The sequence below is a fragment of the Pelobates fuscus genome, chromosome 4, assembly GCF_036172605.1.
Source record: "Pelobates fuscus isolate aPelFus1 chromosome 4, aPelFus1.pri, whole genome shotgun sequence".
NCBI lineage: Eukaryota > Metazoa > Chordata > Amphibia > Anura > Pelobatidae > Pelobates > Pelobates fuscus.
In genome coordinates, this window is record NC_086320.1 from 53,086,580 (window position 1) to 53,230,758 (window position 144,179).

Consider the following 144,179-nt stretch of genomic DNA (forward strand, 5'->3'; position numbering starts at 1 on the left):
TCCAAAGGTCCTCATAAAGAAACATTGGCAAGTAGGATGCATTAACAGCAATTGCTAGCTGTTCTGGCAATACTTCTCATAAAGAAGCATTGAAACCAATGCGTATAGCTTCAAATTCACTTCGAGCAAGAGCTTAAAGTACTCTCCTACCATTTCAGAAGCTTTAGAAAAGTGCTGATACATCCTAAAATTTTCAGTTTTAGAAAATATTTATTTATTTATTTATTTTAAAGAGGGGCTACACTGTTAACCTACAGCATTTAACCCCTTAAGGACCAAACTTCTGGAATAAAAGGGAATCATGACATGTCACACAAGTCATGTGTCCTTAAGGGGTTAAGCAAGCTGAAGTGTCGTTACAATTAAAGACAGGAGGCCAAAAAAGTATATTACATAATCAGCCCATTTTAAGGATCATTTCCTTTGGGATCGCAAGGTAGTACTGCTAAAAGGTGGAGCCTTCGATTAAAATATGAGAACATGAAAAAATATAGCAAAACAAAGAACAAAATCAATGACAGCTGATAACAATTTTAGCACTCCAGTTGTTAAAATGTAAAATAAAGTTCTTACGATGTGCATGCAAAATTTGGAGATGAATATTGGTAACAGCTGTAAAGATGTATATGTATCATTATTTTGAACATCAGGAATGTTCTGCTTTGTCTTGTTCTTGCTTTATTTTAAATCATTTCCATATTTCTTGTCCTTAAAAAGTAAGGTTAAGTCAATGCAAATCAGCCTTGATCAACCAGTATCCACACACTAAGTGACCAGGTAATGAGTTAACCATAGCTATTGTATTCCACTTTCATGGCCTCCTTCTTCGAATACTGCTTTGAACAATGATTGCGGGAGGTAATATCGAAGAGCTCACTGATGGATTCCATAAAACAGATCAAATTATGGGAGACAGGAGGAAAATAAAAAAAAAAAGCAATAGGGATCGTGGATACACAGTAAATAAGTTTATTATATGTAGCATCCCAGCACTATGTACAAATAACTGCTGTGCTAACTGGAATACTAAGCAGTTACTGTTTTAGTACAGTATATTAGCTTCAACAGTTTTCTTACACAACTGCTTTAATAAAATGGACACAAAGAACAGACATCATCTAAACCATCATTTCATGTAAAGTTCTGAAATGTACAGTATGTAAATCATAAAATAAAAAAATATAAAAGAAACCTGAAATAGTACGTCTAACTTCAATCTTAACGTTTAGTTTTTTGTTTTTTGCTTTTTCCTTTACAGAAATGTACACATAGTCCATGTAGTTGTATCATGACCTGCATCATTTTTTTTTAAGCAGATCCAATGCCAGTACTGGCATTTTTTTTTTTATTCCATCATAGGCACTGAATTAAAAAAATAAAAGTAAAAATGTAAAGAATAAAAAAAAATTAAAAATTAAAAAAAAGTTCTACATCATATCACTGATTCAACTCAGTGTTCCTTGCCTTTTTTGAGTTTCCAGATGAAAAACATTTAAGTATAAATAACACAAACAAGCTTGTGGGTATATTCACAAGTTATTTGCAACCAATACTGTTAAAGCAGTCATGCTGCAGTTCATTTGTGTGCAAGAGCATTTAGCAGCTTTTGTGCACTTAGCGAAAGAAAACAAAAAAACGTTGAACGCAGTCTCTTTACTGGCTGGTTCGGTCTGTTGAGAGGAAGACACTATGTTGCTCTTGTGCTCGTTCCAACAACTTCTTTTTCTTTTTTTTGTTCCTCTGGTCTTTTTTCTTCATGGGTCGTTTACCTGAAAAAAAGAGGAGGAGATTTTAGCATACATGTTGGATGCATGTAAAACAGGAGAGCAATGTTACTCTTTACACTTTTAAACACAACATATATCTTATATTACATAATATAATATAAGCACACCATTATTTACATATAAATATTTCCATATTCACATATTTATAATGTTACAATTATATTACATATTAGATGAGGTTAGAGGTCAATGCAGACCAAGAAGGATGCGTGTAAAGCCAGGGTAAGTGTCAAATCCTAGCATTCACCAAAAGCCTATAACATGCCAAAACCTTTAGAGATAAGAGATCTCTGGGGCAAACCTATTTGTGAACAAGAAAGGGATAAACCAAGCAAAAATAGGTGATCTTGCCAGCAATATTAAGTGGTGCCAGCTTGTATACTAATGGTCAGATCAAACGTAGATCTTTATTTAATATTTGTTTTATATTTTTGAATAAGCTTTTTAAAAAGATTTATTGTTTCTGGATAAACTTTTAAAAGCATTTTTTTTAAATATTAAAATATATTATACTTTAAAAAAATATAAATCTACAAAAGCAAATCAAAATATTAAATGCAAATATTTTCCAAAACATAAGATCATTTGAAAAGCCAACTCAAAAATATTTAATTGAGGCCATAGTTTCAGAGGTGGCATGGCACTTTAGAGGAATTGGGGCTAGTCTACATGACTTGTCCCAAGCAGATTTTTATTTCCACCCAGTGGTAAATGCCAAACCTAAGGGTTTGGGCATGGAATTATGACGAAGAAAGTACAGAAAAGAGTACTTAAGTCAAATAAATCCAAGTGGGAATTCCATTACATCCAATGACATATTTCACCCATGTGGTAACATATAGGAAAACAATGAGATCGTTTCAGAAGAGTAAATTTAATTTTGTAGTTAATTTTGACATTTGACAATTTGGCCATTAGGATTTGATACAGTAAAAAAAAGGTTAAACTTCACAACCTGCTATTTGACCCCAAGTACGGTATGCTAATGGACAGAGGCAGATGAAGCAATTTTATTTAAGGCTATTATCTAATGTTGTGTAAAAGTACTACAATGAATTCATTAGGGCTAAAAGTAATCCTGATTTCCAACAATACAGTTTATTTCAACATCAAAAATGGGAAGATGGACTCAAACAACTATAATTTCTGATATAAACTAATTGAACCTCTGTATTTAATCTTTCAAAATTCTTTTGTTTCAGGTGTTGTAGCGGAGCATTGGAGGAAGGCAGACGTCGTTCCTATATTTAAAAAGGGTTCAAAATCCTTGTCTGGAAATTATAGACCTGTGAGCGTAACTTCTGTAAATGGGAAAATGTATGAAGGGCTATTAAGGGATAATATTTAGGAATTCATTGGGAATAAGTCTTTTATTAGCAATAACCAGCATGGTTTTATGAAACATAGGTCATGCTTGCTGCAGAGGGATTTAGATAGGTTGGGGGCACTAAAGTGGCAGATGAAATTTAATGTAGAGAAATGCAAAGTTATGCACTTTGGGGTCAAGAATGCACAAGCACCCTAAATGGTAGTGAATTAGTGGTAACCACACATGAGAAGGATTTGGGAATTGTTATGGACAGCAAATTAGGCAGCAATATGCAATGTCCATCGGCAGTTGCTAAGGCCAGTAAAGTTTTGTCATGTTTAAAAAGAGGCATAAATTTTCGGGATGAAAATTTTATTTTGCCTCTTTATAAACTGCTGGTAAGACCACACCTTGTATATGCTGTGCAGAAACGAGCAAAAAAATTGATAAAAGAAATGGAGCATTTTAGTTACAAAGAAAGGTTAAAAAACGTAAATCTCTTTCGTTTGGAAAAACTGCGCCTCAGAGGGGATATGATAACATTATACAAATATATTCAGGGCCAGTACAAACCATTATCTGGAAATCTAGTCAGGGCTATACATAGGATACGAGGTCACACATTTAGGCTGGAAGAAAGGAGATTTCATCTAAGGTAAAGAAACGTTCTTTTTTACAGTAAGAATCATAAGGATATCGAATTCTCTGCCTGAAGAGGTGGTCCATACAGATGTTTAAACTGCAATTGGATAAATACTTGCAAAAACATAACATACAGGGATATAATTTCTAATTAGTGGGGTTATAGCTGCTTGATCCAAGGAGACATCTGACTGCTATTTTACAGTTAAGAAGGAATTTTTTCCTAGTTTGTTGCAAAATTGGAAGCGCTTTAGACTGGGGTTTTTTTTTTGCCTTCTTTTGGATCAACAGCAAAAAACATAAGTGAGGAAGGCTGAACTCGATGGACGCAAGTCTCTTTTCAGCTACGTAACTATGCAACTATGAATGTTAATTACGTAGCGAATAACCATGCTGCAACATTTCACAAAATATAAGCACACCTGATTAATAGACATACAAAAATAAAGTGCTGACAAAAATATTTACTAAAATATATACATTTAAAAACAACTATGATAAATAAATTAAAAAAAATATTAAAGTTAATCTATTTCTCTAAAAAAAAGCACAAAACAAAAAAAACTTATTGAATATAACTGGTAAGACTTCCATCTATAAATTTTACAGCTATTGATAACAGTTTTACCTAATCAGGCACAGGTAACCTTCGGCACTCCAGATGTTTTGGACTACACCTCCCATGATGCTTTGCCAGCATTATGGGTGTATGAGCATTATGGGGGATGTAATCCACTACATCTGGAGTGCCGAAGGTTGCCTATCCCTGAGTCCTAATTGATAACCTTAAAATATATTTACTCCATTCCTTGCATCACACAACTTGTCCTCTAGATGGCATGCTCTAACTTTACTGTGTCTTGTGGGTATTCATACAAACACAGGGTTTTTGCTAGTTTGGAAATTTTCTCACTCAATTACATCTACCAACAAAAACGCACAATACCACTCATACACACAAACATAAGGATTTACATACAGAATAATGTAATTGTATTTTAGGCTGCCCTAGACTACCAGCTAATTAGGTACCCTCAATTAACCACAAACAAGATCAGTCTCTAACACACCTAACAAACCATGATCACATACCCATAGTTTACCACTCACACAACTACTTAGCCATATACATACATTGGCAAAACATATGCACATATACACATTTACATGTTGTTCTAGATATATATCTTAAACCGCCAAAACCTACAGGTAGCCAATGACGCAAGCATACATATATACATACAAAACTACTCAAACACACACACACACACACATATATATATACAAATAGCCAAGCACACAATCAAATTGTCAATTTCCTCGCCCCTTCCTCAAATCGTATATCCCCTTTCCATTGCCCCTACCTCCTATTTCTCCAATTTAATTCATTCCATCTCATATCCCTCTAATTTAAATTTCTCATTCCTTTTATCACATAGCCCCCTTTTCACTGCTCCTTCCACACATCTGCATCGTAATCTTATGCCCCACAATTTATTCTCCAAATCCAAAGTAAACACACCTCACATCTTCTTACCCTGGTGAGCATTTTCAAAGTCCTAATGGCCATTGTCAAATCATCTACAAAATTATATTTACTCTTCTGAAACTATCTCATTGTTACCTATCCTACCAAAACACTTCTTTCTTTACACAGTAAGCTCCTCAGATTTTTAGTAGGTCTCGGCTTCTCAGCTAGAAAATAGCCTTTCTGTACTGAGTTGCAGAATATATTCATGTTTTTATAGGAGTATAGAATAAGGCTCATAAGTGTGTGTCCATAATTCCAATGTTAGCACATCATAAGAAATGTATTCTATCAGCATTAAATATACAAATATATAAAAAAGACAAACAGTAATAGATAATCTAATAAAAGGGAAGCAAACAAATACTTCAGAAGATTAACTAAATTGCAGTCCCTGCTAGAGGATTGACAAAGTTAATTCCTGGATATATCCATGGCAGCATTACGATAGGGTTAGCTCCGCCCACTTGGCTGTTTAGGACAGGAAATTAAGGTATAAATACTCCTCCTACCAGACTGGATCTCCAGTCTTTTTTCCTGTCCTCTTGGCTGTGGACATGGTTTCAGGTAAGTTGCATTACCTTTTTTGGAAATGGATTTGGACATGGATTTGGACATGGACAGGGACATGGACATGGACATGGACATGGACGTGGACTTGGTTTACCTCTTCTTACCCAGAAGGGTTTAGCCGTACTCTTTGGAAAGTACATAAGGATTCATCTAATCAGACCACTGGGTAGCGGTAAAACCTATCCTATGTAAACTATAGTGGTAAATATATGCCTTGTATCCTTACTATTTGAAGAATTCCGCAGCAAAGGATAGCGGTAATAGATGGGTATATTGTGATGGCAAACTATATCCGCTGTGATCCTAAGGGTAGCGGTTATTTATAAGTGACTCGTGCATTATGACATTACCGCAGTGATCCTTATGGTAGCGGTGCGTGATGTATACACTTTTTAACTATCCTAATGGTAGCGGTTAATATGTGTGACACATGCATTTTAACATTCAGACTATTGCCGCAGTGATCCTAATGGTAGCGGTGCATGGTGTATACACATATGTCATAGGTTATAAATCCGCAGTGATCCTCTTGGTAGCGGTTATTATGTGTGACACGTACATTATAACATTCAGACTATTGCCACAGTGATCCTATTGGTAGCGGTGCATGGTGTTTACACATACTTCATAATGATGTAAATCCGCAGTGACCCTCTGGGTAGCGGTAAAACTGCAGTGTACATATGTATGGTATTGGATATCGGCCGCTGTGATCCTTGGGGTAGCGGTATAATATTGGTACCTGCAAATATTGGTAAACATATAAGTCACTGGATGAAGGATATATTTCTGGTGTTCAGAAGGAGAATCTCCTTAAAATATGGTACTCAAGGAGAAACATATATTGCTATGATCTTGGCGGTAGCACTGTTTATATGGAACATGTTCTCATGAATTTTCAACCTAATTCTAAGCCCACACTGGCCCTTGTTTTTAACAGGATATGTGGCAGTGAATTCCATCAGGCTTAATTAATTACTTGAGACTATCCACACTGGGCCTTGTGTTAACAAGATGTGTGACAAGTGATTCCAATCAGGCCTTAATTGCAAGAGAGTCCACTCCTGGCTTTGTCTGTAACAAGAAAGGTGACTAGGTTTCCCAGCTCAGAGAAAATCCACCCTGGTCCTTGTTTTTTTAAGATGTGTAGGTATGGTGTGCAGCAGGACTTAACTCAGAGAATGTCTTTAATGGCCCTTGTTATTACAAGATTGTGGGGGTAATTTCCGGCAGTTTTCTCACTTGTGGTGGTCACAACTAATTCAGGCCCATTAAGAGAATGATCTTATAAGGCATTATATTACTGGTTGTTGTGACACTCAGCATGTAGGCAAGCAGGTTTAAAGGAGTGTGAAAGTTTTTTGTTTTTTTTTGAATTAAATGGAAATTGAGTTCTCTTAAGATTACCTACCGTATATACTCGTGTATAAGTCGATCTCGTGTATAAGTCGAGTGCAGTTTTGTGACCAACAATTGTGAAATATGCTATGCCTTGTGGATAAGTCGAGGGTAAAACTTGGGGCTATGAAATTCTGTGATTTTTATAATTTTGTCAGATTTATTTCTATGACCTTTTTAGGATTGGTGCATTTAGCCCTTTACATTGAGAGAATATTTTCTAAATATAGGAGATCTCTCTGTTTATAGTATTCTATTATGGGTTTCTTGTATATGTATGTGTGTGTGTGTGTGTGTGTGTGTGTGTGTGTGTGTGTGTGTGAATATATATATATATAATGTATGTATGTGTGTATGTATATATGTATGTATAAGTGCACTTTCTTCTCTCCTTGGAGGTTGTATGCCGTTACTTCTTCCTAATCTTTCTTTCCTGTCTATAATGTCTTGTTCACACAGGAATTAGAATATCTGGTGTCTAACTCTTTCATCTAGAAAGGGGAAATCTTCTGTATTACACAGGCTATTGAATCTCTATTTATCTACAATAATTCTGTTTATGTGTGACACATTCTATAGTTCTGTCTAAAGTGTTACTATAATTATGTATTCCTACAGTGTGACACATTCTATAAGTCTGTATATCTAAAGTGTGGCATGCTCTTTAACTCTGTATATCTACAGTGTGACATATTCTATAACTCGGTATCTATGAGCAGTATTACATTCTTTTCATCTTAGATTCATTCGTGATGGATACGGTTCCAGAATTGTCATGTTATGCTTATGTTTCTTGTCCGAAATAAGGTCGGTCTTGTTCTGTACATTGATTCCCCAAATTCCATTCATATTTTTAATCACAAATAATGTAAATGACTCTGATGGGCTTGAGGTTTCTTGTCCTATGCTGCTGGCTAGACTTTAAGGTTTAATTGCCACTGCAGGCCTGCAAGGTCTGTGGCACGTTTACCAGAAGTGAATTTCTACTTGCTAGATCTAAATATTCTATTTCTAGTGAAGTGGAAATGTTGAACACGGGCTAGGTTAATTATTTTAATTGTAGCCTTTTTTAGTAAAACCTTCACAGTGGTGGAATCCTGTTTCACTATGTATAATCTGTAGTAAATCATAACGGACGATACGTTTTAGCTTTGGGCCTCTGAGTTCAATCTTGTGAGTTCTATTCTGTATTACCTTTTCCACTGGAATGTTATTGGTTTTGTTCACATACCTACAGAGGAGTCGAAGGTGGACAACAATGGATCCTGAAGATAGTTCTACTGTCTCTGGTAAGTCCTATACAATTTACTAATAAGAAGTTCATCTTAAATCTATTCAAAATCTGCTATTATTTATAACAAAGGAATATTTAATGCAACAGGATATTTTCCAGTGCTGCTTGGTTTAAGTTGTCATACTCTGAGGAGTAGTGGGCGAAACGCGCATCAGGGGCACTCAGGGACTTAGAGCATTTGACATCTAATATCTGTATATTTCATTTGAACACAGCTCGTGCCCTGAGTATACATTCTCTCTACTGCTATTGCTAATTTTAGAGGATCAGAGCTTTTTTCTTTATTATGTTTGGCTATTCTTGCTAATATGCATTTCTAATAGCAACCCCCTTTTCTCTGTTCCCACAGCAGTAACGTTTTGTTTTTTATCCACAGAGGAAATATAACGGAACCTCTAGGTGGATAATCTATAGATTTTTTATACATCGCAAATAGATACAATTACGAACGGATGTTAACTTTTCAGTGCACTTTGATACTATTCATTACATTCCTATCTGGATATAAGAAATAAGGGATACAATTATTATTTAGAAGATAAAGAATAGTCTTTTTGCTTTGATTTACTAATGTGTAAGAGTGCAAGATTGGAGACTAGTCAAAATGAACTATTTAGTAATTAACATCTCATAATCTGATAACTGCAAGAATAGTCTCTCTGCTTTGATCTACTAAATGTGTAAGAGTGCAAGAATTGAGACTATACCAAAATGAACTATTTAGCAATTAACACCTCATAATTTGACAACTGCGGATTGCAAACTATATTTTGCTCCAACATCTGGGAATAGGTTTCTGAAAACTTCTGAACAGAACCTTTTCCCCTCCTTCCTCTTTTTGTTATAATCAATCCTTTTTGTTATTTTTTATATCCTTAGATCGAATTTTTTGGCAATTTAATTCACTCTTACCCTGTTTAGTGCTCAATTTATTGCACAAGGAAGTTCAGAGTTCTAAGAATAGTTTCGATGTACTTTCTTGACCTATTTGAAAATATCCTTAGATCGAATTTATGGCTATTTAATTCACTAATTTAAGAAAATCTTATCCTGTTTAGTGCTCGATTTATTGCACAAGGAAGTTCTAAGAATAATTTCGATAAACTTTCTTGACCTATTTGAAAAAATTTGAAAACAATTTATATGAGATCTACCTTTACCTATATCTAACAGCCAGTAACAGCACATTGGTATTTTATTATTATTTATTATTTTGAATATCCACTTATACATATTGGATATTTTATCCTTATTGATCTACTAATTTTAATAGAATCATTAAAAGTTCATTCTTATTGTTAGGACACTAATTTCTTGTTTGTTCACTTTGGTCTATGGGTAAACCCCTTAAAGAGTGTTCCTTCAGCTTCCTTTTTTCTTTCTTTTTTTCCTCAAGTTGTCATACTGTTATACAATTTAATATCTGGTATTATCCTGCCTGGTTATCCTATGTTGTGGCACAGACCGTGCTAATCTCCATATTCCAGGTTTAGGAGATCCAACTTTACCATATTTTGGATTTAATGTCCAGAGAATTTTCACATTATGTTTTGGATAGATGCAGTATCTGTTCGGACGATGTGTCTGTTTTTGCACTTATTATTTATCTACCTATTTTCATCATGTTTGATTTACTTTTTTCAATTGCGTTTTTTCAACCACTGTTTGCCGGTTACCTGATACCTGCTGGTAACCGTATCTTGTCTTCCCATTCATAATGGTTTTTGGAACAATCCAAGTATAAAGAGTATCCTGATATTTGCAATGCTTTGATACCTTGAACTTAGTGTCATAATAAGGTATGTCTCACGCAATTTAATTTAACTCTGTTCTAATTGAATTTTCTGGTCTCAGATGTCACTATATATAATCTTCTACCTATTACGATACTACATTACTGAATTGTTCCTGTATTTATGTTTTCCTATAGCATCCAGTCAGTGTCTCTCTCTCCTTGAGAGAATGTTCTATTTAATTATTATTATTATTTTTTTTTTTAGGAGCTATGTTACAGTCTCTGATCTCTGAGAAACTGGAAGAATTAGCAGCTATCCTGATGCTGTAGTTGTTCTCAGACTTGAAACTATTCCTGTTTAACCTGGCCTATTCCCTCACGGTTGGTTTCTGCCACAGTTCCTCTGCTATTTTATATCTAATACCTTTTCCTCCCAATTGGCAATTAACAGGATGCCAATGCTTAGTTGGGTTGGAGGTCTGATTCCCTGTTCCTCCTATCGAACACTAATTTGGGTATCTCGGCAGTTGTCTTTGACTGGGGGGGAAGTGTTTTTTCTTACTGTACATGATAATCTAAGATTAATTCCGTAGCCTGGTTTATTTCTCCTGCTTATTTATTGGTATATCTTTCAGATCTGTATATTTCGATGCTGTTGTCCAGGAATGGCCAGGTGTTAGATTCCTGGATATTGTTGAAGTTGCCGATTTCATTATGATTTGGCAATCTAGAAACAGGTGGTTATAGTCATGTGACATCTATGGTCACATGACTAGCCAGATGACTATAACAGTTTTTCTGTTCTCTATTCAGATTTCACAAATTGGATACTCCAAGAAAGTGGCCTTGTTTGACATTTTGGGAAGTTTCCCAGAAACTCTGCAGTCCAGGGTTTGCTTGTTCTTATCTGTTTTTACAAATATTGGTGGGTGCTTGTTTATTTCCCTCCCATCAGATGTTGAGCTTGGGTATTACCCTATCGTAATGCTGCCATGGATATATCCAGGAATACAGAAAATTTCACCATACTTACCATAATTTTCTTTTCCTGGATATATCCATGGCAGCATTGCACCCCTCCCTTCTGTATAAATTTATTTTTTAGGAGCTTGTTACTAGAACGGAGATCCGGTCTGGTAGGAGGAGTATTTATACCTTCATTTCCTGTCCTAAACAGCCAAGTGGGCGGAGCTAACCCTATCGTAATGCTGCCATGGATATAACCAGGAAAAGAAAATTATGGTAAGTATGGTGACATTTTCTCTATTGGTTTATCACACAAACTATGATAGATCACCTGCACTTTCAGCATATTCCCACAAGGGGGTAATGTATAGTATTTGCTGGTAATTGCATAGATATAATTTTACCTTCTATAATTTTCTATAGCTTTTCAAAAAATAAAATGTTTTGCAGCATTCTGTATCTTAACCCTGATTCCCTCTTCCCATATTCTCAAATATTTCCTTCTTTCATGCTGATGAATCTGCCTATATATGAGGTCACAGCTTTTTTTTTGTGGTTGTTCCCTCATAACCTAAAGTGTCCAATGGCTAACAGCTATCATAAGTAGAACGGTAATAACTACAAGTCCCACAATCCCTTGAACTGAGCAGATTTAAGGCTGTGTATAAAGATCTTTGAAAACATCTAGTGCATTCTTACCCTACATATGGTTCAACAGTTTGTGCTCAATAGATTTGTGCACAGTGAAAGAAATTCAGTCAGCCTGAATCGATTTGTCAGAAAAAGGTATTTGCTTCACGTGATTCAGGTTTTATCCATGTGTTTGGGTTTGGATGAATTTAGTCCATGCACTGGTTTCTGGAAAAATCAATTCAAACGAACCAAAAGGGACCAATTTTTTTTTGTTGTTGTTCCTTTTTCCTTCTTCTCTTGTCACTTTATCTGTGAATAAAGTCACCGTTTCATTCGCTGTCCCCTAACCAATTAACTCCAAATTACAAAAACAAAATGGTTTCATCCATTGTCCATTTCATTAGTTTCATGATTCGTCCATACAGTATTTGAATGTTTGAGATTCGTCTGAATTTTGGATGCTCAGCGATCCATCCAAAATACCAATTTATTTGAAACCAAATGCATAAGTCTAGTGCTTAGGTCTGTGCTTTAACCCTTGTGTGCCTTGTTAGACATGTCCAAAAGTTTGTACTCCGTAAACCAGAAAGAGGATCTAGTCTGGTCAAGCTTCGTACTGGACTGGGCTCAACTAAAGATTGGTGATGGAATGTCTAGAGATTTACGTAAGAATTAGTATTTTTTTTTTATATATATTCTCATTTTTTAATGAAATCATCATACATTACTAAAGGCACCATCTAGGCTGGATGTTTTTTTAAATCAGTTATAGCATGAAGAGCTAGATCTGGCTCCATGTTTAGCTCCATCCACGGACATAACCACTACTCACAAAGCAGGCTGGTGAACTCTGAAAGCAGGAAATAACCACACTCCGTGTTACCTCCATTCCAAGCCATGCTCACAGTACCAAAACAAGCCAGTAGTAGAAAAGAAATACAAGTTCAAACTTCATTCCGGTAGCTGGGACTCATCTCTGTGTAGGTATACAAGCGTGTTTTGGTGCAGAACTAATTCTGGACTCCATACGTCTATTCATATCTGAGCTTTGCTCTTTTAATGATTCTGATTTGTACCTAAAAATTAATTTTTTTGTTATTTATTTTTTCCAGTTTTATGATTTGCCTTATTCTGACTTCTGGGATTCTGACCTTGATTAGCGTTTTTACTGTCTTGCTTATTTATCACTTCTACGGTTTTGTCTGTCTGGAGTCTCTTAGAAACCATTCTGTTAAGTGTGGCTATTTATTATGTGGACCAGTGATATAACTATCTTCCACTATATTCTGCCCTTTTTGGCTAGTTCTGGTTGGAATTTTGCTTGCTGTGTAGGACAAAATTCTAATAGACAAACCAGAAGGAACTTTGACAGATATCAAAAGACAAGAAGAAAAAACTCACAGGCACTCCAACTTCAAGCCGCAGGCAGATTTATTATGACAGAATGCAACGCAACGTTTCGACCGGAAAGGTCTTTTTCAAGCTTGAAAAAGACCTTTCCGGTCGAAACGTTGCGTTGCATTCTGTCATAATAAATCTGCCTGCGGCTTGAAGTTGGAGTGCCTGTGAGTTTTTTCTTCTTGGATTATTGTACTGGGATTGCTGGTCCTGCTCTGGAGCACCCTTGGCCGTTGGGACTGAGTGCGGTTCTCATCACTTACTCTGCTCAATAGATATCAAAAGACACACATTTAGGGTGAGACAGTGAGACTGAGGGATAAAACCAAAGATACAGCCCAGAAGAAACAATAACATACTGAAACTGGGAAATCAGTACGAGAATGAGAAAACCAGAGCACGAGAGACTGCCACATATTCATACAAGGAGCCCCTGTGTCACACTGAGGACAGACAGGAATAGCGTGTAACAACTAAGGGACAGTTTATGACAGCCTGCCAGACACTCCGCTATGGAGCGTATGTATGTGCCAGTGTGTGTATCTCAGTGTACATCTGAGTGTATGTCAGTGTGTATGTGTGTAACTAAGTGTATGTGTGTATCTGTGTGCCAGTGTGTGTATCTGAGTGTACATGTCAGTGTGTGTATGTATGTGTCAGTGTGTGTATCTGAGTGTACGTGTCAGTGTGTGTATGTATGTGTCAGTGTGTGTATCTGAATGTGTGTTTCAATGTGTGTATCTGTGTGTCCGTGTGCATCCGAGTGCATATGTGCCAGTGCGTGTATCTGTGTGTCAAGGTGTTCATACTTGTTTGCGGGCTGTGTGTGTCTGTGTGGGGAGGGTGCACGCGTGGTGGGTGCCATACCTGGTGAAGCCATCTCCCTGAAATGCATTTTCTTTGCAAGTTGAGATGTCTGCATCTACCACATTTTTGGTTTTCTTGGCACGTTAAATGCAAATTTGGAGCTCACATTTAACCAGAATGTCTGTACCTGTGTGGCTCTCCATGACGCACTTCATATTCATTCATTTTCATAATAGTGGAAAGTGAAAAAAATGCACAACCAGAAGTATATGAGAAATCTTACTATGGAGTGAGTGAGTCTGATTATTTCATGCACACACATACAGGGTTATTACTAAAGTGAGAATTGTTGGGAATTCAAAGTGAATTTAAAATAAAACACACACACTCACACAAACACACGTGTACATATGCATACTGCAAAAAGTGTGTCTACCAGGCATGCTGAATCTAAAGAAGCCAGAGATTTACAAAACTGTGTGAGAGTGTAGAAGTACATAGGTCGAGCAATTTAAGGTCAGAGGAAGGTAACTCTACACTAAGCAACTAAAACAATAACCACCACTGTCACAGAACTTGCAGCTCTTGAAAATCTGTGTATGGGTATTGCATTGCAGTGATTATTTTCATGTGAACAAGGGCAGATATCTAGCATTCAGTTTGTTAAAGTAAAAAGTGTACCGTTCAGCCAACCACAGCTATAGCAATCCAAAAACCAGAGGTGGAACTACCAGGTTTACGACGGTTGGTTTTGCGACAGAACTTTGGAGTTCTGTCCATCAAGGGGGGTGGGGAGGGGCTCCCCTAGAAGAGTCATTATTTAGTATAATGCCATTTTTTGTTGTTTTTTTATTTTTACACACATCCTCCACACACAAACACACTAAAAAGCCTCACACACACACACACTCACAAAAAGCCAACAGAGTACACAGTCACACCTACACACACATCAAGCACCACACATACATAGCAGACTTAATCAACCACTGCAACCACATTGAGCCCCGACACATAGGTGTATTCTCAGTGGATTATTTCCAATAGATCCCAGTTACAACACTGCCAAGCACAACAGAAAATGTATCTTACACATGCTTCTTTTATGGTGCTTTTTGAACGTTGAGCATTTCCTTTGTACATTTCATTGAATACAAGAGCAATTCTGTTTAACAAATAAACAGTGTTATTTTAACATGTGTTCTAAAGAACCACCGAATATATAGTAATTATAGTATTATATTGGAAGCTGCTATTTACTTATTTTAGAATGGCTCTAGGCCCATGAAACAAGGGAAACATTAGTAATCACGAAATAAAATTAGCCAGATGGCAATAAAATGCTTCAAAAGGGACTATAATTTTGTAAAGCTTGGAGATATGATTTTGGTAATCTAAATAACAAAAAAGACCAAAAGTTCTTTGAAATAAGGAGAAAATTAAAAGGCTTGTGCAATACGTGTTTAGGAAACAAAGCAATGAGGCACACTGTACCATTCCATACTGAATGTATTTATTTATTTTTTTAAATGTCAACATAATGGGGATCTACAAAACACGTCAGTGTAGGACCAAGAATGAGTTTCCCCATACGGACTGTAGGTGCTTAAACGTGACAAAGCTACAATTGACTAAAAATGACTAATCCTGCACAATTATACCTGTGAAACTGGCTATTTTGTTTGTTTGGGCTTCCTGACTTAACATCAAGTATGTATACCTCTAGAACAATTCTAGTAACAATAACCGTCACTAATCTCACATATAACTGTAAAAGCCAGCCATCATTTTCTCAAACTTGACTTGCAGTTTTACGATGTCAATCCTTAAAGTTGGAGAGATTCTAGCAAATTACATTTTTGTAAGTCGGTGTACAAAGACTTAACCTATGAAAAAAAACTGATGTACTTTAATGTTCTAGATCTGTATCATTTCATAACAATAAAGGATTTTTTTTTTTAATGTTGAATAAAAAAAAAATATTAGAAAATAATTATAAAATCAGTCAAGAAATTCAAAGTAAATTAAATCCACGATAAGGAGTTCTGGCGCCAACAAGATTTGATTTCATTGTAACAAATTAGATTAGGCTCCATTAGTAACTTGCAAGCGTTGAAGAGGTTGCAAATAAGAATATCTGTAATACTCTTGCATAACATTCACATATTGCTCAACTACATGGGATTGCTCTAAAAGATTTTGTAATATATGCAGTAATGAAGGTACCAATATGTATAAACCCATTATCCGTACAAACACATGTAGCGTTTGTAAATATAATTACTACACACACACACCATTAAAAATATACACAAAGATGTAGTGGTTCAGGAATGTATGAAGAGTGGTAGTGGCAATAATATTTAGGCTATCCTTTTATGGGAATCTACCCAACAAGAATGTTCTTAAATGAACATTGCAAAATTAAGAATAAAAGAACATGCCAGTGTTCCTATTTTGTTTATTATTTATTAATGTATATGCTTTTATAATCAACTTACATTTAATCAGGACCAGGGCAGTCTCTATTCTGCAGCTGCTCAACCTCAGCGGTGCCCTAACAGCCACTAGTTAGGATTTTGGGCAAATGTAAAACATTGTCATTTATGAGAAACATCAACATTTACATTTGAGCAGTGAGACTGCATGCGCTTGATTCATACATCAAAATCAGTTTATTAAAGTAAAGTTGGTTGTGTATTTAGGGTGTTCCTTTAAGAGAGTTAGTGGTTTTGGTGCTCAGTGTGTATCTTTAATAAGAAATCATATTTGTAGAAATGGCAAGAAATCAACAGCCTAAGCATTTACATCATATTGCTTTGCCTTAAATACAGTCAAACCAAAAAAAAATCCTGAAAGACTGCCTGGGTAAATATATTTACCTAACCTCCTATTTATTTTTTGAGAGAGGAAATCCCCCCCCCTCTCCCATCTGCCCACGCCTCCCTCACCCCCAGATTGTAAGGGTAAATAAACCTTACTGTACTTGCCTAATTCCAGAGCGGATTTCCATTGGCGCAGGGCCAGAATTCACTTCCAAAATGACGGCAAAATCATGGCTAATATGCATGCACGATGGGCGCCACAAGCGCATTTGGCCCACCCCATAAAAAAGCACAAGGACCTCCAGTGTCAGTTAGGCATCCAAAAGTTACCCAGTAAGCAGGAAGTGCTTCTAGTAGCGGTCTGATTGACAGCCATTAGAGGTAGTCTTACTCCTGCAATGTAATCATTTAATTCACGTATTTCAATGTTCTTGCCCAGTAATATTGAATCCAGCTTTCATTATCTGCTGGACTACCAACCAAAATGCATATTTTTTTAAACAAGGGGCAGTGACTATAGGTACCACTGCTTTGCTCTAGTGAATTGCTTCACTTTTATATAACTGGATCAGATTTGTTTCATGCATTATGAATGAAAGATGGACAAAGAGAGAGATTTATCAAAGTGATCTGTTGCAAAAACTGGTGCAAAAATTTAAAATGGTTTACATGGTGACTTTGTTACAACATGTTAAGACATTTAGTACTTTGGACCACTTTATAGAAAAGACCACTTTGATAACTCTCCCCGAAAGTATCAATTATTATAACACTTGTACATACAGCGCTGCAAAACAATGAACCCTAAAACAGGACAATCCTGGTCTACAATAACTGTTAAGGCTCTCTAAATAGTTTATTCATGAAAGGTAGGCAAGGTACAGGAACAACGACATTGATGGGCTGACATTCAATAATAAATCCCATTGGAGGCATCAGAGACTTCGCTAGTGCACACTAATGTAGTTTACAGTCATTTTTCCATTGTGTCTTAATTTGAATAACATTTCCTTTACATATTTGTATAAGAGCTAAAAACCACATACTGGTTTGGACAAAAAGTGGTTAAATATAAAGATGAATCAGGAGATCCTTTTTTTTTTTTTTTTTTTTAAATGTGCGAAAATTTTGGATAGATTGCCTTTCCCCCCTCAACCCATTCTTCAGACAAGACCCACTAATCTAATTTCCATTAGTCTTTAAAAAAAAATCACTGTAGGAGTTTAGTCATTCCTCTGTGCTTGTAGATCAATCATTCTCATAAACTGGCTTGTTTTTAAAAGCTGCTGACACATTTTGGGCAGGTAACAAGTCTTAAGTGCTCCGCTTAGGAAGCATTTGTAAAGTAAAGAAATTAAACCGCAGTCTTCATATAAAAGCATGCATAATATATTCTCAGTATCCTGAAGCCATACACATACTGCCCACATAACATTTATGGCAGCAGTCAGTCAAAGTCGATAGACAAACATACACAGGCTTACAGAGAGACGTTGGAATATCGGCAATTGCTGCTCTTTAAATGCTACTGTCTCTTTCTCTGGCATTCGAGTTGTAAAAATGTGAAGCATAAATCTAAACTGAAAAATACATAAAATTAGTTACTGCGTCTATAAAAAAAAAATAATAATAATTCTCCTCAGAATTTCCATGAATTGCATGTACAAATGTTATTCCCAAAGCCAATGTTCTTCCAAAAATAAAATAAAAAAATCCTTCTTGAAATTCTGGTTTTCTAACATAGACACTATAAAATACTAATTGAAAGAGCAGATACATCTACAATGTTAATGTAAAGGTTAGATTGGAGGCTAATTTTTTTTTTACTGCCATATGTGAAATAAGAAAAAGAAAAAAGAAACAAAAATGGAAGTGGTGAACTAATCGTAACATAATAATGACTCTCTATTCATAAAGATCAATAAATTTCCTATTTGGATGGAATGGACAGTGATAATACAAAATAATATTTCTAATTGGTACAGTATGTGGTAGTCACTAACAAATACCTATTTAAAGGGATTATATAGTGCCAGGAAAACTGGTTTGTTTTCCCGGCACTATAGGGTCCTGCAGTGCCCCCCTTCCTCGCACCCCCCTCCCGTTGGGCTGAAGGGGATAAAACCCTTTCAGTCACTTACCTGAATCAAGTGCCGATGTTCCTAGGCGCTGGGTCAGGCTCCGCCCACGCACCTCCTTTGCCGACCTCAGCCTGCCGGGGAGATGTAATGCGTATGCGGGGCAATGGCCGCACTCACATTAGGATTTCCCCATAGGAAAGCATTATTCAGTGCTTTCCTAGGGGGAAAGATCTGACACTGGAGGTCCTCATTCAGAGTGTGAGGATGTCCAGCATCAGATAACAGACCAAAGGTTTGTTACAATTCCGGAAGTCCCTCTAGTGGGTATCTAGTAGATAGCCACTAGAGGAGGAGTTAACCCTCAGAGGTAATTATTGCAGTTTCTCAGAAACTGCAATAATTACCATTGTAGGGTTAAGGGACATTGCACCCAGCCCACTTTAATGAGCTGAAGTGGTCTGGGTGCCTACAGTGTCCCTTTAAGAATGGAGGAGGGTGGACGAAGGAGGCAGGCTTAGAAAAAGCCTTTAAATAAAAACTGCACCAAATGAAACTGGCACTTAAGACTTGAAATAAAATTTTAAAACATAAAAATATGTTTTTATTTTATCCCATTACCTTCCCCTCTCTCTGCTCAGCCATTGTGAGCGATCTTGGGTCAGAATCGACAGTTATCCTACCTCAAGATCTCTCCCCTAGTGCCTGCAGCATGTTCAAAACAGCCATGCAGCTCTCAGAGTGGTCTTCAGGCCTCCTCTTCCATAAGACCTCAGATTTACAGAGGAGAAGTGAAAGCCACAGTGAAAGCGAATATGAGGCAAAGAAAAAAACAAAAAAGGTGGGGGGGGGGGGCGGCAAAGTATCCATCTGGGAGCAAGAAAACAAAAATATAGTGCGACCTATAAAACTACATTAATTTAAAAAGAAATACAATTTGAAAAGCTTCACTGCAAAAATAAAAATACACACATACATAAAAATACATTTATTACTACGGCTTGAAATTCCCTTACTTCTCAAGGTTTTCACACAGTCGGGCAATTTGTAATCACTGTTGGGAAGGTTAATACCATCAGTTACTTTTTATCGCAGATTGACTGTTAAAATAGTCTAAAGAGTGATCTTTCTGCCACATGTCTGAGGATTTTTTAAAACGAAAAGGTCCTGCAAGGTTACGACCTTTTCTTGAACTTCTCAAGCCACGTTCCCAATATATTTGACAAACTAGTAGACTATTGGTCACATTTGATTTCGACTTTTCCAAATTTGCAACAGGATACATTCTTGTCTAAATGACATCCAGCAGAGAAGGAACCTCCTGGGAATTTTGAAAATGACCAGTTCTTTGTTTCTAAAAGCACAGGAGCCTGTCAAAGTATCGCATAAGAAAAGCCATATGCAAACCCGCTCTGAAAAAGTATAATGTTGAGAAATTAACCTTTCTGAACCGGCTAGTCAGACCATGTTAGCATCAACAAACAAGATCTACATCACAGCAGCAGAAAGAGTATTTATTAGACTTGGAGTACCATCATGCTACCTAGCGCATACCATATATATTTGTTTTAAAATAAGTTTATGGAGTGGACATAAAGCAAGGATTAATTTAAGATGGGCCATATGTTTTCTTCTCTCTTTTTCTTTGTTTTTTTTTAAAAACACTATAGCGTTAGGAATACTAACACTACAATGTTCTACTCCCAAATTAGAAGAGAGAGGAAGATTTTTTTTTTATTTACCGATATCTAGTACCAAGATGTCCTCCTCCAGGTTGTCTCCTCCTAGTCTTCTCATCCAATCCAGTATTGGTGTGAGAAGCATTGCAGTGAGAAGAGTATGCAATCAAATGCTTCTCATCAGAGAATCCAAGGCTTCCCTGCGATCTACATCAGAGGACATTTGACATCTTCATGTAATGTGTGAGGCTAAAATGTTGCATAACCGAGTATGACTTGGTTGTAGCAGAGAAAGAACCCTTCAGGGGCAGTAAAGAAATCATTGGAACTTTGTTTTGTTTTTTATATATAGTAATATTACTTTTATTTTTTTTTTACTTTTTTTTTTATGTGGTGGTAATTTTGATGTAGAGGTTAACATGCCTAGACTGCCCTAGCATTGTCACCTGGTTATATATTAGATCAAACTATTTACAAATGGTACCTTCCTTTCTCATGCACAATAATAATGTATAATTAACAATTACAATATGTTATTAATGTCTGTTTTATGCAACATGGACCACACTGACTGAATGTGTGGGTGGCAGGCTAGTTTCTCATTACCCAAAAAGAATAATCTTTAATAACATAAATTGGGAGAAATTAGACATTTATTTGTGATAAAGTGAAAACTTATAATACTTTCTTCTGTTTTACATATATTAGACCAGGGGACCAGAAACCTATGGCACTCGAGGTGCCTTTGCACAGCACTCAAGGTTGCTAGAGACAAACAGGCTCTGGCTTATCTGGCGTCCCAGTGGAGCTTCAGATTTCTGATAGTACAATTCGAGCGGAGATTGTAGGTGGTTTACCCATTGTAGCACTTAGAAGTGAACTCAGATCTCTATAAACTATAAAATCTATAGTCCTGGAGTTGTTTTTTCGGTAACTAGCTCCCCTCAGATTACAGTGAAAATGTATTTTAATTACCTTTTCTCCCTCACCAGTCTGGCCACGGCTAGCCCCGCCTTCATGGTGGACATCCTCAGTCTTGGTGATTTCAGCCAATCAAATGCTTTCCCACAGGAAAGCATTTGAAGGCTGTTGCACGTGCGTGGCAAAACTCCATGCTGCATCAATTGGATTTGTCTATTTTGTAGTACATCCCAAGGTTCTAATCATTCATTGTACAGCGTAGATGAAGGCATAAAACAGATCTGCGGGCCAAATTTAATCCATAGAAACAAAGATAAAGAATAAGAAGTTCCAATGAATTACAAAACACTGTTTAGTGAGTAAACTTCACTACAACTTTGAGTCAATCAATGGATTCTTTATAAATTATTACAGTGAGTAAAAGCGATCAAAATACAAATAGATGTCTTAAGGTAACAGGTTAATTCTTTAATTATTTTCAATGTTAAATGATCATATAAATCATGTTAATGCCTAGAATAAATGCCTTGCCTTCCTAAAGCAATAGAGAGTCTAATAAGTTTTAATATTTTGTACAAATGGGTTGAATTCTTAGAAAAGGTGGTGTGTCATTAATAAACATGTTATTTTACTTTAACAGATGTAATCTGGAGAAAATGCTAATTAACTGGCTAACACGGTCTTTCTGGGATTTTCCTTAGATTACATGATTGCCATAACCGCATTCACAGAAAAGGAAAAACCATCAGCTGTAGGAGGTTTGGACAGCGATTAGATTTCTCCGCCTGAGTTTTAAGATTTCTCACAATGTTCCTCACAGAGTTGAAGCCACGAGGTCAAGTATTGTACCATTGTATGAAGAACTGGGACAGCCCATGTAGAATGGGACCACAGATATGAAATCAGCTACAATGTGTTTTCAATGCCCCCAAGGCGTCTGTGGATCCATATCACACTGCAATTAATACATTTTTTATGTATGTTCAATAAATTACAGTAAAAGTAAATGCATTCAAAAAAATAAAATACAAAAACATCAGTAATGCTCATCTTTTCTCTTATTCCTTAGAAATTGGTGTAATGTAGGGATTTACTACATTAAGAGAATTAGGCATCTTCCTTTATTTGAAGAATACGGCATGTATATGTGGTTTGACTGGTCAGTTCAGTCAATTTTTGTATATAAGCGGTTTTGTTGGGATCCTCTTTGAGAGCATTAAATTGATTTCACAAGGATTTGACACACCGCTGGGCAGCTACAACAAATCGTTAATATGCAGAAATATGGCGACCTGAACTGGTCAGCATTGTTTAGGAACCAAGATCAGTTATAAAACAGTGCTATAACAAGCTTTTCTTGATTTTATCATTCTCTGAATGTGGAACATCACGTCAACCATTTTCCTCCGACAGCTTCTCCAAACAGTGACACCATTATATAAAATTCCAATCTCTCAAGGCACGGAAAGAACATCTAGCCAATCAGAAATACCCACTACAATGGATAATGTCCTGCTAAAGAAGACATTTTATTCATTCATCTTTAGACGACATGACCATTACTTAGCTGTATTCCATTTAGTTCAGCTGATCAAATACAAGGGTTTGTTTCCTTTGCTATAAATTGAACTGAAACATTAAACTGAATGGGTGTTAGCTTTTTTTTTTTTTTAATTGGATCTCATTGCTGCTTTCAACGAAAAATTATAAAGGTAAAAGTAGTGTTTGAGTAGAGGAGAATGTAGGGTTGGGCATCATTATAGGTTTAATAGTAAGATGCCGTGGCATGAGAATAACAATAAGGATTGGGAGATGCAACTCCCCTAATCTGTATCAGTGAAATTGTATTTAGAAGACCACTACAGGCATCAAAGCCATTTACTTATGATTTACTAATGGTCCCTGGCTACCGGTGATGCCTCTCCACCGCTTCTGCTTGGGCTAACTCTTCCTTGCCAACCAGAATGGTGATGGGGGTTCTTAGTACATCACGACCATCCACAGCCCATATGTTTGGTATGGACCACAAGTAACATAAGTAAACAGTTAATCATTGAATTGAGAGATGGTGTCAGGGTACTCCATTTATCATAACCACTTCTAAGAGATGAAGCGGTTTTGATGCATGGAGGATTCCTTTAATTGAATAAAGGAAATAGCAGCTGAATGGAAGAGCAAGTTTGGTTGAAATAACACTATTTGCTTTTTACGGAGAAATAATTATGATATTTAGTTAAAAAACACTGAAATATGATAACTGAAAGTGCCACATGTACAGAAACACATCAGTCTCATTAGCCAACATTCACATTGCTATATAATGCTTGTTCTAATGCAGAATGAGATGGAATGAAGAAGATTTTTAAAAATGGGTTCATGGAGACTGATCAGCTCAATCAACTGGAAATTAATTGGCATTTTAAATCAGCTATTAATTGTAAATTTCTAACCAGTTTTTTTTTTTTTTGTAGAAAAAAAATAATCCAGAATGTCTCAGATCTTGAAAGTCATGCAGAATCTGGGTCTGATGTACGGGACAAATTAAGGATATATATTTCACATATTCCAGAAATTCCAGAGATATAGTGCAACTTTGTCAAAGTAGAAAAACATTAGGTCCACATTTTGCTAATTAAACAAGTGATTAGTGAACAAAGATACTTGTGAGGACATGCTCTGGTGTTAAATATGGATGAATAACTAAATACACAATCTGGTACTGGGCCACAAGAGACAACTATATATAGTTAGAGCTCCCCTCTTATTTATGTAATTTTTTTAATACAGTTCGACAAAAATAACATCCGTAGATGTACCCAAAGCTATCAAGGTAACTTGTCACAAATTACTGTATTTCAGTCTCTCAGACAAGGTTCTACAGGCTACTCCGGGGGGGGTGGGGGGGGGGAAGGGAGGTGGGGGGGGGAAAGCTATTGATGGGTTGCTGTGATAGGCTAAGAGTGGTCACCTGATGTAATCAAACCGTGCACTCGTGGCACCAAAACCACTACAGTGGCCTGTAGTTGTTATGGTGCTTGGAGTATTCTTTTAATGATGAAGGGTGATCATGCAAATGGTGACATTTACATCTACAACTGCAAATTACTAAAATTATAAAACCACAAAAAAATCTACAATATATCACATATAGTGTAGGACACTATAGACACCATTTAATAAAAAAGGTGGACTATTGCACTCACAAACGCAGGTAGTTAGCAAGCATAATCAATAATCGCTGTATCAGGGATCCGTTGATGTTTCAGCTCCCAAATATTTTCGGTAGTATAGAAATGGAAATAAAGTGACAAATATAGTGCAACACTGTATAAAATTTAAAATATTCACTTTAATAATTGCACTCATAAATTTCCAAATACTGATAGGCACGTCAATATGTACTTGATCGGCAAATAGCTTCAGGCTGCAGATTCACTTGTATACCTTTGAGGAAGTCCGAGCAAACAAACGAAACGCTTAGGGTTCATTTTATATATATATATATATATTTTTTTATCCTTTTTATGGTATGTTGGGACACTTTGTCACTTGACCATTTGGAACAACGTTTAGGAGAAGTTCCCCTGGCTGGGGATCAAGTACATATTGATGTGCCTATCATTATTTGGAAATTTGTGAGTGCAATATTATTAAAGGGAATATTTTAAATGTTATACAGTGTTGCGCTATACTTGTCACTTTATTTCCATTTCAATATTACCGAAAATATTTGGGAGCTGAAACATCAACGGATCCCTGATGCAGCGATTATTGATTCTGCTTGCTAACTACCTGAGTTTGTGAGTGCAATAGTCCACCTTTTTTTATTATATGGTGTCTAGAGTGTATTACACTATATGTTATATATTGTAGTTTTTTTGTGGTTTTATAGTTAAAGAAGATACAGAACAGTCTTTTAAATCTGCAATTAACAAGGGAAAAGGGTAATGTATTTATATTCAAGTTATTGACCCTCACTGCCGTCTTATCACTTTTGGTGTGTGTAAATTATTTGTAGATTTGTGGTTTAAATTACAAAAATTGTCTGATAAAGATTAAAAAAAAAAAAAATACAACATAGCAAAAAAATCAACACGTGGATAGCCACTACTTACAACTTTCACTGGAAAAAAATTGTACCGATTAGTAGATTCCACAAAGAAACACGGAAAAGGCTACCCCCTCTATTGTGTAATATTTTTTGAGGGATCAGTTTCTTTTTTTAACCTAGCAGTGACCTCATGTTTTTCTATAGATATTTCTAAGAATAGCACATCTGTTTTTTCTTTACCGAGAAACATGATATTTTATACCCAATATAAATGTGCAGGCCCCCTGCTGGTTCACGGACTCGTGCCAAATTCCTCCAATAAGAATTCTGTTTCCCCAACATTGGTGTGGAAACGACATGAAGATTAAGGCCTGGAGCGAGATATCAGTTCTTGAAATTGCAAACAATACAGGGACGGAGGAGGCTTCATTGCAACTTTTAAAGCACATCTGTCAAACGATGTACTGTACAATAATACCTGCTCGGTTTCCAAATATACACGTGTATTTGAAAAGTTAAAATGTCATGATTTTAATATAGTTCAATATCCATTCCCTTTACAGGGATTTAACATGAATTTTTGCACTAAGTGCTACAATGTATCATGTGCAGCAAATGAACTACAAGTGTTGCAGGTGGTCTCCCTTTCTCCTTTACTTGTGCGATTTTGTCTCTTGTCTTGTGAAACAATTCTTGTGGAACAGACAGCAAGCAGGCTGACGAGATTGTGAAACTCTCACAGTTATTCACTAGGCTCCAAAATTTTACTCAGTTAAAAGCAAAACGAAAAAATTAAAGCTAAAATAGTTTAATTGCGAGTCTGCGACTTTAGCTGGAGTTAGAGAATTTTTTCCAAATCAGCGGTTTTTAGCATTTATTCTGAATTTTAGTGCATTGAATCTGGATTGCAAAATAAATAAACCTTATACAGTGCATTTAATTCTGCCCAACTTTGTACGCTAAAAATATTTCAATATTGTGGAGTTTTGATGAATTCATTAAGTTTCACCCACTACATGAAAAGTAGGCATTGTACACATTTTTATCGGCTTTTCAATTTTCGCGTTTTGTGTCAGATGGCACCGAGGAGTATTGCAGGAGTTTCTATACAAGAAGCAGTATTGTTTAACCCCTTAAGGACCAAACTTTTGGAATAAAAGGGAATCATGACATGTCACGTGTCCTTAAGGGGTTAAAAGGGAAACTCCAGATCCCTAAAGTACTTCAGCTTTCTGAAGGGCTTAAAGTGTGAAGAGTTTGTCTTTCATTTTCTTTCTTTTTACAAAACGTGCAGATTTCAATAGCATTTGACACTTTTATAAATCAAACTGGTTACACACCCTAGCTGTCAGAAAACTCAATCTTTTACTTCCTGGTTGGTTAGCTCAGTGGAGCTAAACTCAAAAGGAAGCAATTGCCCAGAGCACCTCATTGAGCTGCATTGGGTAGTCTGTGATTGAACAGTCACAAAATCTGGGCAGGGTTAGAAAAATCAATAATAATCAATTTCCCTTTTTTACTTTTGACTATTAATGGAAATATTGAAAAGAGCTTTTATATATAAAAAAAAAAACTGTTGTAGAAATATGGTCTTTAAATATTCTAAAGTAGGCAGAAGTTCAGCAACAAATCTTCCTGAAAATATTGTAGTTAATAATTAAAGTGCAACTGTGCTAGGTGAAAAAATACAGGAAAAATGGATAACATACAGGGTGTCTGAATAGACAATGTTGTAGACACAGTGTTATATTCAATTGACATTAAAGACGAGCTCTCTCGAGCCATTCAATGGTCTGACAGAATTAGATTGTACAAGGGAGAGCTATGGTGTCACTACAGGGGGTCACTTGCCCCACCTAGATTATTCAATGTGCAAATTCTGTGCAAATTTGTTGCCATTTGGTAGCCCCAGGACACACTACAAGTTGCTTCCCAGTTTGGGTATCCAACTTACTTTTTCTTTATTGCCCACAAGGTTTCAATACCTACCTGTGTCCTACAATATAATTCATATCTTGGTGTGTGTGGTTCTCATAAGTAATGGCTAACTTTTTGAACCAACTTAAAGATCCAAACCAATGGTGCCTTGACACCGAAAATGTTTTTACAGATAAAGAGAGTGTTTTTCTTTCCCAGGACACCAGCATTGAATCTAAATTCAGACTTGTATCCAATGCTTGTAAACAGCAAATTAGACTGGGCTGGGAAATTTCCTCTATCCACAACTATCTTAACAAATCTATGATTCCCAGAGGTCTTAGAATCCAAGTCTTGCCTAATATGCAAATGGAGGATACTGCCCTCCTAAAGGAATGGGAGGATGCAGCTAATCTATGCTCCCGTACTTTCATGAACATTATCTGTAGATTTGAGAGCCAAAGATTGGAACTTATAAATAACAACGTTAAGGAAGCAGTTGAGGCTGTACAAAAACACAAAGATGATCCAACCTTTGACTCACAAGAATTAAAACTTCAGCAGAATTTGAACAAGTACAAAGATACTATTAAAAATCGGAAGCATAAAAAGTTCATAAGGGACAATCTAGACTGTAAAAATGGTAGAGTCTACAGAAAATTTAACAGAAAAAACATACGTACAGACTCAGACCAGTACTCAACATCAGAGTAATAGACTTCTGACACAGACACTGACGGCTCAAACACGAGTTCTACACCCTCTAGTGTCACCCAAACAAGAGGCATACTGAAAAAAGGGGTGGCTTTTTTAGGCCAAAACCCCCGAGAGGGGGAACCCCAAGCACAGTACAGACAAACCCGATACAGGGGGAGGTCACGCAAACGTTATTAAACTCCAGTAATAAAGTCATCAATTTCTCAGATGAGGCACTCACTGAAACCCAGGTCCAGGTTCTCACAAAGGGGTTATCCTTTGTCCCGGTTCCTCTATTCAACAAGTTTGAATGGATAAAGGATATCCACCTCTTTGGGCGGAGACTGGCCCTCCATAAATTTTTCTCCATTGAGAAAGAGAAAAAAGCCAGAGACCTGGGTTTTAATATGAGGGAATATCAGTGCCTCAGGGATCTAGTATCTCTACTAGATGAGAATGATGGCCCTGAGTTGCTACCTTACACCGACCTACGAACTAAGAGTAAATTCACCCCGAACATCAGGGACTATAAGAACATTGATATGTTCATAGAGTCGACTTGTAAAATGATACAAGACTTAAAGTTGGATACCCTCCAACCTCGACCACACAGCAACCTTTCAAGGCGTGAATGGCAAGCCCTCTGTGAACTACAGGCAAATGACGACATCGTCATCAAGCCGGCAGACAAGGGGGGAAATATAGTGGTACAAAACAAAACAAAACACAGTATGTACAAATGGCCCTAAATATACTTAAGGACAGTACCACCTATAAACACCTACCCTCTGACCCTTCGGCCAAATTTCTACTAACACTTAAAAACCTCCTGGATAAGGCCTTCGATGATGGAATCCTAGGAAAAGATGAATATTCGTATATATACGTAAAGTGCCCTACTGTGTCCACCTTTTACTGTCTACCAAAGGTGCATAAACAATATGACGTCTTGTCTGCTAGACCCATTGTGTCGGGATCTAACAACCTAACATGTAAAGCCAGTGTCTATATAGACAAGATTCTTCGCCCCTTTGTAGAAAAATTACCCTCCCATCTCAGGGACACCAAGGACACCTTGAAATGTCTAGCCTCCACCAGCCTTCCAGAGAATGCCATCCTATGCAGCCTGGACGTAGAGGCACTCTATTCATCTATCCCCCATTCCTTAGGGTTAAGACACACCAAGCACTACTTGGAAACACGTGGTCCTAGACATCAGGGCCACACCTCCTTTGTAATAGACCTGCTACAGTTTGTCTTGACCCATAACTTTTTCTTGTTCAATGGTCAATACTACCACCAGGTGCAGGGCACAGCTATGGGGACATCTTGTGCCCCATCATATGCCAACCTGCACCTGGGTTGGTGGGAGGAGTACGTGGTCTTTAATAACTCAAATATTGAATACACTAAGTTCATCTTTATGTGGAAACGCTATATAGATGACGTGTTAGTGGTCTGGACTGGCACGAGGGAACAGTTCACGGCCTTCGTAGAGACCTTGAACTCCAATGACCTCAACCTGAAGTTTACGATGGAGATAGGTGGGTCCTCCTTGAACTTCCTCGATTGCACGTTCACAACCACATCAAAACAAACCATTGAGACGACTCTGTTCAGTAAACCCACCTCAACTAATACTATGTTGAGGTGGGAGAGCCATCACCCTACCACACTGAAGTGGGGCATCCCTACGGGACAGTACCTCCGGCTCAGGAGAAACTGTTCTAACGTGGAGGAATTTACCATCCAAGCCAAACTCCTCAAACACAGATTTAAAGAAAGAGGCTATCCCAACCGCTGTCTAAAGCAAGCGTATCAAAGGGCTTTAAACAGTGATAGATTGGAACTCCTTAACGACAAATTGACACCTGCCGCACAAACGCCAATTCGTTGCATCGCGAATTTCGATTCAGGTTGGAACCAGGCCAAAAAGATACTAGGCAGGTTCTGACCACTCATATCACAGGACCCCCACTTCAAAGGGATAGTCACCCCCTACGTATCCCTAACAGCACGTAGAGGTATAAATCTAAAAGAGACACTAGTGCCCAGCCATCTATCCTCCAAGAAATCTGGACATAACTGGCTTTCTCTACAGGGTACCTACAAGTGTGGCAAATGTGTAGCATGCAACTACATTTGCAAAGACTCCAAACACCTTATGGACTCAAGCGATCAGGTGGTCTGCAATATTAAACAATTCTTTAATTGCAGCACCAAAGGCATAGTTTACCTCCTGATCTGTGAATGTGGCCTAAAATATGTGGGCAAAACGATCCGCCCATTTAAAAGGCGAATTATGGAGCACATACACTCTGTGAAAAACCTGAGGGATACACCTGTGGTAAGACACATCAGGAACCAACATTCCGGAGACCCCAAGGGCGTTAGGTTCGCTGGGATTGAGCGAGTGACTTTAGGTCATAGAGGCGGTGACTTGGACAACACTCTACTTAAAAGAGAGTGTTATTGGATCTACAGGTTTAAAACCCTGGCCCCCAACGGTCTAAATGAGGGATTTACATTCACTCCCTTTATTGAGAAATAATCACACCAAGATTCTAATAATATGATTATATTACATATGTACATAATTTCCTTAGGGACTGTATATACTTTTGTTACACCTCACCCTATTTATCTTAGTTCATTTTTCCGTTCAATTGTTTGATCTCAACATTTAATTCATTTTATTTATTTTAATTTAATTTATTTTATTTTAATTTAATTCAATTTATTTTATTTTATTTATTTTATTTTCATTATATTTATTTTCACTTTTTATTCAATTTTGTCTTATTACACTTTATTCTCCTAGTTTCATTCAATTTTTGCCACTGTCATTTATCATTTTTTCATGTTTAATTTGCAACAACGGGGACCCTACTTATATGCCAATACCCCACTTTGAACTGGTACCCCCCTAGTGTTATCGGACTAACCCTCCTGTGCCTCAGCCGGGATTGGATCCCACGATTGGCACTCCATGCATCTGAAGCAGTCCCCTCATAATAGAGGACTTGTTTGACAGGAGGTTTATCTCAGGTCCCCAATACCCGTATTTTTCTCGGGTTCGCACTCTTATACTGACTAAGGCACTGTTACCTGGTAGTAGCCCTTTGTTTTGTGTATATATAAGTGGATTCTCCACATTTATGGCTAATACACACATGTTAAGGGCACTGAAGGGGTTAACAGGGTCCGGCGAATCTCATTAGCATAACCCAATCAAACCACAACACGTCATCAAGGGGCGTTACTGGCCCGTTCCTGATCAGTCTGGGCGCAAAATTGTGAAACACGCCCACTTCTGGGACGTAGTTTTGTGGGGATATTTAAGGAGCTCCCATTGCTCATTTCTCGTTTAGCCTCAGAAGAAGGCGCTAGCATTGGCGCCGAAACACGTGTCAGGCAGGCAGTTAGGGAGGATATGTGACGAGTCTATTCGTATGGATGATTAATTAGTAAGCTTAGCAATACTGATCAAGTCTTCATTAGAGATACAGAGGTTTTTCTCTCTACTAAGAGGGGTGGCGACAAGGGGACTGAGGGGGTGCATTGAGCGAGTGGTGATTACTATTCCTAAGATCCAGCAGGTCGGCTGGTCTATATCTGGTCTATTATAGCACTGCATGCCAGCCATTGAGTGCTCTCTGCACACCGAGCCTTGTTCCCGCAGCCATTTCCTATTATTGTATCATCTCTAGACAAGAGGGGTGACGATGGGGGGACGGTTGAGGGGTATAGAGTAATTTTTCTAAGACACAACTGCACGGCTGTTAGTTAATGCCTACTAGCGCTGTTTGTAAATTTGTGGCTGCTCTCTCCTCACTTAATTCGTTCCCTTAACCCCAGAGGTATTGCTCTTATAACTGTATCATTTTTTAGATACACTGGTATCATCCAGAATAGGACTAACTGTATGATACACTAACCTCTCATGTTACTTTTTTGTTGCCAAGTTCCCCTTTTTCATGGACAAACTATAGTTTGCCACGGTCTTTACCCCATCAGATTCCGTGTTGGATACTGTTAGTGGGTACTATACGGAGGGTTAACAGCACGATTTAACAGAGAGTTACCAGTGTACTCGTGAGATATTTAGTAGGTTTGGGGGGCGTTTTATTCGCTTAGTAACCCTTAGGTTATCACCTTAGGCTACTTCATCCCCATCCAGTACGCTCTCACATCTATTGATATCCTCCCGAACTATTTTCTTTTTGTTTTGTTTCTGTTAATTGGTGTATTGTGTTCACTTTTTTTGTGTATTCATCATTATTTTGTTTTGTATCTGGGTCCCTACCATTAGCATTTTTTATGCAGCAACTATTAAAAGTTATGTTTTATTCCTTGTATATATGTATGGATATTCACTAGGGGGCGCCCTACTTTCTCTGACCCACCAGGTCTGCTTTTCTATTTAGACAATTTTGTAAGGGTTAACCCCTAATTTGGTCGCCCCAGGACACACTACAAGTTGCTTCCCAGTTTGGGTATCCAACTTACTTTTTCTTTAATGGCGACACATTGCCAAGCTGCCTACTGAAAATTAGTGGCTCCCAGTTTTGAATGTGCCCTCCCTATATATTGTTTATAGAGTCACCACTAAGGGAGAGCAACATGTGGTAGGAAATTTAGGATGGAGATTAAAATAAATTTTTAGAGCAAAGTCTCTTCACATTAATGTTTTTTGTTCCTTTCCCAAAACAACATATTGAAGGTTATATCCATACCTAGTAGTACAGTCTCCAACACAAAGCGACATTTATTTGGTTGGATATGGTATGTATAAAGATATTTATACACAAGAACAAAATCACAACTTTTCTGACCCAACAAGAGGACAGTCTTAAATTAGAGGACCAACGATTAAAAAACAACATCAGGAAGTATTACTTTACTTAAAAGGTAGTGGGTGCATGCAATAGCCTTCCAGCTGAAGTGGTAGAGGTTAACACAGTGAAGGAGTTTAAGCATGCGTGGGATAGGCATAAGGCTATCCTAACTATAAGATAAGGCCAGGGACTAATGAAAGTATTTACAAAATTGGGAAGACTAGATGGGCCGAATGGTTCTTACCTGCTGTCACATTCTATGTTTCTATGAACATAAGTTTAAATACAGGAGGATAAACTGTAGTTCAATACATTGAAAAACTTTTTAAGTTGCGCATTATTTGACACTTAGTTGTATCGTTGCAAATAACATAAAAAACTATTAGATCCCCTTTTAATTCCTATAATAATTAGATCACTTTTCTATTTTGCTGGTACACAAAGAGGTATTTCTAGCGGTAATCTTTATATATGCAGGCACATATGGTAACTGTATTGTAATTAAACACTTCAATCATCAAAACACCATTATACATAACCCGATTGTACCTGGACATACACCAGGCATGCAGAGAAGGGTACAACGTTCGTATATAATGATTGTATACACAATGGCACATTAAATGTGTATTTGATTAGTAGGGATAGATTCTATGCCATGGAGCCGATTACAGGTTATAACCCACGCAATATACACAGCGCTGGAGGAAGTGTTTCTGTAGGCTGGAGTCAATTTCTTTGCAGTGAGATTGCTGTAAACAGCTGTTAACAGTCCTTTGAAGGTTAGCTCTGCTTTTACATTAATATTGAAGAGTGGATTTGTAATCCATTCCTTGCTAACCTAGACAGAAGCATGATGCGCACCATGCCAAAAGATGACCTCACTGGCATGAGAAGGGAAATGATGCGACAAACTCATTTCAGATGGGGTTTCTACCTAAACTGGTATTTGAAAAGGAGATTGGACATTTTAGGCCAAAATAGCCAAATGTGGAAAAAAAAAAAATCTACACCCCAGCAATTGTTTTAGCTGTACCAACTGGTCTAAAATATGAATTTATTTTTGCAGTTACTGAATTTGTGAATAGTCCACAGAGAACTCTATAGATGGTTGATTGGACAGGGAATTTCACAGTATCAAAATACAAAAACAATTACATACAAAATTGCCTATATGTGTCTGTGCCTGTGTGTGCTCAAGTTTGCCAGTCTGTGTCTACATGTGTGTATGTGCATCTCTATGTGTGTCTAGAAGTAACTGTGAGTGTGCCAAGAGGCTTTTTAAGTAAAGGAATTGAGGAATGGCAGGATTACGGCTGGGGAGGGGGCAGTGGTTGGCCGGGCTTTTTTATGAGTCACCAAATTATTGTTAGGCTCAAGCTTCAGGTAGTTTTTAAAACTAGCAATGCCCCTGCCTAGCTCTATAGCGTGACATAATCTCACCATGGTCCAAGTGTGTTCAGGCTTCTACTGGCAAACAACTTAAGTGTGCATGCCCCATGACAACCTGTTCGATGGAAGATAAGTCAATGCGGTTATAATCCAGCAAGATCCAAGGAGAATTATACATGGCACCTTTATGCAAGTTATAGGTACTTCTCAGTTCATATGTGATAGACTTGGATAACACTTTTGTAACTCTGCATTAAGAATCTGGAGAAAGGCATGCCAACATTCCATTTTGTTCATCTTCTCTTCCATTGTAGAATGCAATACTTTGTTTATCCTTACTAAGTAAACACTAGTATTTACGGTCAGTGATTAAAAACATGAGTGTTTATTGCAGATACATATCTTTTCCCATGCTACAGGGGGACGGGGGGGGGGGGGGGGGGGAAGGGCAATACTGCAATCACTTATTTTAACCAATGATTTGTGGGCTGGATCCACACTCTCTGGATTGGTGTTATGCCTTGGGCAAGAATTCCAATGCCAACAAGCGTAATACAACATATCAACAGCAAATATAAGGGTGACTGAAAGAGTGGTGCATGTTTGTTTATACCACTTCGTGTATTACACCACTGGTCTACTTCTCTCATGCGGTTTAGTGCATCAAGGGGGACTTGCAGATACTTTTTAAACTGTATATCTGGCTTCAATGTGCGAAAATGGGTAAAGCACTGAACATAAAACTTAGTGAGTGATATATCCGTAGCGGATAAGAAAAAAAATAAAAAAAATAAAACAATGTAAAAATGCTTATTTTAGCTTCCATTAATCATATGCAGTGGTTTAGCAAGTTTTACTACCCCATCCCCTCCTTTCTTTCCTCCCTGCCTTGCCACAAACTTTATTAGATTACATAAATTGTTTCAATAGGGTCCAGCAATGGAATCTTCAAAATTCACAGTCTGGTCCATGAAAAAAATAAAATAAAAAGTTGGACAGCAACAACGTAGATCAAAGGCAGGTGTTGCACTAAAATATGGGGGGGGGAAGAGTCAAAATATTCTCAATAGCAAACGTTGCCAAACACCCATCCCTCTAATGACCTAGCTCTCTGCCCTGTTTCTTGGCTGTACCTGCCGCTAGCAGGTACTTTATCTTCTAATCTTACGGGTATTTTATGGATAGACTTGCATGTTTTCTTCAATGAATTATATATATGTGTCAAATATAATCTTGTAAAAACAGAAACTACAGAGATCGTGTTAGTGTGGAATTGTAAAAATGTTATTGGATGCAAGTTACATGCTTTTGATTTGGTCACAAATGAAAACAAAATCTCAGATGGAATTTTAATCTTGTGTGAGAATAATTAAGGAAGACGGGATTACAAAGGAATCGCAGATTTAAATTTCACTTTTTTAATTTAATAAAACAGAAGTAATTGAGAGAACATGCCATGCTGACCATGAACCAGTTTTCAGATTTAGAACGTTAAAGCTCAAATGGGTAGTTTGAAAATAGAATAGTACAACAGTGTAAATACTGCTTTTTTAAAAAAAAAAAAATTTTTTAAAACATTAAAAGCTAATGTTTTCCTCATTACTTCCAATGAATTTAACTAATCATATTTACCAAGGAGAGAGTTGTGTTTAATAGTTTAAAATAGAAGCATACAATAAAACAAATATACAGTTTAAATACAAAACTTAAGACTAAGACCCCCTTTAATCTGCTATGTGAGTTTTAAGGGACACTACGGTCACCAGAACAACTACAGCTTAATGTCTGTCTACAGAAAAACTACAGCTGTACTCTTTCCTTGTTGGGACGGCCACTAGAGGTGCTTCCTGGGTCACTGGGAGAACAGATGTTCAGAGGAGATGCTGATTGGCGCAGGGCAGCCATTGACGCAGAGACCTCCCACTTTCTCCTCCTACAGCAAAATACATTTTCACTTATAGTAAATGGATGGTTCCTGCCTCTAACTGGGCAAAGCAGACACCACGACCAGAGGAATGCTTTAGCCACTTGACCGGCAATGAGCTGCACAAACTGCCTGTTAACGGGCAGATCGTGTTTCGAAATCTCATAGAGCATGGATGGTGCCATGATCCATGAAATTATTCCTTAATAATCCCTAATGAACAAAATGTAACACACAACTATCTTAGGCATCCATGTCACAGAGTTCCCTTTACAGAAAGGTTCTCCCTTTTACCCCTACACTACATATAAAAAAAACACTAGTCACCTAGACCACCTTATCTCAAAAAGTGGTCTGGGTGCAGTGGTCTGGACATTTTAACGCCCAATGCAGGGTTAAATACACCTTATGTGGTTGTGTTCCTTACAGTCAGTAGAGGTGAGGAACAGGGCATTTGGCTGCACATGCGTACCTCCAATCCACTCTGCAATGGATTGGAGAACATTGCAAAGACATCAGCGCACATGAGAACGTCATCGAAGGCAGAGCGGGTGGCTGCCATGGCAGAGTAAAAACAATGCAAGTTGCATTTATTATACTTTTTTGTTTGTTTGTTTGTTTTTTTCTTAATGCAAAATGGGGTGGACAATAATTATTTGATGTTCTGTATACTACATTACACACTTTAGTGAATAATGCGTTTTGACAAGCACCAGGTGTTCATTTCAGGACTATAGGGACCCTTTTACCACTGCATTACTGTAGCACCTTGTCCTTCAGCTGCGTGGCTTCAGAGGGTTTCTGTAAAACATTTTGATCAATGCTATCACAGTGCATGGTTAGAATATGTAGAGTTGTATTCGAAATTATTCAACACCCATTGAAAATCAGGTTGTTGTTTTTTGTTTTTTTTAAATATCTACAGACTTTCAGCTGTTTGCAATGAAAAAAAAAAATCAAACAAAATAAAAATGGATAAACACAACGAATGCTTCAAGTGGTTTGCTCACATTCAACTGGAAATGCAACTTATAATGACTTCTTCAGTCTTAAAATTATTCAACCCTTTTATGGCAAGCATCTTTAGTACTTAGTAGAGCACCGTTTTGCTGTTATGACCTGCTGCAAATGAGATGCATAGCCAGACACCAGCCTCTGGCAGTGTTCCTGAGGAATCTTAGCCCATTGCTCATGAGCCATTGCCTCCAGTTCAGTAATATTATTGGGTATACGTGCTGCTACCGCCTTCCTCAAATCCCACCAAAATTTTCTATGGGGTTCAAGTCAAGTGACTGTGATGGCAGAGTGTTCTTTTCAGCGTATACTTCATTCTTCCTCCTCCAAACATACTGTTGATCCATTTGGCTGAAAATTTAAAGTGGTGTTTCATCGCTCCACAGAACCGAATCCCAAAACATCTGGGTCTTATTTATATGGTTTTGGAACCAACTTTTTTGTGCTTTTGATTCAGTAGTGGTGTACAGCGTGGACTTCTGGCATGGAAACCTTCTTAGTTTAGTACATGGCTTACTGTGCTCACTGAAATTTAAGTGTCTGTTGCCACCAAGTCTCTCTACAGGTCTTTTGCAGTTGCTCAATGGTTTTTCACAACTTGTTTTCTCAGAAATCTGGTTGCACCCATTCATAGCTTCCTTTTTCTGTTCGTTCGGGTAGTGTAACCACTGTTCCTTCAACTTTGAACCTGCAAACAAGGCTTCTAACTGCGTCTCTAGTAACATTCAGTGCCTTCACTATCTTTTTGTATTCTGTTCCTTACTTGTGAAGGGCGATGATCTATTCTCTTAACTTTGTGGACCATTCTTTTGGCTTAGCCAAATTTCTAACATGCAGACAAACATGCCACTCAACAAACCCCTAGTCAGTTCAGGTATTCCACGTGTTCCAGCTCAAGCACACCTGGTGCAAGTGATGAAGCCATTAATTAGTTTCATCAGGTGTGCTTGAGACAACACCTGTTTTGCATATTTGTGCTGTTGTAAGGGATTCTATTCAGGGGTTGACCGATTTTGAGACTGGAGAAGTCATTATAAGTTGCAATATCAGTTACATTTTGATAAACCACTTAAGGCATTCATTGTGTTGAGCAATTTCAATTGCTTTTGTTTAATTTGTTCATTGCAAACAGCTGAAAGTCTGTACATTTTGACAATAAAGCCGATTTTCAATGGGGGTTGAATAATTTTGATTACAACTGTATATCACACACAGACAGACTATGGGGGTGAAATATGTGGAATACAAGGTGTTCCCCAATGTACTTAATACCGCAATGTATTTACAACAATTCCTTTTCCCATTGCATGTCCCACATTACAACTATTCATTTGGAAAGGTGTTTTAAAAACCCACATCATCACTCAGTATATTTATCACGGATAATCATAGACCACTCTCTATTACAACAAAATTTCCTTTTTTCCAATGCCAATTTTGCGTTACCCAATGCCCTTTTCTTTAACATACACATACACTGAAACCAAACACGCAATGGCTGCCTTTTCTGCTGTAGAATGCTCTCGCTATCTCTGTAAGCTCTTGCTAATGGATTTAAGTTTAAAGAAAAATAAAAAGGTTTAAATGGTCAAGATTAATGATATGATCCCCAATGGAATGCAGAGACATAGGTTACTTCATCAATTATTGTTATCTGCCATCAGGTTTGGCAAACTGCACATTAACTTTGCTTTTAGACCAATACAAATAACATTTCTTAAGCTGGGATAAAAAAAAATTAAAAAAAAAATTAAAAAAAAAAAAATAGAGCTTTGGAACCTTTGCAGAAAATATTGGATTTTAAGAGAATGTAAAAAAGGAAAGTTGAGAAGAGGTAAAACTATAAACAGACCACAAAAGTTACTGAAGGAAAATTTCAGGTGCATTAAATGTCACTAAGAAGCCATAAATATTAAATATATATGAATGCATTATTTTTTTTCCAAGTTATTTCTTTGTAAGTGAAGTTTAATATCTTAAAGCATTTATTAGGTCATAAGAAACACAAGTTATAGCTCTAGGCAACACATTCCCATAAATGTTCCCAAACAATAATAATTGTTGCATTATATACTGCCTTATTAAATTCTACATCCAAAGCAGGCATCCAAAGTCAAACATTGTGCAATCTTAGGAGTGTGTTAACTAAAAACTGGTTGGAAGCAAATTAAACACTGAAAGTAATATTCAGGCAACAAACAGCTGATTTGGTAAACTTGTTGGCTAAAGTCAAAGCTGGGATAATTTGTATATTTTTTTATAAGTTCTAATTCAATGTTTACTGAACAATGTGATAATTTAGAGATCACATCCGTAAATAAAAGATCTGTAAAGGAATTGTATATTTTTATGATTCTAAGAGTGTCATAAATAAATATCAACTCAACTTGTCGAAGAATGATTAAATAAATTGTGTCCCACATGGTTTAGAATTTCGGCAGGAGATATTTTTTCATTGCCGCACAGTGATGACAAAACTTTCTGAGCCTGAGTGTGCAAACGGAGATCATTACGTTGGTTTTGACTTGCAAAGTGCCAACATTGGAATTAAACATGTAAAATAAACTGAGGGTTTATATGCAGGCCATACAGTTTCTAGATGTGAAGGCATGAATAATATTTTTTTTTTTAATCTAAATATACACATTTTGTGTACTGTAACATTTAGTTCAATGTGCAAGCTGCATGATCACCTATGGTTAGAATATACCAGGAATAACATTTGTAGGATCTCGTAGAATTTAATTTTCTTACTATTTAAAATATTTTCAGAGTTTTTAAAAAAAATAATAATATAAACACACTGTGGCGAAACCAACCTCGCCACTGGGCATTGGAGAAGCCTGTTTGCCCGCCTCCTGCCTGCTGACTATGGCCCCTGGAAGATTTGACCCTTCAAAGTATTTGGGCATATTGTATTTTATTATGCTGCTGCTGGCCCTTTAAGAACCATCTGGGGACATACTGTGACTTGTGGGAACAATGCCCTTTAAGACTATGGCCCTTGGAAGATATTGCCTGTTAAAGACTATTTTAGCAGATTGGACTTGCTGCCCCTTTAAATTGTATTGGAGCAGTTCTGCAGCTTTAAATTGGCACTTCGGATGCAGCCGAAGTGCCGAAGTAGTCGAAGTGGCCGCCATTCGACAAACGAACACGTGGCGGCGGCCATCTTTGTTCATTCGAACGAAGTCAGCGGTATGTGTAGCCAAATCCATGGAACTGAAATCGGCTACACATTTCAATGAACACCGCTGACCCTTACCTTCTCCTACACTCCGTTTTCAGCTGCAGAGACTAAGTCCCGTTCGGCAGTTTGAACTCACTGCTATACTAAGCTAAATGCACGAATGGCCCCGTTCGTGAATTCGTCATTTTTCTGTGTAAAATAGAACGACCGCACAGCCGAAATCTATGAAACTGTTTTGGGCAGGAAAATGTGCTTGCGGTCGGTCATAAAGGACTCCCAGCTAACTTTTTATCTACTGGATGGATTTGTCAGATTTTTTAGTATATTTCAAGTACGCTGATTAATAATATGTAATTCATGAAGATTGGATGTATATTTTTAAAGTAATAGTACATATATAAAAACTGTATTTTTCCTGCTTGTGATAATTATGTTAACCCATTGAGTACCATAATTAGATCACAGGCAGAGGGGAGGATTTTGTGTGTAATTGCTGGGAGTGTTTTCTGTAATGTACGTGTGTTATTGGTTGCTCTGTAAAACCCTGTGGGCAGTACTAAGCTTGTGGATTGGGAATAAAAGAGGCTGTATGTGCCAGTACAGTTAGTTCTGCTTGACCTCAAAACAAAGTGTCGTCTCGTTATTGGGGGAATTGGATTGTATGCTGATTGCCAGGAGTGTAAGCCGATTGTATGCTTGTCCTGTTCAGCTGTTTACAGCATTTATATGCTTGAGAGCATTTATATGCTTCTCAGGTTCGGTGGTTGTGGTGTCTGCTGCAGTGCTTGGAGTCCTCAGGAAGCGATAGGAGCAACCTTTCAACGGAGGTACCCAGTCTGGGTGCCAGGTGATCCGTTACACACACATGATGGACTTTTTCAGCATCATATGAACAATTCATAAACATTTACTCATCAGTGTCACAGTGGCAGTTTGTATGTTATTATACTGAGATTGCCTCTTACCTCCAGGACAGTGTCTCATTGTCATCTTACATCTTCTGGATTCTGCAATGGTCGGGCAAGGGATTGTATCTTTTGCTGGCTTTTTAACAATCTGCCTTGTTCGGGTCTCGAGACCCCATTTAAATCCACAAGTTTTGTTATTTCTACTGCATATACCCCATTCACTCCATGGCCCCACCTCACAGCCATCTGTGGATAAAAGATACATTTGCTCAAATTACATTTACTGATAAACATAATTACACGAGTAAAGCATACCATTTCATACATACTATGTGCCAAGCAGAAATGCTAGCAAATGTATAACTTTTAAGTAAAAGCTGTATACAAATGTGATCCCTCCCTCAGCTGTCACTCAGTTATTAACACTGACCTCTCTGCAGATGACATATAAATCTATGTCAAGAACTGAGTGACAGTGAAGAGCAGGAGCCCCTTTTTACAAAGGGCTCTCCTGCATTATCAAGGCAACTACTTCAAACTAGCATGTCTTGCTGTGATATTTCTCTACGGAGTGTGTCTCATGTTGCTGGAGGAATACAAAAGGAATGAGATATGTGTCCCTATTTTGACACTGGTGTGCTGATCATGAAGCTGGTTAATCAGGCAAAGATGGAAGTAAGGATACATTAAGGTATTTTTAAATGTATTACATAGTTACATAGGCTATAGAAACAAATGGATAGGTCAAAAATCTAAATAATATAAATAAATAAAATGACAATAATAAAATATATGGGCAGCTTCACACAATGCACGAGCGACTAATATAGATAGAAAAATAGAAATATGGTGTGAGCGCTCCTAACAACAATAAGATGTCTACAAGATAATGATAAAAGAAATGATTTAATGATAAAATACAGATGATAGCTAATCGATAAAGTTAATTACAAATAGCAACATAATAATACAACATCAGCTATCTCTTAAAAACATACTTCTAAATGGATAAAAATGCATAAATCAATATTTATTAATTTTGATCTATTTTGTTGTTAGGAGTGCTCACACCGTATTTCTATAGTTACATAGGCTGAAAAGACGTGTCCATCAAGTTCAGCCTTTGTCATATTTGTTTTTGCTGTTGATCCAAAGAATGCAAAAACCCAGTCTGAAGCACTTCCAATTTTGCAACAAACTAGGAAAATAATCCTTCTGGACTCTGGAGTGGCAGTCAAATATCTTTTTGGGTCAGTAAGCTATTACCCTACTAAATAAACATTACATCCCTGTATATTATGTTTTTGCAAGTATCCAATTGCTGTTTAAACATCTCTAAAGACTCTGATAAATCTACCTCTTCATGAAGAGAATTCCACATCCTTATTGTTCTTACTGTAAAAAACTTTTTCCTTCACCTTAGACTAAATCTCCTTTCTTCCAGTTTAAATGTATGATCTCATGTCCTATGTATAGTCATGTTTAGAACTATATTTCTAGACAATGGTTTTCGTTGGACCCAAATATATTTGTATAATCCTATCAGAACCCTTCTGAGGTGCTGTTTTTTCCAAACTAAAGAGATTCAAATTTGCTAACCTTTCTTTATAAATAAAATTAGTGGCCAGCCTCTGCAATTTTTCTAGCGCCATAATATCCTTCTTTAGAGCAGGTGACCAAATCTGCACAGCATATTCTAGATGTGGTCTTACCAGTGATTTATGAAGAGGCAAAATTAGATTTTCAGTCCAAGAATGAATGCCCCTATTTATACATGACAATACTTTACTGGCCTTAGCAACTGTCGATTGACATTGCACATTGTTGCCTAGTTTGTGGTCTATAACAATTCCAAAGTCCTTCTTGTGTGTTGTTATCCCTCATTGACAACCATTTAGGGTGACTCCCCCAATCTGTGCTGCAAATCAATAACCTGCGCACATTGTACTACTTTACAGAGTGTTGTGTAATCTGCAAACACTGAAACATGGCTTTCAATGCCTATTTTAAGATCATATATATAAATATGTTAAATAAAAGCGGTCACAGAACAGAACCCTGAGGGCCACTGCTTACCACTTTTGTAGGGCTTGAAGATTTGCCATTTATGACAACCGTCTGTATTCTATTTTTAAGTCAATGTTCTACCCAAGTACAATAATGTTTATCTAGATCAATTTCTTTAAGCTTGAACACTAACCTATGGTGAGGAACCATATTAAACACCTTGGCAAAAACCACAAGTAGATCACATTTGTTACAGTAGTGGAATACCAACGGACCTCTTAACCAAATGGTATTAGCCCAGCCATTAAATATATAATTTTTCTTTTTTATTTAGAATAAATTATATAGATTAGTTGTACAGGGACCATTATAGGTCAAGGAAAATTTTCTCATTGTTTATATTTCTTATTGATTTGAACCTATCATGACAAAATAAATTGTAGAGCGACATTCATAAACCACTCAACATTGTCTATTATTCAGTCTCCAGAACCTGCAGATGACATTTTCCCCATAATACAAACTTCACTGGTGTATATATATATATACACACACACACACAACAGTGAAGTTTGTAAGGATATATATATATATATATATATATATATATATATATATATATATATATATATATATGTTAACATGCCAGAAGTTTATCTGCACACTCAGAGCGATGTAGTGAGCATAATGTTATTTACAGAATGTATAGTACTCTAGTCTATAATTGTAACCAATGTAATAGTGTAGTAGAGCAGAGAGATTTCCCCTTTTTACTATCAGATTAATAAATAATAGTAATGAGACCATCAAGGCTGTATCAGTACAACTAGGAACACAGTAATGAGCCTCTGTTACGCAGTTAAAGTTGGGATTATAATGTATATTATTTATAGAATACCAGTAACATATGTAGCACTCAAACGAGACAAAACAAGGACAGTGAAATTAAATTTTAATGAGCACAACAAGAATATTGCTACTAAGTAAAGACATGCCTGTATCTGAAAGCTCTAAACCAAGTAGGGCTTAGGACAACCCACGGTAATTAACAGTAATGTGCTTTCAAGGACTAGGAGTACAAAAATATTGTAATATTAAATCTAATAAAGAAGTTTTATATGAATTGGAATTATTATGTGATTGAAATTTTTCACTTTTGGGGTGCATATAGCAGCCTCCAAGTTGCTAGGAAGCTGGCAATCTAGTAAATGCAGAGAAGACAATTGAACACTTAAGAACCTTGCAGTGGTGTGTAATGGACATCCTAGAGCAGGGGTGTGCAACCTTTGGTACTCTACGTGGTGTGGACTACATCTCACATGATGCTTTGCCAGCATTAGGACTGAAAGAGCATTGTGGGAGATGCTGTCCACAACTTCTGGGGTGCTGAAGGTTGCCTATCCCTGACCTAGAATATAGTAAGGTTATTCACTAAAATAAGAATTCAAAATGAAGATCAAATTTAAGGCCAAAGTAGCCAAACTGGAAGCTCAGTTGATTTAGATAAATGTTTCCGGTTCAGCTATTTTACATTGAGTTTGAAATTCATTTTGGATTCCTACTTTAATGAATAACTTTGTAATTTGAAGTATTTACACACTTTGATTAGCATTTAATTGAAGAGATAACTCTGAATTTCAGTAAATTTGCATCATGTTTCAGCGACCTAAACTAGTGGGTAGAAGTCATAAAATAAGTACAGTCTACTTTAGATCATTCATAGTTACATTACTGTGGGATCTGCAAAACTCAGAGGGGCACCATGATAGTTCCTTTAAAAATAGTTAGTAATGGTTTGTTCACAGCAACCCAGCATGCATCTGGCCAGGCTATACCTGTTAGATATACAGAAGAGTGAGTGTTTTAAACTATATATTGTCTACCTCTTGGATGTGAATGATCCTTTGCCAGGATCTAAGATCTGGATATGGAGAGAGTCTAATGTATATGAATGTAACCAGTAAAGAATTCCTCAGCTTCATGGCCGCATGTCCTCTTGGGAATGTTTTGTTAAGTTATTAGAGAGATGGAAAGCTAGATCTCTGGACAAATAGATCACTGGACTAATTACATTGTTTCAACAATCAGCGCAGTTGTTGAAGGATCCGTAAATTGGTGCCAAATAAAATGTAAATGGAATTCTTAAGCCCATTTAGGGATTTGCATAGGGAATCTGCAAATGAGGATCAGTGATGCAAGTGTGGAGATAAGAACTAAAGAGAAATGAAGCTCTCCTGGAAATGAATTTCCTTATTAGTTTACAGTTCGCCCTGATGTTTGTTATCAGGAATTCCTTCTTTCTTCTCATTATGAGCCAACTCTAGTACAGCCAGATCTTGTTAATCCTATTATGGGAGGTATATAGTGTTATCCCACAGGTCGGGGGTTCGAGTTTTGATTTAAATACTTTAATCTCACCTAGTATATTTGACTTACCCACACACTCCATGGTATCATCCAAGGGTGCAAAGCCTTCAGGGCATTCTTCGAAACATCGGCCTTTGTGGGAATAAAAACCAGCTTTGCACTTGGTGCAGAAGTCCCTACTAAAACAAGAGTCACAGTTCTCTATTCTACATCCTAAGAAAAGAAGGAAAAATAAATACATTATATGGCATACAATTATTATTATTCTATAGCCAATTATTTACCTTAAATATGTTATGTTCACGGTGAGGGAAGAGAAGAAATTACCATATGCATTGTAAATACATATCCCAAATTCCATTTGAATGCCAATGGTAACAGTTACATTTCTTTATAACAACTATTTGAAGAAATAAAACAAATTGGAAAAAAGCCATCTGGCACTTTAACCCATAATAAATATAATTTTTTGTTTTGCATAAAAAAATAAATAAATACTCATGTATATATAGTTAGCAACAATATATAACAAAAGAAAAAAAATCACAATGATAAAGATATGCTGTGCAAAGACCTAAACATTTAATTTATTCATCAGGTGAAACTGCCTTTACTGCATATATTATATACTGTATATAAAAATTATACTAAATCACAAGTTTAGCTACAATAGACATCATGGTAACTCTTGGAAACTCCCCTTATTGCAAGTTATGCAAAAGAGAAACAGAATTTTATTTACACAGAATGTTTGAAAACAGAGATGTAATGCAGTATGCCTACACCAGGAGTGCCCTGAAGGTAGATCCCCAGATGTTTTAAAACTACAGCTCCCATGATGCTTTGTCTTTTTAAAGGCATGCAAAGCATCACGGGAGTTTTAGTTCTACAACATTTGGGGATCTCCCTCTTGGGCACCCCTGGCCTACACCATAAAATAAAATAAAAAATTATTGATCTACATGGTGTACCAAGTGGCAACATTAATTATTTCCATATTGTATAGGGAAGTAATGGCTGACTTTAAATAACAATTCCTGTAATCCATAGAGAGTTTTTGACTAAATTCATTATTTTTGCTTATTAACTCCAAATGGCAAATAATAGGCAACAATAGTCAAGCTTAGACTACGATTGAGTGTTACCATTTTAGTTAAATTTGCCTCCCTTTTTCCATTTGAATTTACAAATCAAATAAATGCTGAGTTTGGTAAATATCCCTGTTTGTTAACAACCACAGCTTTCTGGGCAGCCAAGATTCGCCATCACTAAAACAAAGATTTGATTCCCGCCCTCCCCCCACTGGAATAGACCTTAAATACATTGCATTGATTACATCTTCCTGTACATTGTAAAACAGAGGAGGATTCATTACATCAAAATATGGTCATAGACATCCTACTAGACATTCCTTACCGATAGCATGGGCAGCTATGAAAATAAATGACACTAAGTGAATAAGCAAGTTACGTTATACAAGATTATTAGGTCAAAAGTGATACTTTTAACGATAACCGTAAAATCGAGCCATTATATTTTCAAAATTTAAGCATATACATCTAAAAGTAAAATATAATGTTTCACGCTCTTTAGTCTTTATGAAAACGCATAGAATGTTCACAGGTCAGAACAGAGAGCAAGAAATGACAGAATACATTTATACCTAAAATAATAATAGAAACACTTTATAAATCAGGTACATTATGAGGAATAGGAGGTTCATTTCTGGAACATTATATCCAGCATCAATGCAAACTATCATCAGACATGTGGACTTACAAGACGGAGCATTTGGAACTCATTTGTTATTGAACAACACTAGCTAGCTCTCTTGGCCATTTGTATAAATCACTCCTGTCTCGTTGCGTCTGAGAAATGTAGGACTTCTGAAAAAAACATTTGCAAATTCCCAAAGGCTTCCACTAGGTTTGTAATTTATTTATAAGAAAAGAAAGAAAAGAACAAAAACGATTAAAACTAATTTAGCCATAATTAATCTGACTATAATTTTGGGATCAAATAAATCATTAGGGTTTTCTAATTCCAGTTCAAATTCGGAAGTCAGGGACATGGACCAGAAGATAAAATATTGCCAGAGTAATATAATTTACAGTCTAGTATCTCCACTTTTCACTAGGGTTGGTGTTACACCATTGTACCTTCAATCTCCAAAGGGCATGGGAGTTGCAGAATAAGCAACAACTGTTTATCCCGTGAAGTAATGATATTTATTTGTAAGTTCATACACCATAATAAATGACTCTTTGGAATGGTGCCCCATTCAAGATTGAAAGATATTGAAGATGGTTGGGCAGTGAAGAGACACAGAGTAATATAGAGACATAGAAATGAATGCATGGCTTACAGCACTATAGAGTGCATAAGTGGGGGCAATTGAATTACAGAGGCACATTTGGGGAGAGAGGTGTAAGTAGAGGGGGAGATATGAGAGGGGAGAGACTGGGTGGGAGACACGAGTGGAGGTCAGGAGATGGTTGCACAAGAGGTACCGGAGCATTGGGGATTTGGAGATGAGTTTGGATTAAGTACATTCATAATGACACACACACACATACTCACTACATATAATACAACCTCATTCACACACTGGCAACATACAATGAATGAACCCTGTATCATGTATGGCGCTGGGCAGTTGTTTGTAAGATAAGTTCAGACTCAAATGAACAAAATCACAGGAACAGATATGCATCTCACTTTTACTGTGCATCAGGAAACATAGATTTCCATAATAAAGTTTTTCAGAAATACACCTCCTATAAAAACCACCCATTTCTACCTGGAATATTTTATTGTGTAAACAAAAAAGGTGGGAAGCAGCCGCTCAAATGGAATGATAGCGATCTGATTGGCTGAACCACTTCCTAGTCGAGATAGTTCAATGCAAAGGAGACTATCCTATATAATTTTTTTTATCTATTACGTTTTTAATGAATTAGTAAAATCTTTTAAAATAATAGGTGTCACTCCCAGTCTGGTAGGTGCTTTTAACTTTTCCAAAAAATGATTACATTTACACGCTTCATATTTCTCACTTATTTGATTATGGGCAAGTAGTGTTTTTTTTTTTTTTTTTTTCTGTAGAACAAGCAATGGTAACTTCTGTCAATCCTGGCAAGAAACGGCGTTTAGAAATGGCTTATCCTTCTTGTAAAACATGTCTGTTGTAGATTATTTCTTGTAAATGGAAACAAAATGTTTCTACAGAACCAAAAGTAAAGAATTACATTATCAGTTAAGTGAGGTGATCACTCCTAAACACTTAAAGCATTTAAGTTTAAAACCTCACACTAAGATTAATAGCAATAATTTGTACAAAGGTCATTTTAAAGGATTAACCTATGCAAAATGTAAAAAAAAATGGATAAGAAATAGACAATCGCAGGAAATTATATAAAATGATGTTTTAACGCAATGTGTTTAACAAGGTTGGATTAGCCAGCTATGCCAAAATTGCCATCACATCAAAGAAGATCTGTTAAGATGATTGAACCAAAGTGACATGAAGACTTTTTTTTATTACTTTGTCTAGATTTTCTGGCAATAGCTTACACGTTTAAATATATTGAAGAGGTAAAAAAAAAAAAAATGAAAAAATAATTAAATGAACAATTATTATTTTAAAAGGGATTCTATTTACAGGTCTAAGAATTATTAGTTTTGATTTCAATATTTGTCTGTATTATTTAACAAATGATGTGATACAAGGAATGATTTGAAATGATCATATGTACATCATAGCCTAAATCAAGTTCATAAACTAGTATTTTTTAGAAGAACTGCATACTTTGATTAGCTGACCCACTGAGTGTTACTGTAGCGTGTCCAACAATGAACTCCATGTGTCTTTAAAACTGAAAAGATGTTAGGTTTGAGCACGAGTCATATTCATAGTCTAACACAAAGGTCATACAGAAGTATTCCTTCATCGTCAGGTCATTTAGTTTAGTGATGCTCTCACAAACCAGCTTGCTCCCATGAGCAACACGCAAGTGTCTATTAAAAGGTTGCAGATACAATAAAGAATAATGAATGTTTTGTCTGCTGGCTGGCATATTGTAAAAGTAGCTCTGCCGGATCACAAAAAGTTGCTAAAAAAAAAAAAAAAGAAAGAGTCCTTCACTCAGAATGTGAATAGTCTACAATGAACCTTTTTAAAAAGGTTTACAGATCATATAAACCACTTCAATGCACAATTCTCTTATGGATCTGAAATACAGTGGGAAAACAAAATCCTACAGAACCTATATAAGTTATTTACATATATCTATGTCATATCTGAAATAAATGCCCTAAAGTATCATAACTGGAAATTCTGTGAAATGTAACAATACTCCCTATTCTTATAACTGGATATCGTTCACCAGAATACCAGTCTGCAAATCTCTAGGAGTCTATATAATTTCTTATATTGCTAATAAACTGTGGGGTTTTTTTTTTTTTTGGTTGCTTGTTTTTATTACAGAAGTATAGAATGGACTAGAACACATTTATAAAAAACAACCTACAAGCTTTTATTATTATACAGCACCAGCATATTTAGCAGTTTTACAATAGGAGTGTATAACTTAATGGACAAACAAAATGTCGAAGAAGAGGCCTCTGTTCAAACCAATCTAGGAGAGAAGCAAATAAATTTCATTTCATAGATTTCAAACTATTTGATTATTATTTGCTGAAGGCCCTTTCTGCAAATTATGGTATTCGAATAATTAAATCTTGTATGTCCCATGTAGAACTTTATAGAGGCCTAGTTTAAGCTGGTTTTCCCTGTTTGACGCATAGTACTCAATGCACTTCCTTTAATGTGCAGTCATTATTTGATCAGATATATTGATTAGATATATACACAGGAAAATACTTCATGGTATTCAGTTCTGTATGCTCCAGGAACTTAAATATTCCATCTAGATCTAGATAGTACAATCCAGATCAAGTGCACAGAGTGTTGAGAGGAGGTTTATCCAGGGCCGGTGCAAGGCTTTTTGGCTATACAGAAAAAAACAAAAACACAGGGGCTGATATCACCTTATTCCTGGAAAGGGACTGTAGATGTGGGTATCGGGGCTCTAGAAAAGGTTCAGGGGCTGTGATGGGGTATAGGGTATGTACAAGACATGTGGGGGGCAGGAGCTGTAGAGAGGGGGGACACAGGGGCTGTAGAGAGTGGGGGGGCATGGGGTTGGAGCTGTAAAAGGGGGCAGGGGCTAAGAGGAGGCACAAGAGCTATAGAAGGGGGCAGTGGCAAAAAGGGAGCACAAGGGTTCTAGAGAGGGGGATATGGGCTGTGGTGGGAGATACAGGGGCTGTAGAAAGGGGGACATGGGGCTGTAGAGAAGGGGTATAGGCTGTAGTGGGGACAGAGGTGTGATAGAAGGGGTCGGCAGGGGCTAAAGAAGGGGTGACCTGGGGCAATAGAAGTGATTGGCAGGGGCTGTAGAATGGAGGGCAAATGGGCTAAATAAGGGGTGGGCAGGGGCTGCAAAGGGGGCACAGGGGCTGTAAAGGGGCAGAGGGGCTAAATAAGGGGTGGGCAGGGGCTGTAGAGAGGATGGGCAAAGGCTTTAGAGTGGCTGACAAAAGAAAAACTATTCTAAGTGTATCCCCCCCACCCATCAGGCTTACCTTTGGCCAGGGAAGGGTGGGCAGGGGCAGGGGAAGGAGCAGGAGCCTGCAGAGAGCACAGAGCAGCCAGGGAAGTCAGCCGGCCCCTCCTGATGATGTCTGGAGAAGGGGGCATGGCTTCCACTTCTCTTCTCAAAGACTCCCGCGGTCCTGGGAGAATGGCAGTGGAAGTTACGCCCCCTCCTCCTGACATCATCAAGAGGGGTTGGCTGACTTCCCTGGCTGCTCTGTGCTGGCTGCAGGGAGAGAGGTAATATGAAAAATCCGAGTCCCCAGCCAGAGGCATGGGATTCGGATTTTTGTGCACCCCCTGCTCTTATGCCCTAAGGCGGCCGCGCCGGCCTTGTGTTTATCTGCAGTCCTCCATTTTACTGTTGGATGTTCTCCGACCTCTTCTGCTACATTTCCTTTGCCAGCAGAAGTCAAAGGAAAGGCTCAAAAAGTAAGTGCAGTGACAAAAATAGTCCTTAATGCCTTATAGCGAAGGACACTATGTGACACAGATAACATTTAAAAAAGCACTCCCCCAACATCTACTAAAGTTTATAACAAGATTTTAAAATGTATTTTTCCTACATGGGGCAGAACCCTCCCTTCGTGAGGACAAACTAAGTTTTTTTTTAACTCTTTTTAGCACTCTTCTGGTTAGACAGCTCTGGCGTGTGTTGTTCTTTGCTTGCTTCCAAAAGTGAAATTGAAGGTGGACTCACTAGTCTGGATCTCCAAGGGCAGAGTTGAACTGTTGCAAGGGGACAGTCGCATTGCTGTATTACAGCCAAAAATGATTTTGCTCATTCACTTATACTCTAAATTCACATATGTACAGCGCACTCAAGTCCTGTTGCCTGAAAACATTAATAAAGAAAAATGAAAACAAAAACCCCACAAATTTCACATTGAAAGCTCTCAACACATATCCCAAATATTTTTGCTAATGAATTTGAAGATTTACAGCCAAATGTAAAATGTCCCAAAGCAATTAATATGGGCCACGTCAAGGTATGTAATGTTAGATCAAAAACAAACATACGGAACAAATCTGCTTACTTGAACATCTGTTCATGTCTGGAGCACGGAGTCCATAGTACCCAGAGGGGCAGGAATGCAAACACTCCCCATACTGTCTCATGCCTTCTCTTCGCAGGAAGAAAAACAACTTGGGCTGGCAGCGTATGCACCCATTGTCTTTCGAACAGGACAGGCATCCTTTGCATATCGGATTGGATCCATAACTAGCTATAAAAATGAAAAGAGATACATACGTTCACATGAATTGAATATTGGACAAGTTTAAAACAAGTCAAAAAATGTGTTGCATATCCAACTTAAATGGCATCTCGTACATACCGTAACTATTACAAAACAAAAATATTGCAAAACAAATGGAAAAAAGCTGGACAATTAGTGTGAACTCACAATACAATTTGTACAAATCTGATTCCATCTGAACTGGGCTATCCCCATCAGTCTGCTACTTGAATTGCAATACATCATGTCATTTGGACCAATTGGTCCAAGTATCTAAATATCAAGTATTCAGAACTAGCTACAATTGTCGTAGTTACAGCATGTGAAAAAGCAGTTACGGATGGAAAATACATTTCAGGGACAGTCTTTAATAATAGCAGCAGGACAATTTAACTTTATTGACATTTTACCGGATGATATAGATGAGTGTTATATTTGCACTATTTAACATAAGCATGGTCTATCAGTCGAATGTTGACCATCTCTGAAATCGTTACTGTACTCATCTAGCCTTTAGACTTAAAAATGATTGAATTGTTTTTTAGATTACTCTTTGAGAGTTGTTTTGCAGTACATTATAGTGTTAGGAATAACAAACTGTAATCTTAATACTATAGTGTTAATCTGCCTCCGCGGTTTCCCCCCCAGCCATAACACCCCTTTAAAAACGTATCCGATTCTAGTGTTGAGGGAACTCTGTGTTGGATTGGTCTCCTCTGCCGATGTTAGCATGATCCGCGGCTAGTGTTCTGCGTACTTAACCCCTTAAGGACCAAACTTCTGGAATAAAAGGGAATCATGACATGTCACACATGTCATGTGTCCTTAAGGGGTTACAGGACCACTATAGTGCCAGGAAAACATACTAGTTTTCCTGGCACTATAGTGCCCTGAGGGTGCCCCCACCCTCAGTGTCCCCCTCCCGCCGGGCTCTAGGGGGAGGAAGGGTTTAAACTTACCTCTTTCTCCAGCGCCGGGCAGGGAACTCTCCCCGCGCGCATTCAGCCAGTCCATAGGAAAGCATTCTCAATGCTTTCCTATGGACGCTGGCGTCTTCTCACTGTGAAAATCACAGTGAGAAGCGCGGAAGCGCCTCTAGCGGCTGTCAGTGAGACAGCCACTAGAGGCTGGATTAACCCTATTATAAACATAGCAGTTTCTCTTAAACTGCTATGTTTATAGAAGAAAGGGTTAATCCTAGCTTTATTAAGCTGAAGTGGTCTGGGTGCCTATAGTGGTCCTTTAAGGACTTCCCAATAGGAAAGCATTGACTCAATGCTTTTCTATGGGGTTTTGCAAGGCGATGGAGGTCCTCATGCACAGCAGAAGCACGTCCAGCTTCATTTCATAGCGTTAAACTCTGTGAAACAGCAGGAAGTGTCTCTGATACCTGTATTATAAGCAATGTGGTAAATTACCAGTGCAGTGAGTTTTAACAGCAATTTCCCAAATGTACAAAAAAATATTTTACGTGCAGATAATTTGACAGAAATTTTTCATAAATAGCAACCATATTAAAGCTTCTATAGACTTATTTCTCTGTGTAAGAAGGAGTTACCATTGATATTATTATCATTGTTGTTATTATAATAATACTAGTTTCTCTGTATACCATTGACAAAGAACAGAGTCCTCTGAATTCTATCTAGGCCTTTACACGGTTCAGACTGCATTAAAACATTTAGGAAAGGGATTTATTTTTTAAGGATCAGAAAAAAAAATCCTTCTTTCAACTGGGTCAGTACAAAAATATTCAGTTAACCCAGCAGCCAACGCTTGTTTATTTCATTGTGCCCTGTAGGGATTACATGTAGCTGCACATATGTCAACAGTCAGGAAGTCTTGTTTGATGCGAGGACTACCAGTTACATTTTGGAAACCACTGAAAAAAGGCAGTCACAGAGTAAAATTATTCTGATCCATTTGCGAGTGTTAAAATAAATTCACAAGCAATCATATTAAACAAAAATAAATAAATAGTATATAGAATATTAAAGGGCCTCTTTCTTAACTCAGAATATAAATTGTTGCACCTTAAAGTTGTGTTATCTAAATGTTTTGGGCTCTAATATTGCATTATGTAAAATGGTCATGCTTGTTTTTGGGACTAGAGAACAGGCTAGCTCTTCCCTCTGCCACATGTATCCTAAGGTTTATTTTATAGATTTTGTTTTTTAGACAAACCACCTGGTTATCACCGGTAAAGAAACAAAAAAGGCAGCATATGTTCTCCAATTCTGCTGTTTAAAATATAGAGTTGTGTGAATAAAATTAGCCAGGTTTTAACATTCTTCTTGTATAGCCAGTGAAGGTGAAAAAACAAAACAAAATTCTATATAAAAGTTTCGGATGAACAAGTTTAATATCTTGATCCAGATAAACACTGAATGGCCTCATTTTATTTCTGCACTAAGCTGTCCCCATCATTATCCAAACAGCAGCTAGAAGTCTCCGGTTTAACACAAACAAGGGAGATTGCACCCAAAGAAGCAATGCACCCTACAGTGCTTAGAGTGGTCTTTTAATTAAAACAGGCATTGTTAGTATAGAAGTAGACTCTCATCTAGAAAGCATATAGAATATGTTTTGTGTTCTACAAATGCCTTTTAATATTATTTACATAATAGGTCCTCTTTATATCAGATCAATGTATGTTGATGAAAGAATCTTTGTGATTCAAGTTGGCCTCATGTGTTTCCCGTTCTTTGAAAACGAAGCTTGTGGGTAAGGTGTTTGATCATTGGTGGTATTCGGCAAGGTCGCATAGGGTTGATATCCAGTTGCTTAATGGATGTAATTGAAGGTATAACATTGCCATTACAGCATGGGGTTCCATGGTATAAAAAATAAATAAATAATTTAATAAGAATATAGAAAAGGGACATAATATTATAACAAATTACATTTTTGTTTCTACATACATATCAATCTAGATAAGTGACTGGTAAAACTATAAACAGACAGAAGTCAAGAATTGATTGTCAACAGCCTTCCATTATTCCCAATGTGTCACAATGAGAACTATTAAATTAGGTAATTCTAACAGTTCTGGTATCTCTCAGGGCTGAATTAAGCACATGGTTTATCATCATTTATTTATTTTGGATGAATGTGTTGCAAAACATTGCAGTACAATGTGATTTTTTTTTTTCTACATTGTTTCAGCACATCAGATGTCCAAACTTTAAATTACTTGGCAGAATCCTGAAAGTGATAATTCAGGTCAAGAAGTTTAAATTCCTTTCATCAGAAAAGTGTCCAAGAATCTGTAGAGATGCCTTGAGATCAGGGATAATCAGATTGTGTGTGTAAAACATCTATTTACCTTAAAAAATGTCTGCCAAGCACGTAAGACATTCAAGCCAAGTAAAGAAGAATATAACAAGTTGGCACTTCAGACAAAGCCATAACAATAATAATAATAAATAAGCCAGACTGAATAAATGTATTGAGATTAGTTTATATCAGAACTGCTATGTCACAATGTTTTTAATGGATAAAGGAACAAACGGGATGACCAACCCCACCACTGATGCAGTGTGAGTCAACGGTGACTTGAGGTGGACAGAAAAAGGAAATTTCAGCCCATTGTCCAAGCATTATGGAAATGCATAGTTGCGGAATAGTTGCGGTTTCATAAGTGATAATAACAAAAGAAGAGGATCGGTAAATGTATAGCGTGTTCTAGTATACTCTAAGTATTTGATAGATTGCCTGTAGATAATTTTACCAGCTTCTTTGAACTTACATCTCCAAGTGTTTGGTCCACATCTAAGAAAAACAGACCAACCTACATTATTGTACTGACTTTTACAATGGGACTCCAATACCACCATAGCCATTACACTAACTAAAAAGGCATCAATATCTACATGATTAAAGACCAACAAAGAATTCAACAAAATCAATCAATAAAAGGAGACAAGGAACATAGGCAGACCGAAAAATAAATGGCATTTCTGAATAATAGGACAAATATGGATCATTTTATTGTAGGGACAGTTCTATTCCAATTTGTAAATTACAAATGTTAGGATAATTTTGCAGGATTATTTTGGAAACGTAAACAATTAATTTAAATGTATTCCTGTAGGAGGATCTCATTAGTGTAGGACTGGTGCCTGTCATAGGAAATCCATTTGATGATATGCCATTTTCTTTAGAATCCCTGTCAATACAGTTATTGATTTGTATTTCAATTAAGCTTTGTTTTCTGTCATTGAGGAAGAGCTAAACATGCTTCCACAGGTTACAGGACAATGGTCCCGACCTTTCTCCCAAATGACTAACTGAACTCACATACTTGATTGTATACTCTCTAAATGCACATCTAAATATAATATAGAGGTTACAGGTTCTGTCAGTCACTTAAATGGGCAGATCACATTTTTTTTTTAAAATCCTGTATTCTATATTGGTACACAACATTGAATCCCAAGCCTAAATCTCAATGTAGTACCAGGTCATATATCCCAGTCACCACCAGCTATCATTAATTCTCTCGCTCACATGCTGGACGAGGAGCTCAAAGCAAAACAAAGCAAGTGAGATAAAATAAAAATAGAGAGTTTTACTCCTACCACCACCACAGCAGCTAGAGTAACAGAATAAGAATCATTTCTGTGTTCTAAATGAATTCATTAATTGTACGACCTTCACTCTCATGGTTTATGATGACTCCATAATTCCATGAATGACATATCCCCATTATGCACGCTTTAGTTAAAAAAATAAAAAGAAAAAAGTAAGTTAATAATCAAATTTACTTTTGAATTGTTTGACTTCTTACCTCTGGTCTGCTCTCCATTATTAAAGGTCAGAAAACCAGAATTCCTATACTGCAGTGGTTATGGTGCTTGCAGTAATCAACAATGTTTTTGTAAAAGGACACTTGTATCAAGCAACATAAAAGGTCTACCACTTGGCTGCAAATTATATATATATATATATATATATATATATATATATATATAATTTGGGGCTTAATAAAAATGTTCTTGACAGAAACACTGTTGTTAATTATGTAAAGGAAAACTGCAAGCACCATAACCACTACAGTTTAGGAACTTCTGCCTCTCTAGTGTTAATAATGGAGAGCAGACCACATTCAGAAATGGTTCCACTACATACAATAGGGAAGGAGGTGGGGAACGCTTAGTACCATAAGCACTGAGGCAAGCAGAGCATTTCTTTAACTGGTAAATATTTTTTTATGTGATATTATAGCCAGGGTGATGTAACTGCTCTCAAGGTTCAAAATAAGGGACACATAAACAAAAGGTTCTCTGTGACGTAAAGAAATATAAATAAAACTAGTATTGGGAAAAAAAAATGCTATGGACATTGGACATGTGTTTCATCAGAAAGTATCTGGTGAAAGGTTGGCCAGCTCCACTGCATTGTGTTTCTGTTTAAATCTGTTTAAAACACGTCGATCATTATTGAGAAGCTGCATGTGTGAAGTGTCACAAACCAGTTCAACAAAACACTTGTGATGTACTTCAAAAAATTCCATCAGCCCCCTGGAGGTGACAAGCAAAATAAGAACGATTTCAATGGGGAAGGGGGAAAAACTTCTGTGTATTTGTAGGAAGTTTCGAGACACAGTAGGAATCCATGATAATATAAAAGGCACAATGTGTCCAGCTGGTTAGTCCAAGAAATGTTATCTGTCTGTAAGCAAGTAGTCTGACTAATAAGCATTTTTACCTTTAAAAAAAGAAAAGAAAAAAAGAACAATGTGCAAACAGTTAAACTCAGGTGGCGGTGAATAGTCGTAAAGGCTTTCTGGTTTTCTTCGCTACATAATTCAATAAAATTCTGAAGCAGCGGTTGAGAAAATAATTGGGCAAAGTATTATTGAAGTCAATGAGAGTTCAGAGTCAATATAAAACAAAATCAGATAAAACCTCCTCTGCGTATTTTCTATAAAAAAAAAATGTGATTACAAAAAAAAGAACCAATGCTTTATTGTTTATACTTACTCCTCTTTTATAGCAGTGAATGCAGTTTTAGATGAAATTGCAAGAAAAAAAATGTTAAAAAATAAGAAACATGTTTAACTTTTAAACATGAAAATTTGCAATTTAGATAAAAAATTTCAGAAAAAAAATATATACACAACTTTTATACGCATGTTGAAAATTGAGAGTATTTTTCAACATTTATATATATATATATATATATATATATATATAATATATATATAAATGCAGACAGCTCTTGCACTCTTCACTGTTTGTTTAGTACCTGGTGCTCTGGTAGCTCATGCACAGTGTCCTGATGAAAGCTCTGAGGGAGAGCTGAAACGTCGAAATTGTACTTTGGAATAAAAGGAAAACTTCATTTGAAAATCCGAGGAGTGCTGGTATATTTCTTTCTATTGCTATATATATATATATATATATATATATATATATTATATATATATAATAATTTAGGGAATTACGCTGTTCAGCATTTATGTAGGAACACCTAAACAAGACTCCCAACAGTCCTGCTTTCAAATGGACAGTATCAAATTTGGGGTCCTGTCCTACATCTGTGGACACCTGACTCCTGTCCATGGTCAGTACCGCTCTAGAGCAGCATTTGAAAAGCTTGCACTGTACAGCGGGTACTAGGACTATGCATGGAGATCTTCAGCAGGGCTATCTGTGTGGTCCAAAAGTTTGGGGGCCAGCCACACAGCCAGTTAGCATGTAGAGGCTCCACCCACCCTATCCTGGTTAAATATCTCCCATTGATAGGGGTTTACTACAATCACAGCCTTCTTTTAGGTCTTGGCAAGAGAGAATTATGAGCTGGATCCCTCATAAACTCTAGCATTGACACATGCTGATCTGATCTTACATTTTCAGAGAAACTACACATTTCAGCTGACCTTATTTCTTTTTTTTTTTTCTTTTTTTTTATAAAATATTTAGATAATGCAGGAGACAAAATGTGAATGTCTTGTTAATGAAGGTGCAGACAGTGCACGTTACAGCTTCAACTTCACAATTCAAATGTTTTCCACTGGCTTCCAATAATCAAATAGTACCAGGTACTCGGTAATGGCCCTTTCATTCAGCAATAAAATAAAAAAAGTTTACCAACAGTCTGTCACGACTAGTAATGTGGTCCAGCACGCAGAATCTATGTAAACATATACATAAGTCAGAAAAGGAAAATAATAGGATAGAGCGTAAACCGGACCTTAGAATGGCCGGACTAATACGCTAGAGACAGAGAATGGTCAAAGGGAAAGCCGAGGTCAAGGAAGCCAGAAAATACTCAATACCGATAAAACAAGCCAAGTCAGGGAAACCAGAGATCAGAATAACCAGGGAAACGCCAAGGATCAGGATACCAGGAAATCAGAAACACAGAATCAGCACTCTCAGGAAACCAGGAAACTGAAACCACGACATGGCAAAGTACTAGGGTGAATTAGGGGTTTAAATACCCCTCTCTAAGCTATGATTGGTCAGAGGGCGACCTCTGACCCCAGAACGTACGTGTGCGTTGACGTCGTGACGTCACGCACACGTTAGTATAATTCTCGGGGGCGGGGCTATCCATAGACGCGACCACGTGGTCGGCGCCATATTGGATTCGGGCGTGATGCCCGGAAGAACTACACGCGCGGTTCCCGGCTCGCCGACGAGCAGGTAAGCTCGTGTAGTCGGAGCGGTCGTGCCGGTCGGGCACGACCGTGAGGCTCGGCGGGCCGGTGACCGCAACACAGTCTGCTTAAAAACAAAAAAACAAAAACAAATCATCAATTCTTTCTATACAAGTCATATCTGTCAACTTTCCTGTTCCTTTAAGGAACTTTTGTTCGGGGCCAAATAAAAAACATAGTTTTTTTTCTAAAAAGAAACTTTAATATGCTTTTAAAAGTCATGAATAAAGGACCTAAAATGTTTAGTTTTAGAAAATGTTCTACTCAAGCAAGAATATCAAAGTACTGGCCAAGAGACATAATTAATCCAATGTCAAAAAGAGCATGTGATTGCAAATTAACAGATGCAAGGATGCTTTTACTTAATGTGTGGTATTTAACACTATAAAGTCAGCTGCACTAACAATCCTTTGTGTACAGTTTCATCCAATTTCATTTAAGAAGAAACATTAAAACAGGTGAGCCTTTCAAACCAAATGGAAGGAATAAAAAGAAAATTTTTTTGAAGAGATACATCAACCGAGGAAGAAAATACAAGACAGTCAATATGGTTAATTTTTGTTGAATGGTTGATAAAAAAAAAGAAACAAAAAAAACGAAACACACATTCTGATCCCCAGCCTGGAGTATAAGTGCCGACAGGATTAGACTGATCAGGTGGGTAAGGTTTGTGTTAGGCTTGTAGTTAATGACATGGGAGTGTAGATATATCGGAGGTAATATCTAAAAGATATTAAAGCAAATCATGCTCATTTTTGACAAGAGCAAAACATATATCAATGGAACCATACATTGATAAATACATAATTTCCTCAAGCAAACTCACTGAATAAGACACCGGTTTGGACCACTACTGAACACACGCAAGTGTTTTGATAGATTCCGATATGTTTGAAAACAGAAAACCTAGAATTGTTATTTTATTATACACATTTGAATAAGGATATTAGTAGCATGATTTTGGATATTGGATTCGGGCGTGATGCCCGGAAGAACTACACGCGCGGTTCCCGGCTCGCCGACGAGCAGGTAAGCTCGTGTAGTCGGAGCGGTCGTGCCGGTCGGGCACGACCGTGAGGCTCGGCGGGCCGGTGACCGCAACAGTACCCCCCACTCGAAGACCGCGCACCGAGCGGGAAGGACCCGGCTTAAGAGGAAAGCGGTTGTGAAACGACCGGATAAGACGGGGCGCATGGACCCGGTCAGCAGGAACCCAACAACGTTCCTCGGGACCATAACCCTTCCAGTCAACGAGATAGGACAAGACACCTCTGGATAATTTGGAGTCCATGATAGAACGGACTTCGTATTCCTCTTGATCACCCACTACCAAGGGCGGAGGAGGAGTGGATACCCTTGTGTAGCGATTGCAAGTAAGGGGCTTGAGCAGAGACACATGGAAAGTATTCGCTATTCTCATATGAGCCGGTAGTGCCAAAGTATAGGTCACTGGATTAATACGTTGGGTAACTCGAAAGGGACCAATGTACCGAGGGGCAAATTTCATGGACGGGACCTTAAGCTTGATATGTCTTGTGGAGAGCCACACCCTGTCACCTGGAATATAGACAGGATTAGCGCCCCGTTTCTTGTCAGCTTGGACCTTCGCTCGTAATGAGGCTTTTTGCAGAGCTGAATGGACGGAATCCCAAGTATCATGAATCGAATCTAAACGGGTGTTCAAAGCGGGGATTTCTGTGTCTGAGAATGCAGAAGGAAAAACAGTGGGGTGATAACCCTGATTAACAAAGAATGGACTGTGATTAGAAGATTCATGAGTGGCGTTGTTTCTGGCGAACTCAGCCATGGGTAAGAGCTCGTACCAGTTAGATTGATTGGCATTTATAAAGCAACGTAAATAGGCTTCTAAAGACTGATTCGCCCTCTCTGCTGCTCCATTTGTTTGAGGGTGATATGCTGACGAAAAGGAGAGTTCGATGCCCAATTGTTTGCAAAAGGAACGCCAAAACCTAGAAACAAACTGGGTACCTCTGTCAGATACTATGCTTTTGGGTACACCGTGCAACCGAAAGATCTCTCTCAAGAATATTTGAACTAGATCTTGAGCAGATGGTAATTTTTTAAGTGGGACGAAATGTGCCATCTTCGTGAATCTATCAATGACCATAAGGACTGTATTAAACCCGTTTGAACTGGGTAGATCCACAATGAAATCCATGGCCAATTGGGTCCATGGAGCACTAGGTATGGGTAGTGGTTGTAATAGTCCAGGAGGTGACCTGGGAGGAACTTTAGAAACAGCACATATTTGACATGCCCCAACATAATCTTTGACATCGTTTCTAAGAGCAGGCCACCAAAATCTCCTGGAGATGGCAGAGAGAGTTTTATGGACTCCAGGATGGCCCGCTGTGAGGCTGTCATGGAACAAATCTAGTACCTTCTTTTGAAACTGAGGTGACACATACAGTTTGTCCGGAGGTTTTCCCACAGGTGCCTGAGTTTGATCTGCTATTATGGCACAGAAGAGTGGAGAAGACACTTCGGAAACTGTAGTGGCAATGAGGCATTCAGGAGGTACAATAGGATATATCACCTGTTCCGGAACTTCATCTGTCTCAAACTGCCGAGAAAGTGCATCTGCCTTGGTGTTTTTAGTACCAGGTCTGTATGTAATTACGAAATTGAATCGGGAGAGGAACAATGACCACCTAGCCTGACGAGAGGACAGTCTCTTAGCGTCCCCAATATAAGCCAAATTCTTATGATCAGTAAAGATCAAAAGTGGCTCTTTGGAACCTTCCAAGAGATGCCTCCATTCCTTAAGGGCAAGTACAATGGCCAAAAGTTCCCTATTCCCTATGTCGTTATTCCTCTCTGCAGGTGTGAGTTTGCGAGAGTAAAATCCACAGGGATGTAAAGGCGTATCAGGACTCTCTCTTTGAGACAGAATGGCTCCAACTCCTGTCTCTGATGCATCCACCTCTAGGATAAATGGTTTGGATGGATCAGGATGGGTCAGGACAGGTGCTGAGGAAAATAAAGATTTTAATCGTTCAAATGCCTCTCTTGCTTCTTTGGGCCAAGATATACAATTTGCTCCTTTTTTTGTTAAATTGGTTATAGGGGAAATCACGGAGGAAAATCCCCTTATGAATTTGCGGTAGTAATTCGCAAAACCTATAAAGCGTTGAGTAGCTTTAAGGCCCTTGGGTAATGGCCACTGTAAGACTGCCTCCAGTTTACGAGGATCCATCTGGAAACCAGACGGAGATATAACGTATCCAAGGAATTGTATCTCCGTTTGGTCAAACTGGCATTTCTCCAGTTTACAGTAAAGGCCGTTCTGTAACAGGGTTTTCAGTACAATTCTCACATGTTCGTGATGTGTCTCTAGGTCTGGGGAATAGATGAGAATGTCGTCCAAATACACTAGAACGAACATGTGAAGGTACTCTCTTAGGACATCGTTGATAAAATCCTGGAATACCGCTGGAGCGTTACATAATCCAAACGGCATAACCAGGTATTCGTAATGTCCCATTCTGGTGTTAAATGCGGTCTTCCATTCGTGACCGTCCTTAATTCTGACTAGATTGTAGGCACTTCGGAGATCGAGCTTGGTAAAGACTCGAGCTCCCTTTAATCTGTCGAATAGCTCTGATATAAGGGGAATAGGGTAGGCATTTTTTATGGTAATCCTATTCAAACCCCTATAATCAATACAAGGGCGTAGGTCTCCTTCTTTTTTAGAGACAAAGAAGAATCCAGCCCCGGCTGGTGAGGAGGACCTACGGATATGACCCTTTCTGAGAGCATCCTTAATATATTCCTCCAAACAAAGATTTTCCTGGGGGGACAAGGCATAGACTCCTCCCTTGGGAGGCATAGTCCCTGGTAATAAGTTTATAGTACAGTCATAAGGTCTATGAGGAGGTAACCCTTCAGACTGGACCTTGTTAAATACCTCTTTCAAATCCATATACTGCTGAGGAATTTGTGTGGTCAAGGGAGGTGTAACAGGAACATTAATGGTGCCAATAGGTTGTGGGATTTGCTTAAAGCAAACACCTTTGCATCTCTCACCCCAACTCACAATCTCTCCTTCAATCCAATCTAAATGTGGATTGTGTTTCAGGAGCCAAGGGAAACCGAGTATTATCGGAACTGTAGGTGAAGATATGATTTGAAAGGTAATTTCTTCAGAGTGGAGAATACCCACTGAAACAGTGATTGGCAGAGTTTCGTGTGTGATGAAAGGCTGGGTAAGAGGCCTTCCATCAATGGCCTCGACTGCTATAGGTTTCTCTTTATGTCTTAAGGGCAGGAGATGTTTAGCAGAGAACTCTTTGTCTAGGAAATTCTCCGCTGCCCCAGAGTCAATCATAGCCTCACACTGAACAGTAGTGTTCTCGAAAGATAAGGTTACTTTGACCAGGAAACGGTTTTTAGTCAATTTAGGGGACATATACATCACACCTAAGGTCGGTCCCCGTACGTGCCTTAGGTGTGCAAGTTTTCCGGCCGAACCGGGCATGACGATCTTAGATGTCCCTTCTTGCCACAATACATACATAACCCCTCGTTACGTCTGTGTTGTCTCTCTGCCTCAGTGAGTTTAGCACTACCCAATTGCATGGGTTCAGGTTCTGGAAGAGGCGTTTGGCTATTCACCACTGGGTTAGAGAAATGAGGAGCTATGGACAAATTAGAACGTCTGTTATGTTGTTTGTTTTTCTCTCTCTCTCTCTGAGCCGGTTATCAATGTTTATCATGTAGGCAATAAACTCATTAAGACTAACCGGAAGGTCTCTAGCTGCAGTTTCATCTTGTATATTCTCAGCTAAACCTTCAGAGAAAGCAGCCACCAGACCGCTATTGGTCCAATCAACCTCAGACGCTAATGTCCTGAACTCTATTGCATAATCGGCTACAGAACGATTGCCTTGCCTGATTCTCATAAGGGCTTTGGCAGCGTTCTTCTCCCTGCCTTTAGGTTCAAATGTAGCCTTAAAGGCCGTAAGAAAGGTACTGTAATCACGGGCTATTGCGTCACCACTTTCCCATAAGGGGTTAGCCCAAGTCAAGGCTTTTCCAGTTAATTGGTTCATCAGATAGCCTATTTTAGATCTATCTGTTGGGAATGAACCTGGAGAGGCCTCAAAGTGGTATTCTATTTGGTTTAAAAAACCTCTAAATTCCTTAGAATCACCTCCATAACGAGGGGGCGGTGACAAAGTTATGGACGGTGGTTTATGTGGTACGGGAACCACTACAGGTGGCGGAACCACAGGTGGTACAGGAGGGACCTCTAAATAGGCAGTCCTCTGGAGCAAGGTCTGAAATGCCTGAGCAAATTGGTCTAACCTGTGGTCCATATCCTCCACCCTATTTTCACAGGCGATCATATGTTTGCATAGTTCTGCAGGATCCATGGCCATGTCGTAATGTCACGACTAGTAATGTGGTCCAGCACGCAGAATCTATGTAAACATATACATAAGTCAGAAAAGGAAAATAATAGGATAGAGCGTAAACCGGACCTTAGAATGGCCGGACTAATACGCTAGAGACAGAGAATGGTCAAAGGGAAAGCCGAGGTCAAGGAAGCCAGAAAATACTCAATACCGATAAAACAAGCCAAGTCAGGGAAACCAGAGATCAGAATAACCAGGGAAACGCCAAGGATCAGGATACCAGGAAATCAGAAACACAGAATCAGCACTCTCAGGAAACCAGGAAACTGAAACCACGACATGGCAAAGTACTAGGGTGAATTAGGGGTTTAAATACCCCTCTCTAAGCTATGATTGGTCAGAGGGTGACCTCTGACCCCAGAACGTACGTGTGCGTTGACGTCGTGACGTCACGCACACGTTAGTATAATTCTCGGGGGCGGGGCTATCCATAGACGCGACCACGTGGTCGGCGCCATATTGGATTCGGGCGTGATGCCCGGAAGAACTACACGCGCGGTTCCCGGCTCGCCGACGAGCAGGTAAGCTCGTGTAGTCGGAGCGGTCGTGCCGGTCGGGCACGACCGTGAGGCTCGGCGGGCCGGTGACCGCAACACAGTCTGCTTAAAAACAAAAAAACAAAAACAAATCATCAATTCTTTCTATACAAGTCATATCTGTCAACTTTCCTGTTCCTTTAAGGAACTTTTGTTCGGGGCCAAATAAAAAACATAGTTTTTTTTCTAAAAAGAAACTTTAATATGCTTTTAAAAGTCATGAATAAAGGACCTAAAATGTTTAGTTTTAGAAAATGTTCTACTCAAGCAAGAATATCAAAGTACTGGCCAAGAGACATAATTAATCCAATGTCAAAAAGAGCATGTGATTGCAAATTAACAGATGCAAGGATGCTTTTACTTAATGTGTGGTATTTAACACTATAAAGTCAGCTGCACTAACAATCCTTTGTGTACAGTTTCATCCAATTTCATTTAAGAAGAAACATTAAAACAGGTGAGCCTTTCAAACCAAATGGAAGGAATAAAAAGAAAATTTTTTTGAAGAGATACATCAACCGAGGAAGAAAATACAAGACAGTCAATATGGTTAATTTTTGTTGAATGGTTGATAAAAAAAAAGAAACAAAAAAAACGAAACACACATTCTGATCCCCAGCCTGGAGTATAAGTGCCGACAGGATTAGACTGATCAGGTGGGTAAGGTTTGTGTTAGGCTTGTAGTTAATGACATGGGAGTGTAGATATATCGGAGGTAATATCTAAAAGATATTAAAGCAAATCATGCTCATTTTTGACAAGAGCAAAACATATATCAATGGAACCATACATTGATAAATACATAATTTCCTCAAGCAAACTCACTGAATAAGACACCGGTTTGGACCACTACTGAACACACGCAAGTGTTTTGATAGATTCCGATATGTTTGAAAACAGAAAACCTAGAATTGTTATTTTATTATACACATTTGAATAAGGATATTAGTAGCATGATTTATATTAGACCTGTGCACAGTAAGAACATTTGGCTAGTCCAAACAATTTTTCCTAAAAATAGAAAATGTTTCGGGGACACCGTACTTCCTAATAGTGGTCCTGCTCGGCAGAATTTCAGAACAGAGATTCCAAATCGGGAATAAAAATCTGAAGAACAAAAAAAGGGTCCACATATACGTTCATATTTTGCTGTACATTTTCAGGAGCATTTACCATTTGGTTCATAGATCATTTGAGAAAAAGTAATAAATATATCAAAAATACAGAAGGAGATTTAAAAATAAATAAATAATTAATAATAAATGTAGAGATCTTTTTTTTACTGCTCCCCTTTATTACCTCTTATGCTCAGTTGATCTGTGTCTAAAATCAACATTTCACGATGATCTACTAGCCATTAATCATCTCTGTTTCTTTAATGCCATGAGCAGAATTCAGAATCGCAAACCAAAAACTAACATTTTAGTATTCAGAGTTTTGTTGGTTTCATGATTCAGATATCTTGCAGCTCTGAGTTCACAAATTTGGCCAATGGGCCGAGGCCGGCAGGGGAGGTCAGATAATAAGTCCATGCAGGACCGGCACTATCTGAGCACCAGCCCAGCTATTTTCCATGATGGGCCGGTGGAGAAATCAAAGATCTCCTTCACCGGCCCACTTGCACAGACATGCAGCTGAGGAGGGAGAGGAGGACCCGGCGGAGCTCTATCTTGCAGCTCCACCGGGTTCCTCGTGTGAGATCCGGAGCGGTTTCATGGCAATGCCCCCGATCTCACGAGAGTGAACTCTAGTCTTTCAGGCTAGAGTTCACTCATCACTAGCACCACCAGGGATGGTGTGAGTGCCGGTCTCCCCTCCCCCTCCAAGGATAAAGGTAAGAAGAGGGGGGATATAATGGTTTGTTTTTTGTTTTTTTACCCGCCCCACATAATCCCTCCTAACATATATACACACACACCACCCTCACACACAGCGCTGTGTTTGAGGGTGCTGTGTGTGAGTGCCGTGTGTGATAGTGATATGTGTGATAGTGTGAGTGCAGTGTGTGAGAGTGCTATCACACACACACACACCACACTCACCACCATCACCCTCACACACACCACCAGCACATCTATCACACACTGCACCCCTCACACATACACAAATAACCCACCCAACACACACACACAATACTTACAAACATTTATATATACACACTACATCACCCCTCACACACATACTGCACCGCTAAACACATTACATTCCAGACACACACTAGATCCCTTACCAAACTCTGGATCATCTACACACATACACATACTAGATCCCTATATAAACTCTGAATCCTCTATATACTCACACTCACTAGATCTCCTATACACATTCTGGGTTCTTAAAACACACACACACACACACACGGCACCACCTACACACATACTACATTCCAAACATACACACTCTGGGTCCCCTATACACACACAAGATTCTATGTAAGCAAACACATACTACATTCCCTAAATACACACTCTCTACAAACCCCACATTACCTATACACACACACACACACACACACACACAAACACACACTACAGCCCATATGCACACACTTGCTAAATCCCCTATACACACACACACTCTCTACATCCCTTAGCCACATATGCATTACATTACACCACAAACACAACACGACTAAAACCGACTTTATTACATAATACCACATCACAATCAGCTCACTCTACACACTTGCAATCCCACAAGCAGTCTCCAAACACATGCACGATACTCCTTCCTGGACCTTTTGTCTCCTGGTATCCTATTTATAGAGACACCAGAGACAAGTTGCAAGCAAACACAGAGCGAGCAGGTTATTAAATTTGCTTGCACTGTCCAGAACAAACACAGGGCCTTTTTGTCATGCTAGAGCTCTTCAGCAGAGCTCTAAGGTATTTATTCATATGCAATAAACATTGAAATTGTTAATGTACTAAAGACCCATTTTTCATATTAGGCTTTTTTAGAGAGATGTAGTTTGTAAAACATGGATTGCGCTCATGATACTCCGTGAGAGAATAGATTAAGATTACAAAACCCCCTATGTACATCTTTCACAAGGAATCCGGAGGGGGATAGCAAAGCATACGGTCTTCCATGCACACACGTTTACCAAAGTGAGAATTGCTGTGAGTTCAAAGGGAACATCAAATTTTACACAAAAATAGCTGAATTTGAAGCAAACCTGTAGCCCCATGTAGCTAGAGCGCAGCTAAGCGGAAAAAGGCCTTGACAGGAGTTAGGAGGCGGGCTTAGGAGGAAATAAGCAAGGGTTGGATTATGGGTAAGTAGGATGGGCTATTTAAATGAGCAGCCATCTTAGGTGAGTCATTCTAACTTTCTACCCGGTTGAGTTTGTCCCACCCACCCTCCCTTTGTTTGTTATGTGTTTATTTAACCCGTTTCTTTCACAGCGGCGGGACGGGGAGCCGAAGGAGAGAAAATAGGCTCCCCTGGATGAACGTGAGGTGGAATAACAGATTGTGGTCATCGGTGGTTGAGAGGTTTCGAGTCCTGGAGGTGACTCAGAACCTGGTGGGGCAGGGGTATCCGGGTATACCCCTGCCGTGGTTAATGGTTGGTTGGCACTTTGGAATGTTGGTGTATGTTATAAATATGTTATAAATATGTATAGGTGTTATTATATGGGGGTCATTGCCTTTTGTATGGTAGCCGAAGGAACAGGATGCCAGGGGGCGGAGTATGGGGGGCAATGACCCATGTTTAATATGTTAATTTATTATTATTGTTATTATTATTATTATTATTATTATTATAATTATTGGTTAATAAAGCTGTGGACAAATTTCCCCATAATACTTAGTGTCCGTGTGTTATTGGGTTAGGTTATGGGGGTGGTTTGTCCTGGATTCCGACTGCCCAAATGGCGACTATACACCTGTCAAGAGTTGCAGATTTTTTTTCTAGTTTAGATATTTTCCTCTTCAGTTTGAAATTAACGTTGAATTCCTGCAAATTCTCACATTAGAACATTGTTAATTGTTGCCATTTCAATTTGCTAGAAATAAGAATGTAGTTATTAACACGGTCATTTTTTCAGATTCAAGGTCATCAAAGACATTCACAATTATCTAGGCAAACTACAGTGAATGTGTTTTTCATATTTAAACTATAGGGAAGTAATAGCAAAATTAGATTGAAGATAAAGTTCAGGAACGTCCTGTGAAATTTGTCTGTTAACGGTGTATTTTGGTATCATTTAGTAGAGAAAAGCTCTGCTTTACACATGCGTATTTACGCGAGAATACAGGTCTACAATTATGTAGTAAATATGCTTTGATGTTTGACAGTTTTGATGTGTAAAGCTAAAAAATAATAAATCATTACAAATTAGACCCTACGATCACACTGAATAAGGGTTTTAAATGAAAAGGACATTAAGAAAGATGACTTAAGTGAGTTTGAATCAAGTTGAAAGGTTTCATTAACTCCTACAGTCTAGTGCTTCTGGGGTAAAATTCTTCACACTTCAAACAATCAGATTCTTTAAATGTAAATAGCATGTTTAGAAAATTTAAGGCCAGTTTTACCATTTAAAGCAGTGTATTCATTTTAGAAGTGTGACAATTTGTGATTGCTGGTAATAAAATAAGTAAAGAATGCAAACAATTTCAGTATTTAAAATCAGAACAAAAACTAGCTCACGGAAAAGAAGAAAAACAAAAAGCAAACCTTTAGATGTGAAATAGAGCCTCGGGGGCCAGTTAAATAAAGATAATAAATGGCCATATCTCTTAGCTATGAATATGCTGCCACTTGAGTACTTTAAAAAAAAAAAAAAAAAATTGGTTTGAAGAAAAAAAAAAATAGATTTTGTTGTGTGGTATAGTTAAAAGTCAATATCAAATTGATTTGAGTGAGAAAGAAAAGGATAGAAAGAAAGTCACATGACGACCACCACGTCAACATCACAGTAACGATCATAATTAATGCCACCTAGGAACCTTAAAGAGCATAGAGCATAGATGAAACAGGGAAACCTTCAAAGAGGAGAGGGAAATAGAACGTGGTAGACAAAATAGAACAGAAATCACCATTCCAGTTTTGGTGACTGAATACAAAACTAGGGAAGAACAAAAACAAATACAAAATTATTTAAAAATACTTCAGTGAGGTTTTCTTCTCAGGAGAGGAGGGAGGAACAATAATTAAAGCATACAACGTGTTGAATTATAATCTGGATATTTCCATTTTCCCATTTTCTGAGTTAAGAGTCTCCTCTGTAGCACGGTGTTTGATTTTCGCCAAACATGGCACTGTGCATTATGACCATGTATCTCCACTTCTTCCACAGGACATTGTTTCAGAAGTCTTGTGGTTTGTTCAATTGCAACTTTGCAAACCTTTTTAGAAAGAGAAGAGGCTTTCTCCTGGCAACCCTTGGAAACAAACCATACTTGTTCAGTCTTTTTCGAATTGTACGGTCATGAACTTTAACATTTAGCATGCTAACTGAGGCCTGTAGTGTCTGAGATGCAACTCATTGGGTTTTTGCAATTTCTCGGAGCATTGCACGGTTTGACCATGGGGTGAATTTGCTTAGATGTCCACTCCTGGAAATATTGTCAGCGGTCTTGAATGTTTTCTACTTTTGAACAATCTTTCTCATTGTAGAATAATGGACTTTAAATTGTTTGGAAATCGCCTTATAACCCTTCCCAGTTTGATGGGCAGCAACAATTGCTTCTCTAAGATCATTGCTGATGTATTTCTTCATTGGCATTGAGTTAACACCTGAATGCTCCAGACCAGCAAACCGCTGAAACTTTGGCTTTTATAGAGGTGGTCACACTTGCGGACTATCAATTAATCAAGGGCATTTGGAAGCACTGTATACTTAAATTTTCACACATGGCTTCTCCTTCTTGGCTTTATTTTGTTAAATAAATCATAACACGATGTAATATGGCATGTGTTCATCTCCAGTTGTATTTACCTAATTGTAAGACCTGCTAAGGAACAGATGATGTTTTTTATTCCCTGATATGTAAAACTATAGAACTCGAAGAGCGTGTACTTTCTTTTCCCCATAACTGTACATATACACACACACACACACACACACACACACACCTTATTGATTTATGGTTAGTCAGGTTTAAACTTTTCAATAGTTGCAAATGTTTGAACTCAAAAATGTCTTTAATTCTTTGTGTGGGGACTATGTGTATTTTTATGGCTTTAATAAACACGGTGGGTTTCAGGACAAGGTTCAATATGCCAGACACATATTATTAAAACAGCTCCATACATACTATAGCTCGTCTTTAGGTTTCACACTGATCACTGAATGCAGTTCATTATGTATTATTTTCCATGACGCATAGAGGAAACAAATGTATACTTAGAAAGAGGTTCTAAAAATATTTCGAAGAACGATCTGTGGTTTAGATGAGAGGTTTGGGAGATATACGGTTAATTCACATTCGTGTTAGAAAAAGCTGCAACCCTTTCAGAAAAATTAAATAAGTTGAAAAAGATACAATTTAAAAATAATAAACTGTTGTCATAGGAAAAAAAAATATATATTAGAAAAAGTTGCTAAACAAACAGGTAAAATTATTTCAAAGAATACAGGACGTGCTTTCAGAGTGGGTGAGGCATCACGTATGATTAACCTAAACCAATTTTCACCTCCCAGTCACTGGTTCTGATATGAAGTTGTATTACTCTCGTCATCGACAAAATCAAAACCAAACATAAAAAAATAAAACAGTTTCTATCAGTTCTCAAACTAATAGGGAATTCAAAGTTAATTTCAAATTTGAGGCCCAAGTAGCCAAACTGGCAGCATAGCTGGCCTAGAGAAATTGGACTATTTTGACCTTAAATTCACTTTGAATTCTCACTTTAGTGAATAACTCTGTTAGTTTCAAACCACTTTTGTGATATTTTTACTTTAGAAAGTAAACATTGACTGTTGCATCCACCTATTTACCCGTTTTTTTTTTTACATTCTCTGAGTAAACCTGTGTTACTTTTCTGCTCAAGTCCACCGTTCATCTTTAGATGGGATGAGGGAGCTACCATACATGTTTGAATTGGTCATGGTGGTTGGAATAACACTTTAGACAATTTTTTCTTACAAAGACGGGAGTCTGTATGTGCAGAATTTCATTATGAAACACTAGCAGAATAGGTCTATATAAATGCATAGTTGTAACTCCGTCTCTGTCAGGGTCATTAGAGTGTCATTAGCCAGCATGGCACAAGACTTGGTAAATGTCATTTATGTCCATATTACAAGGTTGTCTGTTGTCACCGTGCGGCGCATACTGATGTTAAATACCTGCACAGCCCCACCTACTGGTCACCCAAGTTCTTCCCTCAGCCAGTCCTCAATGAAACCCTCACACTAAAGGAGAATGACACCACCTAAACGGGTCAGGCTGCAAAGGTGAAGTTGGCCTCGTCGCTAGGACACAGGCAAGTTTTAGATTTAGTATTTTTATTCTCCCTAGTTTTGTGGGACAGTCCACGTGAGTAAGATTTACTTTGTCGAAAAACCAGTGTTTTATTAAAACAATATTTGTTAGTTGGAGTGACTCTCTAAGGTTTAAAATGTACTAGCTTTGCAGCATGTTAACGTGTATTGCTTTTTTGTATATCTTTATAAAATGTGCCATAAAGCCAGTCTCCTTCTATATCATTGTTATTACACGGAATTAGCCACATAAGTGTGTTTTATAAACTATAATAACCATTTAGCATATTTTATGACAATAAACAGAAGTGTAACTAGAAACCATTGGGCCCCGAATTAAAAATTGCCCTGCGGTCCCCCTTATGCTTAATTCCCCCCAGTCCCTCTATATTTCTCATCCTCCCACCCCCATTCCTCCATGTGTCTCATAGCCACAGCCCCTCCATGTGCCCAATTCCCCCAACCCTAGTCCCTCCATTTGACTCTCCCCCTCCCCTACCTACCCTGTACCTCCATTCAGCGTGGAAAAGCGGACCGTGGTGCTTGTTGCTCTCCGCGAGACGCTCTGTCAGACCGCGGTTCGCTCATCCATGCTACATGCAGTGACTGGCAGTCAGGGAGTAATGTGCTGTATGCTCATCTCCTGCAAGTCACCAGGCAACTGCACACATCGGCTAGTACAGCCGTGCACTGGTCTTGAAGTTATGCCAGCTCACTGGTCAACATGACGGTTGGGCCCCCTGGAGTGATGGGCCTGGTCTCAGCTGCGACCACTATAGTTACGCCACTGGCAATAGCCATGTACATTTAATCATCTTTTTTTCTCCCATTACGATACCCATGTGCTCTTTTTATATGCATTTTAAATAGTTTTGTTGCAGAATATTGCTTGTATAAATTTTATCACATTAATATCGGACTTATATATTGAACCCAAAGCCTTGTTAGTCATTTGGACTATTTTATGTGACCATTAACAGTTTTGATTATTTCTGATATTTTTGGTTCACATTGGGCAAATACTCCATATGAATTCTAAGCGAAAAAATAAATAAATAAAAATAAAAAACACACACACACACACACACACATCACCACATTCCGTCTTAGCAATATCAGTGATTGGCTGAGCACATCAGCAAAACTGCTTTAAAATTATTTGCCATGATATGGAGCCTGCAGTCGAATAACACCATAACTACTGCAACAGCAATAAGTAGTAATTTTATATTGATCATACTGAAACCCCTCCCCCCCACTCAAAAAAAATAAAATACAATTGCTACTAACTATGGCATTACAGCCTGAGCTTTACACCAAGACAAGATAACACACGCGAATAAGACCATGATGGTATCTACAGTTAATTCACTTTTGTAATATAAAGAGATCATTCCAACGCTTACCATAAAACAATAGCACATTTAATAGATGCCAGCTGTAAATTCTCATAACTGCTTTAAGAAAAACTGTCCATTCCACAAAAATAGCAAACCAACAATACAGCAGCATCACTCTGATACATTTAAATGTGTTTTATAGACACTGTTCTAGCAAACACTATTTCGCTAATGAACGCCTGCCAAAAACATTGTGGAAAGGAACCAAAAATGGAGTTGCCCTAGGTAGCAGTTCTGCCTTGACACCCGTTAATCAAATAATTCATCTTTTAAAAAAAAAAAGCTAAGAAAAATAAATAAATAAAATACCAAAAGTACACAAATTGCAATAAATGACCCTAATGCAATAAGAAAAAAATATCTATCACGGGACTTTCACTTGAATAATGTGAAAAAACTATTTGGCCCTCCGCATTTTGGTCTTGCTGAAGAAACAATAAAAAGTCTTACAGATTACCTGGTTACAGGGCCAATTTTCAGTGTATTTAAACTAATCTTCCATAAATGATCCATATTTTTCATATTTTACATAAAACAGCATTTACCTAGGCAAGAAAACCAAAATCAGAATATTACAACAAACTTGTAGACCTCAGGATAGAAGGAGAACCACCGTCTGGTAGTCCAAAGAATGATTCTATGACTTCCAGAGAAAGGTCTTCTTAAAGCCAAATAGCCAACAGTAAACCAGACCCCCCAGGCTCAGTGGCCAGCTCCACTAAAGCTCCAGTAGTTCAAACCTCTGCAACAATTTAATTGTAAGCCTTCCCTGCAAAGTGAAAGTATTTACAGCAGCAAACAGGAACCAAATCTACATTAAACAACCTTATTTTAGAAATATGACATTTGAGATGTAGATACTCACGCCTATGTGATGTAACATGGTGCAAAACATTTTATTAGTACTAAATGTGCATGTTTAAAAGGGACTGATAAACATTCACATATTTAGCATGTTGGGGTAGTAGGATTACATTGGTCTATGTAAAACAGAATCAATCAGATGAGAGTGTCTGCTGAACAACAACACGTAGACCGTATGGAAATGAAAAATAATTGTAATGTAAGCAGCACATTACAAAGGACAAAGATGTTAAACAGCAGGTACAATATCCCTCTATGGGAGACACTGAGAAATAGCAGAACTTAACAAAAAAAAAAGAAAGCTCTGTATTCAAGGTGGATGGTTATTTTCTTTATAATTAGAAATACAAATATCATATGGTCTGGATTTTAAAGGAGTCAGCACAAGTCCTACCAACTGCACAATCGTTTTTGGCAAAAAGTTTGGACAAAACACCTCTGGTTATAAAAATTGGAGAAAATCTGTCCGCGTCTGAAATGTTAGAGACACAACAGAAAAATAAGAACAAAGTGTTATGAAAGTATCTAGAACAGGATGGAAGACATTTAACAAGGCCGTACAAGTAGAACTTAATTAATTGGAAACCAAATTATCTGTGCACTGACCAGTGGCAGTTTAATATTTCTACAAAAGCAAACATATGCAACACAGACACTCATTAGATTCAGGAATGTAGACGGTTATTATGTCTTTAAAAAAAATATGGACTTACAGACTTGGAGCACTCCCTCACTTCTTAAAGCATCAGAAAGGAGATTTAGTGCTGCTGTTGTGGAGGACAAGGGACTAGATAATTACATTGACAATCCATAAAAAGCTATCGAACAGAAGTATTAAAATCTATTCAGTGCACTGGAGATAAGAGAAAAAAAAAATACACCTGGACTAAAACCTCTCTCCTATTCCCTGAAAACACAACTTGCCTGTACTAAACATGCACAAAATAATTAGTAATTAATATAATAAGTAATTCGAGTTATCAAAATATTGTTTACACCCAAAATAAAAAAAATAGATTTTAGTACAGAGGGTCCCAAATCAGTTGTCATGTCCCAGCAACAGTCCAAGTTTTGTCAGTATCTCCATCGCAATAGAAAAATGGAAATATATAAACTGTTGGTGGTCCACGAGGGCTGGTTTTGGTACCACTGTTTTATTATATTTAAAAGGGACTCTATTCAATGCTTTCCTTTGGGAATAATCTTAAGGTGGAGGTCCATGAAGACATCCAGCGTCAGATAACCGACCAAAGGTCGGTTTGGATTCCGGAAGCCCTCTGGCCACAGAGGGCAGGCTTAGAGCTGAAATGTACACATTGCAGTTCTCTGGAACTGCAATGTTTTACATTGCAGCACTAAGTGCAAAAGGGTCACAGCATCCAGACCACTTCAATTAGCTAAAGTGTTCTGCATGCCTGGAATGTCCCTTTAAATACAATTATTAAAAAAGCAGGAACAGTGATTCACCTGCAAATTAATTATTCCAAAAGAATTGTAAAACATCTGATAGAGGTCTTCTAAAGTAATTGATATCCAGTTACTATTCCCTACATTATCAAATGAAGAACAATGGACACATACTGTAAAAGTGTGGCAGTGTCAGACTGTTTCAACCTTAGGAGTTTGAAAAGTGGTCCTAAATTGTACAAATTACAACCAAACAACAAGAAAAAAAACCCACATGGGTAACTATTAAGAGTTAACACTGACATGAGGAGAACAATAAGACATTAGTACTTTTATCTTTCTGTGTACAAATCTATGCATTTTAGAAAGGTTTATTCATCTCCAAATTCATTTTACCGTGAGTGCTACTGCATTGTTTGCATGTTCAGTTGGGTTTTGGTGCATTTTGTAAATAGTGAGCTGTAGTAGCATTGTCGTACTTGCTCATAGTTCTTTTTTAGTTATTGCCAGGCTTAATTCACAAGGACCATATTGATCACAAGTCCATACAGGTCTTAAACATGATCCACATATCCAAATGGTAAGGAGTCACAGAAAAAGGTATTTGACATAATAGGGTGGGACTTCCTATTTGAGAATTAAAAAAATATTTATTAAAAATTATAGATGTGGGTATGGAGTAGGCCAGTTGTAACCCTCAAAATATATCAAATTAATATATTTAATACATATAATAGTACTAGACAAGGCTGTCCCCTTTCATCATTGTTTGCAATTGTATTGGAGAACTCTCTCTACAAATACACCCTACATAAAAAGCTTACAAGTACATGTACATGTGACTTCACATGCACACTGACTTGCTTAGAAAAAATGTTACATTCAGGACACATACTCCAAGCTAGTTCTACTAAACACACACACACACACACACACACTCTGTTATGAGCAGAATAACTATTTTGGCAATCTCTCTTTCTTGCAGAAAATGAGAAGATTTTTGATCTCACCAAGCATTGTTCAGCTACAGTGTGATTGCAGGAAACTGCATTTGAAGTGTTAGTCAAGTGGTATTGTACCACTACCCGATCTTTTTGAAAGTGCCCTCACTTAGAGAAGAATTGTTGGCACTATGATCGAGCGGGGAACACTATTACACTTGTGGTGAAACGGACACCTTGTCCAATAGAATTGGAACTAATTTCACAAAGAATTCACCTTTTTCATTTTCCTGAAAAATTTTCACGTTAGCTACCATTCTGCTCCATGATGTGATCAACGCCGAGGGTGGCATACAAGATGTCTTAACCATATAAAAATCACATTTCTCAACCTATTGGAAATTTTCCAATCGTCCTGGGAGTGTATCTGGGTGGTGGAGAAAAATCCATTCAGTCGAGGACTTTGTAACTTCAGGTATTAAATGAAATAATCTTATTTAGCAAATTAGACCAGAGGATTCTTTTCATATTTACACCTGAGTCAAGCTCTTTAATTTGTTTATGAGACCACTCACCAAGTTCTCATAAGAAAAGCAGATTGAGTGAAGCCTCGTGCACTCTATTGACTACTCTACAATTCCCCTTTAAACTTTCTCTTTCCTGCTCCAGAATTTTTCCCCCTCCTCTCATTTCTCCTTATTTGTACATTTATAAAAAAAATAATGATATATATATATATATATATATATATATAAATTTCCCCTGTATACTGTATCCAAAAAAATATTGGTTTCAGCTACATTAGCTTTAAGCTGAACGGATAAATTGTATTAGCAAATAAGAATGTATTTAAAAAAAAAAAAAAAAGGGAGGGGGGGGGGGGGGACAATACCAGAAACTGATCTGGTCACAACACAAATTGTAGATGGAGAGCCTTTGCTCAGGTCAAGCTTTGTCAGTCTCTAATCCTTCTCAGGTGACGTTGCTTGTATTCCACCACATCCAGTTGATCTCCTCAAATATTTTCCTTCCTCTCCTCTTTAATCCTTCCAGAGAGATTTAAGTAGCACAAGTTAATGTATTTTATCCTCTGAACATCAGATTACACCACGGCTCATTCGGTTTAAGATTGAAAGTTGTTAATAGAAAACAGTCTTTGCAAATCACAAAAATAGTGTTCTTTGAAAACACAAATAAAGCTTGATCTTCAAGCCCATTTAAAAGGCACAGCATTCCATTGCATTGTACAGTATTGTCTACTATTTGAAAAAATAAATAATGCCCTGAGGACGGAGTGCTAACTAGGCAGGTTTATGCATATATTTTATGGTGAACTTTAACCCCTTAAGGACCAAACTTCTGGAATAAAAGGGAATCATGACATGTCACACATGTCATGTGTCTTTAAGGGGTTAAACTTACAACTCCCATAACGCTTTGCCAGATATTTTATTTTCAGTTCTGGAATAGCTTTTGCCCATTGCTGCTTTAAATTATCAGCACACAAAACAGATTTATTAGAGATAATCTTTCATAGTGTAACAAACTAAAGCAGATGTTTTCTGTGTGGACAGTGGCAAGGTTATAATTTCCTTTTTCCACACTTATATGAGAACTGTACTACACAAAAAGCAATATTTAAGGCAGAGACAGGTATCCAATTTCACACTCATGAGTCTACTGGTTCCTATGAGATATATATATATATATATATATATATACACACATACATATATATATACATATACACACACACACATACATACACACACACACACACACACACACACACACACACACAGGCCCGGCACATACTATTATAGGTGACTTAGGCAGTCGCCTAGGGAGCAAGATTTGAGTGACCCAGCAGGAGTCAAAGCACCAAGGTACAGGGGGCAGGGGATATCACTAAGGACAGGGGAGATCACTGAGGGACAGGAGGGAACGAGACATCACTAAGGGACAGGAGGGTAGGAGAGATCACTAAGGGACAGGGAGAGCACTAGGGGAGCAGAGGAGATCACTAAGGGACAAAGGGCAGGGAGAGCAGTAAGGGACAGGGGGCAGGGGAGATCACTAAGGGATGGAGAGCACTAAGGGACAGGAGGGGAGATCACTAGGGAAAGAAGGGCAGTAAGTGATCCAGGGGAGAGCACTAAGGGACTGGAGGGAAGTGGATAGGTCTCAGGGACATGATGGCAGACCTCTAAGGGACAAGGGGGAGTGAAAGATCATTAAGGAACGGAGGGAGTGTAGGACATAGAGAGGCCATGTAGGTGGACTTATGGTCGAGCCTTGTAGGCACTCACGGTCAGGCCCTGGGGGCCCAGACCTTGTGCTGTGTAAGGGGCCAAAAAAAAATGGAGCCACTTCCTGTTTGTTGATTTTTGTGAGCACTGCCTCCAGAAAGTCATCATCTTGTTCTCATCTGGTGGTAAGTAGGCAATCCATTATATTATTAGATGTACTAATCTCAAATTTACCTCACATTAAAGGGCCACTATAGTCACCAGAACCACTACAGCTTAATGTAGTGGTTCTGGTGTCTATAACCAATCCCTGCAGGCTTTTTAATGTAAACACACTGCCTTTTCGGAGAAAATACACTGTGTGCAGCACAGACGTTGGCTCATATGGCAGATCATATGGGTGGGGCAACGTGATTTCACATGGTGGGCACAACATATGGGAGGGGGTGATGGGGCAAATTGTTATTTGCATAGGGCAGCAAAAATCCTTGTACCGGCCCTGCACACACATACACACACACACACATACTTTGTATGCTCGATAATTCATTCCTCCCAACTGACTCACATTTGGCAGGACATTCAAATTTGGGTTCAATGAGGAACAGGGCACCAATGGTAGGCTCTCAGCCCATTCACTAGTTTCCCATTGAGAAAACTCTGAAACACATGTACGGTTTAACACAATAAGGTGAAGACAGGGCTCAGGATCTCCATGCACAATAATAACTTCACTGAGATGAGCTCCTATATGGCTGAGTACTCTTAATTTTTTTATATTATTTTGGGATCTTGAAGGAGTGCTTTCATTCACGTGATTGTGTTCTTGATATAATTAACATCTTCAGCAACTCAGTGTGGATTACCTGAATGAGCACATAAGGCACTTAAATATCCCTAAGGTGAGTATGCATTGTTCGAGAACCCTCATTTCTCCCTGGAACATGCGCTTTATATTCCAAAGGAATAATTTAATATTACTGATAGTAATGCTGCTGGAGAGTTTGACAGTGGTCACTGGAGTCCCATAACAAACAAAAACTTGTCTGGGGAATGGAAATCTATTGCAGTATGGATGACATTTGTGGACCTCGAAGGTTGGAAGCTGCTATTCAGAAATGGCTCAATATCTGCTTGCTTAGGGTGCACATGAAAAAAGATCAACTTTTATGACTTATGGTATGTGGGTAAAGGAGATGGTCAAGTTTATAGCAATGTTTGGCAGCTTGAAATTCCAAAATTGGTGTGTGTGTGTATATAGATATGTAGCACTTATGCCTAAAGTTAAACGAAACACATGTTCATTGACCTGCTTTGTCGCCCATGCTCTCTTTTCAGTTTATTTTTGTTTCTTGATTAGTGCTGTCCAATAAAAGTTAATTTCCATAACTCAGCTTAACAGTCTATAGGCAGAATGTAGTATTGACAAATAGTTCCCTATAAACCCATCAATAGTTTAAAAGCTACATAAATGGATGATAGCTTTCCTTTTAAACAAACCAAAAAGGTCACAACTGCGGCTTTGGAACTCCAGCCAGATTCATCACATGTCAACAATTAGACTCGTGCAGTTAAAACCTGACATTCTTGATATGGAGTGTTGCCTAAGCAAAATGTAAACAATGTTTTAAAGCAAACTATTTCAAGGTTTAGATCTACGAGTAAAGATTTGGTTTAACACGATGGATAAAATAATAAATAGAAAATAGAATATGATTACAAAGACTTACGCAACAGCAACAATAGACTTTATACCCAATGACACCAAAATTCAGACTAAACAACCGTAATCAGAAAAAGACTAATTAGGTAGGGTCTGACAAAGATACAGATCCGTTAGCTGTTCAGATTCATATCTGAATCATTTTTCTTGTGCTGAAATTTACTGACTCATTTCCCGTGAATGCCGGATTTAAGTACTGAGTAATTTAATTTCCCAGTGAAACCAATAGATAGAGACCATTAATGTTTTTATTACTATAATGATCATCGAGTCATTCTATTAGTTGACCTCTGACATCTTTGCATACTCATGGCTTTTGCAGCCTGTGTGGTTGTCACAACAAAATAAAAAATGCTCACTGAAAATTAATCAAAAGATACATGACCTGTGCTGTGTAGATCTATTTTATGGCTGGGTCAAGCAAAATGTACATATATGGGAGAGAATTCAGGGAAATACAACAGATTGTTCAAGACAAGTAATCAATATTAAACTCTAAGCAAAGATGGTTAATAGTTGAACACAGGCAGTGTCTGGCCATCGGCAATTGTATGTATGTATGTATGTACACTGATCAGCCACAAGATTAAGACCACCTGCCTAATATCGTGTAGCTCCTGCTAATGCTGCCAAAACAGCTCTGATGTGTCAAGGCATGGACTCCATAAGATCTCTGAACGTGCCCTGTAGTATCTAGCACCAAGACATTAGAAGCAGATCCTTTAAGTCCATACTTGGTTGTTCTGGTGCTTACTCCAGACTTCTAGCATTCTGGTTACTGATCTTAATCCGTGTTCCTGATTTCCTGTTCCTGATTCCGGTTAATATTTCTTGGCCTTTGACCTTTGGCTTTGACCCTGACCACGCTTCTTTTCTTTGATCCAGGGCTTCTTACATCCTGCTCTCTATTTGTTGATCTCCTGGCTTCCAACCTTCAGCTTGACTCTTGATCCTGCTCCTTTGCTGCCAGCCTTGACCATCAGACTGCCTGACACCACTTCCTGCCTGCTCCATCCTGTCTTCATCACTTCCTCTAAATAAAAGCACCCAGATCTCCCCGGTTCCTGTATCACTCTCATTCCCTTGGGAAGGTCGTGTTTTCAATTGTTGTACTGCAACCGAGTTCTTCCCCAAACAAGCCAACCAGGAGGCTGTCATAGAGGGATAATGGTGAGGTGCTGTTTAGAGTTAGGCTAGGCCCATTACCCAGTGAAAGGAAATCTATTTGCCTCAGCATACCAAGACATTTTGAACAATGCTATGCTTCCAGGTTAGTTTGAGCAGATTGGGGAAGGCCCTGTTTATTCTAGTATAACTGTGCCCCAGTGCACAAAGCAAGATTTATAAAGACATGGTTGGATGAGTTTGGTGTGGAAGAACAGGAATAGGGAACGGGAACTCTTACACTGTGCACAATTATATGGTGCACATTTATTGGTGGGCTCACACAAGTTTCCAATACCTATGCACAGTCTACGTAGTGGTCACTTGACCTGCAAAATGCAATCACAAGCATTTAACACTTATGTGGATTAGGTATTCCTATTAAACAAAAATTTTAATAAAAAATAAAAATAAAAAAACACAAGCACAATTTCCCTGTAGTGATGATGATAATGATAAAAATGTACAATACACCACCATCATTAAAACTAGGACTCCTTTGCCAATGATCTAAAACATGATCTGTCTCACAGCATGGCACTTCTAGTCTAATAAAAGCCGATAGATGAGCCACAGCATATATCTGGAAGCAAATAAATGGTGGATCTATTAATAAGCTAAATTTGGTATTGTAGTGCTAAAGATAGATTATTTTTTTCCTTCTCATCTTGGAGTAGATTTCTACAATCAGTAATGAAAAAATATATATATATAAACATTTTCCCGTAAGTCATTATAGATCTGCTTAACACAAATAGAATTAAAAAAAAAATCGTATTTATTGCCATATTGCAAGGAAATAATTATAAAAATGAAGAAACTGAATAGAAGGGCATCCATTTTTCACAAGCCTTTATTTGCTATAATACGATTATGTAAATTATCTACAATACAGAGAACGAGGCATTGTAACTCAGTTTTGAGCCTTTTGTCTTACATCTGGGGCTTGGCATGGATAACTTTGTTAAATTGCCTCAATTGGTGTGCACGTTTTACAGCAGAAGTTACAGTCATTGGCATACCTGCCAAGTGTCTCTTCTGGAGGGAGAGCCCCTATTTTCTACCATAATGTCCCTCTTTCTAGCAATAATACAATAATGTGCCTTAAGTACAATAAATGTATTTATATAGAATTATTTTCAAATAACATGTTCTTGTTATAGATTACATTTCACTTGCATACATTTTTAAGTCACCTAAATTTCTAAACACACTCATTTCTAGCAGATATACCCAGATATAAACATGCATGCTTTAAATTATGCATTTTTTTCCCAATGGGGTTATATCTAAAATCAGCTTGCAAAAGCCACAGATCTGAAGTCTTCACGAGCCCTCCTCTTCTTACCACGTCCAGGCATTAAATGGCTGCCCAATCACAAACTTCCCAATGCAGCTCCATGATAACTCTTTGCAAAGCAAGTGCTCTGGGTAATCGCTGCTGCTTGAGTTAAGCTCCACTGAGCTAAACAACCAGGAAGTAACCAGACATGCTTTAGGGGTATGGATTGTCTCTTTTTCCCATTTGAAATGTTGCGAGGTAAGCATTGGTGCAGAGTTAGGATCCCGTCCCTATATTATGTAACTAGGAAAAAAAAGTTGAACGATACTCTGCAACACTAAATTAGTCATCAAGTCATTAGACGTGTGCATGACAAAAAGAAGTAAATAAATTAAATTAAAAAACATTTTCTAATATTGATAGTTATGCAAACATTTGGGAAAACGGTTATATAGAGTTTATAAAGCAAATACTACTTCTTAAATGCAACCCTACTCCTTCTTAAATTTTATTTTTTTGGGGGGGGGAGGGGTGACCCAATTCCTTTGTTTATTGTACACGACAAAAACTTTTTTGGTTTATGGTCAATGATGTCAACACGTTTATATCCTCTAATTTGAAGGGGAAAAAAAGAAACATCCTCTGAGCTTAGAGTTATAGAGGAATTGCATTGGGGAGCTGGGGGAAATGTATAGGAGTATACTAAGATAAACTAAGCCATGGATAGATTATTGGCAAATGTCACTGGTTTAAACTTGCTTAAATCTTCATCCACTCATGCTAGCATGGAGCTTAAGTGAACCAAATTGATTTGCCCCTTTACAAGAACCTCGGCATTAGAATATTTGTATCTTCACTTCAATATTTTTACTTCAAAATGTCAAGTTTAGATTAGCAAATGGTATTGGCTTAATATTATTTGATGATGTGATATTTTTCTTTGTTTCCCCCTACCCTTCTTTTTTTAAATCGGAGATCGTGTTCATAGTTAAATGTGACATTTAGCTTTGATCTGAGGTGTTAAGCATTATATGTCATATAGAAATGAAAGGGACACTATAGGGTCAGGAAAAAAACATGTATTCCTGTAGTGTTAAAAACACTCTCTAGCCCTCTTTCCTCCTAAATATAGTAAAATCTTACTTTTATTCCAGTCTGCTGGTGCAGGCTCTGCCCCTCATCTGCCTTAATCAGCATCTCCTCATAGAGATGCATTGAATTATTGAATCCATGCAGAGTGTGTAGACATTGAATGTCAGTCACACTGTGCAGCACTGCCCCAGAAAACACCTCTAGTAGCCACCTGAGGAGTGGCCAGTGGAGGTATCCCTAGGCTGTAATATAAATACTGCCTTTTCTCTTAAGAAAATTAGTGAAAAAAAGCCTGAAGGGAATGATTATACTCACCAGAACAAATACAATAAGCTGTAGTTGTTCTGGTGACTATAGTGTCCCTTTATTACATGTTGATAGTTTTTACTTTATTTACTGTACTCTGATGTTAAAAAAAAGGAAAAAAGTTTTCAATAAACAAAAAGTTCTATAAAATGAAAATTTGTGGACAATATGTGTTTTTGTCATGTGGCTTTTCACTACAGACAAATTCCAAAGATACGATTTGGCAGAAAAAATGTACCAGTGTACTGCAAAAAAAATGCATAGTATAAAATACAATGAACATATCTTCAGTTTACTGTAAAATATATAAGTTTTCCCCGCCATTAAGGTTCACAAATCATGAGGGAAGAATTTTTTTTATTATTATTATATTCATAATTCTGACAAAATCACTTTTTGTGAAACTTAATACACATATCTCTTGGCCATGACTTATTTCATCCACAAAAGTACATTGCAATGTTTCAAGCTTATGGTCTTTGTCATGACTGGCTTCTTAAAGGACCACTTTAGGCACCCAGGCCACTTCATCTCAATGAAGTGGTCTGGGTGCTAGGTCCCCTTAGTTTTAACCCTGCAGCTGTAAACATAGCAGTTTCAGAAAAACTGCTATGTTTACATTGAGGGTTAATCCAGCCTCTAGTGGCTGTTCCCTGACAGCCACTAGAGGCAGCTTCTGCATTGAGTAATGCTTTCCTAAGGGCGGTTTGAATGCGCGCGCAGCTCTGGCCGCGCATGCTCATTTGGAGCGGACGTCGACAGGGGTAGGAGAGGTCACCAGCGCCGAGCCCGGCGCTGATTAAGGTAAGTGACTGAATGGGATTTAACCCCTTCATCCCAGCAGGAGGGGGGGCTAATAACCCTATAGTGCCAGGAAAACAAACTCGTTTTCCTGACAATATAGTGTTCCTTTAACAGCAAATGATGCATCATGTGATCAGCGACCAGTTAAATATTCACTTGTTATTTTAGATATTGACAATTCATTTCAAATCGAAAACAAAAATAAAATGTTTTTTTTTTGTAATGGAATAATCAATACAACCACATTTTGCTTTAAAGCATTAAGGCAAGGTAAGAAGACTTTGCTACATCATTACTCGTTGTCTAAAAGGGATTAGCTACAGAATGGATCTTAAAGCAGTAAATACTGTTCAGGACCCAACAGTGAAAGTCTTGGAAAACAACATTTGTATCCCCATTAGATTAAAACCATCTGAGAGAGGAGCTATACATGTGCAGAAGAGACACTATGTGTCATCCAAACCCTAAATTAATGGATCATGTTGAGCACATTTTCTAAAGTTCGAGAGAATATGGGGCTCGGACATGGGGGTTGTGGGGGGAGTAACAGGTTGATAGGTAGTAACAAAAATATTCACTCCTGTGCTCTGAGCTCACCTTACTTCAATACTGTGCGAAAGAAGATATGCCCTCGGAGATGCATAAGCAGTTCAGAATAAATGGAGATGAACGATATTCATTAATAAGAAGTGTAACGGATCACCTGGCACCCCGACTTGGTACCTCCGTTAATGGATGCTCCTAGTGCTTCCTGAGGACTCCAAGCACTCTGGCAGACACCATAATCACCGAATCCGAGAAACCTTTAAATTCTCCCAAGCGTATGAACGCTGTAGACCATTGAATAGGAACCATACGAATAGGCCTGTACTCCTAGCAGTCAACTGGAACAGCATACAATCAATCCTTCCCCCAATAATGAGACGACACATCACTTTGAGGTTAAAACAGGAACTCTGGACTGGCTCATCCAGCCTGGCTTTTATTACACTTGTACACTTACAGGCCACACCCAGGGGGAGGCATAAAATCACCAATCACACATCTGGTGCAACCCACACATTCCCTCCCCTCAGATAAACAGTTAAACCAATTATTACATACAATAAAAATACAGTTTTCACATACACACTGTAACTTTAAAACCATACATCCAATTTCAATAAAAGTTACATATTCAGACTCAGCATACATCAAACATAAACACTTCCAAAAATCAGCCAAATCCCTCCAGTGGATCAAAAGTTAGCTGGAAGTCCTTTATGACCGACCGCAAGCACAATTTCCTGCCCAAAACAGTTCCATAGATTTGGGCTGTGCGGTCGGTCAATTTCATGCGAAAAAATGACTAAGTCCCATTTCGAACGGGACTTAGTCTCTGGAGCTGCAAGTTCAGTATGGAAGAAGGTAAGGGTCAGCGGTGTTCGGCAGAATGTGTAGCCGATTTTAGTTCCACAGAATCTTTAACATACACCGCTGACCGCATTCGAATGACCAAAATGGCCGCCGCCACGTGTTCGGATGCCGAATGGCGGCCACCCAGCGCTCGGCAATTAACCTGCAGTAACCTCACAGCCTGGGAGGTAAATTGCCTGCACACTTTAACTTCTGGGTGGTCCGCCTGTGTGGTACTTGGTTCAGTAAGCCCTATTTACTGAACCAAGTGGGGGAAAGCCAGGAACAAGTTATTTTACAGGTCTGGGGACATAGTCTTAAAGGGACATTGTTCACCAAAGTTACAAGATGTCCCCAGCCGGTTCTTAAAGGGCCATACACACCAAATAAAAGTCCATACGTTTTCAGGGGCCATAGTCTTAAAGGGTATTGTTACCCAAAGTCTCAATATGTCCCCAGACAGTTCTTAAAGGGCCAGCAGCAGTACAATAAAATACCATTCACTGTGCTTAAAGGGCCAGTAGCCGCCATATAAAGTACAATATGCCCCAAATAACCCAGGGGCCATAGTCAGTAGGTAGGAGGCTAGCAAACAGGCTTCTCCAGGGCCCAGTGGCGAGGTTGGTTTCGCCACAAGAAGCAATAACCCTTTCAAAACAGTTTTTCAGGACTACCAGTAGTCCAGATGTTATCAATAACTCTATTGTACTCCATGGACTTAATCACAAGACCTGGTTGTGAATTGTCAATAGTGGTCGCCAAGCAAAAGTTAGACTTTTTTTATGCCACATCACTCTAGTTTTTCAAAAATGGTTTTCCAAACTGTACAAATCTAAATTTTGGGAGAGTAGGGAACATTAAATAAAAAGTATAGATAATGAAACATGACTCCATTAATGTTCTCCCATTACAAGAGGGAGGTTGTCGTTCCTATTTTTAATTTTTGTTTTAAATTGAGGTGTGTATGTTGATGTATTCTGCTTGTGGGTGCTGCAGTTGCTTTGTAGTGTTGTATTTGTGCGTATGTGGGCTGCTATATTGTATATGTTCATGAGTAGTTTGTGGTACTGTGTAGGATACCGATTAATGTTTTGAATGGAGGCTGCTTGTGCAACGGTGTGTGTCTAAATAAAATGTCACGTTGGGAGATTGGGGATTTGTGCATGTGAAAGGCTGCTTGTGGGGTTGTGTGAGTGTTGTGGATTTTATTAAGACACGGAGGCTCCTATTATGCTGCACTCTTTCTTTATTTCCCTCAGCAGCAAAGAAAAATTTTGAAAACATAACCAGTACATAACATTAACAGTCTGAGAGCAGTGTCTCCTTAGCAACGGTAACAGCCAATCAGGTTCTTCTCTCCAGCATAATAGGTTCTGTCAACCAATCCAATTCCTCTTTCTTTGCTGCTCCCTCAGTTAAGTAACATCAGGTCCCCACGGTTCCTTAACTGTGGGGATCATATTTTGTATTATTATTATTACCAAAATTTGTATTATTATAATTCATTATTGTAATTTTAACACTTTACTGATTAATATTGTCTATGTACTATGCCTGTGGGATTTATGTATCTCTTTAATTGATCTCTATCATATACAGTTTTTCTCCTAATACTTTCTAATGCTCCTGGATCCTAATTCCTACACTGCCAACCTGAGCCCAATCTTTATTGATCGGGCGCAGGGAAGTTGAGCGAAATTTTGGTGTCCTGTCAGCGTTTCTGCTCGCCATTTGAGCCTGTCAGATCCGACCGTCATTCACTTTGTTTTACCGAATAGCTTTGTATTATACAGCGACATTCGTATATTCACTTACGCATTCGGTAGTTTAACCGCACAGTGATATCTAGCTTCACCTTTCGCGGCAATTAATTACACGAACACTGCCTTGTTCGTGACTTTAGCCGCGCGCGGCGGCCATTTTATTGGTTTCCCGCGCTCTGAAGCTGATAACGCCTCCAACGGCCGGAATTCGGAGTTGGGGTTTAGCGTTAGTGGCGGTCGGACGGCTCTCTGTGTCTCCGGTTGATTTTTTGCATTCATTCATTCGTTTATATTGTGAGTACCTATTTGTACCCTCATTTCCCCTCCTTTTTTTCCTTGGGGTTAATCAACCCTCCCTTCTAGGTTGTTTTATTCCTCTAGGTTTTATAAATTGAATCTGTTCTGTTTAAACCTGTCAGTTTCTCAGCATAATCATTATGCCTACTGACAAGGATAGTCAAAATCCCTCTGGGTCTCATGTCCCCATTCAAGGGAGTTCTAATACACCCCCAGCTGAATTTAATACCACTGCGGATATGCAGACTGTATTTGACAGATCTATGTCACAGGCTATGACAAAAGCCTTTACTTCAGCTATGGGACTTATGTCTGATTCACTGTCACAGACACTAACACATGCCCTCATGCAGGCACAGATATCAGCTCAAACAGCCACTACCCAGGCCCCTATACAGCCTCAGGCTGGCCGCAAGGCATTGACAAAATCAAAACACTCCTCTCTATCTCAGATGGACAGCTATACACCTGTCACAGATGGCGCGCCTATTCCACCACCGCGCAAAAGAGCCACTAGCCGGGCAAAATCGGCTAGGTTATGGAAGAGGGCAAAAGCCCAGCTAGACTCTGAGTCGGATCTCAGTGATATTGAGGAGGAGACTTATCAGGATTCTGAAGATCCCTCGGATCTAGAATCAGATAGTCTGGCTGAAGGTTACGACCCTGACCGAGATCGCACTGCGTCTCAAACCGATGTATATCAGATGGACCAAAAAACCCCAGGGGACACGGGTATGATCCTGGACCCCCACGGGGAACCCCTGTTTGACCCTGTTGACCTGCGCCACCCGCGATCAGCGGAATGGTCACCCTCGGACCATGTGGCGAGATATATTGCTTCTAGAGTGCGCAAGCCTTTAGATAAGGCGACACGCAATAAACTCAGGGCGGAATGCCCACGACCCACGGTCCCTGATGATGCTTGCAGAACACCTGCAGTAGACCCAAAAATTATACAATTCCTGAGTAAAACAGGTTGGAAGCCTAACAAAGGCTTGGATTTTTCCCTGCGCAATTGCCAGGATAAAGTGTTAGACATACTTGGTCCAGCAACCAAGGTTTTTGAGATGGTCGAGGACGACCAGGAGTTGGACCGAGCCGCCATAAGCGGGTGGATCCAAAGACTGATTTGCTTAATTGGCAATGCCAACACTGCGATGGCTACGGAGCGTCGCAAATCAATATTGCTTAAAATTTAACCAAAATTAATTAATATGGCTCTGAATGAGCCGGGCACCCAAGCCAAAGGTCTCCTGTTTGGAAACAACTTCGTTAAGGAACTGGGCTCCTTCGTCCAGACGTTTACTGCCCTTGATAAGGCGCAATCTAACATGCGCAAAGTATTCCACCCTAAGATTTTTGGTGGGGCCGGAAGAGCCAGGAGCCGCCTGTCCGGCCGTGTTAACAGGAGTTCTTTCAGACAGAACCGAGGCTCCTACATTGGGCGAGCTACCTTCCAGGAACATCGCAACGCCCCGGCCTTCTTCCCACAACGTGGGCGGCCATGGGTTGCTCGCGGACCACGAAGTGCCCACTCAGGACGACGGCCTTATGGTAAGTCCTCTTACCTTTCATTCTTCCCTAGGGGCAGTGGGGGGCAGACTCCGTCATTTTTCCCATGTATGGGCACACATTACATCAGATGTCTGGGTACTGAACACTGTAAAGGGATATGGCATAGACTTCCTATCCACACCAATACAACACTACCCCCCACGGGAAATCCATTTTTCCCAACAAGACACAACCCTTGTCACCAAGGAGATACGAGATTTGGTAAGAAAACAGGCCATTACAGAAATCCCTGTGAACACACCAGGGTATGTGAGCAACCTATTCCTAGTTGCCAAAAAAGGTGGCGGTGTTCGCCCAGTGATCAATTTGAAACACCTCAACACTCACGTAGCATACAACCATTTCAAAATGGAGGGAATACATTGTCTAAGGGACCTCCTCCAGCCATCAGATTGGATGGTAAAGTTAGGCCTACAAGATGCGTACCTCACGGTACCGATTGCCCTACAACACCAGGACTTCCTGCAATTTATATGGCAGGGAAGGAAATGGAGATTCTCATGTCTCCCGTTCGGACTATCTTCAGCCCCGTGGTGCTTCACCAAGCTGATGAAGCCCGTAGTCGCCTTATTGCGCAGTCGAGGAGTACGTCTCATAATCTACTTAGACGACATCCTCGTTATGGGTCAATCTTCGCAACTTGCCGAAACCCATCTACACTGGACTCAGACTCTGCTACAAAACCTGGGTTTTCTCGTCAATTGGGAGAAATCCATTCTGGTTCCCACACAACACATAGAATTCTTGGGGCTCATCGTGGACTCTACGTCTCAAACCTTACATCTACCATTAACGAAACTGAACGGTATAAAGAAAGAGATCAGACGTACGCTGGCTACGCCCCAGCTCACTATCAGACAATTGGCAAGGGTGATAGGTCTTCTAGCGGCCTCTATACAAGCCATTTTTCCGGGCCCTCTCCATTATCGGGCACTACAGCGCCTACAAGCTTCCCATTTGAGAGACGGGGTAACCTACTCGGACTGGATCACCCTAACCGCAGAAGCAAAAGAAGAACTAAAATGGTGGCTCCTCCATATGGAAGCCTGGAATGGTCGCGCCATCTTTGGCACCACACCAGACCTCATTATAGAATCCGACGCGAGTTTAATCGGTTGGGGTGCACGCTGTGGGAATGTATCTACAGGTGGCAGATGGTCCGACATGGAATCATCCCTCCATATCAATTGCCTGGAACTTCTCGCTGGGTCCTTCGCGATCCGCAGTTTTTCGCCGACCCATGCCCAGTGCTCTATTCTTTTGAAGATGGACAATATATCAGCAGTTCGATATATCAACCATCTAGGGGGCACGAAATCGAGGATTCTGGCGAACATGGCACGAGATTTCTGGCAATTCTGCCTGGCACAAGGCATTTCAGTCACAGCAGAATACATTCCCGGTCTATGCAACACCACTGCGGATTGGTGCTCACGACACCTCAAGGACCCCAGCGACTGGCGACTGAGCCCCAGGGTCTTCAAAGAGATACGGTCATTATGGGGCCCCTTGGACAAAGATCTCTTTGCTTCCCGCTTAAATGCACAAATACCCAGATTTGTCAGCTGGAGACCGGACCCATCCGCACTGGCAACAGATGCATTCACCCAAGATTGGGCGTCCACAAGGAATTATGCCTTTCCACCGTTTGCCTTGATCCCACGTTGCCTACTGCAACTGCGTCGCCAGACGGGAACAATGGTGATTGTGACACCGTTATGGCCTTCCCAACCATGGTTCCCTCCCCTCTTAGAGATGGCGATAGATATACCCCGCACTCTCCCGCACTTCGAGTACCTCCTCCAGGACCCGGACGGGTCCCCTCACCCCTTGATACAACAAGGTCTTCTCCATCTCACAGCGTGGCTGATTTCAGGGGACCTTGGGCAATCCAGGGAGTTTCGGAGGCAACTCTTCAGCTTCTCGAGGGCGCATGGGCACCCGGCACGAGACAGGCTTATAAGTCTGCTTGGAACAGATGGCGTGATTGGTGCCTGGAACGAGATTTGGATCCCATATCGGCTCCTTTGACTTCGATCCTTCAGTTCCTGACCTCACTATTTCAAGATGGCAAGGCCTACCGTACGGTAAACCTGTATCGATCGGCCATTTCGGCTTCACATCGGGGCTTAGATGGAATCCCGATAGGAAGACAGACAATGATATGTAGACTTTTGCGCGGCATGAAATTTGCACGCCCACCGTTACCACGATATTCAGTATTATGGGACGTCTCCATCGTTCTCACTTTTCTAGAAGCATGGCCAGACAATGCAGTCATGTCTCTGAAACAACTGTCTGCTAAACTAGTGATGCTCCTGTGCCTCATATCCTGTAAGAGGGTTTCTGATGTCAGGGCTTTAGACCTCACCACACGCTCCTACACCCCCGAAGGGGTCACTTTCGATATTTCTCGAAGAACAAAGACATCATCAAAAAGTGTGTCATACCCAGCGTTTCCAGACAGACCACTCCTATGCCCGGTCAAATGCTTACAAACTTACGAATCTCGTACCTCAACAATACGAGACATAACGAAACATGAACTCTTCATCTCATTCCAAAAACCACACCTTCCAGTTTCCACTCCGACACTAGCTCGCTGGGTTAAGTGGATTATGTCCTCAGCTGGCATTGACACTGCATTGTTCACACCTCACTCTGTTCGGGGAGCGATGGCCTCCAAGGCCTCCTCGATTGGTTGCCGACTTGAAGACATTATGAAAGCGGCCGATTGGTCATCAGAATCCACCTTTCGTGATTTTTATTTTAAACCTATTCAACACTTTGCGGGAACGGTAGTCTCCCAGCTTTAAACCAGCATAATAGGAGCCTCCGTGTCTTAATAAAATTCACAGATTTTACTATTACCATGACGTAAAGTCATGATTTTATTAACGACACGGAGGCGAGTATTATCCCTCCCACCCAACCCGAAGAAGGAGAGAATTTGGGTAAGTTGATCTCAAGGTAAGTCCTGATTTGGGAAGTTTTCTTCGTAATGTCATAAAGGTTTGCTTGATCCTAACCACAAAGGTCGGATTAGTGGTAAGTGGGTGCACGGTAAGTCCTGATGTCATGCAGTTTCCCTCCGGTTATGTTTCTCAATCATTACTAAGTTTTCACAATAGCGTAAAATACAGACACTATCCACAATGCCTGGTAATGTTGCATACATCCAGTTTTATACTAGAATATTACCATATTTCTCCTTTTTCTACAGCCTAACCTACATCTCATTATGGATATTACATTGATACCCGGATTAATTTTCTCAGTTTGACGGTTATCATTCTTCGGGATCGCAAATAAAGAGGAATTGGATTGGTTGACAGAACCTATTATGCTGGAGAGAAGAACCTGATTGGCTGTTACCGTTGCTAAGGAGACACTGCTCTCAGACTGTTAATGTTATGTACTGGTTATGTTTTCAAAATTTTTCTTTGCTGCTGAGGGAAATAAAGAAAGAGTGCAGCATAATACTCGCCTCCGTGTCGTTAATAAAATCATGACTTTACGTCATGGTAATAGTAAAATCTGTGAATTGTCAGTGGTGTTGTCAGTATGTGGGAACAGTGTGTGGGCTGTTTGTATTATTTGCATGAGGGTGAGGCTTCTTCTGCTAAGCTCTGTGTATATCTAGTAGTGTGGGTAGCTTCCCTGGGGTCCAGTGGGGACTGGGCTGGCCAGTCGCAGGTCAAGGGCAGGAGCTGTGATAGTTGCTGTGGGCTGCTGTAATTCGGTGCAGATTCCTGTTCACTAGTGCTGTGAGGAAGTGATCATCGTGCTGCGATGCATAAACGGAGGATTGTCCCTCGCCACCTGCAGTCACTACTCTGTTTGCACTAGCAGATATCTGAAGTACCACTGGGATGCCTGATAGGCAAGAGTCTGCATGGAACTTAAGACTGCCAGAGCCAAAAAAAGGCACCGTGAGTGCCATGCATGGTACACGTACCATTGGTTGCTGACCCCTGCATTAGGGGATTTTCAATAATCAATTTTGTGGCAATCCTGACTGAAAAATTTAGATAGAATAGATTACCATAGACAGAGAAGAAAGTAAGGAAGCAATGAGCTTGCTGCTCTGGTACATTTCCCTTATAAACAGTGAAAGTTAATTTAAGAAATAAATAACTAACCGATTTCCACCCCCCAACCCCCCAACCCCATCGATTACTAGTACTACTTAATTGGTCATTAGGTTCACTGGTTGTATTTATGTTTTTTAGAACCAGTTTATTTAGCAGAAAAAAAATAATCTAAATCAAAATTGTCTTAAGAATACACAAATGGTTATTTGACATTACATTTTTGTTCTAGGTTTTAATAAAACGAAAAAAAAAATTCAATTTGCATTTGTTTGATACTTCTGTGAGTTTCACACAATTTGTTGTAAACTTAGATTGGTTTGGTTTATAACCATTCAAAGTTATGCAAAGAATGAAAAAATAAGGCAAAAAAATAAAAAAAATATTTCTGCATCTTGTTAAATTGGTCTTAAACCAAAACATCAGATGAAGTTAAATGATCGATCTGATTTCCATTTGAGCCTGGATGCAATTGATTTCTACTGAGTCAAAGATTTCACTCATGCCAAGAATTTTATTTCATTACGAAAATTCTATTATGCCGCATCTGAGCTCATGTAATCGAGAGTTCAGAATGCCAAAGACATTTTTGCGGCTGATGCCCCATAGTGATTATTTAACCATTAACAGATGTGATCTACAAAGTTGTATAAAATCAAGTAAAACATCTTTTTTTAAACATGAAATTTAAAAAAAAATTTATTAAAAAAATAGCCCACTTTTGTTGAATCATTTTTTAAATACCTGTATGATGTGTGCTCTAAACGCATAACTACATGAAACCATTACTACTAGAAATTCACTTTATGTACTCATCCCGCCCCCCTTTGTTTAAATACTTTGTGGCTTTATAAGCAGGTGCAAATTGAAGGCAACATGAACAGGTTTGTACAATACTCTAAGAGAAATCTTTGTAATAAGTAAAGCACACCCCTAGTATAGCTTATGAAACCTGGCCTTTAAAGCTATTCAAGAACAATTTTAAGGTTATTCGCAAATTCAAATAGATTCCGACTTTGTAAATTTTGCCTGGATATTCAAACCAAAGTAAATTAATTAGTAAACCACAGATTGGCAGCTGGAACAAGAGGGCTGGCAAGGGGGGCAATTACCCCACTAGGCCACTACATTACAGAGTTTGAGCGGGCTGCGGCTTTTTAACACTATTCTTCTGATGATTAAACAATGGTGTGTGTACAGAGATGACAGTGCGTCAGTGAGGACTGAAAGGATCAAGCAGTAGACAAGAATATTGAATGGCCTTTGCGAACCGAAAACCTTTTGGGTTTCTGCCTGCGCTGTGTGCCTACAATCTCGATGTTCCTTAGCGCTGGGCTGGTCTACTGGAATATTTCTTGGGAGAGTCATGTATAGCCAGTACAGATGTGCAGGGCCCATCCCTATACCCCTCATGTGTGTTATACATACACAAACACACACACACACAATTTAAAAAAAAAACTACCCTCCTCCAGCCCTTTTGCAACACCACAAACACACACTGCACAAACACACACACTCAATGCATCCACTACACACACACACACACACACACACACACTTCACCCACTTCCCTCATACACATTCTGCATCCACTTTACTTATCCTTGTGGGTGAACTTTGGGGAGGTCACTGTGGGCGAAATCAGGTGGTGAGCCCCATTGGTCAAGGCCTTGAGCTGTGTAATGGGACACAACTTTTCCCATGGCAGCCGTGTCTGGGCCCAACTGGGCTGCCAAACTATGACAAGTATGTATAATGTGGAGGGGTTTGCAAATGGATGCAAGGTGGAACTAGATGAACAAGAAGACATGTGAAAGAGAATCACTCACTCAGACATGCCCAAATCTATGCAAGCTCCCTCGTCATGCACGGGGGTTTAGGAGGTCACAAACCAGAACACCAACAGCCTTCTTTAAAAAGGCCATTTGTTTCCATTTTTCCCCAGACCAACAATTACCAGCCCTCCACTGGCACCTAGTAATATGTAAGGAATTATTAAATGATAGTTTGTGTTTGAGGCCTTGTAAAGCTAGATCTCACAATGTATGTAGTTACCAAACCAATCAGTTCACAAAACTATGTAAAATGAGCAATAAGTAACGGCCTGTAACGAGTATATACCCCTACACGCAGGATCCAGCCTAACAGAAGACAGTACAGAGGAGAGATACGTCTACCGGACCTTAGAGTGGCCGGACTCGACGTAATAGGATAAAACAGAGTCAGGAACGATCCGAGGTCAAGGGCACAAAGAGACAGCGTAAACGAAAACTAGCCGGGGACTGGTACACAGGAATCAGCAAGCCGGCAAACAGTACAGAATAGGATAAAGCGAAAACGAAGTCAGAATACAAAGCCAAGGTCAAATACGGAGAAACACAACTGAACACAACAAGCACTAAAGGGAACTGTAGCAGAAACCACGATAGGGCAACGAACTAAGGGAAAAGGGTAAGTATAAGTAGCCTTCAAACTAATGTGATTGGCTCCTGTCACTTCCACTCCCCCAACAGGTAAGTGTATGGGGTGATTGGCATGACAGGAGCCAATGGGAGCCTTTTTGCAATTTAGGCTCCCACTGTCTCTTTAAGAGCGCGCCCGAGATTCGCGGCGCGCTCTTAGCTGCAGGCGGGACACGTGACCGCTTCTCGCGGTCACTGCCCGCCTTCCTGTCTGAACAGTCGGACGAGCCGCGCGCGGCTTGAAGAGAGGACCACGTCCGGCCCCCGGATAAGGTAAGTACCGCTACACGGCCTATGAGTTAACTAAGTGCACAAAAGGAAAATTTAAGTACATTTATGTTAAGAATAGACACCCTGTGGAAAGACTACAATGTTTATTTCCATTGGCATTACAGAGATAAGAGGGGAAATGGGTCAAACGCATTTTGTGTCAAGGACACTTTATCAAAAAAGAGTGATTGTACCCCAAAGCCCTATTGCAGTACCTTGGTGCCATTCCCCAGTAATTGGGCAAACAGTTTTGCACTGGCATGCCTCTTACCTGGGCCCCACTCGGCACAGAGTTTCTCATCATGCTTGGTGACTTGCATCTGGCTCCAGGAGAGCAGCAGAAGCTAGATGTCGATCATTCATTGGCTGAGGGAGTTAGCTGTGTGCTCTCAGCCAATGAATGGCAGTGCACAGAACAGACATTAGGCAGTCCAGAACCCTAAATCCAGACTGGTAAACAATGCTGCTGGAGGTGGAGTTATACATCTGGCAGCAATGAAAAATACTCAAGTATATACATTTGATACTAAAATACTGCACATACCCTGTCCTTGCACAATGATCACTTCAAAATGTTCATAGTCATTGGGCTTGGAATCACCCTTTAAATCTTCAAAACATAAAACTTTTCAAAAAACAAGAACTGAAAAATGTGATAACCATTGTCCTTTAAGATCTATTTCACGGGGAAACAATGTCTGTATTTAAAGAGTAGTGTTTGGTAAAAAATAAAAATAAAATTATAATTCTGAAGTAGGACAAACGTTTATCCAAACATAGAAGTCACATACCACACAGTGTTTAGCGTGCTCTACTAACAAAATATAGAGTAGTGAAAATCAAAAAGACTTAGCCGCATCTATCTTCAAGTACACGATTAGGTGGATGTCAAAGTTTTTAATTTTGTGTTGGGGTGTAGAATCTCTAAGTAAAGCTTAAATAGCTGCTGGAAGAGGTGGGGGCATGCTATAATCCAGAGTATCTATCAATTGCTACTTAGAGTCATGGAGACTTGTGGTTTTCAATGGAAATGTTGATCTAAAATAACAATGCACTCACCATAAATATTGAGGCTTTGTTTGCAGTAATCAAAATGTTCAGCGCAAAACAGATTCATCTCATGCATATGTGGTTAATCCACTTGTTCAGTGGTAGGATATCAATTAAAACCAGCTTAGGTGATTGTGGGACAATTCACACAATTGGAGTTAGATCTCTATTCATGTCTTGAGTTCACAATGGCCCGCTTAATCCGTGTTGTAAAGCAGAAACCACAACTATCACCCTGCACTGTCTAGCCAACATGTTAAGTAGTTCCACATTTAATTAAAGACACAGTATACCCTTTGTTGACTAAGATTGTCCAGTTACTTTTAAGTATTGAAATCAAACTTGAGATGGTGAAGAGAGGAAAAAAAAAAAAAAAAAGGACAGACTATTAGAACAACTTCTAAATGAAAAGAAATGGGGAAAAAAACACACACACACACACACACACACATTAAAACTTAATGTTTAGGTTACTTAAATTTACAAGACTATAATTTAAAGCCATTTATTAGAGACCCGTTCATTTTAGTATTTATGTAAGCTTTATTGCTCTCCAGAAAATGTATTTTAAAAATGTAGGTACCGAATGATCTTGCTCGTAATCTCAGTTGTAAAATTAGATAGGAACATATTGAAACTATAAAGAGGAAAAGAGCTCTATAGAACTCAAAAATTGTTATAAGTTATAAGTGACTCTTTAGAATTGAGATAATAAAAGAAGAGATTGCACAAACACCCTTGAGAAAGGCAGCCAGGAGGTGCCAATACGTTGGCGGTATTAGGGGCTCGTGTTTCTGCCAGAGTAGGCTTGTGGTTATTACTATTGTTTAATTTATTTTCCTTATTGTGGTCACTTTAATTTAATTTTTTTTTGCTCCATTTGATTTTTTGCTTTGTGTTTGTTATAACTTGTGTGGTTTAATAAAACATTTATGTGCATCTCTTAGGATTTTGTTTGGGCATTTGAGGGAGTGCTTTGGAGTATTATCACCTAGTTATAGGTATTTTAGCATATGATCTCTCCATACAGTGTTGTTATTATAATTCTTTACAATTGAGACACATGAAGTTAGAACTAACAACCACACAAACTAAAGCAAAAATAGTAAAAAATAAAATTAAAAAATAAGTAAAATATGCTGAATCGGTTGCACACATTCATGTGTTCTCCAGTCATGTTCCAGCCCAGATTTCAACTCGTCCAGCCAAATTTGGTTTATCACCCCAAACACTCTATTCTCTAACCTCCGGTCTCTTACAATTCTCACTTTCTCTCCATCCTGTTTTGTTTAGTTTTTCATTCTATTCGAAAAAAATATGACAATTTCCTGAATTTTCAGGTTCAGGAGTGCATCATAGTGCAGGGTGTCGAATAGATCTGTATATTTGCCAAACAGATACCTCCAAGCAGTTCAAATAGACAAAGAGGAGGCGCCTTGCTGAGAATTTCTCTTTTTTTTTTAGGTGAATTACTAATTAAAGCTTTTGGAACTAAAATGTAATTTAGAAAAACAATGTATCATATTAACATTGACTCATTTCAAACATTTATTGTAGTTTAAAAACACATTACTGGGAGTTGTATTACTGTGGAGCTCTGTTATACACTCAGACACACCAACAATATAGAGTTCATAGAAAAGATGGACAATAGGATACAAAAGAAGGACAATAGGATACAAAAGAAGGACAATAGGATACAAAAGAAGGACAGAAGGATTTTAGCCCAAAATATGGACTTTACTTCCAAAATAGGAACACTTGGGAGATACACATGCAGCAGACCACTCTCACAAAAACTCAGGATGAGCACTGCATCATTTTGTGTACGCATACATTTGCACAAACACAGGTGCACACATTTACAAACATGCATATAATGACAAATACCTACATCTACACAGATTAATAGCTATGCCTCAGAACAGATACCTAAACCCACATACAGACACAGAGACCTATACAGAAACACAGAGATAGATACACCAATTCATACACCATGCCTCCCAACTGTCCTGCTTTTGGCTGGACAGTCAACATTTTTGGGTGCCATCCTGCTTTAGTTCCCTTTGTGTCCCGTATTTGGGTATACCAGGGCACAGTTCCTTGGCACTAGGACTTCCCGGGCATTAGGACCATGCAATGGGCCCTTCAGCAGTACTCCCTGCACAGCCTTAAAAGCTAGGGGCCTGCCAAACTGCTTGCCTGGTGGTGGGCCCACCCATTTTCTGTGCGGGCGTGCCCCATTATTGGACAAGTCCACCCCTTTTCTGTGCATCCCACCCAACCCATTGTGGGTGTCACTAGTGATGTGCCTCATGTCACAGGTGATGCCCCTGACTCCACCCACTGTCCTGACTTCCAGTGTACGAATGTTGGAAGGTATTATACACACACACACACACGACTACAGATATTTTGTCTGTGGTCATTCAGCCCATTGTGTTGGACTTCTCGGGGAAAGAGGGCACTCTCCCCTGGGTCTGCCACTGTGCACCATCTTATTTTATGAGGCATCAAATTACAAGTGGATTCATAAAATGGTTATTTTTGTAACAGTAGTGTTGCATGCCCAGAAGAATAAAGTGGATCAGGCAATCCACCCATAACTAATATTTTCTAACTCCTTAGTATATATTAGAAAACCAATTTAAATCAATTTTTAGAGTTTACATAAATGGTTTTGTTGATAATTGCGGTTGGCAGGCTAGATGGAGGGTGGACTGTTAAAGACGTCACTAAGGGAAAAAAATAAAAAATAAATAATTGGTATCACCTTTCTATAACCTGTGGACAGTAATGCTTTATGGTCTGATGTTATGAAGCCTGCTGGGAGGAAGCATTCCGAGTTCCTAAGAGGGCAGCCATTTCCTCATCCTATGCTTGGCTGCTTTTGAGAGATTCCAGAAACTATAAGTCACATCAGCCAGTGCTACAGAAAACACATGTATAATCTTCTAACAACAATGTCTGCACTGGATATATAAACACTTTAATGGGTTAAAATGCCTTCTCAAATCATACACAATAAAACCTTGATCTAGAGAGCAAATAATTTGCATGACAGACATCTATACATACATATCAACTGCTCCTTCCACAATATATAATCAAATACATACATACATACATACACACACTAATTTTAAATTTATAACATTCAAATACATTGATATATATATATATATATATATATATATATATATATATATATATATATCAAAGTTTCAGTACTGTTAATGACTTTCTTCAGCACAAATAAGAAATCATAAAAAAAAAAAATATTATATATATTTGTCCTGAAGTCCCTAGCGGGGACTGTAACGTCAGCATTTATGTACTTTGATGTTTTAACTTAAATTATGAAGAAATAAATTAATTAAGACTGTGAATGCAGATATCTCTACAAATACATGTATTTAAAGGCCACAATCAAGCACCTGGCATAATTATTAGAAACACACACACACACACCCCTTTATTCTAACAGGGAGGCCATGTTTTCCCCAATCCCATACTGAATGAATGGCGATGCTATTCATGCATATATTATCTGTAATGAACAGGTAATAATGCAAAGGTACCTCTGTGCAGTCTGGGGGCTCTATAATATTTTTAGGCTAGTGCAAGAGACAAACTGAAGTAGAAATGTATGTTATCACCAGTGTCCCTGAACTGTAGAATTGTTCTGTTTGTTTGTGTCACTGTGCATCTCCCATATCACCCCTTTGTTAGGGAAATTACACACAAATATCAATGGGGTACAAATATCAATGGGGTACATTTGTTTGCTGCAGAGATTTGTCAGTGCAAGAATGGCAGAATTCCCGCAGGTCTGTACCAATGCACAGGCTTTGGCATTGTTACATATAAATTCAAATTCTCTCAAGTGGGAATAATTATACACACACACAAACTTATCAATATTATCCTTGTGGTTACTATTGCCCGATTACAAAATAAAATTACAAAAGTTACTGTTTAGTATACATACCCCAAATAAAAACATGCATTTAAGTTAGGCCTTTTTTCATTGTGGGTAAATCTAAAAAACAGCTTGTAATAACTGCAGAACTCATGTCTGAAGTCTTTGCAGTCCTCCTCTTCTAGTCCCACTCAGACTTTCTGTGGCTGTCTAATCACAAACTTCACAATGCAGCTCAAGGGGAAGTCTTTGCAAGGCAGGTGCTCTGGGCATTTGGTGCCTCTTGAGTTTAGCTCCACTGAGCTAACCAAACCAGGAGGTGGGAGGTGTAACAAGGTTAATTTATAAATGTGTAAATGTCTATTGAAAACTGCACAAAAGTGCACTTTTTGTAAAATTAAAAAAAAAAAAAAATTATATATATATATATATATTTGAGCACATTCGTCACACATAAGACACTTCAGCAACCTAAACTACCAAGTAATAATAAAACCAGATGTCTGATAGCCAGGAAAATGTAACAAGGATCATAAAAAACTATTTTGATTAAAATCCGCACTTTTTGTAAAATGAGAAAGGGGGAAAAAAAAGACACTATTTACACAAAAAAGCACTTCAGTAATCTGAAATAGAAGTTTGGAGTGCCCCTTAAAAATTAAAGGTGCGTGGGACATGCAAGTACTGGACTTGCTAATGTATAGATTTGTTATGCTGAGAAATTTTTGAATTAACCATAAAACATACAATGCGTCAGACAAAACAAATAAATACATGAATATCATGGCAGGGAAAATATATCAGAGTACCAAAAAAACTATATAAAAATCATGGTTGGCTCTGAATATCTCTGTATAAAAGCTATGCAACACTTTGTAATGAATCATGTAGATATGGAATGATCATGCAGATTTGTGAAGGCATTATAAACTAGTATAGTACGGGAAATGTGTGACCCCTTAACCTAGGCCCAGTTAAACCATAACATATATTATCTAAAGCCTAAGTGCTAGATCATTAGGGAATGACAGATGACATTTGGGTGTTACAAGAGATTACGCTATAGGTACTTACAAGCAACCACATGTACAATCACAAGATCAATAATTACGTTACTTGATCTGATTCTCCAGAGCAGTTTAAGCTTCATTGTCCTTGGAGTTCAGCCAGGGAGGTTGTAACTATGTGTATCATCATCATTACTAGCATTCTAGCTTAAGGGAAAAAAAAAAATCCAAGTACAAATCTGCCTCAAGATTATTAATCAACATATTCCCCACTAAGCAAGGGAAGTGCTTATTAGCAATTAACTTTTACATGGACAGGGTGGGAAGGCGGGGGAGAAACATAATCAGCACATGGCGAGTTTTGATAGTTTTTGAACTTCCAGCAATTACACCAAAGAGAAAAAGATTGCCAACGCTTATCGGTAAAGAATGTATATTATAAACACAGCTTTATTCAAATGTTGATTAAAAACACAGCAGCGTAGACGTGACACCAACGCGTTTCATGCCTCAAGGGCATTTCTGAGACATTGTAATTTTTCGAGTAGTAAGAATGATAATTTTCTGATGCGGATTTCCTTCTACGGTTTATTAAATGATTGTCAGGTCTTTCATCAATGAGTTGATGATCTAAAGTTATGATATAGTATTTCTTAGACACATATGTTGACATATCTGCATCAAGGCCCATTATACCAAAGTGCAAATGTATCTTGTGAAATTACGGATGTATTGCGTTACCAATAATTAGGTAGAGAGATTGAAGATGCAGTTAAGTCTGCTTAAGGAAATTAATTGCATGCTCTCTACAAATTGGAACAGTCTTGTAGCACCAGCCTCCTGGCTTTGTTTTAGAGAAGAGTTGTACTCTACAACAAGGTGAAAGAGCTAGAATTCTAAAAGAACAGCTAACAGAAGAGATGGGAGTGTGAAATATGCAGCACAGAAAGAAAAAAAAAATAGATCTAACTTACATAATGGCCATCTCCAGGGCCGCCATCAGGGGGTGACAACCATGACGGTTGTCACGGGCCCGGACTGCTTTGGCAGTCCAGGGCCCCACAATTACTTTCTGTACCTATATATAGCGATGATCGCTATATATAGGTGCAGCCGCGGCCCCCCCCCCCCCCGGCTCCCTATACTTGCAGAGGGGGCCCAGCAGACTGCAGCTGTACTATACAGCATTTCCCTCTCTCTCTCTCTCTCTCTAACTCCTGCGAGATGTGCGGCCGTTAGAGTGTTGCCATGGCAACGCTCCGCGCGGCGCGCACACCACATCTCGCGGGAGTGAGAGAGAGAGGGAAATGCTGTATAGTACAGCTGCAGTCCGCTGGGCCCCTTCTGCAAGTATAGGGGGCCCACAATGGCACCGGACCGGACCACCAGGGATCAAAGAATCTTCCCCCCTCCCTGAACCAGGTAAGAAACAGGGAAGGGGGAATAACTTTTACATTTACATGCATACACTACTAAACACACTAACACACACACACACACACACACACACACACACTGCATCCACAACACTAACACACACACACTGCATCCACAACACTGACACACACCCTGCATTCACTACACTGACACACACACACACACTGCATCCACAACACTGACACACACACTGCATCCACAACACTAACACACACCCTGCATTCACTACACTGACACACACTGCATCCACAACACTAACACACACACTGCATCCACAACACTAACACACACACACTGCATCCACAACACTAACACACACACACTGCATCCACAACACTAACACACACACTGCATCCACAACACTGACACACACAGTGCATCCACAACACTGACACACACAGTGCATCCACAACACTAACACACACCCTGCATTCACTACACTGACACACACTGCATCCACAACACTAACACACACTGCATCCACAACACTAACACACACACTGCATCCACAACACTAACACACACACACTGCATCCACAACACTAACACACACACACTGCATCCACAACACTAACACACACACACTGCATCCACAACACTAACACACACACACTGCATCCACAACACTAACACACACTCTGCATTCACAACACTAACACACACTCTGCATTCACAACACTGAAACACACACTGAATTCACAACACTAACACTTTGTGCTTTGTCAGGGGCCCCAAAATTTTAGGTGGCGGCCCTGGCCATCTCTACAATAGTCAGTAGCAGCATGTATGTTTTATACATAAAAATCAACCAAATACTGACTCAAACTCAATACTGCCTCTAGTGGCACGACTACTAACAAAACTGAAATTGCTTTATCATATAAAGACACAAGACCTGTCTTATTTGTTTTGTCCATAGGTTCATCTGTAGTTGGTGAAACAGGAAGACCTTAGATACTCATTTCAACATCTCCAATGTCATCATTAAAATCAAAAGAAAAATAAATAATACTAATAAGGAATCATATTCCACCCAATAAAAGAATCAAATCTTTGAAAAAGCCAACAATATCTGCTTGTCTGGGTTTCATTTGGTGAAAAGATAGCTATAAAACGTTTTTCTGTTAAATCTTCATGGGTTAAGACATAGGGTTTACAAAAATACATAGTACTTCAGAACCAATGCATAAAGTATTAAAAAAAATACTTTACATGGTCAACACACTCATCAATTAATTGACAATTGTCTTCCCACCCCATTCTACAAAATCATCCAGAGAAGGATTACGATCCCTGGCCTCTAAGCCAAGTTATTTGTTTGGATTCCTCCAATTTCACAGGGACGGTGATGGGCCCAAGCAAATGAATGGTATTGAGGCTCCTGTTTAAGCATTGGGCCCTAGGCCTAAGGTGACCTTGAGATGATGTCAGAGCAAGAGTTACACCACAGTTACACCACACCACCTAATAAACCACTACTTGGATAATGCTCTGTTGAGTGGATTGTGTGACTTGTAGCTTTGGCTGATGGGTTCCATGTTTATATTTGATTCATCGCTTGATAGAAGCAAGAGGTTGTTTTTTGTTTTTACTTGCTTATAAATAGCCCTTTTGGTCATGCAGTACTTGTTAGACTTGAACAATTTGTTTTGCCCAAATTTGGATGAAGCCAAATGTGGGCAGAACAGACAACAAGGTGGTGCCCAAATTATTCTGCCTGTGGTACCAAAATAAGATTTATACATACATATATACACACACACACACACACACACTCTTGATATGTGTCATTTTGCAGACTATTACAGTAGGTACCTTTTTGCATGTGTATTTATGGCTATTTAAAATAATAATCATAATAATCTATATCCATTCTCCAGAAATATACAGAATATCTAAGGGAAAGTAAAATAAGTGGTTAGTATAACGTGGTACCAGAACCTCTCATAACGAATTCCTCTTTCTATAACACAAGCATTCTGTTAGCTTACAATCACATACAATCTTGAGCTACAGTCATAAAAAAATAAGACACATTCAAAAGTTAGAATTTAATAACAAAACTCTTTAAAAACATATAAATCACTGGCAGTGATGGCATACAAAAACCAGATTTCCCCCCCGTTAGTCTGAAAATAATGAAATCTTAGACTGGTTTTCCTATATTTTCTTTATTATAACCTTATAATCATCCCAAACATTCTTGAGATGTGCATAATCTTCAAAAAACAAAATCAGAGGGCTATTCTAGCCATCTGCTACCCTTACTCTAATTAGATATTTCGAAAATTGATCTGGTTTTCCATCCCTTCATATCTGTAAAGTAACCAACATATTAAAGTTTGTTTTTGTAATACCCTCCTAGCTATTGTTCTTAAGGTCTCCTCACTATTGGCTGGCACAGTGTTCAAAGTAAAGGCTTGGCCTGCCCTCTGGTCTCCTAGGCAAAGAATAACGGATTCTCCTTTCTGCATAACTTCCGTCTATATTTTTTGCCCCCCCACACGAAGGTATGGTACTTTTAAAATGAAGATGTTAATCCAATATATAGCCTACAAACCTAAAAATACAGGTTTGTGTATATGTTAATCGACACAATACTGGTAAGATATCAATATTATAGAAAAGTTAAAAATACAATTTTACTAGTAAAATCATAGATTGTTACTTACCTACTACGCCCCTACCCAATCAATGATTCTGTTCTACAGTGCAGACCCCCGCCCTCCCACACACCATATGAGTGTCTTATGAATAGAATGGAATGGGATGGCAGAAGTTTAGTCAAAAATAAAGAACATTAAATTTCATTTATATAGCATTATACACATCATTCAGCATACATTGAAAGACAATATTTTAATCACCCCTATCTCAACTGAGTCTATCAATGGACCAGCCAAACTGGGGCAGCAAGTCAATTTGTTAGATTAGGTCAGCCGCATTTGAGGAATGAAGCACTAAATCATGTACACAATATTTGTAATTTAAAAGCTGCGTATGGAAAAACAAGAAATATTCCTTCATTTACAAATAAGGGAGAGGAAGAGAAGAAACTCGGTTCCTTCCATCAATAGTTCCCATGTGGTCCCTTGCACTAAAGCCCTGATTGCAACAGAAATGGAGAGGTTTAGATCACTTCCAAAATTTGACTATTCAAATATTACTATTCCAAGTAATATTCCAATAAATAATCACCGCATTCTTTAATATCTAGGACATACTTGAAAACGAGAGAAATCTCAATGTATCCTTTCCTGGTAAAATATTTTATAAATAAATAAATATCTTTCGTTTTCAAGATAAAAAGTAGAAATGTTCCAAAGCCATCATCTGTTCCATAGTAATACATACCTGCATTGTCCAGATCTTCATTTAGATCCTTCATTGGAACTTCAGCAACCACTTTTGCCTGTTGTCCATGTCGGGAGGCAGAGAGCAGAAATGTTAACTCTTTATTTGCTGGGTAGATTTTTCCCATTCATTTTTGTTACATATTAGCCCACTATCATACTGTATAAGTAATAATTGGATTCATGACTTCAATAATTGGGAGGGGAGGCGGGTCCAAAAAACAAACAAACAAAAAAAAAACCACAACAACATGTTTGAGAGTTAAATTTGTGGTCTTCAAACACAAAATTGTCCCCTTTCAGTAATCCTCAGGCGCCTTAGGTCTGGCTCAGCTATGCAATTGGTGGGGGTGGTGGGGGAGGATATATACATCTCAATTAACATATACAGTGTCAGGATCATCAGTTATTCTGGTCCCATTGGCCTATTGTAAGAGGATCTGTATTACAGAGGTTAGCATTGATTTTAGCGATGCATCATTTAACAGCTTTTCCATCCATGCGGCCTTTAATTGCATTGGTTTCCTACTTCCAATACCAATTTAATAAATTAAAACATACTCCGTGTTTTATACCCACCACTGAATATAAAACAAAATGTTTGATCAAAGTGAGAGGAACATGTTATCATCCAGCTGTCAGACTGCAATCCCATTACCTCTACCTTACTAAATCTGGTGTTATGAAAGAATCTTCTAAAATCTCTCATCCCCAAAAGTCACTAACTTTGGTGGCATTAATGGAGTTCCCGACAGGTAATCCACTAGAAAGTAGAAACTGGAACACTCAGTCTGACAGAATCTTATATTTACATGGAAATTGTAAATGGGCACCGTAGAATGATGAGGAGGTAGTTGAAATGGGTGGGAATGTATCACCAACAATTTGTTTAATATGTGTGTGTGTATAATATACACCAAACATGGAAACAAACAGGCCACAAACTCCTACTGGATCATGTAACTGTTGTGGGAGTTAACCACATTGCAACCAGAAACATGTGTATAGTTTAACCTCACTGGAATTATCAAGATAGAAGATGTATAAAACACTGTGGTTACCAGTTCAGAATTAGGCAACATAGGATTGAAGCACAGATGAATTTGGCCTCAAAGAAAGATCTTCGAGAATGGGAGATTTATTTATTTCCCATGAACAACATTAATAATAAGAAGAAAAAAATATGTTTTTTTAACCCCTTAAGGACACATGACATGTGTGACATGTCATGATTGCCTTTTATTCCAGAAGTTTGGTCCTTAAGGGGTTAAATTGGTCGTTGAAACAAGTACAGCAAAAGGAAATCATTAAGGACACCTTCACATGACTACATCCATATCGCAAGTACTTCTGATCTTTAACCCCTTTAGGACCAGGATATATCAGGCCAATCAAAAAAATAGAGGGCTTTGCCCAATGTCTTGTCTTTGATGGGTTATTACATTTAAAATGGATTTTAGCAGAGACTATATCCATTTGGATGTAACGGGATTTAGAATGACCAGACGGTCAAACACTGCCGGAAATGGTTGGTTAATGGTAGCAATGTAGTTTTAGGGTTTATAAAATAAAATTAAAAATAGCATAGATTATGTGAGGTGCCCCAAACATAAATGTTCTTGGAGTGTCGCGAATAAGATAACTGGGGAGGAAATATAAAGTATGTGGGATCTAGATTGTTATATCAAGAATTTTCCACAAAAAAAAAATATATATACACAAAAAAAGGCACCACAACCCAGAGACTGAAATTCACCATATAGGGGTTTTACTGACATCAACTCAAGGAGGAAGAGAATAATTTAACTGTATTAAAGGAGTGAGTTGCTGGCTTTCATTTATAGGCCACATGTAAACCGTTACCGAGCTTATAGAATTGTGTCGCTTACTGTACTTTAAATGTCCAAGTAGAAGAAACTACAAAAGGTAAAATATAAACCTATGATGGCCAAAAACATATCTATACGACGCTTGGAGCAAAAGGAAGAGGGCTGAAAACAACAATACTATAAAAAGTTTTAAGACGGAAACATTGTCAGTAGAAATAGGGTAGCTAGAACGGTCCATAATAAAGTTGGAGAAAGCGTTAGCTGCGTAATATCAGGAGATACATGGTTAATGAACAGGTTATGCACAGAGACATGGAATAGACTTCCAGCTGAAGTGGTAAAGTCCAATACAATGGAAGAATTCAAGGAAGCATGTGGATGGAGCAAGAATCACACTAAAAATAAGACTTGTTTTTTTCATATAGGACAATACGGTCAAACTGTTTACCTGTTGGCTGTAATGGAATGATTCTACATTGACAGGATCACAAATACTTGAGCGGAATATCCAAGGGTAATATTGTTATTAATTCATACCCACATCTCATTAGTATTCCCCTAAGTGGCTTCAAGCAGACATATCTGGGTGTCTTCAACAGAAACATGACTGCAATTCTTATTGATAGATATCGTCAGTATTTTATTTTTAGCAAATGATCAGCAAGTGGTAAGAATGTATGACTACATTTCAGCAGAGGACACCCAAAGACATTGCTGATTGGTTCGACTCGCTCAGGAGGTGCAACTTGCTTGAGAAAGAAAAAAAAAAGAATTGATGTAATTTATCTTGTTACAAAAGCAGCATTCTGATCATTCTAAGACTCCAGAATCTACTAAATGATGTTCAACCCAAGGGGACAAATTAAAGTTAAATAGGAGAAGAGAATATCAAATTGCTCACTAGTAGCAACATAGATGTGTCTAATGTAGGGTTGGCCAAAAGGTAGATTATCAGCTGTTACTGAACTACAACTCCCATGGTTCTTTGCCAGTCTAACAAATATATATATATATATAAAAACAAAAGTACAAGAGGGAGATAATGGCTAAGCAACACATTACAAAGCTCAGTAAGTATCAAGTCCTGAAAGGACTGAGTCTTGTCTTGGATTACAGAGGGGAAGCTATTCTCACCACACAAAAAACAAACAAAAAAAAAAAAACAGTTAAAGGATTTAAGGATACAGGGTATTTCAGCCTATAGAGCTGATTTAGAAGATTAAAACAGGGATGAAGATCATATTGAAAGCTATACGGAGTTCCTCATATTACTCCACTACTACTGGCTGTCTGGGCATACTGAGAGACATTGGCCAAAACATATGCAGGGTTAGAGAGGTCTATCACTGTACTGGGACACCATTACTATAGGCGAAACAAGAAAAGTCTTCACTTCACTGATATAAGGTGTTCAATAAATACACAAATTCTGTGTTATGAGGTTACATAGAAAAGGTTAATATTCTCTAACAACCAGATTTATTTATTTTTTAATTTTAGATTACAAATCCCACCCTTCAAATAAATAAATGATAGAGAGTCAGGGGTGGGAAATAAATTATTTGTAAGGAGGTAAAGAAAGAATATTAACCATTAAATCTCACTGTTTGAAGACCAGATCTAACCCATCACAATCTGTCCTGTAACCCCTTAAGGACTGTGAGCATAGCATGAAATACACAAGAGATATGCCTAGCCCTTGTCTTTAAAGACCACAACCTGGGAATCTCCGTATTTACCATCGACAGCTCCAGAGAGCCCTACTGCATGGCTTGAGATACAGTATGTCAGTGTCCAGTCTGACAAGGGCCACACTGTCACCGGTTAATAATGGGTTAAATATTTTTATATTTCACTAACAATAAGCTGAGACAGGAATATAGTAACTCGTTAGGCCAAGAAACCTATATACTAAATAATACATTAGGAGAAAATACAAAACATAAATCATAATGTCAATTATATCTTCAAAGCAAAGATTGGGGGGAGGGGGGTTAAGATTATTTATTAAACAGTGAATTGAAGTCAAGTGAAAATCAAGTTGCAAATTTAGCTCGAAATAGCTGCTTGTTTTACATTCTCCCACCCAGCTGTAGTCAGTCAGTCACCGTTTAGTAAATAACTACCCTCCAAAAGTAGCCCCCATTGCTGAACATATAGGATGAGCTGCAGTCCATCCTACTATAAAAAAAAAAAAAAAAAAAAAAAAAAAAAAAGGGGGGGGGGGATCTGCTTGCCTCTTCTTCTAATCCTACACACAGCTAGTACTTAACACAGCCAAGTGACCCATCTAATGAATTTCACAAACCCACAACCATTCCCAACATTGTCCTATAGATCTTAAAAACCATACTTACTCTCTGCTTTTTATCATCATGTGTGATATAACTCCACCTACCGTCAGGGTCAGGGAATGTCTAGCTCTGGACCACAACTCTCTGTGAATTCAGTGCAACAATATGTCTGAGTGTGATGGGAGTGGGGGCCACAGCAGCTGGGATTCCAGTTGTTTTATATATATATATATATATATATATATATATATATATATATATATATATATATATATATATATATATATAATCTGCCTTTTGCCCCCAGTGGGGATATAAAGTTTACAGATGAGCTGAAATTCAACCTCTGAATATAGCACATTACAGTAGCATCATTACTGTGGAAGCAAGTAATCTGACCTAGCAGATCACACCAGTCACTCAATACACTCGTAGCATGGATACAATTTCCAGGCAAATTCTCATAATACCCACAAATCTTATCAATGACTTTTAACTCAGGAGATCGAACTGATACTAAGTAGCCCGGACTTTGTCAAACAGTACATCATGCCACATGCTGTGGAACTGTGATCAGTGGACACTTACCTCTTTTGCTTCTTTTCCAGCGACTGACTTGGCAGTGGCTGTAATCCACACAATTTAGGATGATGAGGATTAAAGAAAACAGTTTAAACTGCATTTAGGCGATGGAAATGTAAAAAAATATATATAATAATAAAAATAATGCTATTTGGGATTTTTCTGTCCAATTTAAAAAAAATGTAATTCCTTAGGAACAAGTTCCAGAACAGTTCAGGTAGAGATCAGAGGTCCAGTGTCACAGCAGTCCTTAGAATTGATAGCTCTGGATATCAAAGAAACAAAAAAGAAACACACACAAAAAAGTCATTTATTATGTAAAATGTAAATAAATTAATGACTTTGTATCTACATTGTAACTAAGAACTCCCCAGCTGGGCTGTCTGAGCACTACATAACACACAGCAATAGCAAAATGCTCCCACTGGAAACAGGATTATTTAATTAACCTAATTAACACTTTGGTTTTAAACAGATTGCTATTCAAAAGTAGATAGTTTAAAAGAAATAGCAGGAAATCCAGTTCAACTGATTAAACTGCACCTGTTTGAATTTGCACCCTTACTTCCTTAAAATGCCTTATCTAATTGTATAGATACACACACACACACACACACACACTTGTATAGACATTTAACTAAGTCAGTACAACTATGGAATGCAAGACATAGTTCATGCAGAGGAAAGGGTTAATAGAAGTCAGCTCTCCATTTACCTTGAGCAGTAAACCAGACATAACTGCTGAATATCGGGTTCTATGATCCGCAGCCATCGATTGAGTAAGGCGCCCAAGAGCTTGCAATCGAATTAAAAAAGGGAAGCACACAGTGGTGAAAGTTTGCTTCCTGCGTGGGTCCTGCTCTCACTGATTGATGGTGACAGAAGGAGAAATGTAATACATTTGGAGATAAAATACTGGGTGAAGTGAGGAGAGGGTTAGTTAGCTGCTGTCCATTATCCAGGGTCCTTCCAGCGGTTCGACCTCTCTGCAGGCTGGAGAAGTAAGAAACCAGTGACGAGGTAGCAGCAGCAGCTTGTGTCCCCAAACTTGTCCTGATTCTGCCTCTTTATACAGTCAGATCATGGGTGAGGTGTGGTCCTCCTTCAGTCCCTCTCTAACTAGTCATGAACTGATGGTAAGTGTCCAGCAGGTCTGATGTAGGTAGTGGTCCTCTACACCGTCTGGAGCACAACGTCTCCTGGACACTAAATAAGTCCAAATCCTCCGCCTCTCTGACTGCAAGGCTATCACACCATCCCCTTAACTCTCTGCTCACCTAGATTACCCCTCCAGCAGCCCACACTGAGGATCTGGGGGTCTTAGTCACACCACCAGCTCACAGCAAGACATTTAACCCATTAAGTTCAGCTCTAGCATGTGCTGCTGTCCTTCTTGGCACTTAACAGATTAAAGGTAGATGGTTTTTGGAGTATATGGATTCACAGCCTGTGGTTGTTGTGTGGAGTTTGGAACACTGAGATTTTCGCATCTGTTCTGTTAACCTTCAGTCTTAGATCATTTAACTCCTTAAGGAGCAGGGGTCAGTGAAATCTCAGTATATTAAGAGTAATGTGTGTAGATCTTCGTGGTCTATACATGTTTTTTTTATTTTTTTTGCCTTCCGTGTATTTGAATAAAGATTGTGGATTAACTAAATTGAATTTATATATATATATATATATATAGGAATTTTCAGCAGCAGTGTTTAGATTAAATGACACTTGAGAGATTATTTAAAACCATAAAAATCAGTAAATTGTATGTGAAATACTTGGATAGTTGTTTTTCTTTTTATTATATTTCAGTAATAATCAGTTAAATCTCTAAGGTGTTAACAATTCCAAGTGTTTTACATATTTTTTTCCATCCTATTATGAAAGATTAAACTTTAAAAGTACCAATTAGTGCCATTTATTGTCAAATCCAATAAGTGAACCTATAAAATGTAATTTTTTTTTTTTATTTTTTTTTGTAACTTGAGAAAAATAAATATTTTTGCAAGTTTTACAACACATGGGCATAGTTAGTGCAAACAGTACAAATCCCCCTTCTGTCTGTATTCCAATCCTAAACAGAGAGGGTAGGTCAAAACTTTCTGAGACTTAATTTAGTTGACTTTTAACCTAAACAGTAGTGAACACATGGAATAGCCTCCAGGCAGAAGTGGTAGTATTAGGACCAGGATGCAGAAAAACACATGACACATTTTGTACTTTAATCAAATGATAGAAATAAAATAGGATGGGTACTAATATGTATTAATCTCTTGTTGGCATTATATTCCATTTATTGGATGCTCAGATTGTGCTAGAATATTAACCACTAAATTCCCAAAACACAAAGACGTGTATGTTGGGACTTTAAGATATCCTCAATTTTGTTTTCTACAGAATGTCATGACAATCTTTCTTTAGGATAGCATAGCGGTAAATTAATTCTTCCAAATTAACTAAAATGTAAAAGGTTACTCAATTCTGGATGTCACTCCCATTTTGTAATGTGTAATTTAGGTAATACATTTAAAATTAAGTTAACTATTTCAACAATCATATAATATCCCCAAAAGTCTCTTCATCTGCTGCAATACCCCAGGATTTGCTGCTAGCATGACCCCCAAAAATAAATACATTTGAAGTCAGCCAAACCTTCCATTCTCATTATGTTTAATGAGAAAACTGAACATATCTCACAAACCTAAAGTCAGGGGAAGTCTGACATGTGAATTTCAATACTGAGAGTAGTTGTATCTATTTAGATGCATGAATGGAACCCTGACCACATTGATAGAACCTTCTATTATCTTATTACTAGGATCATAATTTATTATATAGTACTATATTAGTTTATTTAACTAGCCTATTCTTCACCTAGGGTGGCTGGGATTAAGGTTGATAAACAGATTAGTTTGCTAAACTCTTTCTTTATATTTAATGTGTTTCATATGCATTTAAATAATGTTTAGCTTGAGAAAATACAAAGCAAGTTATTAACAGTGAGATTGAAGAATTTAAATTCCTTATAATATCCTAGAACACTACAGTGTTAGCAGTTCAACTAAGTGGCCGCTAGAGGGTCTATGAGCAAGGCAATAATGAAGCCATCTACATGTATGGCAGCAATCTGCCCTATCAATTTCATGTGCCTAGTCTGTGACTTGGGAAATGTCAGAAATTATACATCAGGTTTGTGTGTATATATAGAATTTATTTTTCATAAAAAACAGTTTAGTGAACTTTACAGATAATTAATCACAGCTTCTACTAATAACCGTAAAGTTAAAGAAAAACATATCCTTATTTTGTATTAATAATATTAATAATATTATTATTATATTTGGGGGAGGGGGAATTAATCACAGCTTCTACTAATAACCGTAAAGTTAAAGAAAAATCTATCCTTATTTTGTATTAATAATATTAATAATATTATTATTATATTTGGGGGAGGGGGAATTAATCACAGCTTCTACTAATAACCGTAAAGTTAAAGAAAAATCTATCCTTATTTTGTATTAATAATATTATTATTATATTTGGGGGAGGGGGAATAAACCAAGCAACCTGCTCTCATGATCCTATAATTCTCTCAGTTCAAAAGGAACTGACAATGGAGTTGTCAAAATAGTAAAAACTATTTTTGATAATTCTTCAATTCCCTCTTTTATTTATATTCACTATTTTTGCCAAGTTTCTTGTGAATTCTCCACAGTTCCCGCTTAACTAATCAAATGCCATTGCAAAAAAGACATGCTGATCAGTGACATTCAAAGACTATGGCAAATGAATTTAGAATATGAGACGACAAAGCTCAATTTCATTTTCTTTCTCTGCTAAAATTGTAGCTAGTAATTTCTGAAGTCAAATCAATTAAGTAAGGTGTTTATTAGAATTGTGTAAATCTATCAACTATCATATATATATATATATATATATATATTTTTTACAATTTTTTTTTTTATGTTTCATAGAATCATCCGGAAAAGTAGAAACATACAATGTGACGGCTAGTGATGTCGCAAACATAAAAATTTTCGAATGGCGAACGCGAACTTCCGCAAATGTTCGCGAACGGGCGAACCGTCATAGACTTCAATAGGTAGGCGAATTTTAAAACCCACAGGGACTCTTTCTGGCCACAATAGTGATGGAAAAGTTGTTTCAAGGGAACTAACACCTGGACTGTGGCATGCCAGAAGGGGATCCATGGCAAAACTCCCATGGAAAATTACATAGTTGATGCAGAGTCTGGTTTTAATCCATAAAGGGCAGAAATCACCTAACATTCCTAAATTATTTGGAATAACGTGCTTTAAAACATCAGGTATGATGTTGTATCGCTCAGGTAGTGTAAGAGTTACGCCCGCTTCACAGTGACAGACCAACCTCCCCGTTTAACGCACCGCAAACAACCGCAAACAGTCCATTTGCACAACCGCAAACTCCCCATTTGCACAAGGTTGGATACCAAGCTAGCCATGTCCCGTTCCTTGTCCTCACTGATGTCATTGAAGGTCTCTTCCTCCACCCAGCCACGTACAACACCAAGGGTCCCCGAAAGGTGACAACAAGCCCCATGTATTTTTTTTTTAATGTACACTACTGTTACACCAGATATGAGTTGCACTGGTGTGACACTGTGCCCTGGCAGGCCCTGAAATGCACACGTGTGAAGGAAACTGACTGCTATTATATTACAGTCAAAAAAGTTTGTTTTTTTTTAAATGCAAACTATTGTGACACCAGATATGAGTGGTGGCACTGGGCAAGTGGGCACAGTATACGCTGTGAGCCTGACACACACGCTGGCAGGCAGGCAACTGCAATTAGATTACACAGGAAAAAAAAAAAAGCAGACTGATGTTCTAGCCCTAAAAAGGGCTTTTTGGGGTGCTGTCCTTACAGCAGAGATCAGATGAGTCCTTCAGGACTGTAGTGGACACTGAATACACTAGCCTAGCTATCAATTTCCCTATTAAATCAGCAGCAGCTACACTGTCCCTCCTCTCACTAAGAATGCAGCTTCCGGGGGGCGGGGCGTAGCTGTCATGGAAGAAAGACGCACTTCGTGTGAGCTCCCTCAATATCTCACTTTAAGCAGCTATCAACAAGGGAATTTCACCCCAGAAGGGGATGACCCAGCAATGTTGTTCCTACCTGACCGACCCGACATGCTTAATAGCGGTCAGCAACTCGACAGAGTCTTACTTACCTCCGCGTGGCAAGTTTGGCCTGGTGCTCACCGAGCGGGAGAGGCGGCCGATCTCCCGATCCTGGGATGCCCAGGTGCAGCTACTTCCCGGCAGGAGCTCCGTTACCCCCCCACCCTCGGACCGGTGGGAGTTATCCCGGTCCACCCCTGAGAGGCTGTCTGGAGCTAATGGACGCATAGAGCACAGCCGCCCAGGCTGTCATACTCATTTGCGACTCTCCCAATATGGCGGCAGCCGCGTGTCCTCCTGGTACCAGCAAAGTATGGCAGGATATTGAGTCTAAGCTGGACAGACTCTTTAATCAATTTTGGAAGCAAATAACAAGCAGGAAGCCCCAACAAGCTCCACCACAGCCCCAACAAGCTCCACCACAGCTAAGCGAAGCATCCCCATTAAGATCTACCAACGCAAAAGGCTTCGAAGACGGGACCGGAGGCACAAACAGAAATTCAGAGCCTGCCCCACGTCAAGCACTCGCCTCCACCTTAAGCCACCACAATCCTGCACCGGACGTGAAGCACCACCGGGACAGATCCGACCACCCGACAAAACAAGCTTCCACCACCTCAAGCCGCGAACCCGGCACTCAGCCAGAGACTTGCCTTTGTTGTTCCAGGTATCAGGGACTCCCAGGGTCTGCACCTGGTGCCCAGAAGGGATCGGATGAGCACAAGCAGTAAACGGCAGCCTGCCAAGCATGTCCCACTATAGCCGATCCTCCACACCATGCCTTTGATCACATGAACTGCTCTCTGCACATTAACTAATCGTAAAGTAGCAAGCGTTTAAACATGTCATTATTTCACCTCCTAAAGAGTTTATTGTCGTAGTTCCTTACATGCCTTTACCTTAACCGTTCATGTATTATGTTATTCACTAGTCTCATCTCATGGGGCGACTCACACTTGATTTATAACTAGTGGTGGAGCTGCTGATATAAATACACAGTTGATAACGTGCAAGCTACACCCTAAACATGACAGCATTCTTTCACAACAATGTACTGCTATATACTCATACCCTCAGTGCAACTAGCCATGATATACGCACGTTCAGCCTAGCATGCTCAAATATAACACTTCTGTCTAAAAAAAAAAAAAAAAAAAAAAAGACTACAGCTTCCAAATGCATCTAAAATGGATGCTGTCCAGGAGGTGGGAGGGTCTGGGAGGGAGGGTCTGCTGCTGATTGGCTGGAATGTGTCTGCTGACTGTGAGGTACAGGGTCAAAGTTTACTCAATGATGACGAATAGGGGGCGGACCGAACATCGCATATGTTCGCCATCCGTGTCGACCGCGAACAAGCTATGTTCGCTAGGAACTATTCGCCAGCGAACTATTCGGGACATCTCTAGTCAGGATATATGCCTCTGGAATGGGAGGTACGGGTTGAGATGGTATGCATACCAGTGTCTCAGGGGCCAAATAAGCATTTCTGGACAACACTGTCGGATGGGCCTGTGCAATCTGGTCCATACGGTGATCCTGTTCTTAAAATCTTGCCTCATAGGAGGCCATTTGCAGTCCTAAACCTACAGGGCCCATGGTCCTATCATAATGTCATGATGTAATACCCCAACACGCAGAGTTTAGGATAGCAAGGGACAAGACTAGGATATAACTTATTACCTGGACTTAGAATGGCCAGACTAAACGTCAGACAGAGATAAAGCGTAATTAGAAACAAGAAGAGGTCATGGTAACAGAGAGACTACGAAAACGAGAACAAGCCAGAGTCAGGTAGATGGTAATCAGTCACACGGGCAAACAAGACAGGAAAGGGTTAAAGATAAATTCAGAGTAAAGAACAAAGCCATGGTCAATACCAAAATAAACAAAATAGATCAAGGAACGCATTAAAGGGTACTGACACAGAAACCACGATAGGACAAAGTGGATAGGGCTAGGGAAGTTTAAATATCCTTTAACATTTGATTGGCCCACGTCATGCCTACGCCCCCAAAACATTCGTGTGTGGGGGTGCTGGAATGAAGTGGGCCAATGGGAGCCTGAATCAACTTTTGTCTCCCACTGCCCATTTAAGAGCGAGCTCGTGACTGAAGCCGTGCTCCTAGTGCCAGGCGGGCCACGTGACCGAGCACCAATCCATGAACCAGTTTAGTAGCCCTTCTCTGAACTCTTTCTAAAGTATCAATATCCTTCTGGAGATACGGTCTCCAGTACTGCGTACAACACTCCAAGTGAGGTCTCACCAGTGTTCTGTACAATGGCATGAGCACGTTTCCCTTTCTGCTGCTAATGCCTCTTCCTATACAACCAAGCATTCTGCTAGCATTTCCAGCTGCTCTATTACATTGTCTGTCTACCTTTTATGTCATCTGAAATAATTACCCCTAAATCCCCTTCCTCAGTTAGATGTTGAGGTTAGGACTCTATGAAATATTCTGTACTCTGCCCATGGGTTTTTATGCCCAAAATGCATTTTTTGCACTTATCCACATTAAATGTCAGTTGCCACAGCACTGACCTTTTTTCTAATTTAGCTAAATCATTTGCTTTTTGGCTTATCCCTCCTGCATCATCAACCCTGTTGCAAATTTTAGTATCATCAGCAAAAAGTCATACCTTACCATCAAGACCCTCTGCAATATCACTAATAAAATTATTAAAGAGAATGGGTCCAAGTACAGATCCCTGAGGTACCCCACTGATAACTAGACCTTGCTTCGAATATACTCCATTGACTACAACCCTCTGTTGCCTGTCACTCAGCCACTGCCTAACCCATTCAACAATATTGGAATTCAAACTTAAAGATTGCAGTTTATTGATAAGCCTTCTATGTGGAACAGTGTCAAATGTCTTACTGAAATCTAGGTAAGCAATGTCTACTGCACCACCCTGATCTATAATTTTAGTTACCCTATCAAAAAAATCAATAAGATTAGTTTGGCATGATCTCCCTGAAGTAAACCCATGTTGTTTCTGATCTTGAAATCCAGGTGATTTTAGATGTTCAACAATCCTCTCCTTTAACATGGTTTCCATCACTTTCCCCAGTACTGAAGTAAGGCTTACTGGCCTATAGTTGCCCGACTCCTCCCTATTGCCTTTCTTGTGAATGGGCACAACATTCGCTACTTTCCAATCTTCTTGGACTAATCCTGTTAACAATGATTGGCTAAATAAATCTGTTAAAGGACCACTCTAGGCACCCAGACCACTTCAGCTTAATGAAGTGGTCTGGGTGCCAGGTCCAGCTAGGGTTAACTAATTTTTTTATAAACCTAGCAGTTTCAGAGAAACTGCTATGTTTATCAATTAGTTAAGCCTTCCCCTATTTCCTCTAGTGGCTGTCTCACTGACAGCCGCTAGAGGCGCTTGCGTGATTCTCACTGTGAAAATCACAGTGAGAGCACGCAAGTGTCCATAGGAAAGCATTATGAATGCTTTCCTATGTGACCGGCTGAATACGCGCGCAGCTCTTGCCGCGCGTGTGCATTCAGCCGACGGGGAGGAACGGGAGGCGGAGAGGAGGAGGAGAGCTCCCCGCCCAGCGCTGGAAAAAGGTAAGTTTTAACCCTTTTCCCCTTTCCAGAGCCGGGCGGGAGGGGGTCCCTGAGGGTGGGGGCACCCTCAGGGCACTCTAGTGCCAGGAAAACGAGTATGCTTTCCTGGCACTAGAGTGGTCCTTTAATGGTTTTGCTAGTACACCACTAAGCTCTTTTAATAACTTTGGGTGTATTCCATCAGGTCCCATTGACTTATTTGTAATTACTTTTGATAGTTGAAATAGAACCTCTTCCTCTGTAAACTCACATGTAACAATAACCCATTTGTCCTTTTTCCTAACTGAGGTCCCTCTCCTTCATTTTCATCTGTATATACTGAACAACAATATTCATTGAGACAGTCAGCTAGACCTTTATCCTCTTCTATATACCTCCCTTCTTTTGTTTTTAATCTAACTAATCCTTGTTTTACTTTCCTTTTCTCATTTATGTATCTAAAAACTGTTTTTTCCCCTTTATTACTGACTGTGCTATTCTCTCTTCTGTGTGTGATTTGGAGGCTCTTATAACTTGCTTAGCCACTTTCTGCCTAATCTTATAGATATGTCTGTCTTCATCACTCTGTTTTTTCCAAAATTACTAAATTCTAACTTTAGTTTACTATTTTGGCGACTTCTGCAGAGTACCACAGTGCATTATTCACTTATGCTACAAACTGTATTGCAATCCGCATCATAATACTTGCTAAAATATATATTTTTATGTGTCCCTAAATTAGCCAACACTAAACTGTTTATCCAACTTCCCTATTTGCTTCCTACGTATTTTTTTCACTGTGGCTAATTGCTATGGTTAAGACTTTTATGACAAGAAAAAAGATAAAATGTAACTTACTATAAATGCCTGCCATGTACACATCTCGCTATATAATTTCCCAAAATCAGAGTAATTAGTGTGTAGGACTTGAAACGAAAACCTATTTGTATGTCATTGAGATTTTGTCTTTGAGCAAGCATTACTTACTTACTGAAGGACTCATCTAATTGGTTTGCTTTGCTGTTGGTAGGTGACCTTGGACTTTATAGCCTTACACTGGTACACAATATTTCTGTAAACTATAGTACAAGCTTAAAAAAAATGATGGAAGTTTGAGTTCAGGGATAAATGTGTTTTTTTTTAAATGCTTTTGTATTTCACAGCCATATTGTTGTTGTTATTATTTAGGGTTAGTTTGCTGGGTTCTATAATAAACTAACTTTGGTCTCGTGATAGATATTTCTTTTTAGCAAAACACAGCCAGGGTGATTATTGGGATAGGACTCACCCAAGAGGCTTTCCTTGATCCTGGCAGGCCAGATATACTGTAGGCTCGTACATTCAGTTTCAACTAAACCTGCAATTTTATCTGAATTCCATAACTCCGAAGTGCCACGTTGACGTATCACAAAGCAAATAAATGGACAATGGATAAACAGTTTTGGTTGATACAGAGTTCTGGTCGTGGAGGAACAAATAAAAATGATTGATGGGGAAAAAGATCAAGTGAGCAGTGACCAACAAGAGGGGGCATAAAATCTATATTGTATAATATATATATGATGCCTATAATGTTTTTTTTTTCACTTGATCTGTGAACCAGGTGATGAAAAATACACCCACCACCATGTAAGTATTTTGCAGTATACTGGCCCAATTTCACACCCTTTTAGTTAATCAGAATAATTTTCCCAACAGGATTGCATGTTTGAAATTCATAAATAAAGTCTACATTTTATGGTCATGCAGTGATAATAAAAAAATTCTGTTATTTGAAAATATAAATTGAGGTTTATACCTCAATAATTGTGGTTGATTGCATTGCATCCAGATGTTTGCAGTAAATGTGTAATCCTAGAAAAGTAATCGCTAGTTATGTTTTACATTTTCATTTGGCTGGCTAAGCACTTTGGGAAATGTAGTCCACAACAGCTGAAGTATTAAAGGCTTTCCAACAATGCTTCTGTATGCAGATGTAACCAGTTCAAGGATCTTCCTCTATTTCTCCCATTTTCTTTTCCTGGGTGAATCCAATGTGACAAATCATGGAGACTTCTGTCCTGTTCCATTACTGGATGCATAGAAAATAATCAATGCAAGTATCAGAGTAGAAGTTCTCTCTCTGTGCCTGGCACATGCATTCAATACTAAGTGAGACAGGTTATGGATGTATGCTCTCTCAATGGATTACCACCGTTTTCTGAACCAAGTTGCCACCTCCATGACTGATAGCCCTGGTGGTATAATATATCTTATCTTGTTATCTGCAAATATAGAGGACTCAAAGATGGTTAGGATGACTCCTATGTTGTTCTATGTTAGGGTCCATTCGTTTGTGTATTGTTGATTAAAAATCCAGGCTAATTAAGGTTGCTAGCTCCACTATATACTGCAGGAAAGAAATCCATATATTTATGTACAAGTGATACCTGTCTGGGAAAACATTGAAGATATGGCAACCCTTATAGAGGCCGGTCATAAACTGTTATGTTTTGTGACTTGCCAAAACAAATAAAATGCATAATAAAATGAACCAAACTAATATGTATTTGTGTAGTATAATTGATTTAGAATTTACCAAAGTGAGTACAGAACATGCTAGAGTGGAACTACAAACATAATCATCACTGTGGGAGTGTGCATGGCTCGTAGCTTTTGGTGTGCACACTTGGCACATTCTTCGAGATGCCATCAACATCAACACATGCGTCCAAAATGATCTTCAACCAGGGAAAGTATCATATTGCTAGAATGTCCCACTCCCAATTTCAGTACAATGGGTCTGATGACAGCGACCACTCCCAAGTGTTATAGGTCTGCTTTGTTCTTTTATCCTGGATGCTCTCCAGGGGCTAGAGTCCTCTAATAAAGCACAGTGAGCCACTTCATTCAGGCAATAAGATGATAGAGAGCAACAGGGAGCTCTGTGACTATTTTCACGTGATTCATGCAATCCCCTGGTATTGTATAGTTCAATGGTTCAATGCTCTCGTGGTTTCAATGCTAGTAATAGATATGGGCATTGTTTAAGGGACAAGAGTTTAGTGAGCAGGCAGCGTAGTTCTTGAATAGGGATTTCTTCTCATGCCTAATTTTAGATGAACAACATGTTGAATGACTCACAGAAATTTCATTCCGAAGAATAAACCATCATCTCCATGTCTCACGAGTCATCGCTTGATGTCACCCAAATACTCTGTCATTAGATGAAATGATTAAATGTGGCAAAGCAATGCACGGCAATTTAAATGAAGGGGAGGGGGAGGGGGGAGGGGAGTGATTTCTAGATAAAAATGAAACGTCTACAAATTCTTTAATGATGAAATGGTAAAATACCCCTTTGACCAATGGTATTTGTAAAATAGAATGTCTTTGTGTATTTGCGTGCTTGGATGCCAGCTGTAAACCTATTGTTCTTCCAGACATGGAATGCCTTGCTTATTTTACATTGACCGTTTTATATAGCTCTTCTGTCAGTAATTAAGAAGGGCATTAGGGCCAAGTTAACATAAATGGGGTCTAGGGCAAAACATATCTTTGCAGAATCCCGCACTAATTAACACCATCTATGGAGAATTCCACAATTGCTGTAATTATTTTCGCTCTGGTGTTATTGGTAAAGTCAGCACAGGCAAAACGTGTTTGAACAAAGTTACTCTTGTCAAAGGATTTTTACACTATCCCTGCCAGAGTGAACCTCAAGGACTTTTCACTACAAACAGTGTCAGAAGCTGTCCAGAAGCTATTGAGGAGGCCTGGTTAACTACTACACTGGAGGCAGTGGACATTTAAACAGAGAAGTGGAATATATATTTTTTTATCTACTTTAACCGATTTGGATTATTTTCAGTTTGTAATCCTACAGTTTTTGTAGGTTTTTGTTAAGTCTTTATTTTTGTTTTTATTTCTACATATGCATCTATTTAGAGGTTTTAAAGATGCATTGTCAATAAATTGTTTAATTAATTTTATATGATCTATTGTCTGATCACCTGTTGATTATCTCAGAAAACTAATGAAATAGACAAAGTCTATATTGCTGGGCATTCGTTAAAGGTTAAGAGCTTTTTAGAGGAGTAGTGCAGTCCTTGCTTTTATTTTACATTGTCGCTCTGTAGATCAGCATTATCGTTTAAAAGCCCCCTGTTTCCTCTGCCCATCATTATCGGTAGTTTCTCCTCAGCTCCCAATTATCTCTCTCGGCCACAATACAAAATTAACCTTTGGCCAGTTGGAGTGGATGGACAAGGGTTTCCTGCCTTTTGGTGGTTGTGGAGTTCTTTGATTTCCCCCCCAGTTGGACAACCTGCCTCCCTTTAGCCCACTGGCTAGATTCACAAGGTCCACAGGTTGCATGTGACCCGCTACTTGCCATGGCTATATTTGGTTGGTGGGAATTTTGAGTGCTGCTTGAAGGATTATTATTTATATAGTGCCAGAAAATTCCATAGCACTGTGCAATGGGTGGACTAACATACACATAATTGTAACCAGACAAGTGGACACACAGGAACAGAGGGGTTGAGTGCCCTGCTCAATGAGCTTACATGCTAGAGGGAGAGGGGGGAAATAGGTTGCTAGAAAAGGATTCTCTGAGAACTGAGGTTATTTTTGACAGTAGCAAGAGAGGAGTCATGGAGGGGGGGGGGGGTGAAAACCTGCTAACTATTTAATTTGTATGCTTTTCTGAAGAAGTGTATTTTTAAAAGATTTTTTTGAAGGAGTGGAGACTCGGTGAAAGTCTAACGGAGAAGGGAAGGGAGGAAGGGAAGGGAGTTCCACAAGGCAAGCATCAGATGTGGAAGTACGGACAGAGGATAGACATAGGTCTTCGGCAGAGCGCAGGGGCCTCAAAGGGACATACTTTTGTATTAGGGAGGATAGGTAGGTTGGAGCAGCATTATGTAGGGACTTGTAAGCAAGCACTAAAATCTTAAATTGAGCCCTATATCTAACTGGAAGCCAATGTAGGGACTGACAAAGGGGGAGGCGTGATAGGTGCGGACATACAGGAAAATGAGCCTCGCCGCTGCATTCACTATAGATTGCAGTGGTGCAAGCTAGGAACATGTAAGACCACTGAGAAGGGGATTGCAGTAGTCTAGGCGAGAGAGAATAACAGCATGGACCTTAGCCGCGTCCAGTGTTAAATAGGGGCGGATGCAAGCTATGTTTTTGATATGGAAGCAGCAGGATTTGGTGATGGACTGGACATGAGGGGTAAAGGAGAGGTTGTAGTCAAAGAGAACATCTAGGCAGTGAGCCTGCGAGGTAGAGGTGATGGTGGCGCCATTGACTTGGAGGGAGGGAGACATGGGAGTAGCAACATGAAAGGCCAGAAGTTCTGTTTTGGACAGGTTGAGTTTAACCCCTTAAGGACCAAACTTCTGGAAAAAAAGGGAATCATGACATGTCAAACACGTCAGACACGAGTCAAGATGGGCGGAGAGAGATATCAGGAGAGGACAGGAAGATTTATGTATCATCTGCATATAAATGATAATGGAACCCAAAGGAGCTGATGAGTTTACCAAGGGAGGCAGTATAGATAGATAACAGTAGGGGACCAAGGACAGAACCTTGGAGAACGCCAACAGAGAGGAGTTAGGGAGAAGAGGCAGAGCCAGAGAAAGAAGCACTGGAAAAGCGCTGGGAGAGGTGGGAGGAGCACCAGGAGAGAGCAGTATCCCGTAGACCGAGCAATTTTTAGCAGGGATAGATTGACTTTGGAGGAAAAAAAAAAAACATATACCAGCTGTTGGCCTTCTCATAACCTCCTTTACGTACTTCAATTAATTGCCATACACATAATTTATAAACTTAAAATATTTCCCTTGTAAGCACCATATCCTCCTCCCCAATCTACATTCTATTTGGTTTTTTTCATGCTTATTTTGCTTTCTTCTCTTTATACTGAATTTCTTCATAAATTATAGTTCTGCTTATCATCATTGATTTCTACAGCTGCCATTGGTCCTATGATACTAGCAATCTATTGGGTTTTTATATTATTTTATTATGTGTCATATACATTCCTCTAATAGTTTTTGAGATATGATCATGCTGGTATTAATAACATTTACAACTGTTGTGTTATAATTCTATATTCGAAGATGTATAATAGGACGTCCTATGTCAGTGTTAAAGCCCTTTTAATTAAAACATTTAAATGAAAAAAATAAAAAATGATATTAATAGCTAACAAGTGAACACAGGTATGAATGATCTAATACTATTTAAATACACTTTAACACTGACTTCCCCTCAAAAGTATCGCCCCTGGTTAATGAAGCAGCATTACAATAAATACATTGTCTTTTCTTACAATGAAAAAGACAGACACAGACTTAGGACATTGTAAAAATACCTGAGATACAATAACTGCAGGCTGAGTTTTCTTGGCCCAGTACACGGTTACAGAGCAATGTAAAGCATGTGGTATATTTAAGTTTTTAGCTGAGTCTATGCAACCCCTCTCCCTCTTCCTCCATCCACTGTCATACCCACACAAGCCTATCACAGGCACTATTTTAGTTATCTGTAAACCTATATACAAGCACGATAATGCAGAAATACAGGAAAAGGTTGTGTCCATTATAAACAGATGTGTTTAAAATATTAAAATACTAAAACAAATAAGCAAAGAACAAGTAGCAAATATAAAGTCTAAAGTCCGTGTGTAAACTTGCAAAGGTAGCAGTCAAATCCTATAGAGGAGTCTTTTTGTCCTTTTCTATAGGGATACCGGATCCAAAGTTTCTTGGGAACCGTATAGATATACAAAATAAAACAAAGAAGAAAGCCAATAGTACTATATGTTCCAATATTTTGTGGTACGTTTAAAATGCAAGTCCTACTCACGTTTTATAGAGCTATGACCAGCTCTAGTATGATGGGCGTACAGAGGTACAATCCCCACTTGTAGGATGTGTATTCACCAGCGCAGTTTTCACAGCGCTATAGGGACCATGAGCCCAAAAATTTTAAAAAATGACAACACTGTTGCTCCCTGTGTACACTAAACCAGAAGTAATAAATAAAAATAGATGAACTCACATTTAATTGAGCAGACACATCGCTCAATGAATAAGGGGTGAGTGGTATAATCCCCACCTATGATTCTTTTGTGAGATAGTCTCTGGAGTGATGAACAGGATGCCAGGCAAAAATAAAAAGCAACAAGAAAGGAAAATGGCACAACTGCAGTATAAAAGTAGCCAAAACCACTTTAATTAAAATGCTTTTAAAAATCCACAACATGTTTCACTACGTCGGGCTTTATCAAGTGGGCACAAAATTAATTGGTGCAACCTTTTCCTATATTACTGCATTATTCTATTTTGTTGTGTCTTTAAGGGCTTTTTCTTTTATTTGGTTGTACAGCGTTGATCCTTCTGTTTGCTTTTTTATATACAAACACACCTAATTAGTAGTAGATACACAAACTAAACTATCACACACGTACACACAATCTCTATTACACTAACAGGGCCGGCGCGTCCTATGGACAGCTTAGGCAGTCGCCTAGGGCACACCGGCCAGTAGGACGCCAGATTTGAGTGACCCGGCAGGAGGGAAGTGCACAGTGCTTCCTCCTGCCAGTCACTCAATGTAGCGTGGCCAGGCAGCGAGGACCGGGGTACAGGAGCGTCTGTTTCCTGTACCTCACTAAGAGAGCACTTCCTGTCAGTCTAGCCAGGTACAGAAAACGGAAGCTGCTGTACCGTGGTCCACTCCACCCGGCTGAGCTACAAAGATAGGAGGAACAACAGTGAGAGGGGTGTAATACTAAGGGGGTAGGGGTGAGGGAGGGAGGGGAGGACCACCAAGGGGGGGGGGAGGGGAGGACCACTATGAAGGGGGAACCACTGGGAATGGGAGGGCACACACACACACACACACCATGAGACAGACAGACACACACACACCATGATACAGACACACCGTGACACAGACACACACACCATGACACACACACACACCATGACACAGACAGACACACACACACACACACCATGACATAGACAGACACACACACACACCATGACACAGACAGACAGACACACACCATGACAGACATACACACACCATGACAGACACACCATGACACAAACCATGACACAGACAGACACACACCATGACAGACACACACACACACCATGACACAGACAGACACACACACACACACACACACACACCATGATACAGACACACACACCATGACACAGACACACACACACACTATGACACAGACACACACACACACACTATGACACAGACACACACACACCATGACACAGACAGACACACACACACCATGACAGACAGACAGACACACACAGCATGACACAGACACACACACACACAGCATGACACAGTCACACACTCCCACTGACATACATACTTGTTGCTACCTGTGTGGGTGGGCAGACTGATAGGTGTGCTGGCGGCTGCAGGGAGAACAGGAATGGCGGCCGCAGGGGAAGCTCTTCTAGCTCTTCTGGGGGGAGCAAGCTGTTCTGTCTCTGCTCCCCCGCCCTTGCACGCTAGAAAGAGACCGGGGCTGGATTATGACGTCATATTCCGGCCCCGGTCTCATTAAACTGTGCGCGAGGGCGGGGCAGCAGAGACAGAACAGCTTGCTCCCCCAGCGGCCGCCAGAAGAGCTTCCCCTGCGGCCGCCATTCAAGTTCTCCCTGCGGCCGCAGGTCACCGAAACGTCTCCCCGGCCCCAGGTGCCGACAGCCCACCAGGAAATTTCCCGATATCCCTGTTGGCCAGTCGGGCCCTGCCCCTAACCCTTCCCCCCACCCCCCACCTTCCCATATATGTCCCTGTCTCCAGCCTAGATCAAAACAAAATTAGTCTATTGGAAAATATGTAGTTACATACAAGTGAGCTCAATCAAATCTCAGGTAACCTTGCTAATGGAGGATGCGCAGCATTTACACTCACAGCTAAATTAATGGACTTGTGCACAAATACATCTTAGCTGGTACAAACCAATCAAATCTCTTTTAATGTGCGCTTGAGCAATGTTGAACTGTCCAGGATTTACCTGTGGAGTTATATTCAGTGAATAAGGCTCTGCAGGTGAATCCCAGTTGGATCGATTTGTGCGTAGAGTAAAAGGAATTTGACTAAATCGATACAGCTGAAACAGATTTGTGCACCAGTCTATAAATTTAGCCCATATGACTAATGTAAGATGTAGCTGTGAAGTTCAATCTCATGAGGATCAGCTAAAATTAAAGGGACACTATAACTGTAACTGCAGCCTCTCATTAAAGTGGTTATAGTGTCTAGAGTCCCCAGGCACCATACATCTATGCAGGGTTAAACCATTTTTAATATTTTATTGCTAAACCAAAGTTCCCAGCAGCCCAATCCCCTCTTGATTGCTTGGGCTAATAAGGAATTATTCGCCTGAACAGCCATGGGAGGCTGAGATAGGCTGAAAGCAGACAGCTGACACTCAGCCAATCATACTCACTGCTGGTAGGGATAGAACAAAGTGTGTAATCCAGGCATAGGCAACCATCGGCACTGCAGATGTTTTGGACTACACCTCCCATGATGCTTTGCCAGCATTATGTGTGTAAGAGCATTATGGGGGATGTAGTCCACAAAATCTGGAGTGCCGAAGGTTGCCTATTCTTGGTGTAATCTCTGCCTTAGCCCCACCTCAACTGGGGTCCTGGCTGCGGGCAACCAGGGACTTATCTTTTTGTAATGTTAGACTGTTTGGAAATGGTTTAACATTGACTGGAGGGACAGTATTAGTGGACATTAGGGACTATAATGCAAGCACTAAATCTACCACAAATTAATTAGTGAATAAATGTTTCACCGATTTATTTATTTATTTATTTATTTATTTATTTGAAATATGGCATTTTCTGAAGCCCCAATTACCTTTTACTCATGATCTTTTCATTCTGGGTGTATACTCCAGCATTATGGGAGATTTTCTTTTCTGGTATTGCTAATTATTGAATGTGCATTTCCCCATCTACATCAATGTCTGTATTAACTTCCATATACAGTGCATGTGGCATGAGAAAAATTGAAGAGGTTTCGCTGATGATTCATATGTTTATTGCGGTTGAATGTGTCGATAAAAAGCCTATTGTACTGCTCAAAAATAAAATTAGGCATTGCTCATTCACGCTACCACTCGCCTTCAAGTAAACAAAACAGTCAATCTTACTCTGGATGGTGGAACAAAATCTTAATTCTGTCGGTATTCTACAAGTAAAAAAGATCTAAGAGCAATAATATTGTTAAATAGTAGAATGGGAAAAAATGTGTTTGTGAATGTATGTATGTGTGTATATACACTTTCTATCATTTTGTGTCTTTAATTTTTCATGCTACCGACATTAGGCCATTGTAGATATACAAATCTGGCAAACTCTACTATTATCATTTAAAAGGAACTAAAATAGTCTTGGTGTTTTTCTGTTGTGGCCTCTTGCACCTGGGTTCGATCTGATGTCTACGAAGAGCCTCTCTGTTCTCATCCAAACAACCAAAACAAATAAATCTAAGGGATCCTCTCTGTCAGCGGTTAATATTCATAAAGACTCTTATCAAGTGTGCCTTCATCTTCACTGACCTAGTAAAACTTCTCCAGAAATAGTAATCTCCAATAATATCCTTCCACTGATAACCCTGGCTACCAAAGAGCTTTCTTAATTCCTTTTGTTGACTGAATTACCCAAAAAAAAAAAACTATCTTTCTACTGGCGTTTGTCATATTAACTTACATTTTATTTTGTCTGCAGACTAATATTGCACAATTTTATTAAACTAGTCGATTTAAAAGAAAACACAATTAGGAAAATAACAAGTCATTATGCATATCATTATTTCTTTATGAAATTTGTGTCCAAAAAAAGACATATGTAAAAGTATGCAAAGTTCTGACACGTGGTTCATTATGATGGAGAAGCAATAAATAAATTAGGGTTTTGGCTTCAGGTAGAGAAGTATTTACAATGGGATGTCCTGCACAGAAGAGGTGAGGGCTTGCGTAACACTTACAGGATTATTCACTAGTGAGAATTTAAGGTGAATTCAAAGTGAATTTTAAATTTAAGGTCAAAATATCAAAAGTGGAAAAATTCTCTGTCAGCTATTCTCTGTCAGCTACTCTGGCCTTAAATCTCACATTAGTAAATAACACAGTTTAAGAAACACTCCAGCCTGCTAAAGTGTCTTATGTGTCTGGAGTTTAGAAAAATGCTGATTTCAATAGAAATTTGCACTTTCATAATTAGGGGCACAGACAGAGTTAATGGAACTGTGCTATTGTGTGCCTGCCTTGCCCCTTTCTCAATGTGCTGCACTTTAGCTCATTGAGAAGCATAGGAAAGTCAAGATCATAGGCGCATGCACGCTCACAGCTCCACCAGAGGCTTCTTAACGTAAAAACCTCTTATTGGTGTATTTCCCAGCGCAGACTGATTGATAGAACATTTACTACATCTTGATCATATTGACTAACATGGATATATCTCATCATTTTGGAAGGTTAAAGTTATAAGAGCATGAAGAGTTTATGGTATTGTAGCGCCAGTAGGAATATAACATTTCACGAGCTTCCACTGCATTCCATTTTCCTTTTTTTTGTAAGTGAATCTTGTTGAGAGAAGTATGTCTCCACATTGCTACCCTCATAAGAATACATTAATCTGAGTGGCAGCTGGAGTCTAGACATGGGCTGTAATACATGTTCAACTACACAGTAATGCAGTCATTAATGCAAAAATGTAAAAGGGAAAGTGTGTGTGTGTACATCGCCCACATCCACCCCTTTCTTTTCTCAAGATGCTACTAAAGAGCTTGTCCATGCTCTAGTAATCTCTCGCCTGGACTATTGTAACTCTCTCCTAATTGGTCTTCCCAATAGCTGTATTGCCCTGCAACAGTCTGTAATGAATGCCACCACCAGACTGATTTTCCTCTCTAGTCGGTCCTCTCACACCTCACCCCTTTGTCAGTCCTTACATTGGCTTCCTGTATACTATAGGAGTCAATTCACAGTGCTAACCCATACCTATAAAGCATTCAACAATTCTAGCCCCTCTTATATCTCCTCACAAATCCATAGGTATGCCCCTTCTCGGTCTCTCCGCTCTGCCCGTGACCTTTTTCTGTCAGCTGCTCGCACCCGTACGGCCAACTCACGCTTGCAGGACTTCTCGCGGTTGGCTCCCTTCCTATGGAATAGCCTGCCTACCGCTATCAGACCCTCCCCTAGTCTTCAATCGTTTAAGACGTGCATTAAAAACCCATTTATTTAGGAAAGCCTATTGCCTCCCAGACTAACCTCTATCTCACATACCTGCCTCTTGCTCTCTCCTAAAGGGCAGCACTCTACTCTCTTCTCCAGCTCTGCTTCACTCCCACCTAATTTGACTGCTATTTCCTGTCCTAATGTGTTTTATACCCCGCCTCCTATAGACTGTAAGCTCGTTTGAGCAGGGCTCTCTTCAAACTATCGTTTCTGTAAGTTTTCTTGTAATTGTCCTATTTATAGTTAAATCCCCCTCTAATAGTATTGTAAAGTGCTACGGAATCTGTTGGCACTATATAAATGGCGATAATAATATATATATATATATATACATATATATATATATATATATATATATATATATATATATATATATATATATATATATATATATATATATATATACACACACACACAGGGCCGGTGCAAGGATTTTTGCCGCCCTAGGCAAAAATAAATTTGCTGCCCACCATGTGACATCACAATGCCCCGCCCATATGCTCTGCCATATGGGCCAACGCCAGTCTGCACAAAGTGTCTTTTATCTGAAAAGACAGTGTGTTTACATTAAAAAGCCTACAGGCACAGGCTATAGACACCAGAACTACTACATTATGCTGTAGTGCTTCTGGTGACTATAGTATCCATTTAATGTGAGGTAAATTAGAGATTAGTGCCACTAATAATATATTGGATTGCCTACTTACCACCAGATGAGGACAAGAGGCTGATGATGGGCTCAGTCTGGCTCCACAGGTCTGGTGTAGTAGAGGCTCTCTGGAGACTGTTTGTAACAGTACTCACAACAATTAACGAACAGGAAGCAGCTCCATTTTTGGGGCCCCTTACACAGCTCAAGGTCTGGGTCCCCAGGGCTTGACCATAAGTATGCCTACAATGCCCACCCATAAATTCACCTATATGGCCCACCCATGAGTTCTCTCACAGGGAGTGGAGTGTATATGTGTAGGGGATGTTTTATGTGTTACTGCAGAGGATTTAATGTGTGTGTGCTCTTATAGAATGTAGTGTATAGGGATACCAATTTGTGTAAGGGATGTAGTGTGTGTGTGTATAGGGGATGCAGTGTGTGTTTGTATGTAAGGAATGCATTGTATGTTTCTGTGTGTGTGTGTGTGTGTCTGTGTGTGTCTGTGTGTGTAAGGGATGCAAGGTGTGTTTCTGTGTATGTAATTGAATGCAGTGTGTGTCTGTAAGGTGTGCATTGAGTGTGTAAGAGATGCATTTTGTTTCTGTGTGTAAGAGAATGAGTGTTTGTGTGAGCGTAAGGGATGCATTGTGTGTTTCGGGTGTGTCTGTGTGTGAGTAGGGATACATTGCATGTTTCTGTGTGTGTGTGGGGGGGTGCATTGTGTATGTGTGTAGTGTAAACAAGAGGGTTTGTGGGGTAGGATAGGGACTGAGAGGGAAGCAGCTCTTTATTTAAAAAAAAAAAGTCATAGTGCTCTCCCCTGAAGTCAATTAGTGGTCCTTACCCTTCTCCCCTCTCCTTAGTGGTACTCTCTCCTTACCTCCCTTTGGTGGTCCTTCCCCCCCCCTTAGTGATCCTCCCTCTGCCAACCCCCTTAGTGGTCCTTACCCCCCTCCTTCAGTGGTCCTTACCCCCCCTCCTTCAGTGGTCCTTACTCCCCCACTTACCTATGTGTTCCTTACTCCCCACACACACACAAGATGGACAAAAGTATTGGGACACCTGACCATTATATCAACAGGGACTTTTATTACATTGCATTCTAAATACAGACATTAATATTTAGTTGGCTCCCCCTTTGCAGCTATAACAGCTTCCATTCATCTGTGAAGACTTTACACAAGATTTTGGAATGTTTCTGTGGGACTTTTTGTCCATTCATCGAGTAGAGCATTTGTGAGTTCAGGCACTGATGTTGGACAAGAAAGCCTGGCTCACAATCTCCGTTCTAATTCATCCCAAAGGTTTCCAATGGTGTTGAGGTCAGGGCTCTGTTCGGGCCAGTCATGTTCTTCCACACCAAATCCATTCAGCCATGTCTTTATGGACCTTGATTTGTACATTAGGGAGCAGTCATGCTTAAATAGAACAGGGATTTCCCCAAACTGTTCCCCCAAAGTTGGAAGCATAGGCTTGAACAAAATGCCTTGGTATGCTGAAACAATAGATCTTCCTTCACGGCAAGTAAGATGCCTAACTAAACCCCCGAAATACAGCCCCATACATCCCTCCTCCACCAAACTTTGTAGGTGGCACAATGCAGTAAGGCAGGTAATGTTCTCCTGACATCTGCTAAGCCCACACTCGATCCAACGCTTTGCATTGTACTTCGTGATGTGAGGCTTGCATGCAGCTGTTCGAAATGGAAACCCATTCCATGAAACTCCTGCCGCATACTTTTTGTGCGGATATTAATGCCCGTGGAAGTTTGGAACTCTTTAGCTATGGAATCAGTGTTGCCAACTTTTATGCACCGTGCGCCTCATCACTTGGTGAACCCGCTCTGTGACTTTATGTGGTCTTCATAGCTGTTCCTAAACACCTTGACTTTCAACTAATACTACTTATAGTTGACTGTGGAATATCTAGCAGGGATGACATTTTATATTTCATGAACTGACATATTGAAAATATGACATCCTATCACAGTACTATGCTTGAATTCACTGAGCTCTTCAGACCAACCTATTTTGTTCCACAAATATTTGAAAAATGCGGACTGCATGGTTAGGTGCTTGATCTTATACACCTGTATATTTGTGTGTGTACATTGTACATGTATATGGTATGTCTGGAAAGGATTCAGCCATTGCTGGATAACAAGAAAGGTTTGCGCAACATAAGTGTAATCTGACAACCAAGGAGAGTGGACTGGTAATGTGCATGTGTTAACAATGATGACTTCACTGTACTAGTCAGTGGGGGTGCTAGACACCTTTAAGTAAGCATATGTACTGTGTGGCTGTCACATTTAAATTGACTGAGAGCATAGAGCAACGAATCTGCATCAAATCTTGTGTTAAGGTTAAACATTCCACCTCGGAAACTATTCGGATGAATCAGAAGGCTTTCAGGGACGATGCAATGTGTGCAGCTCAAATAAAAATGCTTCAAAGATGCTTGAGATTCTGTTGAAAGATTTGGCGCCTTGCATCTTTTGGCTTTTCCCAAAACTAAAATCACCTTTGAAAGGGAAGAGATTTCAGACCATCGATGAGATTCAGGTTAATACGACAAGGCAGCTGATAACAATTCCAACAATGGATTTTGCATAGTGTTTTTAACAGTAAAGAGATGCTGGGAGAACTTTGGGGCATCATTGTCCTGTGTACAATGTTTCTTGTATCTTTCACCTTCTTCACTAAATGTCTCTATTACATATATATGGACTTTGCTTGATTGAATTGAGCCTTTCTACATCTATATTGTTATATATGAAGAGAAATCAGCACTTTTGTTATGAATTAATTTAGAAACTCCCCTCGGGCAGTCTAACAAACAGCCAAGAAGGCTTCCTGATTCACAATGCTTGAATGATCATTCAAGCAGAATTGAGGGCTTCCACAGAGAAATATTAGTCTAATGCTTCCCTAGGAGAAGTATCCTATTAGGCTATCGCCACAGTCATCACATTTGATTGGCATATTCACTACACATCAAGCACATGGATGGAGCATAGAAGCAGTGGACACGAACTGTCTACAGGAGAAAAAGATAAGTAGCTTACATTTATTTATTTATTGTGTAGGGTTCGGGGGGGGGGGGGAGTAGGGGGGGAAGAAGATGAATCTCCTGGCATTTACAGGGTTAAAGGAGCAGTCTAGATGTTAAAACTCAAAATCAGTTTTCAACTTTGAAGGTCTCCTTTAAATAGTGCCCTACAGGAAGTATGCCTCTAATCCATAAGGAGATTGTGAGGCTAATTACAGTTTTATGTCAGCATTGGCATAGTTATCTCTCCATTTCTAATAGACAGAAAGATTCATAGCAACTGTGATCACTTAATACTGTGATCTTGAAATCTCTTATGTCTTGCTATTTCTATAAAACATAAAATAGCAATCTATCCAACAGCATTGTCAATTTAAAGTAACACAATATATTCACACAGACTACGTCATTTCAATGGAATGGTCTGTGCAGAGTACAGAGCTAGTGATGTCGCAAACATAAAATTTTCAGTTCGCGAACGGCGAACGCGAACTTCCGCAAATGTTCGCGAACGGGCGAACCGGGCGAACCGCCATAGACTTCAATAGGCAGGCAAATTTTAAAACCCACAGGGACTCTTTCTGGCCACAATAGTGATGGAAAAGTTGTTTCAAGGGGACTAACACCTGGACTGTGGCACGCCGGAGGGGGATCCATGGCAAAACTCCCATGGAAAAGTACATAGTTGATGCAGAGTCTGGTTTTAATCCATAAAGGGCATAAATCACCTAACATTCCTTAATTGTTTGGAATAACGTGCTTTAAAACATCAGGTATGATGTTGTATCGCTCAGGTAGTGTAAGGGTTATGCCCGCTTCACAGTGGCAGACCAAACTCCCCGTTTAACGCACCGCAAACAGTCCATTTGCACAACCGCAAACTCCCCATTTGCACAAGGTTGGATACCAATCTAGCCATGTCCCGTTCCTTGTCCTCACTGATCTCATTGAAGGTCTCTTCCTCCACCCAGCCACGTACAACACCAAGGGTCCCCGAAAGGTGACAACAAGCCCCCTGTATTTTTTTTTTAATGTACACTACTGTTACACCAGATATGAGTTGCACTGGTGTGACACTGTGCCCTGGCAGGCCCTGAAACGCACACGTGTGAAGGAAACTGACTGCTATTATATTACAGTCAAAAAAGTTTTTGGTTTTTTTTTAAATGCAAGCTATTGTGACACCAGATATGAGTGGTGGCACTGGGCAAGTGGGCACAGTATACGCTGTGAGCCTGACACACACGCTGGCAGGCAGGCAACTGCAATTAGATTACACAGGAAAAAAAATAAAAGCAGACTGATGTTCTAGCCCTAAAAAGGGCTTTTTGGGGTGCTGTCCTTACAGCAGAGATCAGATGAGTCCTTCAGGACTGTAGTGGACACTGAATACACTAGCCTAGCTATCGATTTCCCTATTAAATCAGCAGCAGCTACACTGTCCCTCCTCTCACTAAGAATGCAGCTTCCGGGGGCGGGGCCTAGCTGTCATGGAGGAAAGACGCACTTTGTGTGAGCTCCCTCAATATCTCACTTTAAGCAGCTATCAACAAGCGAATTTCACCCCAGAAGGGGATGACCCAGCAATATTGCTCCTACTTGACCGACCCGACATGCTTAATAGTGGTCAGCAACTCGACAGAGTCTTACTTACCTCCGCGTTACAAGTGTGGCCTGGTGCTCACCGGGCGGCTGATCTCCCAATCCTGGGATGCCCAGGAGCAGCTACTTCCCGGCAGGAGCTCCACCCCCCCCCCCTCGGACCGGTGGGGGTTATCCCGGTCCACCCCTGAGATGCTGTCTGGAGCTAATGGACGCACAGAGCACAGCCGCCCAGGCTGACATACTCATCTGCGACTCTCCCAATATGGCGGCAGCCGCGTGTCCTCCTGTTACCAGCAAAGCATGGCAGAATATTGAGTCTAAGCTGGACAGACTCTTTAATCAATTTTGGAAGCAAATAACAAGCAGGAAGCCCCAATAAGCTCCACCACAGCTAAGAGAAGCAGTCCCCATTAAAATCCACCAACGCAAAAGGCGTCAAAGACGGGACCGGAGGCACAAACAGAAATGCAGAGCCTGCCCCACGTCAAGCACTCGCCTCCACCTTAAGCCACCACAATCCCGCACCGGACGTGAAGCACCACCGGGACAGATCCGACCTCCCGACAAAACAAGCTTCCACCACCTCAAGCCGCGAACCCGGCACTCAGCCAGAGACTTGCCTTTGTTGTTCCAGGTATCAGGGACTCCCAGGGTCTGCACCTGGCACCCAGAAGGGATCGGATTGAGCACAAGCAGTAAACAGCAGCCTGCCAAGCATGTCCCACTATAGCCGATCCTCCACACCATGCCTTTGATCACATGAACTGCTCTCTGCACATTAACTAATCGTAAAGTAGCAAGCGTTTAAACATGTCATTATTTCACCTCCTAAAGAGTTTATTGTTGTAGTTCCTTAAATGCCTTTACTTTAACCGTTCATGTATTATGTTATTCACTAGTCTCATCTCATGGGGTGACTCACACTTGATTTATAACTAGTGGTGGAGCTTCTGATATAAATACACAGTTGATAACGTGCAAGCTACACCCTAAACATGACAGCCATCTTTCACAACAATGTACTGCTATATACTCATACCCTCAGTGCAACTAGCCATGATATACGCACGTTCAGCCTAGCATGCTCAAATATAACACACTTCTGTCTAAAAAAAAATAAAAAAAAAAAAAGAATGCAGCTTCCGAATGAATCTAAAATGGATGCTGTCCAGGAGGTGGGAGGGTCTGGGAGGGAGGGTCTGCTGCTGATTGGCTGGAATGTGTCTGCTGACTGTGAGGTACAGGGTCAAAGTTTACTCAATGATGACGAATAGGGGGCGGACCAAACATCGCATATGTTCGCCGTCCGTGGCGAACGCGAACAAGCTATGTTCGCTGGGAACTATTCGCCAGCGAACTATTCGGGACATCTCTAGTCAGGATAGATGCCTCTGGAATGGGAGGTACGGGTTGAGATGGTTCGCAGACCAGTGTCTCAGGGGCCAAATAAGCATTTCTGGACAAAAGTGTCTGATGGGCCTGGGCAATCTGGTCCATACGGTGATCCTGTTCTTAAAATCTTGCCTCATAGGAGGCCATTTGCTGTCCTAAACCTGCAGGGACCATGGTCCTATCATAATGTCATGATGTAATACACCAACACGCAGAGTTTAGGATAGCAAGGGACAAGACTAGGATATAACTTATTACCTGGACTTAGAATGGCCAGACTAAACGTCAGACAGAGATAAAGTGTAATCAGAAACGAGACGAGGGCATGGTAACAGAGAGACTACGAAAACGAGAACAAGCCAGAGTCAGGTAGATGGTAATCAGTCACTAGGGCAAACAAGACAGGAAAGGGTTAAAGATAAATTCAGAGTCAAGAACAAGGAACGCACTAAAGGGTACTGACACAGAAACCACCATAGGACAAAGTGGATAGGGCTAGGGAAGTTTAAAATTCCTTTAACATTTGATTGGCCCATGTCATGCCTACGCCCCCCAAAACGTTTGTGTGTGGGGGTGCTGGAATGACGTGGGCCAATGGGAGCCTGAATCAACTTTTGGCTCCCACTGCCCCTTTAAGAGCAAGCTTGTGACTCGAGCCGTGCTCCTAGTGCCAGGCGGGCCACGTGACCGATCACTGCGGTCAGTGCACGCGGCTAAGTCGGAAGAGGAGATCAAGCCGCATGTGGCTCGTGTGGAGGCAGGAGTGATCCAACCACGTGCGGCTCCAGCTTAGGAGCCAGGTTGGTTCCAGGATAAGGTAAATACAGCCACAACCACTTATCCCAATCACACACCTTTCCTAACATCCTATCTCATTAAAAGCATATTACCGCGTATTTAATAAAACAGATAGACCCCCTACTTCATCCAGGTTACCGATCGATGGTTCGATATTCTGAGCCCTCTCTGATTTACTGTACACGACTATTCGATATTCCCACAAATTTTAGATAGCATTTTATGTTTGTTTGAGACCACCTTAAAAATATTGGATATCGCTAAAAATCATGATCACTATATACTTTCTCTACAAACCTCTAAAACAAACCAAACTACTCATCCATCCGCTATACCACTTTATCCCACCTAGAACTAGTGCCCAGTTAAAATACTTGACTCTTACTTACCCACACTCAGTCATGCCACACACATTTCACCACTACTCTCACTGAATCCCTCTGACTATGGCTAAATTCATCTTCTATATCAGAACACTACTCCCAAGATTGGGTTGTATCCATGTCTCGGGTCTTTCATTTAGAATAGGGGCAGCTTTGATGTCCTTCAACACTGACACTCCAGTGCATACTATTAAAAGATTGGGCAGATGGAAATCCTCAGTCTACAACCGATATATTCTTCATCCCGAGAAAGAAATGAGGAAAGCTTTTAAAAGTTTGGCTTTGTAAATTTGATGCAATAAGTGTGTTTTTCTTTAATACCTTTTCACCCTCTTTGCATGAACCCGATTTACATATATTACTAATATGTTTCTGAACATATATATTATATTATTCACTCACTCACTCACTCTCTGGGCCGGCCTAAGACATCATGCTGCCTAGGTCCAACAATAAATGACTATGGGGGATAATGTATAATAAACACAGGTTACTGGCTATGGGGGGGGGGGGGGATAATGTATAATAAACACAGGTTACTGGCTATGGGAGGGATAATGTATAATAAACACAGGTTACTGGCTATGGGAGGATAATGTATAATAAGCACAGGTTACTGGCTATGGGGGGAGAATGTATAATAAACACAGGTTACTGGCTATGGGGGGGTAATGTATAATAAACACAGGTTACTGGCTATGGGAGGATAATGTATAATAAACACAGGTTACTGGCTATGGGAGGATAATGTATAATAAACACAGGTTACTGGCTATGGGAGGATAATGTATAATAAACACAGTTTACTGGCTATGGGAGGGATAATGTATAATAAACACAGGTTACTGGCTATGGGAGGATAAT

At 39.2% G+C, this 144,179-nt stretch overlaps 1 protein-coding gene across 1 annotated transcript; it reads right to left on the minus strand.

Moving 5' to 3' along the window:
• Window positions 1-953: 953 nt before the first annotated feature.
• RSPO2 (R-spondin 2) lies at window positions 954-115,830 on the minus strand. The gene is made up of 6 exons (XM_063450288.1): window positions 115,130-115,830; window positions 114,421-114,679; window positions 52,571-52,759; window positions 45,947-46,090; window positions 41,561-41,749; window positions 954-1,769 (listed from the first exon to the last, which is right to left on the minus strand). The coding sequence occupies exons 2-6, from the start codon at window positions 114,512-114,514 to the stop codon at window positions 1,654-1,656; spliced, it is 732 nt and encodes a 243-aa protein (XP_063306358.1). The 5' UTR covers window positions 114,515-114,679; window positions 115,130-115,830; the 3' UTR covers window positions 954-1,653.
• Window positions 115,831-144,179: the final 28,349 nt, after the last annotated feature.

Excerpts from the sequence above, each read along its gene's own strand:
- RSPO2 (XM_063450288.1), bottom strand. The coding sequence starts at position 114,514 with ATGCAGTTTAAACTGTTTTCTTTAATCCTCATCATCCTAAATTGTGTG. Across the intron at positions 41,750-45,946 it reads TGATACCATGGAGTGTGTGG|ATGGCTGTGAGGTGGGGCCA; the intron begins GTAAGTCAAATA and ends TTTTATCCACAG. Across the intron at positions 1,770-41,560 it reads AATGAGACACTGTCCTGGAG|GTAAACGACCCATGAAGAAA; the intron begins GTAAGAGGCAAT and ends TCTTTTTTTCAG.